The sequence below is a fragment of the Solea senegalensis genome, linkage group LG8, assembly GCF_019176455.1.
Source record: "Solea senegalensis isolate Sse05_10M linkage group LG8, IFAPA_SoseM_1, whole genome shotgun sequence".
NCBI lineage: Eukaryota > Metazoa > Chordata > Actinopteri > Pleuronectiformes > Soleidae > Solea > Solea senegalensis.
The window spans coordinates 7415701-7559879 of NC_058028.1; the positions used below are offsets into that span (position 1 = coordinate 7415701).

The 144179-nt window shown below is 40.7% G+C and overlaps 1 protein-coding gene across 3 annotated transcripts; it reads right to left on the minus strand.

The window, feature by feature from the left end:
- Nucleotides 1–3560: 3560 nt before the first annotated feature.
- On the minus strand, nt 3561–104626 carry cntn5 (contactin 5). Of its 3 annotated transcripts, none has more exons than XM_044032862.1 (24): nt 104228–104626; nt 76499–76617; nt 63528–63737; nt 57700–57823; nt 57431–57606; nt 47860–47955; nt 42878–43081; nt 37337–37439; nt 31043–31224; nt 28050–28186; nt 27786–27915; nt 24957–25101; nt 20316–20443; nt 19323–19498; nt 18533–18653; nt 16112–16270; nt 13062–13211; nt 11921–11991; nt 6564–6798; nt 6358–6467; nt 6018–6204; nt 5754–5866; nt 4354–4522; nt 3561–3839 (listed from the first exon to the last, which is right to left on the minus strand). In XM_044032862.1, the coding sequence occupies exons 2-24, from the start codon at nt 76578–76580 to the stop codon at nt 3736–3738; spliced, it is 3312 nt and encodes a 1103-aa protein (XP_043888797.1). In that variant the 5' UTR covers nt 76581–76617; nt 104228–104626; the 3' UTR covers nt 3561–3735. The 3 variants fall into 3 exon arrangements, with proteins under 3 accessions (XP_043888797.1, XP_043888796.1, XP_043888799.1); XM_044032861.1 differs by having other exon boundaries at nt 19311–19498; XM_044032864.1 differs by lacking the exon at nt 63528–63737 and having other exon boundaries at nt 19311–19498.
- Between the last annotated feature and the right edge of the window lie 39553 nt (nt 104627–144179).

The following is a 144179-nucleotide window of genomic DNA, read 5'->3' on the forward strand; positions in this document are numbered from 1 at the left end:
TCAGCTCTTGGAACACGGTGACTCACCCTCGCCGGCTGCCAGTCGGGACATGAGGAGAAAAGTTTTCAATCTTAAAGGCGACATAGACCGGAAGCTCCAATTAACGCTGCGTTTGTGTGTGTATCTGCGTCATTACCTCGTTTATGAAACCCTAAAGTCATCAGAAATCCTCACCACTCCTCTCACCACCGTAGCGCCTCCTGGTGCGGGCACTAGTCCGGGCACATCCGGTTGCGTACATTCAACCGCAGAAGAAGAAGAACTACTCTCGTTGTAGCTGCTGAGATGCAGAGCATCCACCGTGCCAGAGGGGGAGCTGTGTATCTGAGAGCTGGCCTATCTATTACGTCACTTCCAGGTACCTGGCCAATCACAGGACAGTAGGAAACACAACACAGTCCACGTTCTGGGGGTGTGGTTTTGGTCTGAAACAGTGCGGCTGACGAGAGCGTCAGTGAGGAGATATTTTGATCGGCTCGTTTGCAGCGATTAGGAGGTTTTTAACCATGAAAACAAGTTAATATATGTAAGTAGACCTCCATAACTAACATATATGTGTGATACAAGCATTCTATGTCGCCTTTAAGTATGACAGTATATTCAGAAGATAAAGGTTGCCTTGTCACATCATTGGTCTTTTTCTGTGAGTCACTTCCTGTTGGCCACTGACTCCACACAGCAAAGTTCATTGAGAAAATCTGCATTTGTAACAGCTGCTGGTCTGCTGTGCCTGTTACTCAAAGGAATAGTTCACCGGTTTGAGAATGTAAACAGTGTCCGCCATCTTTGCTAACAGTTAAGCTAACAGGACCAAGTGTCACTGGTGAGCACGTAACAAAGAAAAAAATGAAGATATTTCTCAACTCAGGGGAAACTGAGGTTTAGAAGCACAATTTTTCAAAAATACTAGCCCTATTCTAGTAATACAAAGCTAAATGCTAATTGGTGAAGTATTCCTTTAACATCAAAATCTCAAAATGACACACTTCACAATTCCTGTGTTACATAATGTAAAAAAATCGCTGGTTTTCTCTGTGGACTTTTGTTTGCGAGTGAGTGGTTTACAAAACGACACAAACTCCACTGTCCATTTAGTCCGTGCCTCATACATCTACACTGTAAAAATATTCCTGAACTATTCCTTTTACATAAATTGACACAAGTAAAAACTTTTCATCCAAAATATCACCAGTGCTCATTACAGCATTAAGCTAAATCTCAACCGTCTAACACCGAGCGTATCGCAGACAATGCGTTTGTGCCAATCAGCGTCTTTGACACCAGAGAGGACAGAGTTGGAAAAAAACCTTCATAGTTTTCACTTTTTGGACATTGAGACAAAAAACAAACAAACAAACAAACAAATGTTACACACTGTTCAAATTCAAAAGTTAACCCACAATATTTGGTTTTCCTCTATTTAAATTGTTAATACACTATTTTAACAAGCAGTAAGTTGTAAATAACTGCCAGATATTGAAAGTTATTCTGGAAAAAAACGGCGAAAGCACTTATGGTTAAAAGGAAGAATTAGCTTAGCTAATGGGAATCAAATAAATACAAACATTGAAAAACAAACAAATAAATACTCTTAAACTTAAGGTGTGATTATTTGTGGTATACATTAGCCCTAAAATAATATACAGCAGATAAATAACTAGTGCAGTGTACCCCAGCAAACACTCTCTCACACACACACACTCTGACATTAACCTGGGGGAGTCTGTGTTTTAACTGCTGACACTATAGCTTCTGGCTCTCTGAACCAAATGGGTCCCTTTGCAGTATACATAATCCATTATCATAAATCAGATGCACCAACACAGACAGGTGCTGCATGAATAATTAAAGGTCGGTGCATTAGCACTTGCGTGGAGGCATGTGTTTTCGAGGTCGGCATCAGCGAATGGGTCTAAAAGCACCACTAACGCCCCTCCATCCACATTAAACAGCCTAATGCTTCCTACCACCGAGCGAAATGACGCACAAGAAAGAGCGACTGCAGCACACGGCGAGAAAACGTGAAGGTCGGAATCCATGAGAGAGAGACGTCGCTCGGAGCCGCGTTCGTCCTCAGCTCTCCGGTACGGTCCCGTCTGAGGTGGTTGAGCTGCGATAGCCCCGTCTGAAGCGGAGCAGGTGTAATGGAGAGGCCAGGCAGCTGGAGGCAAAGCAAGCGAAAGGTCTGCACAAGCAAGAAGGCTTTAGGACTACAGATCTCTATTCTAACATTAATTACACTTGAGGCCAATTCATTTGGACTTCTGCCCGGCGAGAGATAAGCTTTCACCACAGACGATACTCTTGATGCAGCTTTATTCTGCCCCTGCTCAGGGTTCTTTTATCAAAAGACATTTGTGTGATCTGTAACACAGCGTGTGCGGAATTCAATCAAACCCCGAACTTAAGGAAGCTGAACGGTCTGATGGAGCAGATATGTAGAAAAACAGTGTTGAGATAAATCTGTTAAAAAAAACACCCAAAACAAGACTATTTTTTACTTTGTTTTCTGTCCATTAATCGTTTGATATTTATTAGCAATCACACACTTTCTGTCCAACGTGGGAAGTGTTGAAGATTTGAGGTGTTATGTATCAGCTTTGGGTATTTTTTGGACATAGTAACGAGAAAACTTAAATATTCCCAGTTATTTGTTCCTGAAACACTTTTTTTATCTTATACTTTTGTCTTATTTTTGTGTCACAAAGGTCACCGAAATGTCTGAAAAAGCACAAATCCACGGAAGCAGAAGAGAGAAGTGCTGCCAGGATTCATCGCTTTTACTTGCTTTTCAACACTCGCAGACCCCGACTTTTAAAAAGAACACTTTTTTCCTGTAGCCCTTATGCTTCGTCACGAATGCTCATTTCTAGAAAACCACAAAACAACAAGCATTTAAAAAATATACATCACATTTATTTGTACTGACACCAAGAGTCCGTATAGCATTATCTTTGTCGTGTCGATGTGTTTCCGGTCCCAGGCAAACATACCCGGTCACCTACTTCCACACATCCAGTCAACAAACTGTACCACCAAGCGTTGCTTAATCGCTACCAAAAACAGAGTATGACAGAGCGGACACACACCACTGTTTTTCTTTTTTTTTTTGTTGTTTCTCTCTAAAGGTAACACAATGTACAAAAAGCAAGTCTGGAAATAGTAAGATTCTTGTTTCCATAAAAAACTTTTTTCCCCCCCCACCACCTCAATGTGTGAATAAGAAAACAATGCACTTATCTCTACTGAGCGTCTGCTTCATTGCTTGTTAGGCAGCCAAGGGGTAAATTGATGCAGATAAGTAATGAGAAGAAACAGGCCGGCTGATCCCTGTATTACTGCCACAGCAGCTCTCAAGGAAATGTTCACGCTCTGCAGAGCCCCCGGAGCTGTGGGGGCCGTCTGGACGCGGTGCGATGCCAGTCAGTGCAGCGGAACACATGATGTTAAAGTAAATAGTTAGACAAATGTTTCCACACAATGTATACTACAGTACGACACCACCGAGGTGTTGGAAATACAGCAAATCAAACGTCCGGGGACGTCAAAAAGGAAGTAGAACTCGAAAAAAGGATGAAGTGAGAGGAGCTGTATGGTTGACTGGCAGACTCGACCCCCTTCGGCAGTCCTTGGGCCCTTTGGGACGGGTAAGGCCAAAGCAAGCAGGCAGTCAGAGGGAGTGAGGGAGCAAAGACTGGTGGCTCCCTCTGTGGACATGAGGACGGCACAGTGGCCTCACCAGGAAGCTGAAGGCACCAGAAGAACCAGCAACAGTGCTGCCCATGTTAGGCTCTGCGGCGGCGAGTGCACCGAGCACTGGTTGCTTTTTGCACGAACACCTAAGAGCAGAGGAGGAAGAGTAGGAAGGGAAGAGTGGAGTCAATACTGATGAGAACAAAGAGGCTAAATAGAAAACGCCGGAACCACATCCATTTTTAATGCCTAATAACGCCACTGATATTTCTGAATGAATTGCTCTCAGAGAGTCTGGAGCTATAAATAATCTTTATTTGTGAAAAAGGGAAGAACGGAAGGACGGCGAAGGACAATGGAGGAGAGAAGAGCAACAATCCGACGCCCTGAGAAAAGCTGGCAGGTCACGTTGCGCGGAGAAAGGCAAACTTTCCGCGCGTCCTGTTGCTTAGAAGTTAATTGGCTGTGCAGGAGAAGGAGCGTTTTGTGTGGGCGAAGTAATTAAAACAGTATTAGCCAAGAAAAACTTGGCTCAGACAGCAGCTGTAGCGACTCAATTAAGGGCAGAGCACAGGATATCTAGAAAGAGAAAACAGCCTGTCGGTGGAGATTGGATTTCATTGGTCACATCACGGGGAAGAAAACTAGCATGGAGCTTACCGGAGGAGGTGACGACTCGAACCTGGGAGCTGACGGCTCCTTCTCCTCCTTCACTGAGAGCGCGCACCTCAATGATATAGGTGCCCCCCTCCGGCAGTGAGAGCATGGTGGACGGGTTTATGGTTCTTGTCACCTGGCTGTAGCCTCTGCCCTCCTGTTTGATTAACACCTGCAGGACATGTACACATAGCCATTCTAAGTCCAGACTACAGTTCATATAAGACACACATGAACATATTCTAACTTGACTACAGTTGCTGTCAGACAGACTGTTTGCTGTTTCCAGTTGCATTCCCTTTACCTGAGGAACACATTTTAGCCTAACCTCTTCAGCAGACTGGAGGATCACCTCTTTGTGGAGTTCTGGCTCCAATTGGACGAATGGTTGGGGGATATAAAAGTTTCTCCTGAGCTGTTTCAGAGTCAGACATGCACCAAAGTTCCAACACGTTCCTTTAATCGTCCACGGGGGATGGACAGTGTGTGTGTGTGAGAACACAAATGTTTCGCAGAAGTTGCTCCTCACATTTTCCCCTGCCAGCGGATTTTGTGAGAGCTCATCGGGAAAAGCTCACACTCACATGATGATGACAGGTGCCACCCCTCGAAACCCCTGGACTGTGAGAGGAAGCCGGAGAACCCGGAGAAAACCAAAAAACAAGCTTTCATCAACAACAAAGGCTTCCTGTTCCTTACTTGGCATCTGCTGAAACAGGAAGTAAACAAACGCAGCTGGGTTAAATATCTGAAATCAAAAGTAAATCACGTACTAGCCCATACGTTTTTTGGCGACAGCGGCTCTACAAACCAGAATATATCACAGAAGTGGACAGGCTTAATATATCTGTAATGTATTATAATGACCTCGGGTGTTTTTCCGCCAGTATGGAAACGGCCGAAGTGAACCTGATATCTTCAACTTACTGATAAACTTTCCATCATCCGACTCCAGGGAACGCTTCAACAGTTCAATAAAAGCATGTAAAATAAACAAGATACTGATACGGTAGCTTTCTACTCTGTCGCTCCCACTTATCTCACAGTGTGTTTTGGTATAGATTCTTCTGCGCATGCAGCTCAAAGGCTAACTATAGCTAATCATTTCCCTCTGTATTTACGCTATTATATCATTCGTCCATTTATAATGATTCAATTTTTCAATTCTGGACGACTGCTACTTTGGTTCGCATCTCTCGCAGCCGTCCTCATTATACCAAAGTGACAGGAAAACAACAACAAATTGACTTTAAAGAAAAGAAAGAGAAAGAAAGAAAGAAAGAAAGAAAGAGAGACTCCTGGGACTTTGTTTCTCTAACAGGGACAATTACGACCACCGTTGCATTAATGTTTTCCTCTTTTATGAGACCGAACAGACGCTGCTTAAAACAAGAGCTCATTACCATGTACCCGATGACATCAGATTCATTGTCTTTTGCTTTCACCGGATCCCAGCTTAATGACACGTTGTTGCCCTCTTGAATCCACATGAGGCTGGCTGGAGGTTGAGCCGGCGCTAAGGGGAGAATACGAAACTGTGTTTTAACAGACGTCTACACCAACTGGGTCAATCTCTACCCTTTTTACAAGAAGATCTAAAGCAACCTTTACAGGTACCCATATACTGTATACAGTATATAGATGATTAGTGTCAGTGCTAGACTCACGGGCTTTCCTGGTCCTGGCTGTGACAGCAGCACTTGCAGGACCTTGGCCAATGCTGTTGAAGCCTTTCACCGTGATGAGATACAGACTGTTCCCTTCCAGTTGAGTCAGGACTGTGGATGTTTCGTTTTTCACCGTTCTTTGTTTTTTGCTCGACTCTTCCTGCTCCATGTCTTTCCAGTAGCTGACCTTTAAACAGATATCAATTACTTTAGAAAAAAAAAGAACAAAACAAAAAAAAAAGAAGAAATGCTGACACAAAATGTCACACGCGCTGTATGTTAATGCGTCACCTGCGTCCACACAAACATACAGAACCACAACAAAGCCATTCATAGAAACCTCATATCCTCTGGGTCGCCCGGGACCGGGGTTGGGAGGTTTCCATGTGATCCTGATCTCTGATGCGGAGATGCTGTGAGCTTTCACGTCTGTCGGCGCTTCCCTCGGTTCTGTGAAACACGTCAAAACGGTGACGATCAACAAAAGGGAAAATAGAAAAAAAAGAACTGTTCTCTGTTTCACTGCAACCACAAATATGAGCTCACCCCCCTCTGCAGAGTGGATGATAACCACTTTGCTGAATGGTCCGTCTCCCTTATTGTTGTACACTCCCACTTTGACTTCGAACGGAGTGAGGGGAGGGAAGGTCTCGTCTCGGTATTTGTACGTCGTGGAATCCGCCGAAGTCACCATCTTCTCCTTCCAGCCTCGGGTTCCGTTGGCCCGGAATGCGACGATGTACCCGAAGCCCTCGCCATTTTGGAACTCCTCAGACACCGGCTGAAAGAATCGGCGGGAGAGAGGACAGTCACCGGCGTTTAGTGCAAATCGGACTTAGCAGCACAGTGTTTTTCTCATTCCAACAGCTTATTTCACAGCAAACAAGGCATTCACTGGGGGGAAAAATAAACATTTTCCTCTGTTTTCTAATTTCCTACTCTATTTGTTACAGAAGATGCAGCAACTCCTGAGTAATGGAACTCATATGAGGCTCTTTGTTAGCAATTATGTTGTGATTTTTCTCTCTCCATGTCTCATCCTTTGTTGGGACACACTTCCTGTGTATAACTAGGCCTCAGTGCTCATCTCTTGTTGTCCTGTATTGGCGGAACTGGAAACTGTCCTCCGCAGCAGCAGTTTCTTGCTTAATCAAATCAAACGGCAATTTATTATGCGTGCTAGGGCTTAATTAAAATATGAGCAGCAGGGATTGAATCTTTTGGCTAGACTTAATAAATGACAAAACACCTGTACACCCGATTTTCTTTGGCAACGCGTCAGCTGCTCACACTGTAATTTACTTATTTGCATGTGCTTGGAAGGAGTATTGTTCCCCGAAGGCATCACCCAAATTAGCTACGCAGTCAACAGAGGGAGTGGAAGAGGTGCAGTTCACATTTCATTTGACAACGACCAATCAGCGTGACTGCCTAATTACAGAGATGATTAGTGAAAATGAATTAGCTTCCATCAACGTTATCATCAAAGGAGGAAACGCGTTAAAGACATGCCGAGGAGTCGAAGTATTTTAAAAACAGCAAGAACAAATTAGCCCGCGCGGTCTAAAAACACTCGCAGGTCTGGGAATAGTGATCGTGAGGGGGCTGATCGAACCGAATCTCAGGGAGGAAAACTGCGGCGCCTGCTGAGCTCAGTGACGGTGACTGTGAGGGCATCACTAATGGTCCTTCCAATGGCTCCTGAAGAAAAAGCAGTCTCTGACAGTCTACTCTAATGAGACGACTGAATGAAGCTCCAGAGACTGCTGAGCCATTCATCCTGCTTAATAACCCTGCCCACCATGGCCGTCCAAGCGCTGGCAACTCTCCACAGATGATTGGAGAGGTGGATCTGCCGTGTGCTCACATGACTCGGCTGCCAAAACGAGGGCTAACATTCCGACTCCATCTCCTTTAATATCCATCTGCATTGATCACCGACAAACTCCCGATTTATTTCCGAAAGCATTTAGCAGAGAGGGGGGAAGAAGAAAAAGGGCAGAACTCAAAGTGCCATGCACAAAAAGGAGGACACTGCATCCAAGTAGAACATCATAGCACTGGCTGGTGATTCTGACAGGCTTATCGAGGTGTGACTACGTCTCGTTCCATACTATGGGCAGGGAGGAAGCATTAAGGAGCACTTTAATTTTTCAGGAACACTCTCCGCTTCAGTGAGCCGAACTGATGGAAAATAAATGTGTGAATAAAAAACAACTCGGCAATGTTCGCGCCGAGGCTTCTTCTCGTCGAGCAGATTGAATCATCACGGTTCATAAAGATAAAGTTTTTTAATTTCGTCAAGAGAGCCTTTTTATATTGTGCTTGAAAGAATTCACTGAAAGTCCCTTATTGGAATGAATGACACATTTTATACGTAGCCTTGCACCAATCATTGTTTTGTGCCACTTGAATAAAGGGATACCCCTTATTGTATTGCAACACGGGCCCTTGTATTTATTCATAAGGACGCCGTCATTGTTTTAAACTAGCCAGGCTAATGACACTCTTGAGTTATAAATAGGAAATGGTCCACCACCAAACACCATCCCATCTGGAATGGACATTATTCTCCATAATGTGCCGCCGAGGTGCACTTCTCCTCATGTGAAGGTTATCTTCCCAGTGGCAGTTTGGCTCCCATACTTAATAACTACAAGAATAACTATCAGTTGCCTCCACATCTGTTCACTGTTCCCCTGTTAATATACCCTTCGACTGATCTCACTTGCAAATTCTCAGCTTTGCTCATGGTAATTCTGTACATGAGGTGCCCGGGACCTGGCTGCGAGCCTAGCTGTCCTCTTGTAAAACGTTTTGCGCTAATATCCTCTTTACTTAATGTGAGATTTATTACATTTTTGTCCGACCGCTGTCAAGATCGAGAGTGCAAACAGATATCCATAAACATTGCCAGCGTTATTAGAGATGACGCTGGAAAATCTCAGTTAATAATCATTGTGCCTCTCTTGAGGGACCGCATTTTGATTTCACTACATCTTTGTCATTCGCCGCGGCTGATGCAGCACGGAGTAATATGCAGTTTGGCCGACACTCTCTGAGCTTCGTCAGCATATTTTTGGAACTGTGACCAATTTGTGTCCTCAGACACTCAGGGTTTTCTTAAATCTAAAATACGAGGAGTTATGATGTTGAAGCTTTGAAAAAAACAACAACGTATACAGTGCCCTTATTGTTAAAGATTGCCGATGATCAAGCAGCAGTCTGCAGCCAACAATACTTGCACAATCTGAAAATGTGGAGTGCTCACATTAACCTTTACACCAGCAGGTGTGAAACATGGCCGGAAAAAATTCTTCCAAGGGTAACTTGTGAAACTGTCAAAACTCAAAGTCACTTTTAGTTTAGTCGTCACAAAATAATCTGAATAAATATGTTATTCTTTATTTTCAAACACAAGAATCTCTGCCGCTGCCGCCGCTGCTGTACAGCGATATTGTTCAATTTTCTTATCTTGTACCCGAGCCTCCTTTTTACATTAACCACTTCAACCTCTGGTCTGGTGGAAAACCATTCTGCCCCAGTGAACTGAAGCTCTTTCTCATCTATCAGTGGAGATTCACAGTCATCCAGGTCACAGTTAACCGAGTAGGGCAAATCGATTCAACCCTTCTTGGGTCTTTCTCATTTAGGTCTGCTCCTTCTCCAACAGCTGAAGCTAGCTGAGCCTGATCAAATCCTCCAATGAGGAGTCAGAAAATTCAGCGAAACCAAAGTATGAGAAAATCATGTTGCATACTGCAGCAGATGGGACTCCCCTCTCGACTGTAAGGAATGGAAAAAGGTCACTTTGGCTTAATGATTGGAGCTCACCTGAGCTCCCTCACAACTGCACAAACCCACTCTCCTCCACTTCCACTGGATATAAATCTGCATCATACTCGACTTTTTCCCATCACAAGGGTCACGATTTCCTGGGAGTTGAGTACATCTGCACCTGAGTTATTTTCCTTTTGTCTGTACAGCTGTGAGGCTGATGGGTTTGTCTGCTGGAAAGGAGACCGCTGCGAATTTAGAATATTTCAGCTGCACATGAACTGCACAGATAAGGTTTTCACACATTGAATCAAAGGTATCTGCAACTAAGAGGTTCTGTCATTTGCTTGTGTTTCCATGTTCTTTTTATTCATAATAAAGCTGTATATATAATATAATGGAATATAATGATACATCATATTATCTAAAGAGGTACAGCGTAGGACTTTGACAGGTAACATTCTTTTTCCACTGTCCGCCATAAGTGCTACCATGAGGAGTCATTAAGTAGAGATGCTTGTGAGTCACACTGGTGGGAACATCTGTTCAGAGCGCCATCCCCTTTTAATCAAACCAGAAATAGTTTGTGTATTCGTGATCATATCTTGAATGATTATACATTCGCATATCCCGTATAAAAGTCTTACAAAATAAGCCGTTGATGAGATTAAAGCTTTGATTTTTTTTCCCTGCCTAATTAAAATACAACCTCCATTCTTACCAAAAATGAATCACCTCTTGTGCACCATAGAAATTCCTATATCACACATTTTATGAGGGGGTAGAGTTTTTATGACATCAGATGGTGTCCACCTCCTGTGCTCAGCTCGTTCTTTTTTTTTTTTTAATACTGCAGCAAATCCCAGAATGCATTTTTTCCCTTCCCTATTTTAAGAACATCTCCTGACTCTCCTCATTTTCTCACTTCATCTGCAGACGGTCCTCTATGTTTTAATTAGATCCCGCTTTGACGGTTTAGGGGGAATAGGGAGGAAAGAAAAAAAAAAAAAAGCACGTCCCCTGCACACATTCAGTGAAACTACAGGCACTCAAGTGAATGCCACTGACTGTAAACTAATGCAATCAATCACCTGTATATCTTAAAATCATCAGACCATTTTCTTTCTCGAGCGTAGGGAAGGACAAGTGCCGTCCATCAACTCGGCTTTATCCCCGGTAATAATGTCTGACAAGTATTCCCATGCAGGTGACAAAAAGTGAAGTTTATTTTAACCAATGCCACACGCAACAGCAACCGCTACATAATTATTAAGTCGCTTTCCCGTTCAGGATTTTTCTTTTTTTATACAGTGACAGGTAAAATCCTAAAGGAGCGTACAAAGCTGCAGTTTCAGTACAGCTGTTAGAGATGGAATATGATAAGCTCTTCAATAATAATAAAATTCTGATGAGGAAAAACTTTTTCAAGTCAAACCATAAACATTTAAACCCTATGGGATTCTTCACACATAATAATCATGTGAAATAACAATCATTCTTTGCCATAATCCCTGGTGTTTGCTGTTCTCCAGGCTTGGAGAAACGCTGGCTTACAGTGATATCATTATTATGTCGTATTTATCACCACCAAAACAATGTTTTGTCTTAAGTAAAAAAGAAAACATAGCAGTCACTAAAACTGATACATTATTTAAATCATAAAGCTTATGGAGTAGCTTTCGTGGTGACATTTAGGTTGCAGTCCTAAATAAAAACCCCACCGACTGAAATGGCTTTTAATTTATTCAAGTTTAAAAATGATACCACAGTTTGTGAACAATAATTATGATTGGATTTTTGTATGGCAGTATCGCAGTAAGTAATGCGTGACCTTTGTTGTTTTTCTGACTCTTTCTGACTCTTTTTTTTCCGAGAAGCAGTAGAATGTTGTTTAAGCATCTTGAATATAAAAGGTCTCTCTTGTACAGCATGCCATAATGATATGCTTTTGGAAATACACTCCTCAGTTTGAATGTCATGTCATTGACACTAGAGATGCAAAGATAATCTTTAAGTGGGTGCCAACTAAATAAAAGCTTCCACACACACAAAAAGAAAAGAAAGAGTGAGCGCGACAGCTGTGTTTTTGTGCGGTCACACATGACAGAGATAAGAAGTGGACCTACCTCCCATGAGATGACCAGTTCATGCCTGCGACCATTCCCTCCACTCACGTTGGCTGGCGCCACTGCCGGAACTGAGGGAGTGAAAGAGCCAAAAGGTGTCACTCATCCAACACTTCAATATCTTTTCAAAATGTCTGCGTCCTTTTAAGCCCAAAACTCAATTTCTGTCCAGATAAATCGCAGCTAAATGTCATGGATGCTTGAAACGTTTATCAAATAATCACAGCAGAGAGGTTTTAAAGCTGCGGTTTACTGTTCCTGAAAAGAAAGTTGTTCTTGAAAAGTAAAGAATCGTTGCCCTTCTAATATTAGCGAGTGTAGCATGTGATTGCTAGCTTTTCCCAGTTACAAACCTTTGCTTAAATGTGTTCAAAAAAAAAACAAGTTAAAGAAACATTTAACATAATTGTATAGTGTTTGTGCATGAATAAAAATACCTGTCAATCAGACTGAAAGAGAAGGTATGTTTAATGCGGTGTTATGAGTTCTAGATGGATTAGCCACTGACCTTTGTCATACAGGTGAGGACACCAGATGTTTGTGGAACAGGGCACCAGATCCAGACTGTCTCAGTAAATCTCTGCTCAACAAAAATAGTCTATTCTGCTATGTCTTTGCCCTCAGGCTGGTAAAGGAGAGGCCACATTAGCAGAAACGCTAAACTTCTTGACATTCATGTCAGCAGCTTATTTTCAACTTCGGGTCCAGTTATAATTGAGAATATTAAAGGAATAGTTCACTGATTTGCATTAAGCTTTTTATTACTAGAATAGGGGTAGTATATTTGAAAAATTGTGCTTCCCAACTTCAGTTTCGCCTGAGTCGAGAAATATCGATATGATATAATTCCACACTTTTTAGACGGGACCTCATTCCCAGAATGTAAACAGCGTCCGCCATCTTTGCTAACAGTTAAGCTAACAGGACCAAGTGTCACTGGTGGGCACGTAACAAAGACAAGAATGAAGATATTTCTCAACTCAGGGGAAACTGAGGTTGGGAAGCACAATTTTCCAAAAATACTAGCCCTATTCTAGTAATACATGGTCGTAAAGCAGTGTGTGTATGTGTGTGTGGTCAGGCCGCTATATTTTTCCATTTTTGGTATTAGGGATGCCTGTCAAAATGATGACGGATTCACCTGCTTCTTTAGTCCGTACTGCTCTCGAAGGTGCACTGGGATCTCCAGTCCCGATGGCGTTGCTGGCCACCACCCTAAACTCATACTCCACCCAGGGGTTGAGCTCCACAGCGATAGCCGACTCCATGTCCCCAGTCACTGGGTCTGGATCTGCACACAAGAGTGTTGTTACAACTACTGCCTTTTTCTGTCTACTTTAGAGTTGAACAAGCAACAATCACAGAAGTTCTCCAAAGAACAAAGCAGAGGGAAAGTGGTGCTGAACAAGCAGGAAAAAAAGAAGCAAAGAGGGAGTTTATTTTTAATGGCTGTACATTCAAAAGTTCTTTTCTGGCCAAAGCAGTCACTTCAATCAAGCAACTAAGCAGGTGTTACACAGAACATAAAAAAATCAGTGGCCATAACTGCAGCTATAGTGTTTGCTGATGACTGTGAGTCATACAGTTGCTAACCTCTCTAGACAGATTCTACACGTGGATGTGCAGAATCTGTAGGGTGAATGATATTTTTTTGGCAACAAAGAATTTTAGTTTCGGAAGACAATGACTTCAATGTGTTAGCTATCTGCTTTTTCAACCAAAACGTGCTATGGTCTCTTAAGACCAACTCCATAATCACATCTGACAATACTTGCTAGAAAGTAACTGGCAAGTGTGCAAGTGTTGGCCTCCAGAGGCTAATTCATCATCAGATGATGACCGGTGGGCTCTGAGACTACTGGGAGCCATTAACTACAGAGTATATGATTAAATATGATGATTTTACATGACAAATTCAAAGCGATTAAAATCACAGAGCCAAAACAAAAAGTATCACTCCTCTTACTCTCAGATTAATTCTCACGTGACATGTAGGGATGGGAATCGAGAACCGGTTCTTCTTCAGAACCGGTGCGCAGTCAATCAATTCCTGAATCAGAACCGTTAGTATGCCTGCTTAATGATTCAGCTAATCGGTTCTGCTCGTTGCAAATGCGTCACGACGTCAGCAGCAGTGGTTACTAATGCTAAAGGTAACTTTCAACTCTCCAGGCAGGACAGGCCCTGTCTACTTGGTTAACGTGAGCGCCATTTCATTGTGTAAACTTTTACTATACGAATAATCTCCATTGTCATTGTCCATTAAATGATGATAATGATGACGGCCAGAGTCTGGCTGGCTCAGAGGCTTTAGAAAGTTGCTCTCGTGCACCTCTAGCTACTCCCTTCACAGAGGCAGGAAAGAACAAAATGGCCGAGGATAAACGAATGTCACAGAGAAGTCTGTGTTTTTATTTATTTATGGCACATAATGGCAGTTGGGCTTCAAAAGCCAAACATTTCTTTTTTTGTCTGGACCAATTAATTGAAAATCATATAGTAAAGAGAGTTAATACAAACAAAGAAATGTGTACTTATTCCCTCACCCAATGAGAATCGATAAGGAATCGGATTGATAATGGAATCGGAATCGTTAAATTCTTATCAATTCCCATCCCTAGTGGCATGTTTTAAATGCAGGTGGCGTTGAGAAAGTTTTCCTGAAATCATTCCTGAACAGTGACTCACGACAGCAGCTCTAGTTGCTGTTGTAACTCATTACACGGAGGGAAACAGATTTCAATTTGTTTTCACACTATCTACGCAAGACTCTGCAAGCTCTGTAACTATAAATGACAAAATGTATTTCCAACATTACAAGCAGGTAACACAGGTAATCTAATTTCCTCAGGGACGCCTTCATCACGCTTTGTCAATATTGTCACTGGGATGACAAACAAACATTGACTGAAAGCACATATCCATGTCGTAAATGAACCGCAGGTCTCTCCACTCCAACTCGAGCGACTTTCGGCGAAGCAGCGGGGCTCGAGCTCTTATCGTCCAAAGCAGCTCACAATGAGACCACTCAGTCAAGCGAGCTGCTATTCAAACACACGCTGATAACTCTGTTTGTGAGGAGTGGGAGCTAAAAGCCCTATCTCGCGTATGCTAATCTTAACAAGCTCAACACTGACAATACATCACTGAGGCCTAATTGTGCTTTATCGAATTAAAATGTGGTTGAACAGACATGATGTGAGAGGAATGTACACAAAGTGATTTATACATCAGCGGGGATGAATCATTATCACACCTCCAACTCTGCTTTTATTACCAAATGGCATATTAAGATGGATTACACACAATGCTTAGCAAGCCTTCATCTGTTTAATGCAAAGGGGTAGTAACTAATGGTTTTTCTGTAAAGGTACAGAGGAAAAAAAAAAAAGAAGAGGCAAATTCCTTTTTTAAGCAGTCAGAGTGCATGTCAACCAAATGAAATGTGCTTTATAATTATCATGCAAAAGGTTAATTTCCACACCACCTGCTAATATGTCACAGAATTAATTTAAAACCAATGACATTTGATAAAAAGCTCTTAATACTTTCTGCTAAGACCTTCTGAACAATGGACACATTTAAAATGAAAGGCGCGACAAAAGAGAGAGAGAGGGAGAGAGAGAGGAAACTGCTTTAAAGCTGAAATAGACAACTTTTTTTTGGCTAAACCTGAATAAACAATATAATGACAACAGGAAAACAACACTGCATTTATATTGATCCCCTATAAGCTTGTTTTAATTATCATTCTCTTTGCCCCCCGGGGATGGGGTTGTTTGTGGAAAAAGGATGACACAAAAGGAACTACATTATTTCATCTGGGAAAACAACGGTGAGAATAGCATTTACAGTACCTGGTATTTATGAAAATGTTGTTACACAACACTTTGCTCTGAGGAAAAGTACTTGCCTCCATGGTAGGGTAGGGACACTTTAAAACCTGAGTTTCTCTTTTCCACAGCAAGAGGAACACACTTGATCTCTTACTAACGGTATTTAAAAGGCCGACTGCAATAATACATACAATTACATTCCCATTAGAATTTTTAATTATGTTTCCTTGGAACCGTGCTCTATTTGGGCTGGTTCACAATCTTTGTACATGACTTTGGGAAAGAATTAAGGCCTTTAAATGGCCCCATATTAACCTCCTTGACGGAGGGACTGCAATTTGTTCTTATTGATTACCTGTTTTGACAGTTTGCCAGCCGAGAGAAAATGGGCTGCGGGCCTGTAAATTATAGGTGGTGATAGGGCTGTGGTTGTCTAGGCCACGGGTCCATGACAGGGTGGCTGTGGTATCTGTGATCTCCTCCACTATCACCACGCCAGGAGGTCCAGGAGGACCTGAGGAAATAAGTTAGGAGACGCAGATTAAAATACAATTTTCATTTCGGAGGGATCAGAAATGTCAAGACAGCAGAGACGGAACAGTTGCAGTCAGCTGTCGTCTGAATCTAAACTGGTCCACACTGTCGCCTCTTCATTATGAGGGGATTTTATTAGAGCCAGTGATGGATGCAAGCACACAAGCGATAAGGACGTGCAGTTGTGTGTGCGTGAGGTGACAACATCAATTCCCTGTTGTAATCCTCACACAAACAAACAACAGACAAGAACAAGACATATTAAACTGAAACAGGATTTGGGCTGACACAGATCTACTGCCAGGAATTTCATGCTGATTAAGGAACACTGGCGCCACCTTTTTTTCGGGTAAGGTGGGGGGGAGGGGGCTTTGGAGACAGTTTGCCTGTTTTGTTGAGCATGACTGCGCGTTAGACCTTCCCGTGTTGCAGTACAGTTGAACATATGTTTAACTCGGGCTTTGGAAATAAATGTAATCTGCAAGTACAGCAATCGTATAAGGACTCGAGAGGGAACAGCTGTAAATGAAAAGCGGGCAGCTGGTGCGCTCCATGAAAACCAATCGACTGTGTCCCCAAAAAGTGCCTATTAGAAGGTTACAGTGAATGGTGCATTTGTATGTTGGCACATCAAAATGCCAGGGAACGGCACCCTCCTTTACTGCTAATGTTGAATGAGATTCATTAAAAAACACTTAAAATATTATAGTGTAATTGGACGACACAGCTATTTTTTTCTTACACATATTAGAGTGAAGCTCAGGCCACCTTTTTTTGTCTTAGCTATTCCCAAAGAGTGCTAACTGAGCCTGAACTGAAACAAATGGGCATGCTATTATTTTGTGTTTGATGCTGCACTGACTTTTTTGTCGCTCCTTTAACTGACATGGAATTATTAACACTGATTATAGTCATGTGTTGTGTTAATGAGCATCAATAGAGATTATAACCCAGGGAAACTTGCGATACAATATTCATGATGATAATACAAAGAGAATTTCAAAATAAAAGCATTTGTTTTGATATGGATATTATGATGTACACTTTACAAAATGGAAAATAAATAATAGATAAATGAATTTACAGTGAAGCACAATCATATTCAGGTAAGACGACTGCTCTTGACCCTTTACACAGAGAGTATCACAGACTCTTTGCATCACCATAGTTACGCAACGGTTTGTGCTATTAGATTGTTATTGCGGTCATTTCACTCTTGCTCTTGCAGGAAGTCACCAGAGCTGAGAGAGTTGGAAAAAAGCCTTTACATATTTTCCTTTTTTGGGCCTGTTTTTGGACATTGAGACAAAAACTCAAACAAATATTACTTTAAATATGTTTTATAGTGTATTTATGTTTTTCTCAATTTGTTTAAACTGTTAATACACTATTTTAACATGCAGTAAGTTGCAAATATCTTCTGAAAAAATAGGCAAAAGCTCTTATTCACAGGATCATTTTGTGGTTTAAGTTTTCTGGTTCTGGTTAAAATAAGCAAAAAAGTCCACATGAAAAAGATTATTTTGTAAATGAAGCCTCAAAGATATCACAAGACAAAATACTCTTTGGCTTTGAGTCCTGGCGTATTAAAGCTCACACACTAACCATCTCAAAAACAGGTATCGCTGTGTCACGATAAGACAGTCAACAGGCCGCGAGCAGCTTGGGGGTAACGTTTGCTGCTTTACATTACCACCAACATTCATAAAACTGCCACAGAATTTGATCACTAGACATTTCCTCCAAGCTGTTCAGCGGCTCACATTAAACGTGCTCATGCAGGCAAACCGTCTGTCCGGCCATATTCACAGTGACCATAAAAATTAGTCAAGATGATCAAAGAGGGGCAATAACGTGGAAACACTGGCTGTGTGATTGTATCCACCAGGAGTGAATTTCTACTGACTAATTGGCCGACTCCTGAAAAAAAATGAAGGGCAATTTCCTAGATTTACAGAAAATTCGAACATTGTTCTGCAGAATTGCGAAAAACATTAAGCACCCATTATGTAAATCAAAACAGTTTTTGTTTTTCAAATGCAATCATTCCTCCCTTTCAGCCCCAAAACTGTTTTTCTCGCAGTGTCCTGGAATTAACTTATAAACTCCAATAAAACATGTGGCTTATGTTATAGAGCAGTGATTTAATTTGAGGGGGACAGTGAGTCACTTTCTCTGTCACATTGCACTAGCGTACCAACAACAACAACAACAACAACAACAACAACAACAACAAGCTTACCCCGCACAAGAAGTTCAGCCTCTGCAAACACAGTGTCGGCAATGGTCTGCGCCCGACACCCATACTTCCCAGCATGCTTCAGTAATATGCTCCTGATCATCAGATCCACTGTTGCAGACTGCTGCAATTTGTACAGCAAAACATAAAAAAAAAAGATAGGTATTAAGAAGAGCAAAGGGGGGAATGTGCTTAGCAGGAAAAAAGTGTGATTCCTTTACATCGTGTAGAGTCGCATGTGGCTTGAGAGATCGCTGTTTAATGCAGGTGCTTGCTTGCAGCTACAATCTTCAGCTGCCCACATTTTCACTGTTGAAATGAGAAATGCCTCAGGCCAAACTGGGAATAATTCAAGGTGTATGGGCAGCTGTTTAGTATGAAACCTGATTAAAATTACAAACCATACATCAGCCAGGAATCTGTTCCGCCTGTAAAGGATTGTCACTGCAAATACCTGCTCTCCAGAGAGTGAGAGAGAGAGAGAGAGAGTGTGTAGTGGTAAAGGACACATCAGACAGATGTGAGTTTAACATCCACTGCAAATGGAAGAGTGACCTAAAAAAGCCTAAAAAATAAGATTTATTTTCATAGTACGGGGAGGAGAAATGTGAGATGTTAAAACTAAACTAAAAGAGCGGGGAAGAAAGTGTGATCTCATCTTTAATTATCGTGTTCAGACTAGAGAACACTATTTCACCTTTTTGTGATAGACAGGCAGAGAGACAGAGACAGATAGATAGATAGATAGATAGATAGGTTTTTATCTTACTATTGCTCTTACTCTCACTCTTACTGTTTGGATGTATTCAAAATGGCTGCCATCCTGCTGGAAGTTGATGGGCCTCTGATTGAAGAACCACTGGAAGGCCACGTCCAGCGATGTGTCATGTGTCGCTCTGCAGCTCAGCACCACGCTCTCCCCCACAGTGACTTCCACCCGGATCGGGCTAAGCTCCACACGCATGGCCTCTGGAAGCACAAAACTGCTGCACTGTCACCTCAGGCTAGACCTGAAGCAGCTGCAATCAACTATGACACGACTGCCAGAGCAATCATGAGAGCCCGACCCAGACATGAGGCTGGCTTCTTATGACAATCACCTTTGCCAGCTCGAAAGTCAGACGGACTGTGTGCAGTGCAGCTCAAACGCAGCGTTTTAAACGTGTGCATCATTTTGGTTTGCAAAGTGGAAATGATTAAGATTTGTTCCAACGGTGTGAATATGTGATGGACAGGGCCATTGTTGATGTGAAATGTGTAAAGAGAGAGTAAGTGAGGAGGAAAGCAGAGCAGAATCAATGTCATGTAAGCAGCTCGACACTGAAATAATAATTTACTCATGTGACATATAGAGTAAGGGGCGTGAAATACAACAAAGTAAAATGTGGCAAAGGGCACAAATAAATCTGCTGTAAAATGGAAACAATTGGTTCAGTTCCTCAAGAAAATACAGCAGTCGAGTAAAGAATCCTTCAAATGTTTCTGCAGTGAGTCTCGTGTTGCGTTTACACCTGTATTAGCGCTTTCCACTTGTGACTGTATCATCTGAGACAAGTGTTAATACCAGGTTTGAACATGGCAATGACACAGAAGCCTTCTCGCTGCTAAACTGTGCCCTTGTTTTATGATTCCTGAATGTGAGAGCCCTTGGTTCACGGTTGAGCAAGTGCAATAAATTTCCTGGCACCGGAGCAAAGGGGGCTGTAAAATGACATTGGGGACTGTTTACTCGTGGCCGACTTGTACTAATTTGGCAGAAAATAAAGGCCCCCAGGGCATCACTTACCTTTTACCCACAGTATGGCAGTCATCTCTGCCGAGCCAAACTGATTCTCCGCCCGGCACACATAGTTCCCCTCATCCGCTCGGCTGGAGTTAACAATCCTTAAAGTGTTGTTCCGTAACAACATAATCCTGCGACAAAGGACACGAGAATCAATACCGAGTATGAGAGAAAAATTCACATATGAACAGATGTGCGACAAGTTCAGGCAGGGGGTATTACTGTACGATACTTTATGATACTGAGGTTGTGACGGGTTACAAGGACAGCAATATGCCCGAGGGATGACACTAAAAAAGCTAGAATAACTGTTCAGAATATGACACAATGTGGCTTTTGTTGTGATAATGCTTAATTGCGTAACCTTGAACAAGGAAATGGCAATAAGGATTTTTCAGTAAAAACTAATCAACAACTGACAAACGCGATAATGAATCTGATTAGGAGATACCCTTAAGTAGTTTTATCTCCATCAGGATTAAAACACAAGCTATTAAAGACTCCGATTAAGGTATTTAGGACACATTTTCAGTAAGAGGACCCCAAAGTGTTTCACTGTGGCTACAATGACGCTATATCTTATTTTGTGTCTTGCAATTTGTGTCATCGCTGTAGAATATAAAAAGGTACAGTTCACAAGGTTTGAAACGAATGCTACGCAACATGAAAAAAGAAAAAAAACAACAGCAGCACACACACACATCATGATTGTTTGTTTCCATGAATCTGAATAAAGTATTGGTGCATTAATGAATCAAAACCAAGATGTGCACATCACAGAGGTGTCCCCCAGGGAAAAGCAAGTGCGACAAAGAGAGAACAGCAGCACCGCGCCGCTATCCATAAGTAGTTCCTTCTCCTGCTGAAGGACACTAGCAATGTGGTTTTAACATCTCTGACTGGTATAACAGCTGGACAATCAAGCTGCTTCATTTAACTGCAGCCGACGACAAGCAGACGCGTGAGCGAGCGGCTACAGAACAAGAACCAAGATGCTCCCCTGAAGGTTCGCTGCAAAAATAACCGAATTTCAAAGATATACAATATTTATGTCACAATTAGCCTTGTTTCCTGAAGGAAAGTTGCCATTTTACTTCTCTTAAAAGCAAGGGCAAATGACAGATGTGTGAAGTGTAGAAATAGAATATTGCACCACTGTGAGGAAAATCTTTATCCAACATAACCAGGTGCTTTTTTTCCACTTAACCTAATCACAGGTTAATCACTGTGCTGAAAACTAATCAGGAAATGGTTTCCATCACCCACATTTCAACCCAAAGCTCCACAGGCTCTGGTATGCACGTCCATAGACATGTAAATAAGTAATGCCCTTGTGGCCTGCGGACAGGGTTGGTCACAGGATGACTTGAGCATGGCTTACACAGAGGCACATTGACACAGTCTACTCATTTAATAGAAAATCTATCCCATCTCAAATCAGACAATCAGACGACAGATGACAGGCGACGGCGGCGTGGCATTATTCATATGGTTTGATATTTTTATTTATTCATATGTACAATAAGCTCCTTCATCACGGGCAGGGCGATTGAAATTGGCAGAGGGAAATTCGCGAAGGTGTGACAAAATCTCGCCACACATTCAGAAGCAATCTGCAGCCAGGAGACATTTTTCAAATTAGGGAGGAAACTCGCATCCGACAAGGACACTGAGGCAGAAAGGACAAGATAGGGACTGTTGGGAATACAAAATATGCAAATCAATTCAACCTAAGGAAATTTAAAGGAAACATTAAACGATTACAGCAAACCCAGCATATTTGACTATACATAACATACTATATATTTTTGGATTTGAAGCAATTTTCCTGGGGCAGAATAAGGAGAGGTGCTCAATTATATAAAACTACTAATTTCACAATTTGGATGTATAAAAATGATCACATGTGTGCAAGATTTGTCTGAAACTAAAAAAAAACAAATTTCTGTGGGTGTCAATTGTGCTGTTGAGGGCCATGCACTTTAAAACTCGTGGGATTAATACTTTCCATTTAAGAGACAAAAGCCCCAAACATAGTGGAAATCCATGTTAATTACAAACCTTCATTAAGTCAGCACAGCTGTCAATGCCAGATAAACGTGGAGCCGTTTCGATTATGACCCTGTTCTTCCCAGAACAGAACGCCTCACCATCCATAAACTCTTTACTTTGCAAATACTGTGAGGTCACAGCAGGGAGACCTTTTGCAGGAGTCACCCCGGTCGTCGTGAAAATACACAACCTCATTTGGTTGTTTTGAAGACACAAACATCCAGATGCGACACCTCTCAAAACACACACTGTTATCCAGTAAATCAGTGCACTACAGTTAATTTGGAAGAAACCTGCAATCGACTGTCAAATTGATTGAAGCTCAAAGAGAGAGAGAGTCGGTAATTTGACAGTTTAACCCATCACGACAACAAATACCGCAATGAACAAGACCAATCATTTTCTTTAGAGGACATGGAATGATTGTCTGGTATCTTTTTCCTGTTCATTTAAGACAACACATTATCTTTAATCAGATACAAGCAAAACGAGGGTGTCGGACCAGGTATGATTGTCACCGACAATAGTGAAATAGAGATTTGCGACGGTTTTAAAAAGGGGCTTTATCAGATCCAGACGAGCCAAAACGTCATTAATGACCATTTTTAGGGCAAAGGAAGCCACCGCTCACCACTCATCCCCATCCACCCTGAACCAGATCTTAACATGAAACACACACATCCAAAATGACTTCTGAGGATTTACTTTCCTTTTGAAGGAAAATGCAATCATTTGCAGATACACATCAACCTCTGAACCTTACATATTAAACTTAAGTCTGAAAACTGTGTCTTTCATCCAGCTTTTCGGAGGCGTGGAAATGTTGCCACTGCCTGTTTGAAGAAATATCAGATTAAGGATCTGATTATCAACCGGCTGCCGTTGCTGCGAGGCTGTAGAACAGCCCGCTGAATCTTGGCTGGGAAAAAGGGTCCACTTCTCTTCTCCGACTCAAAACGCAGGATGCTAAGCAGTGAGCGATAATTTTAGTAGCATCGCTCCGTTTGATTGATGGACCCTCGCCCCGCTCAGCCCCCTCTTGGTGCAACTGAGAGATGTTTCTCGTGAAAAATGATGCATCGAACTGCATGCGAATTTCCAAATGTAATTGTGCGCTGGAAATTGTCAGCCTCTGTGAGAAGGAGGTGGAGAAGAGGACGCGTCTCCAGAGCTTTGCCAGTACCTAAGGTGTTTCACTTTAGCAGTGACACTTAATTTCAGTTACAGTAATGAAACTGTGATGTGTCACAACAAGACATATGTACATTTCCTCAAAAGCCCTGGACCACAACCATAATGCTTGGATTTATGTCATGAAATATGTATGTAGGAGAAGAAATTACCATCGTCTCAACTTGACTTGTCACTGACTTATAATATGGAGCGCGGTGCCTCCTTGATTCACTCTGCACCTGAACCTCTGTCCTTGGACTATAAAAGTCCGGTGCAACACAATATTGCTGCAACACAGACCACATCAGCTGTCACTGTTCCAATTGGTGGCATATTACTTCCTCCTGTGCTCATCCCATTGTCTCCTTTTCATTTTAACTGTGATAACTCTACCTTTGGCATTTAATAGCCTTTACTATTATTATACTGCACAGGGTTAGAGCTAGTAACAATGAGTAAAAAACAAATGTCATTGGAGAGCTTCTTTGACTAGGGAAAAAGGACCAAGGAGGAGACTTCCAAGAAAAAGAAAGCTGCATTTAATAGACAATATCAGGATTCCTACTTAAAAAAACATGCTTATAGCTACAGATGATTCTCACGCACCAAGCCCGCTCTACATGAGCCTCATGAAAGGCTATGGAGCCTCATGAAACAAGCTCAAGCTCCCACTAATTCAGCGGGATGGTGAGTTGTAATTTTACGCATTTTGTTTTTAGTTTTTTCTGTACCATTGGTGAAAATTAACATGAAACTGGTTTGTGGTGCAAATAATGGTTGGGGACCGCTGTTTTATACATAGAGAGGCAATCCTTCAGTGTCACACTCACTGTTCAATTTCGAGTGTCCAGTTAATCTAATCTGCATGCTTTTTTCCAACTGTGGGAGGAAGCCAGCTTATTAGTAGTATGGAAACCCCCCTCTCAGAAAGGCCTTCGATCGAGCCATGATCCAAACCGGTGACCTTTTAGCTGTGAGGCAACAATGCCAACCAATGAACTACCTCGAGGCCCCTACGATATATGAGTACGAACAAATCAGGCTTTAGAAGTCATTAAAAAATCTGCCACGCGCAGTAAAAATGACAGCTTTAGAATATGCAGAATGTTTGTTGTTATAAACAAGCTGTGCTGAACAGAAGACTCCACTTCACATCAGGTTCTGTTTTCAAAAAAGCTGTGCTGCTGAACAGTCCTTGAGAAGAACACTGGATCCCACAATAGCTCCCACTATCACATTATGAACTGACAATGTTCCTCACAGTGATCAGAAACTCTGCGTACTTCACTTATTATAGTCCAATATGCAGGTTTATTGTGAATATTCAAACACAATCAAAATCAGATATCCAGTTTGTAAAAAAGCTTACTTGTAGTGGAGAGTGAAACAGGACGTTTCCAAAGAGCTGCTGTAGCCTACCTTTTATTCGGCTGTATCCTCCTGTCTCCTCTCTTCCATGTGATCCGTGGTTTCGGTGATGCTCTGGGTTTGCATTCGAGCGACACGTCTTTTCCAAGCGTGGCAATGACCCGTATGGGATTGGGAACAAAAACGGGTGCTGATGCTGTGTGAGACAAAAACGGAGCATTTTATTTAAAAAAGAAAAAAAGAAAAGAAAATCAATTGAAATCAATGGAAAATAATGTCGACATCAAGGTTAAAGTTTATTTACAAAACACATTGAAAAACAACTCCTGTTGTTCAGCGCTGTACAGGCTTAAAAATACCAAAAATCAAATCAAACTCAGTAAACTAAAAACAAATAGATAAAAAAAAAGCACAAATAAAAACAGTACTGAATAAAAGGACCATAATTAATATAAATAAATGTCAAACTCAACTGGGATTAAATGGGTGTTAAGCAAAAGCTCTACCTGTACTACTATGTACTATTCTACAACTCAATATGTAAGTACTTATTTTCAGAATTTGGCACTTTAAACAATTACAATATAGGTCTATATGACGTTCAATTCAAGATATTTTGTCACACCAGTAAAGAAAAACAAATTACTAATCACAGATGCCAGTAATACCCTATGTTTGCTAATACTCGCCTCGCTCCTTTGAGTTTACACTGGAATTTTTCAATTCCCTACTGGTAAAAAAAAAGAAAAATTAAAAAATAACTTAATGCAGCTATACTCACTGTGATGCTGCTAAACATAATACTCATTCCACCTCTTCAACTGTGGCATTTCAAAAAAATAATTACTATAAAATTGCTGGAGGGCTCATTGGGACACTTTGTGACGAAAAACACCACTCGATCAACATATTAATTAATACTGATTCCCCACGAGGCATTACAACGCACTGGCTTAAATGTACAATTATATACTGTTTTATGTCACATAATATTTGATCTTAATCCTCAGCCACATCAGTGTCCACTAAAACTGCATAAATATGCATTGTGCCTTTTGAGTCAAATCACTAAATAAATGTCATCATGTTAATGACGACATGGTTGGGTGATTTACGCTGCTCCGAGGAAAAAAAACCCATATTTAAACAGGCAGCCTGAGCAAATAATAAATACATAAACACAAACATTTTATAATAATAATTACAGCTTGCTTATGAAAACAAATGAAGTAGTTATGGTCTAAACAATGCTTCGGGCCTTTGGTGTGGCTCTGGTTTGGAGTTGTGTTACACATCAAGGCCATCCACTGGCTGCGAGGCTTTGTCAGCCGAGATGATTCAAATCCTGAATGATGCTTTATACGTGACATCATACACAATGACAATTCAATCCCGTATGTGGCTACAGGCCGACCCCTCTCCCTGTAACACTCGTGTCTTTGAGCCCGAGTGGCTGCCTGAGTGGCGGAGGTCCCTCTAGACAGGAAAAGCAGCAAAACACAGGGCAGTTGCTGTGAGTATTTGTTTTAATCAAAATAAGAACAGGCCTGCAGCTGGTTGCAGCAGTGCCCCTTATTGCTTCACCTGCTACCCTCCCAGAAGAGCCGGATCTGGGACAAGATCACAGTCATGAGAGCAGCCACTGCCCCCCATGTTGCCTCTAGTGATCGCTCATCTTCAGGCTGTTATTAGCCATGTAATCTGTATGGATAGTGTTTGCTTGTGGACATCTCCACAGAGCACAGGTCACTGGGAAGAGATATCTGGGGGGTATAGTTATGAAAACATTCATCACAAGCGTCCAAACAGCATCGTTGTGACTGTGACTTATAGAGAGGCAAAAAACGCACCTCCTAGTCAACTTGGATAAAGCTAAACGCAATCAGCAAATGGACAATAAAAGTAAAAGAAACTTTTCCCACAACATGCCACGGATTCCTCTCAAAAAAAACAGCGCGCCACGCAAGACAGTAAATCAAAGTGTCCCCAGCGGAAACACAGAAGTGGACTGGGTGTCGCCAGATGTGTCCTAGTACAGGGGATGACAAGGAGAAATTGGTGCATCAACACAGAGCCACCAACAGCCATTCTGTATGATTGTTGTGCCTTAAAAACTGAAGAACACAGTCAGTCTGGCTTCCACTGTCTCTACACGTCAAAGCAAAAGTGGGGAATCTTTTGATGTGTGCGAAGAAAAAGAGGAGGGACATACTTGTTTGAAAATAAAAGGTAAAATGGTACATTTTCTTGTTGGAAATGAATGATTATTATCACCGATTGTTAAATGATACACACCAATGAATAGCTGATGAAAGTCAAGTGCAGAGTGAAGGTTTGTTGAGATTCTGATGTGGTCTGTGCTTTGATGATAAACAATAGAGAGGAGATAAGACCCTAATGGAGTCATTAAACTCTATCAAAGAAACCATTGATGTCTCTCCTCTAGTGTTGGCTCCCATTAGTATAAATCTATACCTACAAGTCATTGTCTTCTCATTCTCACCCAGAATAATGTAGAACTATTCCCGACTCTCCTCCACTTGATACGTGCAGACACCTCATTGAATAAGACCATAAAAATCCTTCTTTTATTCATGCCGTCACAATCAGAGACCATTGATTTGCAATCAGCACATCTCGCCGCTCAGCGTTCCCCACTTGCATTTCAATCACCCTTACTTATCATCGGGCACCTTATTCAGACGCAAATACTTGATCTGTGTGTGTCCACAAATGTGCAATGTATAGGCATTTATAGGGAATGTATAGGCTGTTTTTCTTCTAACACTCTGTTTAGTCTTTCTAAATCAAATAAAACGTGTTCTCATAATGTCAATTTCAAGCAATGTGGCATAAATGGTACGTAATGTATATAATTACCTAAAATCTTTAGTTCAGCACTGGAGTAGATGGCCCCGTATTTATTTTCTGCAACACACTGGTACATCCCCGAGTCTGTCTGCTGCACTTTGTAAATGGTCAGATCTCCGTTCACGATTTCAACGCGACCCTGTAAACACAAAAAAACAGTTTAAAATGAATAAACTGTCTGAATATTATGTGAATATAGATGCACAGGACAAATACAGACATGTCACGGTGTATTCAACAAGAGGACAACGCGCCGTGCTGTGAATTGGTTACCTGGGATGTCAAGGGCAAGCCGTCACGAAGCCAGCGATAGGTGGGCCGGGGCCTCCCTGTGGCCTTGCACTCCCATTGGAGCTTCTCGCCGCTATCCATCTGAGTATCATTAATCATTCTCACCCACAGAGGGAAGGCTTGGACATAGAAAAAAGAAGAAAGAAAAGAAATTCATAATAAAACATCCCTGAAACACACAAGGCACAAAAAAAAAAAAATACTACCCTTTACTAACACAAGAAAGAAGATATATGCGTAATATACTGGCGACGACACACAATGCTGACAACACGTGATTTTACCATGACTTTTGTGCCGTGCATTTTATGCAAAACTATTTTTTTTGTGTGTGGTTTGATGTCATTTCACACAGAATCCTTGAACACATCACTGTGTCCCATGTTTTTTTTATAGCTGAAAAAAGCCTCTACCTATTCTAATGAAGTGCTGGCTCAGTCGTACTGTACATTAGACATCGATGATGTATTAAATGCCCAGGACTAGTTGCTAAGACAGGATTTAACCTTGTTTTGAGAACAAAGTGGTGCTTTTAATCATTCATTAACGTTTTGTGCATCAGTTTATCGCTTTACAACAACTGTGGCCAAAGAAACCACCGTTTTACGCGCACACTGGTAGCACACAAAAGATACTCCGTGTGTAATTTTGATGAATTCAGTTTGTCTGTACTCTTTTATTATTGGGGCCAAGAGTTCCACTCTAATATCTTTCCTTTCCTCTGCTTTCCACTCTCTAAGAATAAATCTTGTTCATTGTATTTTTTAATTCTTGCCATGTTGTATCGGGCCCTTGACGTCAAGCTTCTTTTCTTTTCTTTTCTTTTCTTTTCTTTTCCAAGGTTCTGGTCAAATTCCACACGCTCCACAGCGTATCCATCACAAGTCAAGATCAACACAAGGTATAGGCAACATAATACTTACTACTTTGTTTATTTCTGTGTTGGTGCACCTTTCTGTTTACGTACATTTACATGATGAACGGTTTGCGACGCGCCGCGCATTTAAAAGCTCACAAAGAAACGTGTCCTTGGCATCTCCGGCGATGTGATAACTGTTTGCGTAGAAGAAGCTTCCACACGTGGGGACTGACATTGATCTCATTTTATTGAGAAAATAAAAAAAAGAGAGAGATCATTTAATCTAGATTAGTGTATAGTGAGGCACACCTTTGCCAGGCGCAGACACAATTCCTTTTGTGTGTGGATTAATTGAATGGTCACAGGCAGGAAAGGCTTCCTCACAATTAAAGTTCAAGCTGGCAGGTGACCTGTGTGAATTGCATTTAGTGTGAGGCTGCTGCTTGTCAAACAGAATGGAGGTTGCCACAAAGTGCGGGGGCCTTAGAAATGTATCCTGCCAAGGATGAGGGAGTCCATTATCTTGGGACTGTGCACACAACAGAGACAGAGAAGAATGGGGGAACCGCAGCCTCCTAGATAAGTTTACAATCACAGGGAAAAGGCAGTGATTCAAAAAGCTCACGGCTACTTGATGTTACACCACTCTTAACCAAGGTATGTTAGGCATTGATAATTAAGTTAAAGTTAAATTAGCAAATCAGCGAGGCTATTAGGTTATATAGGAAGCATAGAGTGGTTAATATTTTTGTGGCACATATTTAATGTTTTGCACAGTGAATACTAAGCTCGACTTATAAATATATCAATCAACATTTATTTTCCCGACGTCGTTCAGCCCTACAGCGCGTACACGATGGAAATGCACCCTATATGAAAACATAAAGTAAATGGAGTACTGTTTTTCATAAAGACGGAACAGTTTTTTATTTGAGATTTAATCTAAAAATAATGAGGTGTGTAATTTAAAAAGGCATTTTCCAATCATTCTTAACTGATATTTATGTTTTTGTTGCTATAGCATTAATTAGAAACAGGTGTTCCGGAATAATGTACAAAAAGCAATTATTTGTCTGAAGCGTTGGATTCAGAAAAAAAACAAACAAAAAAAAAACAAAGGGGAAGAGAAAACACAAGTCTTATAAATAATAACTGAACAATGAAGCACACGGCGAAAACAATGTTGTTTGAAAGAGCCACAAATATCTCATCTCACAGAAACAGCTCGTACACTGCGTATGCTCAGGTGGTGTTTTTGGGATTATTAGTTGGATAATTTGTTTTTTTGACTGGTCAGCAAATTCACAAGCACCAGTGCCGGTCCCCTGCCTTGAATTTGACAATACTGCATCGAGCAAAGCTTTACACCAAGTACAGTAACACCATGGCCGTAGTAGTATGGTAATCATTTTGTAAAAGGAAGGATGCCGTCTTATCATTTACAAAGTTTTATCCAGGTAATAGCTTGGCAATGATAATTAACATATGCTACCATCAATGTGATATCTTCACATGAAATAGTTTGTGCACAAAACCAAATAATTACTGTATAATAAAGTTGAAATGCATCCAACCTTATAGCGCACATATGTTTATTACCAAGTAATTACTACACCGGCTTGCCTCGACTCGCATCGCCACGGTTATTTTGCATTTCCACTAGCGATGGTACCTGGTACTTTTTTAGTACCTGCTCTGGCGTGTGCCAGACGGCGAGCGGCGTGAGGCATCACAAACCCTGCTGCTGCATCTCAGTCCAGTGACTGTGTCGGATGGAGTCTGTGCGCCGGTCATGGAGGAAGTAGTGAACAAATATTTTAATGAACTGATTCTAATGATTCACTGAAAACAACTGCTTTACAAGTCACTAGTCACTCGTTTGTGTGTGACGCGTCACGGCAGCTTCATGCAGCTGTGCGGTGATGACTCCACCCACGCTGAGTAGGTACTATTTTGTAGTGGAAAACCAACCTAAACCGTGCGGTGATGAAGGTGAGGCGAGCTGGGACCATAGGTGGAAAAGGGCTTTGGTGACTATTATAGAAATGAGTTGGTATTATCACCATACTATTACCATATTGTTGAGGTATGCATAATTAAAATGACTCCGACTCACTGTAGACCTGTAGATGTCCTTTGAAAGCAGTCCCTCCTCTCGGATTCTCAGCCTTACACTCGTAAGTTCCTGAGTCGTCCAGTTGGATGTTGGGGATTTCGAGCACAGCCTGCGACTTCCGGAGCCGTGCCTTCTTGGGGATGTTGCCATTTATCTTCCTCCAGGTGATTGTTGGCACTGGACTATGAATAGAAAGAAAATGAAAACTCAGTAACGCAGTCTGGGGAGATAGACAGTAGCTGCAGCACAGGGTGTGAGCTGCAATAATGAGATTCTCACGTTGCATTATGAGGATGGACTGAAGATTTGACGCCGGCTATGTCTCCATAGTAATCTGTCAACAATTTCTTATGAACTAAATAAACTCTGAATAAGCCATAATCAGATTGTGTACTTCAATTTCCGTCAGATTATTTCAACATGTGCACGTCTCAATCACATTATATTGTCCTATTGATGAAACAATACTTATTATAATAACTAGATAATTGCTCTTATTCTAAATATGACATTCAGATTAAGGCCTATACATGCCTACACAATCTTGATAAAATCAGAATACTCTATGTCTTAATGTGATTATTGCTTACTCAGATTATGTCAGAATATATTCAAATTGGAGGAATCATAAAATGACAGTGGTCTGAAAAAGACTGATTAATCTAGTTAATATCAGAATATAGCTGTCGGTGTAAACCTTAATATGAATTCATTTAAGAACTACAAATTCTACATCTACTTTTATTCTATTACTATTTACTATTTTTCATGAAATATAAGAATTTCCACTTATTTTTCACAACCCTTTCTAACTTTTAACAACGCTTTCTGAAGCGTTACACTCCACCTTACTGCTCCACTGAGTTTTGGAAAGTTAGCGATACAAAGCGCAGGAAGTGAGTTTCTATAACCGTCAGCCCATCAATAGTTTGAAATTGAAAATGTAGATGACCTACAGACGCCAAAAATCCCCCCAACTTCAAATGATGTTCTGACGCACCATCATGCCTAAATAATGCTGGTTCTGCTCTACATGCAAATCATTAACCTTTTGATCACTCATGATATATTTACTGTACTTAATGACGCTTTTATTAGAGTGCAGGTTGCAGGACAGGGACAATATTCTACAGAGTGTTTTTATGATTAGAGTGCGAGCACTGTCATCCATCCTTGTTTATTCATGGGTTGCCCTATAGGGCCTCGTGATGGATGATTTGCATGCGCAGTGAGAGAGTGTCTTTCCATGAGCTCAGTATTAGTCACTCTCTCTTGTATGACAACTGGAATAGACGTTTCTCGGAGAGATGGAAAATCTGACACCGTGCAAACCTCCAGTGAACCCATCAATCATTTAGGCAAGATGGAAATGTTACATCCCTGAGCTTTTTATCTGCTCTAAATGCACAAGGACAGGGAAGTGCTCCTGGCAGCAATGAGCTCAAATTAAGATTCAGAGCATGTGGAATATTTTAACAAAGTGTTTTTTTTTTTTTTTCTTCATTTCAACAAGATGTTTTAAGTCACGTCGAGTGAGTATTTATTTTTTTTGTTGTTGTCAAAGAACACTTTAGATATTTCCTTTTCCTTTTATTTTTTGAGCAGCTCGCTCCTCACCCCTCACATCAGCGAGCGAGTAAAGCAACACAACGAATGACAGTCAGCAGCTTCACACTAATGTCAGATATTGGAGGCTCACATTTCTGCACATGGAGTTTGAGTCAGAGTTGTAATTATAATGCACACCAGTGTAGCCAGGCAAGCAGGGTCCTGTTTTCACCCCTTTGTGTGTGTGTGTGTGTGTGTGTGTGTACACATATTAACTCAACGATGCTTGCACGTGGTGGGAATATTACTTGGAGAATGTGCATGCCAATGACCGGCTTTTGGAGCTGATCTAGCGAAAAGGTCATGGTCAAAATAAATCACATTTTACTATACATGCAGGCTTTTTTTCTTAAAGGACAAATTTATCCAAAAATAATTCCTGCCAGTCAGTCCCTAGAAGACATTAGGTCGCGTATCTTTCTGGGTGGCAACATTTTGGTCATCGTGTTTATCTCCTCCGGCCAACAGAAGCAACGGCTGGCAGGACAATCAGGTTAGAGCTGGGCAGGTAGATAAGCTCCTGCACTGCCAGACACGGCACCTACAGTAAGAAGCTTGGATGATGTGTGCGTGCGGCTCAAGTCATAAAATTATATAGCGTTGTAATGTCGCAATTCATTCAGTTACACAGTCAATAAAATGATCAGGCTGACCAAGCAAATGCACAATTTGCTCCATTGTCCCCAATTTGCATTTTCCTTCGCAGTGATATACTGTACATGCCCGCTCATAACGCAGCCAAGAAAGAGCCCCGTGTGTCCTAGGCCTCGTTCGGAGGACGGCTCAGGGACTCTGCACTCAGGGACATAAACTGCATCACCAAAGGACAGTGTTTTGACATCAGTAGCACATCCAGACTCAATCAGCTCAAGACGACAAGGACAGGAATCCAAAAGAATTGCAGCGTTATGGATGCCAAAGGACAGAAAGATGCACCACCACCAACCAATCAATACAATTAGCGTCAGTCAGTGTAAAGTAATTATAAAATATTATTATTACAATATAAAAAGCTTGATTGGGGTGCATGTTTTTTTTCCTTTATGATGATTTTCATTGACAGTTGATTTGTTTATTTGACGTCCATATAAAATGTGAGATGTAATAGTGGATTCTTAATGTACAACTAAACGACTAACTCACAAGCGTCACTCACGCCACAGCATCTGCAGAGACAGCTTCATATTGTAATAGTGTGATAACTCAACAGCGATAACAATAATAATAAAAAAATAAATGTGGTTGTCTCATACAGTGCTGTGGTTGCCAAGGGCAAAATCTGGAGCCTGAAGTGAAAGCAAATATCTGGTGGACAAGAGTGGGACCGTTTGTTAGTACTTGGCATTTTCATTTGACTGCTGTGTGTGTGTGTGGTGGAAGAAACATAAACAAACGCTAATGAAACACAGAGATTGAGTCACTACTCATGAATATGACATGCAGTTGTTATGAAGCACTTTCTTACAAGTTAATAATGAATTTTTCTCCTTTTTCTGATGACCTTTGGTCCAACATAACACCAGAGAGTGAATCTATAGAGACCTCGAGGGGCTGGAACATTGGGGTGAACCGGGGTTTGAGACTATGGCAGAATTCCTCTTTGGAGGCTGAATAATGAGCATGTTCACAGCGCTGGGGGTGTGCAGGAGGGAATAAGCTTCTGCCTGTTAGTGCCCTTTTTTTATAAAACAGCTGTCAAACATTGAAGATGTGGTCATTTATGTCGATTGAAGTTACTTTATTTATAGTATTAGTATATTGTGTGCTCGCATTATGGATGTGTTGCACATTTGGAGGTTTTTGGGACATGATACAGTTTTTAATTGAGGATGTACCCAGGCGAGCTCAGTAGATAACATCTTAATTAGCATTCCACACAATTGCCATATCCTTATCTGGACTAGTTCAAAATTTAATAACAGAATATCAAAATACGCTGAAAAATGTGTTTGCTAAAGATCTATAAATTATCGCATTTTCGCAGTCTGTGCTTTTAATTTATTGCTCGTTTTAGGGAAATTATACACAATTTTTATGGGAGAATGAACACAAACACACAGGTTCATCCACTTTGTACGGCGTAAGCATAAGAGTGTCTCTCATTAACCACGTTGATATAAAAATGTGAGGCACTCTCTTTCGCCGCCGGTGTTGCTTAATAAGGAAACTACAAGGGTTTGAAGGGTTTGATTCCCTCTGGGGTCACTGGAAGTAAAAGTATATTCACTACTCCGAGGCAATTTGGATGAAAGCCTGCACAGGAAGCCATATTTTACAATTTAAGTGGAAATGAGTGGGAGTGTAACCAATCAGACATACAAGGCTTTTGAACCTCAGTGAACTTCATTCTCCCGTATCCTTTTGCACACCGCTTCAGCGCCAGAATTTCCACAGCTTGTTATAAACCAGACCGGGGCTTCAATTTAATTTGTGTTGTTTGAAAATACCATAATTAATTCATTCAGGTTAATTATCCTGATAATCCTCCTTTAAGAAAAACACAGGGTGAATAATAACTGTTTTGCTTCGACTGGCAATAAAGGAGAACCATTGTTAACGTGCTCAGTGTCCAAAGCAAAGCAAAGCTATTGTTTAGTGCAATGTGATTCTGTATTTTTCTCCTTTCGCTCAACGTTTGAGTAAGAGAACGGCCGAATATTAGCTTTTAGGATGTGTGCTTTTTACATTTGACTGTTTTGTGTGCTATATTGGTGAAACACTCTCTTTTTTATCTGCACCACTGACGTGTGTACAGCAGAACGACAATAAATATATTAAATCTGATTTAATTTAGATTTGGCGACTGATCAGAAAAAACATTAAACTAAACAGTAAGCAGTGACACGTTTGGTGTACAATGTTAAATTAGGTGCATTTAGGACCGTTGCAGAAGACACTCAACATTACGTGTGACACTACAACGTTTGTACAATCGCTGTGTGCTATTTTCTTTCTCCCTGTGGACCGAGACATTTGATTTGCATTAACTCCACAGGTCATTGGGCAAGAATTACACGGTGGGGGGGCTTGGACCTGAGAAGATTAAAAGTGTCCTTTGTTCTTACAGACAGCTCTGATATAGTGTAGGGAAAATGTCAGATTAACCTTGTTGGGCCCAGACAATAATTTGTTTGAAGATGAGGCTTGTTCACATAAAAGATATGAAAGGCCCTTTAGGAAAGTGCTAATGATGTCGTCCTTTTCCAGCCCATGTTGTGTTTGCACTTGTAAAAATGTGTTTTATAAACATGAAGAAACTTGAAATATTAATTGACAGCCGCGTCGGTAAACAGCGTTTGTCATTCTACAGAGAATTTATTTTTCAGAAAATCGTAATTAATAATAATTCTCACAGGGCATTACTAAAAATATCATTACAGCCAGAAAGCAAAACTCATTAAAGCTCGGGAAGACTGTGCTCTTTTATGGGTCTCCCATCCATTTTCAAAGTGTCATTGTTCTCTTTGCCCTTGACTGTGGCCTACAAAGTAAAAAAAATCACGAAAGAGAAAAATCACATCAAGGATCTGTGGCACTCGCGAACAAAGAGCTCCCCTGCCCACATCGTAGCTGGTGGTGCCATCATACAGAGCGATCAACAGGAGAGCAAAACCGATTTTAACTTCATTTTCAGGGCTATATAAAGACTGGCGTTTCTTAATAAGGTGCGATGATAAATCATTCATCTCTGTGTACAAGGGTAAGTCACCGCCTGACTGAAAGCCATCATCAGGCGCAGATGACTTCATGGAGGGGATTATGCGGGTAAGAACCAAACTGCTGCTGAACTTCATACGAAAACTGAAGGCCATGATATTAGAATGCAGTGTCTATATATTTAGGAAATGACTAGCCATAATGTGCATAATTAATTGAAATGAAAGCAAACAATTATGAGGTCCTTAGTCATCTGTAGATTAGAGAGTGTTTGCACTTAAGATAGGCATCAGCAATGAATAATTCATGCTGAATTATTATAAACAAAAATGGAGTAGTGATGATAAAATACTATGTGTGCAGTATTAATAAATTATGAATTGTATTTTTTGTTGTATCATAGAACAGATTGAAAATGATTTGTTTGGGAATTTAAGGTCGGTGTCTTTATTTTTAGGCTGTTCTACTCTAACGTGCATCCAAAACCATGAACCCAGCAATGCTAACATTAGTAACCGGGGTAAGTGCTTTGGATTTCAGTCTCTGTGGAGAAACATGTTTTCCCTCCTGGCAGACAACTATTAGCAAACTCCTTTTTTTTTTTTTTTTTCTTCATAGCCATAACCTTGGCTTTCTACATTCATAACCGACTCAGAAGGCACCCAGGAAACACAGTTACATTAAGGGCTCTCAATTATGAGCACACACCAGCCCCCCCGGGATGAATTCCCCATTCAGCCCCCCGTTCCCCACGCTCTAACATGTCATCTAACAGCCGAGCTATGCTGCTGCACTCCTCGACACTCACTTAACATCCTGCCTGAAGACAAGATATGTCTGGTTCCCACTCAGGTAATGGGATAATCTAATTTAAACATGAGACAAAAACACAAAGGGGTATTATCCAAAGGATCTCACAGTGACAGTGCAGTGATACGCTTTTATTGTTTATTGTTCCTGGCGATTAATACTACACTGCTGTACTAAGACGTCTACCTATATTTGTGCAGCATGACATAGTTTACTTACTTCCCCAGAGCGAAGCACTCCAGCCTGACAGTGACTCCTTTGGCAGCCAGAACAGATGTAGGGAAATGCACTTCAATTTTGGGCTCATATTCACCCATGACACCTGGGAAAGGTTGAGAGAGAGGAATTGCAGACATTAGAACCAGGCAGATTGAAAACAGCCACTTACTCTCCCATTTCCCATTATCCACATTTTTTCTCTCTGCCACACAGAGACAGGGTAGGGTGGTTTAAAAATAGCAAGGGTGTCCACGTTCTACTGCCTTGTATTTTGTTTTTGTAGTAACACAGATACAGTTTTGTAGTAGCAGCGCATGAGGCAGCAAATGTAGATTTCAGGAGGTTTCGCGGTGCTGCGACAATAGTCTTCGATACGCACGAGAACAGATCAACTAGGTAGGGTTCAAAATAACTTAATGTATGGATGAACAAATGAAACGCACAATTTTTTAAAGATCTCTGGATTTAATTGGGCAATGGAAACAACTTGTAGCTGTTATTGATCACAAATGAAATCCGATGGTAAGAAAGTCAATAGTAGAGAAAATAACATCAGGCATAGTTTCCCAGCAATAGCATATATGACTGTAGACGTGTAGGTACAGTGCACAGAAAATGCATTATCCCTCCAATGCTTGTGATTTCTTATGTAGTCAAAGGCAGGCTGGAAATGCACATGGACGAGGTATATTGATATTTCTGCATCAGTTTATTGCATTATTGTCAACTGTGTAACTAAGAAATGTTAGAAAAGGTCAAAAGCCAAGTCATCACGCAGATAATACGACATACTAACGGAAAACTGTTAATTGTCCTCAAGAATCAGTCGTCCGCTCTACATTTCACAAACACATCAAGGCGATTACAAGCACGTTATCCATCTGTGCCGCAGACACCTCCACTCTCATAGCCAGAGGATGCGTTTTCTTTGTTTAGTCATCTGTGCGTTTAGGCGGCCATTTATATCCATTTGCTCCAACAATATGTCAGATGACATTGAGCAAATTCGAAGTAACAAAGGAAAGCACCTTCACCTGGGATCTCATTACGATTATCTGTCTTATTAAACGAGAGCTTGTGATATGAATATTGCATGAGCCCTTGTTCTCTTTACCATATAATGTTAAACGCGCACAGACACTCGAGCGCTGACGGACACACTACTAACCCCAGCACCTGCTTCAGTTCACAGGGAAAAAAAAAACATCTGACACCATGTGGCGCACTCCTCCAGGTGCACTGTAATGTACATAATCAGCGAGACAAATGACTGGCATGACTTTTGAGAAACCATAATTATACCTCCCACATGGGCCTGACACTTTTTGTGTCATAAAGAAACAGGAGTTTGATATTTTTGTTCCAAAGAACTTTTCAATTCCAGTCTCATTCACAACATTTATGGCTTCAGAGCAGCCCCGTCGCATGTAAAGAATTTTCAATATTTCATATTCTCATGCAAGATCACAGTCAACACTCTATTCAGTCTGAGTGGCTGGACTTGACAGAACTGAAATACATAATGCACAGGCTTGGTGTACTGAAAACATTCATTTATAATGTCGCATATTATAGCAGTTTAAGATAATAATAGCATAGAAAAATGTATTTTCAGATCTATATCTACCTTGTTTTGTTTCCTTTCATGTTGTATAGTGTTTATGCTAATGTCACTGTGATGGGCAGGAGCAATTTCCATGTATTGTGTAAGTAAGTGTAAGTGTTACAGCCAATCCACTAATAGGTTATCTGATGATGGAGAACCTTGGAACGTCGGAAACTAGATTTACTGATATATGACGCAAAAGGAATTTAATGTTTGTGGCAGCAAAACCCATGTTTTGCTTGACCTTTGTGACCCTCGCTCTTTGACCACCAAAATCGAAACATTTGATGAAGTGAGTGAAAATGTGTGCCATATTCGTAGGATTCTCTCGAGGCATAAACAGTTTGCAAGGTCACAGTGACCTTGTTCTTTACCACCAAAATCTACAAAATTCAACCCTAATCCCATATCTCCTCATGCTAACCAACATGAGCTATTTGACGATAACATTAGTGTAGGAAATATTTCATAGCTCTCCTCCATTTGAAGTGTGCTCTGGGAACAACAACAAAAAAAATCTCTGTTTGAAGGGCAAGTTAGCCCTCAACACTTCACTCTACCCTTCTGCCTCAACAAGTATCACGCCACCCTACGCCACATTTGACCTGCAAACCAAAGCCCTAAAGCTAAGTGGTCGGGGGAAAGGGGGTGCAATGGGAATGAGCCCAAGAGAGTGTTTGTGCCTTTTCTGACAGGACTCCTGCACCAGGTTCTTGCGATATCGCACTCACAAGAATGGAATGAACAAACAAAAAACACTATGCCTCCAGCTAAGGCTGTTTCTGGCGCAGAGACATTTAACTACAGACAAACGATGTATACAGTATATATATATATATATATAGCTTGGTGTAAGCTATAACAAATTTATAAAAATAAACTATAAAAATATTGACAGGATTCACTTTGTAAACATTTCAATTTAAAATTTGACTTTGCCTTTCCAAAAGGGAAATAACCAAATCAAATGTCCCCATACACCGTCTCCATCTAGGGCAAATTCCTGGACAGCTGGACGTGTCTCGGCTGGCTAATGGTAATTGGATTGTCACACCCTCGTGGAGCACTCAGTGACAAAGCTGCCCTAAAGGCACCGATCCTCCGTCTATTCCGTATCAGCAGTGCAGCCCTTGTTTTATATAGAGAACATGATTAACAGTCCAAAACATGTTGTAATATACCAGACAATCTTTGGTACTGGTTAATTATTCATTTCTCGTGATTTATGTTTTTAAGACAAAAAATCTTCCTGGGGATAAGGCAGCCGATTTAATAAGCAGGCAGGGGAAACAGCTCATTTATAGTTTCTGCATGTTCTCAATTAAAATAATAGAGTAAAAAAAAAAAGTATTAATCTGAAAGCACTGAAACCAACAATGCTACGGTGTAATAACTCTATTCCGGTATGTTTTTTGATTGCAGAATGTGTCTATTCATGGTGTCCGACGATAAGATGTTTTGAATACATGACAAAAAATTTTGCGAGTTGGTAGAAAATCATCCCGACATCCAATATGGCTGGGGGCCTAAGGTCGTCAATAATAATTTACCATGTAGCATGGAAAACATGCCCATGTGGAGACGGCGTGTCTGCCGACATTATCTTTCACTGTTATTGCTGTCATTGTTGAGAGAGTGAAAATGTCTTATGGCCACAATAGGACCACAGCTGCTGCAGGCCAACTGCAACCACTGGCACCTGCCTGTATATGTAAGTGAACACAAAGACAAAACTAGCTATTCATGTCACATCCATGACAATATATGCATCTGTGCATGTTTTACAACATTCATCAATATCACTCATTTGTTTACTGTGTGTTGAAATAACCCGTCAATTAGCTTATCTCGTGAAGGTTCATTATCACTGAGATGCTTCGATTCATGCATATTTTATAATAACATAAACAGTAGAAGTATAAATACATGTACAGAAATAGTGATAACATGTCCATGACGTTGATATTATAGCGCAAATATTTGCAATAACTATATTCCATTTCTTTTAAAACACACATGAGCTGATTACTACACAATTAGTGGTGCCAGTAATAGCAGCAGCAGCAAGCTTTTAAGTTGGTGGAGTTTTTGTGGTTCCCTGAATGCATTTCATACATTTTCCTCTCGGCTCTGTTCCTGTAAAGCTAACTCACCCCATTTGTGTAATGTTTGTTACCCTGCAAATTCAAATCCTTTTCTTTAGTCAGTTGTGTAGCAGTGTTACAACATGTCTGCCACTTCATTTTCACTGATAGACAGCTCTCTCCTTTTTTTGTCAACCACTCACCCTTTATACCAGAGGTCAAATTGTGACACATGATGCTTTGATCCTCTGCTGATTTGTCACTGACGTTGGAAATCCTTTGTTTGGAAAAATTTACCAAACGGGGCTTCGATAAACCACCAACTCCCATGTTCTGCAGTATACTTCCTGAACTGGCATTATCTTGTAAAAATGTGTTTATGTTGGGCAACACCTGCATTGTAAACTGGCGTGTATGATGTGAACCTTCTCTTAAGCCAGCACTTGTTTCAACTATGTTAAAATTCTAAGTGAAAGAAAAGGCACTTCTGAGATGAACTGTATGTGTGCTTAATAACAGTGCATTAGCCTAGAGGTTAGTGTTTAGCCCCCTTCAGCTCAAGGTAGATTGTGAAGAGACGATCGATGGCTTCCAGCGAGGTATAATGGAGACCAGGTGCTTGTTTTGATTAAGAGACTCAGGGTTGGAGCTGACAGTGGTAACGTACACACAAATCCAGCTTGAACTATCTGCTGTGTAATAATCACCCACTTTTACAGAGGGACAGATTGCGGCGTCTGATTGGTCAGACTCCAATGACTGAGGGGCTCGCACTGCACCGGAACATTTGGGTATCTGCTTGTGAGGGTTGCCAATGTAATTTTGGGCATTTTTCGACCCAACAACAATACAGACGGCTGCTGAACATTGTGCGAGAGATGCCAAGACATTCTTTGGCATAATGAGCTTACAGCTGTAGAGATTTGATTGGGCCCGGTTGTGCTGCAGGTTAGAGTGTTGTCCTTCAGCCTGTGCACCAAAGCCACATATCATCAATATGGATGCTCCTAAATTGATTTCTCTTCCATCAATCAATAAACAACAATGATGTTTGTTTCTTTAGCCAGCAGTAAAATATTTCTGACCACAAGTCCTGTTGCATTCATATCCATAACAGTATTCAGAGACAAATTAAACACAGCTATGTGCTAAGTATTACATAAATCTCTGAGGACTGTTTCACACAATGTTATGCAAATACAGAATAAGAGCCTTGCTGGAAGGAATGTAATCCTTAAGTGGAAAATTCATGTTGCAACATTGGAGCAAACATAGTTCCAATTCGCAATGGCCTTTTCATAGCTTCACTAATCTCAGTGGCTGTGTGAAATGTCTACAACGACAGGCAAGTGATGGGCATTGCTCTGTCTAGTCAGAAGTAAAAAAGCCTGTAGCTGAAATCCACACCTGAATCCAGCAAACTGCTCCAGTGCATGGCTCCTGAGAGGCTAGTATAAAAAGTGAATTCCCATCCACAGCATGGGCCATTGATTCAGTTAATTTTATGCCGGAAAATGATTTCCCTGATGGGCAGTTTCACTGGAGCCAATTGTGAGTGAAGAAGACTCCCCACACTGATGTTAAAGCATTGCTAGCTATCTATTTACAGAGTGTATGGAATTCATAACGCCCTCTGCTAATGTGAGGAGAAGAGGAGGACCTCCACACATTGTTTGACCTGTTATTTTTCATTCAAATGCATTATGAGACAATAAAAGGTCACTGTAGATTACAAAATATACTAAAGAAGTTCAGTGCAATCGATCAAAAAACAACATTCTCTCATACATTCTGTGTGGTTTTTATTAGGCCTATGATTTGTTCGAGGTTCTATAAATGGGAGAGCCTCACCGTCAGTTTTCAGTGTCAGAGGCGTTGGAGGGCTCAGAACCCTGGCATTTGTCACCGTGTTCTTCACCAGACAGATGTAACTCCCCACGTCAGATGGTTGCACCTTTGAGATGTACAGGTTGCCTGTGTTCTGGGAGATGAAGCGCCGGCTGTCCTCGGCAACAAAGGAGGGGAACACATTGAACACCCAGCTGTAGATAATCTCTGTAAAAGCAGGGGGAGACCACAGAGATAAGTGCCTACTTTGACTTGCTCTTTGTGTTTGTAATTGTCTCAGTTTAGATTTTGGTGCAGTACAAAGTTACATCTGCATTTCTTTGGCGATGTCTTTTTAGACTATTAATGATCGCCCCTTCCTTGTAAAGCACTGTAGAATATCAATAGGTGGCTGTTGACTAGGTCTGTGGCAAAGAATGTCAAACAATGGCTTTTATATTCTCGATGCATGAGAGAGCAAGACTTCACGACAAATCAGGAGAAACTCATCTGATTCAAAGTTGATTATGCCAGAAGTTTGCATCAGCACTGACTGCCTGTCAAACAGCTGACGGCACATTTGAGTCCAGCCAGCTGCGTTATCGTATTAGCTTTGGATTCTAATCAAATAGTTTTTGATTAACAAGTTGTGATTTGCCTCACATGCACATTCTGCAACTTTTATCGTGAATGTTAAATGTGCTTGTCTGTATCAGTCACCCCGCCCCCCCACCCCCATCCCCCTGCATTGATTGCTCAAACAGGAGACATCCTCATTAGTTGATGTCATTTCAGACGTTCTGACATCAACTTGATGAGAAAAGCATTAAAAAAAAAACTGAATTTACCACAAACACCACACAGATGTTCATGGACCTAATGGATAAATGAGTAATGAATAATCGTTTTATTAAATTAGTGTGGGGGGGTTTAAGACACACAGAAAACAAACACAAGTGAAGTCAGAAAATATGCAAGTTTCAGTATAAAGGCGTTCCTTAGAGTCATAGAATTGTAATTTTCCCACAAAAAAACACTGGTAGTGGTGCGCAGGTCGACCCACAACCCGAGGAGCGGGTTCAGGTGGATTTAAAAGAAAGGACCCCTACTCCCTCCCTCGTTCCCTCCCTCCCTCCCTCACACATTCACTCACACATATCATAATCTATTTAATGAAGCCTTTGTTTAGATAGACTACCAGTGCCAAAAACCTTTCTGGAGAGATCACCGCTCTGTAGGGCTGTGAGATCTCCACGCTGGCCAAAGTGGTGTTGTTTATTCCAGCAACTAGCGCCTCAAGCAGGTGCACACTCAGCTCAGCTGCTCATGTGCTGGAATAGCATAAAAAGCAGGCTGAATCTTGGAAATGTAAACTCCATTCTTTTTCCTCCTTTCTTTCTTTCTTTTTTTGCGCAGTGCTGCCAAACATGAGGTGCAGACACAAATGCAGTTTTTTTGTTGTTGAAGGTTTAGACCTTTTAGAAGTTTTGTTTGTGATGAATTCTTTTGTGAGAGTTGTATTTCTTGCACAATTAAAAAAGAAAAAAAAATTTCCAGCTTATTTTATCTGATTTATCTGTATTTTGTTTATTTTACACACTACAACCCATTAATGAGCGGAACCCATTAATTGTTTTCGGTATATTTTCATATTTATCATTTGACAATTGCTACTGTGTGTAATGCAGTGTAGCTTGTAGTTGTGTGTTTTAGTGTAGTTTTAACATGTATATGTTATACTGCTGATATAAAACTAGGGACAAGATTTACAAATTAGCAATAGCTATAAACCATATACACAGCACATCAGTTGCAATATTTGCATTGGAACTATGTTAACTGTATTGTCCATATTTAAATAAAATTCTATTCTATTCTTCTTACACCTGTGACTGGGATGAGGACAGAGCAATTTCAGCACCCTGGACAGTGCTCAGACTGAGACATCCTGATAATTGTAGTAAAAAGATAAATAAAGGCTGAATAGATATATTAAGGATTGTAGAGCGAGCGTGGGTCATAAAATTGTCCATCCCGTGGCTGAGGGAATAACAGTGAAAGCAAGGCTTACAGGGGATCAACATTAGTGGATTGTGTAGTTGTTTTTTTCTATCACCATTGTACTGTGCAATCAGTCTTGACATCACAAAGACAGTTCAGTTTAAAAATTGAATCTGCATCTCTGTGTAATCTGCATGCAATGAGTCTGTTATTTGCAGCAATGTAAAAGTAAAAACATAGCCAGTGATTGTTAATTAATTCAAGGTGAAATGATTCCATTCAGCTCGGTTATGTAGGTTTGATACTGTATACTGTATGTATAATTTGCATATAACCATAGCAAGAAAGACAGGGCACAGGTCACCGTTCCTTTGACTCTTTACATCTTTGTGAATACTGCGAGTTATCAAAGCAATTTTGCATCCATGTTCAGGCTTAAATATTTTATTCATGAATGGAAATGTGTGATGTGTAGGTGGGCAGACTCCCATATAGTAAATTCATATGGATTGACTACTATTTACAATGCAGATTACATCGTTGAATAGAAGAAGAAAATACAATGGGGAAAAAAAATTGCACAGATTCCCCAGAATAAGTTGTCAAAATGACCTTGATGATGAATAAGTGGGTAATAAAATGAATGGGCAGATAAATGGATGATTTGGTGGAATGTGACTATGATGAACATAGAGCAGGATGCTGACGTTGACAGCATGCTGTTTGCTTTGTCTATTGTGCACACTTGTACGCGGCCGCATCCATCATTATATTAGAAGAAAAAAAAAAGGACTGTCAAACTCGGGGACAAATTAATCTATTCAACATTGTCAAGCAATATTTCACAACTATTTGATTCTGCCTAATCTATCTGTTCTGCAGGGGGGAAATGACATCATTGCACTCCTCGCGCTAAATGATGAGTAACTGCTGATCCTAAGATGTTCATATCTGTATGACTTAACACAACACGGTGAAGAAAGGAAGCATGGCTCCAACAGGTTTAATTCAAAGGACATTAAAAGTATAGATTCTGTAAAACACTGTTTACCAAACACATAAAAAAAAGTGTTTGCTCAAAGCCATGTAATAGAAAATAATAAACTTTTCACATCTCAGTGGTTTCAAATTATCTCCACTCAAGGGACCTATTTACTTTAAGTGCTACTTTAATGGCTTTAAATTCTCCCACAACCAATTGAACCCAAATATTGTTTAACAGCATATCTATGGCATTGGCGTAGCCACACGTGTATGGTTCTGTCTTGAGTGTGAAAGGTAAGTTTCCAAGTAAGAAAGCAAGCCAACTATTGTATGCTACATTCACAGCTGCAGCTAAAACTATAAGTTCTGGCTGTCTGAACAAACTTGAGATGAGTCAGCACGAGGCTACGGTGACGCATCAGAGCAAAAATGCAAAGAGGAGTGCAAAACTGTTTTAGTTTATTTTAGTATTATCAAACAGCAGCAGGCACAAACACAAGAGGATTTTCAAATCTAACTTTGGGATCTCACAGAAACTCGCGCTATTTAACGTGACTTCAGAATGTCAACAGACACTGAGGTGCACTGTCTCCGTCGGTTTCGATACGTCATGCGGGAGACATTGAATCATACTGTTGCTATAGTGCACAAGTTTGTCCTGTTTCTCTTCACACTCATCCTCGTTGCACGTCGGTTCATAATTATTACAGGGTTCGCTGTTCAGTTGTAAATATCAAACATGTATTATACTTATGATTGGAAACCGGGAAGATTGTGATGCGTCAGATGACGCAAATTGTGTTTGTTAACCCCTCACATTACAGAATAATAATCAGTTCAAATCGAACTATAATTGGAAGGCACCCACGATTGTCGGAAGAGCCAGAACGGGACCAAAATCAGGCCAATTAACCTGCAGTGTGGAGCTGGCATTATCTTACAAATCCTGGATCTGTACCATCACCAAAATCTAATCATTTCTTCCTTGAAGCATTACCTACATGCACAGACATTTTCATCCAAATTCTTCCTTTCTTTTTTGACATAAACATCCTTCTTCCTTGTCACAGGTAATTCAACTATGATGGGTCTTTGAAAGATTGTTTGTGGCCGTGGAGTTTTTCTTTGATTGTTTTTTGCTGTTGCAATATTTTGTTTTTAATTTAATGTTAGCACTGCTTGCAAAACAATTTTTATGTAAAAAAAAAAAAAAATTCACTTTTAAAATAAATTTGCATTCTGAAATGGCCATTTTGACCATTTTGTGACAGGAAATGATTGGTTCAATTAAGCTGATCTCACTCCATGACATCACCTCACGTTTTAGATTCTAACTTGATGTCAATCACACATTTTATTGTATTACACGTTTCATTATTCACCAGAGTCTTGTAAGTCTTTGTAATGTAAGTGCAACGGTGTGAAAACAACAACACCTGATGTGATTGATAGCAAAATGTACGACAAAGGCTGGACGACAACGTCAGTCACCAAGCATTATTAAATCCTTCTGGTTTGTTTCCGTGCAAACTAACAGGCATGGGTGCAAAAGAGCACTTAGCAAACATCACCAGGGGTGCAGTGTTGTAGTACAACAGAGCTGATGCAAACAGAAAAGCCTGGATGAGTCACATCACATCTCACATTAGCGGACAGCGGCAGAGAGGGACGCTCAAGTACACGCTATTAAAGAGTGGTGTCCACACTCTGCCTGTACAAAAAGAATTGGGGATGTAACATTTCTTTCCATTTCTAATGAGCCGGGAAATTTGATTTGTACGAATCTGTGTTTGTTGTTGCTTAAACCCTTTTAGAATAATCACTTCAAAAAAAAAAGAAGAAGAATGGAATAAAATATTTCACCTTGGGACAACAACAACAACAACGCAGCTGTCGCAGTTATCAAAATGAGTAGTGATGATTTTATTGATCAGCGCCATAGCAGTGGGGGAAAAAATAAAACTCTTTCTCATTATTCTTCTTCTCTTTGCAGTGATTTAAGGTCATGCATAATTTCTCACCTGGTGAATGATTAGGAGGGGTACACATGAGAACCACACCTTGGCCTTCACGCACCGAGACCCCGCCTCGGGTCTTCCCACTGAAAGCACCAAGATCTGAAACGGCACACAATGAAACACAATACCTCTCAGCAACACAGTCAATATCACAGTTATGCAGAATCGTTCAGTCTCCCCTGCAGCCTTCAACTTTTTCACAGGATTCAGGGATGTGAGCATAAATCACTAATGCATCAACACACAGGAATTTTGAAGTTGTGTCACGCACAATTGGCGATGTTAACATTCTCTCATCCTTGTAGTTCAGCTTATCTTTGTTTCCCCCTCCCTTCGCCTTATTATTCATATACAGTATATTCTGTATGTACAAATCGTATACATTGAGTGCATAATATATAAACAGGGACTAAGTATACGTAAAAAAAAAAGAACAGAAAAAAAACACATCAGCAGATAAAAAAAAAAAGAAAAGAAAGGAAGTGGAAACAAAACAGCAACAGCGTAACATCCAGAGTTCAACAAGCAATTCTTGAGATGGAAAAAAAAAACAATGGCTGCCATAACTCGGAAAGCTAGTGAACTGGCAACGTCTGCTGCATATCTGATCCACCGAACATTTGCCCAACAACAGGACAGAAATGAATATTAAGACTTTACAACACTCCAAACCTTAAAAACAACAATTTTACTGTCATAAATTGCAGAGAAAAATATTAAATACCCACATTTAAGAATCAATAAAGATGTTTTAGAGTTGTTTACCTCATTTTTCCACACATGATGATTCATCTACATTCATTCTTGATGCTCGACAGTTACTGCAGTTACACGAAACAATCAATTTTCTAGCCACGGGACTGAAATCGAGTCACTTGGAATTAAATGGTCTCCTATACGAAACCGCCGTATTATCGGTATTAATGTAAGGTTGGGTTCACACCTTATAGTCAGCTGTGTTGGTCCACAAAAGTCATGTGATCAGAAATACTGCTTAGCTATTGGTGGGCTACGTAGGCTGGTATAATCCCATCCCTTGCAATTTCCACACCATGGTTCATCAGCAGGTTAACGTTCATCTGCCCTGCTGCACTGGTGATGAGTTGTGCCCCAAAGGCCGGCACATGGCTGGTGGGTGGGCGTGGTGGAGCGGCTACAGCCTCTCACCATTCCCCAGTGAGGAGCTTAGAGAACCACTGATGACTGATGAACAGACCCAGAAGACTTACGGCTCTTCCTCTTCCACAGACCAGCTAGGCTGGTGTGAACGCACCCTAAACGTCCCTGTTTATACCTGGTTGTTTGTCAGTGGAAGTAGAACAAAGCAGGCTTCATCTAAAGTCCCAGAGCTGCCGCCGCCCGGTTACTTTCTGTTCGAAACAATGCCAAAATGTAAATCAAGCGACGTGCTGCTGACCCGGAGCGAGTCTCCGTGTCTCCACCACTTTCATTCAAACACGATGAAAGACGGCGTTCACTGTTAACTTGGAAGTGCTGGATAATTATGCCTCTGAGTGAATCCGGAAACCTGAATGTCTTTCAATATTCTTGCATGGAGAATAATGAGCATGGGTCACAACCTTCATCTTATCATGTAGCACGCTCAATTTCCCTTCAATTTTCAGGTCACAGTGCTGTTGCATGTCTTCTTTTTTTTTTTTCTGATTCACGTAATGAATTAAAAGACGAAAAGAAAAAAAAGTTTTCTAAAAGCCAAAATAAAAATAGCCCCCCAAATCAATTATACTGCAATTCAGGGAAGACTAACTCATCTGAGTGAGTTGTTATGCAGCCTGGATTTGCAAGAATTCAATCCACAGTATATACCACGGGTCAAATTGCAATGCCCACCCAAAAACTGTATATAAAGTGTAGTCAAAACATGGTGGCTGGTCACAGAATAGGTCATAAACCCCATCTTACAGTGTATGTGACATGGGCTGAAGGAAAACAGGAAATACTTTCTTTTTTTTTTATCATCGACGCATGTTGCAATGTTGCCATTTCTGATAAGATACGACTTAATGTCTTATTTGATGCAAGAAAAATGAAGCAGAAAGCCAGCGAGTGATTGACAGCCGAGACGGACTTATGATGGCTGCAGCGGGAGAATCTGCAGGACCTTGATACGTAATCTTGAGGGTGCAGACTCTGGATCTGAATCTTGTCACCAGTGCTGATGGCAGATGGCAGCACCAGTAAGTGCAAGATGTTGGCTTCATTTTGGTGCAGTGGGAGGACGCGTGGACACATTGTCCGACTTTTTTTTCTGCTTTTTTTTACCTCGACTGTGCAGTATGCGCTGACCACTTCACATTCAATAGTTAAGCTAAAGGCAGGATTCATTTCTGGAAAAAAGAAACTATGCAGATGAGCATAAATACCCTCTTTTTGGTGTCTGCTATCCCGCAGCGACTTGATGCCATTATCGTGGTCCATTAAGTATGTATGACTAGCTCTCAGAGAGTCACAATATTGATTCGCCGGCAGCTGTCACCACCTTGTCTCTTTTTGTCGATGTAGCTTCCTTCTACCTATTTTTTTTTTTTACCCCATCCAACGCAGATCTTGACTTATTGCTGATCAATGTCATATATTGTAGCTTTAACAAGCACACAGACGGCCCATAAACAGCCTAGAAGCAGAATCAGACCGTCTGAAGCAAATACAATGTGGTCCAGCAGGGACCTTACATGTATTTTGAATGCCCCTCTTGGCCCATCAGCAAAAAAATGATGTTATTATGTTGTTTTGCTGTGAGAATGAAAGACAATCACAGTGCAAAAAGCATCTGAGAAGCAAAGATGGCAAAGTAATGAACAAATGTGGGCACATAGGAGGTGTCACAGGTGGGCAACGCAACAAATTTATGTGAATCATCATCATCATCATTTCATCATTTTATAATATTTTGAATTTGATTTTTGGAAAAAGTGACAGACAGTGTTAAAGATTAAGGCAAAAAAGACCTTTTTCACTGTATGTAATTGGCATCTTTAAGGTTTCTATTTGCCTATTCCAGATACTTAACTGCTATAGTGTGGCAATTATTCACCGTGCAGTGCAGTACATATAGTTTAAGAGACCCACTATGGTAAACTTGCTTATTTTCATGCTTTGGGCAGAAGCAACACTGGTTGTTTGGAATAAATAAACAGGGCCGTAAAAAAAGACACCATAACTGAAAAAATAAAAATCAGAGCACCAAATATATATATATCCATAGCACTGTCAGGTTGTAAAGTGAAAAGAGCAATGTAGAAGCACCACAGCCATGATCCCATAAACTAAGGCCAAGTGTTTCAGTCACTCAAATACAAGACATAAATGTTAGAGGCATTCAAGTGTTATGAAACCGGGAGATGAGTCTCAAACGACGGACTCTTACCGATGGATCATTTCACTTTTCAACCACAGTTACGTAATTTATTCCATGCCGATGACTTTTTCACAACGTAAACTGCGTGATCATTAAAGCATCCTGAAAAAAATTACAAGTCAGCATACGGCATGTCTGTACAAATGTTTTTTTTTCGACCAACAAAAAAAAAAAAAAATGCGGTGATGAAATTTGCAGCAAGCCTCAGAAGCTGGTTTATCAATGCAAAGGGAGTCGTTTCGAGATCAGTGCGATTCAATCGATGCGTATGCTGATCATTTCAGATTTGCGCAACAGTTCAAGGTGTGCACAAGTCAGAGCATCTGACTAATTTCATTACTCGGGTACAAACTCACAGTGGCTCGATACCTGAGCCTCAGCCAGACTCTCGCCTGCACAGTGAGAAGAAATCTTTAGGGAGAAAGATCAGAGGCCTCCTTTCTGCCTGCTGCCTTCAAAGTCACGCCTGAAAAACAACGCAAGTGTGAGTTCAGCTGCTTAGAATTTCAAAACAAAGAGAGAAAGCGAGAAAGAGAGGGAGAGAGAGAAAGAGAGGGAGAGAGAGAGAGAGAGACATACGTACTGAAACATCTTTGGAGCAGAGTACACGACCAGTGGAGAGAATATAGACAGCCTCGACTGAACCTTTCCTTATGCACTCTGGCTGGTCCACTCAGCATCTCCCCTGACTCCCTGCTTAAAACAGAGCTGTGTTCAATACACCAGCTTGACATAACAACCCTATATGGAGCAGAGGGTATACGTTGAAGTGCTGCACCGACATGTAATTTCAGCATTCCGCCTGACCCAGCAAAAGTCATCCGGGTCAGATAGGCCCATGTTAATTTAGCGCAGCCTGGTGTAAACAAAATGAAAATGAGCTCCTCTCTACTTATCTTTGTCCGTAAGCTAAAGCTAAGGACCCAAACAGAAACAAACAAGTTTTTGTCAGAGGAAATATTATGCATCAACAAAATGTAAAAACCTCTCCACAAATAAATCAATTGAGAATGTATGAAAATATTCAGGATGATGCGATTTTAAAAAAGCCAAAATAGAGAGCTCTTTGGATTTAACTTATCATTATGATATTAAAACTGATTGCACAATGTACTCGCGATAAAAAAACAAACATCCATTATAATCCCGTGTAAGACATATTTTTACTGTGTTATTCTCGGATTGGGGATTTCCCAGAAAAGTGACGACATGCTGTGTGACACAAAGGAACGGTGTTAACATGGTTATTATGACGCAGGGCGTTCATTATGACACCCGCACAACATCTGTTGTGAGGAAAAGTACCTGTGTCCTCACCAGCATTTTACTACCGTTGCAAACTTACAATGACAGTGACAAAACAGGACCTAAAAGTGGACACAAAAGTTCTCTGTTGTGTCTTTGGCATCAATGCACTTATTCTTCCTTCCAACCTTACTTTAGGAAAAAAATAATTCCCCATGTGCGTCAGTGAACTAGTTGAAGCGGTGGATGGATGTGCTGCGCGGCACGTTTTCGCGCATATCGATGACACGCGCACTGCCGATACAGCTGTATGTGCCAACGCGAAGAGACAAGAAAAAGTGGAGCTCCATGCTGAGTGATGAATAACCACCATTTGTTAGGCTGAAAGTGAAAGAGGGAGAGGGTTCTGCATCCAAATGTGTGCTGCAGGGCACCGCTCTTTGTTTCTGTGGAAAAACCCTGCGAAGGGTCACATTTCATGAGAACTGCAGACCGAGTATGAAACTGTCACGAGTGTGCGCATAGGCACCAAGAAACAAGTCACACAGAGGTGTCACTTCATATTCCAAATGGCCATGGATCACATTTAAGAGAGAAGAAGTGCGGTCATTAGCGGAAATGATTTTCTGATGAAGGTTGTTTTTTTTTTGGGTTTTTTTGATGCAGCGCGGTAAAGTGCAGGAGGCAGCAGCATCTGTCAACTTAAGGATATTTAGGAAACAACCTGGAAAAGGCACCTTGCTTATTATCGCCGTTGACCATTCCGATCCTTCGCATCGTATATCATCCCTCCACGCTGCACGGCGCCAATAAATATCACCACATTTAAAATGACAATAATGCGGGAAATGATTATGACTGCATCTTGTCTGTAGTGTGTGATCCACAACTGTTTGCTCCCACGAACACTACTGGTGTTTTGTTTAAAGCAGTGCGAGTCCTCTGAAGAATATGCAAAAACATCAAAAGAGAACAAAGAAAAACTAAAACTAAACAAAAAACACAACATGTTAATGAATGCATAGAAAAAAAAGAGGCAATTTTTCAGGGACTGGGGAGTTGGTTGTATTTCAGCTTCCATAGAGCAGTGGTATTAAAGTAAGTCATTAAAGTTAATGAGAACAACTCCTACAGGTGCACTCCACCATACCCTCAGTACTGGATTATACTGGATTGCAGTGACTAACACTGTAATGTTGCAAAGGGAATGATGACAAACAGGCAATGAAAGACTAGACCGAGATGACCAGACGTTCATCTGTCCGCAAGATAACAACCCACAAACTTTCACAGAGAGGAACTACAGTGTAGAATGATGAAAGAGCAGCACGGAGATGGTTCTGGATGAACTGGACAGAAGATAAAAGCAAACTGCAAAAGTGCTTCAAATAATATGTGGGAACTTCTGCAAAAGTGCCGGGGAAGAACTTTCCGAATATTTTATTCCATATAACTCTGAATATGTGATTACCACTGTAGGAAAAAAAAAGAAGAAGAAGAGTGTTTCTTTTCGGCTGTGGACGAGACAAAAAATTCAGATCGCGTTAAGTTAAAAAGAAAACTTTCATGATCTCCTTCTATTTAAACTCCAGTTTGATTTTATTAGGCCTATGTTTTAAAGATGGAAAACAATGAATTATTTATCTTTAAAAAAAACACACCATAATTTCATAAAATGGAAGCATTTATGGAAGTTCTTCATTTTTTTTGTAGGATTTTGTTAAAACACAGTGAATTTTATTGTGTCTCTATATTTTAATTTCTATTAATAGTATCTGAAATGCATCCATAAGTACACATTTGCGCCGTGATGTGACTGCGGTTACTAACATCCATTCATTCCTCCCACTTGGATTTCTCTGACGAGTACATTTAAATCTTGCCACGGCAACAGTTGGTGAGATGTAGGATTTGCCGCTGACTCAGCGGTACGACGGAAACGCTCACGCATGTTTAATTAGACGGTGACATTTTAGGGCGGTGGATGCGAGCCAAGCTCAGGTTAAATGGCTGTGTACCACACCGCGCGGCAATAATGCAAAACAAAAGAATAATGTAATTTCGTAAATGAGCATATAGGCTATTTTATGAGACACAATACCTTGAGCTGAACACAGGCTGCCTGTGCTGCTACAAGCACCGCACTTTCATGTTGGCAGAGGGTTTAAAATGGAAGAAAACACTCTGTGTGTGAGATAATTCATTGTGTTGCTGTACCGGTTTAAATAATTTAAATGTAGTAAGCATTCAACAGCAGTACATGTCACACATGTGGTTTACTTTAGCTTTGTTTTAAGACGGAAACAGAACAGCAAAAGGAACTAAAATAGCCACAGAAATAAAAAGCACAACGAGACGACTTTCCTCGCATACACAATAAATAATGATAATAATAATACTGTTATGGCACTGAGCGAATTGAGGAGGAGGAGGATTCTATGCAAATGACCGGGACAGTTAAGAGGACAGACGACGACGATGTTGTCTGTCACTCAAAGTTGTGTCCGTGCTCGACCATCTGTGCTTTTCAGCCTGCTTTGAATGTAAATTTAAAGTGTCTCCTTCACCTTTTTGGTCACACAAATGCTTATGAACCTTAGTCAAGAAAAAAAAAAAAGAAAAATAGTGACGGTAGTGCTGCAGCTGTGCGAAAACCTGCATAAACCGCATGTTTTGCACTTCTGGCTCGCAGAGGCGCCTGAAATAAGGCCTGTGAATAACACAGTCCAAGACTTGTCCATGTTTTATTCTGTGATTTAAAATACATTACTGCAGAACCCACTCCTGCTTTTAAAGCTTTTATGTGTCTCACAAAGAGACCGTTTCTGCAAATAGCTAAATGAGATTACAGAGGGTTTTCAGGGACAATAAATGCCGTAATCCCAAACTCAAAAACCAATTTGCTAATTAGTTCCCCTTTACAGCTTCGCCTGAACACTTGGCATTCGTTTTTATGCTTAAATAAATCATAAAACACGACTTGTGACGAATAACTTGCTGAACAAAACACCAAAGTATTGTCACAGAGCTCATTTCCAGCAATACCTTAAAAGACAAAGGGAAGAAAAACCCAACCTATTTCTTTTCAACCAGAGTGATGATCACATTTGAGGACAAAACCTTGCAGCACTCTACTCCTGTAACAAGTCCTTAAATCATAACAACACACGAGGACACACATTATAGCAAGCAGCTCAGCAACTGAGAGGAGTGGGCTCCATGTAGATATGTCAATAAGGTTAAAGCCGTCACTGGAAAACACAAAGTGTGATTCACCATCTGTGCTGTCTTAGCCTCTGATGAGGTTTTCATGGTCGGGCCAAGGGAGCATTCTGGGAAAAATAATGTCCGCTCACATTAATTTACCATTAACATGTAGTATTTGAGGACACAAACCAAGTTGACCCAAGGGTATCAGAAAGATCCAGTTAGAACTAAGCTCAGCAACAAAAACCTAAAGTAGACAAACCAAACAGGTTGATTTTGGACAAACATTTGGAGAAAAAAAACATACTAAAGTTGATCTCAACCTGACACCAATTCTGGTTTTTGTGTTTATTTTTAAATTAATAGATTCATTTTGCATCATAAATGTGTTTTTTTTAATTGTTGCATATTAAAACAACCACTTATATTTTGAAATGATCCAATCCAGCTTTATTTGTAAAGCACTGTAAAACAAACACAGTGGACCAAAGTGCTGTGCAGCATAATGGATAAAAGACAGAGGAAGTAAAAGATGGAAAGGCTCACACGAGGCAACATATAAAAAAAGGAATTAATATGGCATATTGATATGTAATTTTGAGCTTATAACGTCCATCGCAACTGTTGCTTTTCCCAAAAAAGTTGTGTTTTTTTTTTACTTGACTTGCCCCCAAAAGAATTTACAATTAAACGGCTTTGTACAAAAAAAAGTTTGGGATAGTAGATAAACCCGAGTGAGCATCAATGATGATTTTCAGTGTTGTTTTTCCTGCAAATATATAGCATAAATATTAAGTTATGTAGTATTCAGCATGTCACAGAGCCATCTTTGCAGTTTGTCACCTCGCTTGGAGCTGTGGAGTCAGATTGTGGGGGTGTGGCTTGGACCAGATGGCTGATATTAGGGGGCAGAATGTGATGGTTGTACCTTTTTTTCCAAAATGAAGCCTACTCTTGATAGCTTTTCCTGAATCACTGATGGCACAAGTGTTGCATTCAAGTGTAGTCATGTAAACGACATGAATACGGTGTAGCTAGATAAAAGCCATTGTGACTGAAAAAGACCCAAACATGAATATATCTTCCAAAATTGTGTCCAAATCTTTTGGTGTTGTCCAGTCTTGATGGGCTTGGGTCAGATTCCCACAGTCTATGAGGTTTTAATCTTAGAACATAGAGTAGTTTGGCTGCTTTTTGTGCTTTTGTGCAATATAGAGTTTCTTACATCCTTTTTTTTTCAGCACAACCTTGGCAATCTGATGCAAAATACTTTCTCATTTTCACCAACTATACGAACCCACCTGAACAAAAACTACTCAAAATGATTAAAATCGGATTTAATTTGTGAAATTTGGTAATGTGTAACAGTTCAAAGTTCACTTGGCTCCTTTTATGAACAAAAAGAAAAGAAAGGCGGTCTCATTGTGTGACTTCTGCAGAATTATTGCTGCTTTACATCACTACTAAAAATGCGATATAAAATGTATCATAACTTTGACTCAGCAACACATAAGACGAAAAAAAAACTGCATTTTTTTTAAAGCCTGAATATGTGACCTATAAACACAAATCCCCAGGATGTCCATATTAGGAGTTGTGTATTATTCCCACAGCAAATTACCATGGGTGCTCCAGCGGTACAGATTTGGTAAATCTTACCAAAACAGACACATGTAGCTAAAATGCTAAATTTACTGTCAGACCTTCAAAAAGAGGGTGGAATCAAGTGAAAGCGTTACTCACATGCAAACTGTACGTGAGCATCTCGACTCAAGATGGTCCCGACGCTGTTCTCTGCTTTACACTGGTACTTGCCGTAGTCCGTGGTCTCACTCGCATTGCTGATAATCAAGTTTCCATCAATTAAAGTGTAGCGGTAATCCGCCTCCGAGTCCACTTCTGTCCCATTGATGTACCAACTGAAAAAGGAAACATTCAGAGATGTTTACATTTTGGTGAGATGAGCCGCGGACGTAAGAACAAACGTAGGAGAAAGAAAATGTGTCACACACCTGTACTTAGGTGTTGGATTTCCCCGCGCTTCACAGTGCATCATCACTTTCTTGTCGTTAGAATCCAGTGGAAAAATAGCATCGTCCGGCTCTTGAACAAATAGGGGCCCGAACTCTTCGCTTTCTATAAGAGAAAAAGAGACAGTGACAAGGACAGTTTAGTTTTTCTATTACACCTCAGTTTGGTTAGTATCAGCACATCATTCATACTTTTTGAAGTCCTTAAGGTATGGACATTTCTGAAGTTATGCAATTTCCAATGATCAAATAAACCTGCGTGGACAGGATTCATATTCTAAAACAAATGGAAACTAAATGGATAAATGATGGTCTGTATGATTGTGGTTATATGTTGTACCCAATTCAATTTTTACCTGGTTAGCTGGTGACTCTCTCTCTGTGATATATTTAACTTAAACAGTTGATCTGCTGCTGCTGCACTGTTATTGCGGTCATGAGTGAAAGATATTTCAAAGAAATGTTGAGAAATATAATGCCAAAGAAAAGGACTAACAGTTTTGTAAATTACCTTTTTGATTCCTTATTATTTATTGTCAGAACTACGGATTAAGCCACTATTACTGATAATAAACTGGGCACTGACTTTGCTCATTTCTTCTGTTTGTTTAAGAGAGTTTACACATATTATGCCATCTCTTTTCACACTAACCCTTTAACACCTCAAAATGTCTTAATGTTTTAATAAAAGGGCCAGCAAATTAACCTGTGAGTAAGAGCTTTTGTCCATTTTTCCAGAATAATTCAAATATACACAAACAATACACGTGTTAAATTTGAAATTTGAACAGTACATTTAAACACATTTAAAATAAAAACTATTTAAGTCTTTGTGTGGATCTCCAAAAACAGGCCAAAAAAGGACAAAAACGCTAATTTGCTGGCTTCCTGCAACAGTGCGAGTGGAATTACCGTAATGACCGCATATTGGCTTTGACTTGCAACTTCTCCGCTTTCAGACATCGCTGGAATTTTTCCAATTGCACAAACTGGCGCGTAATTGCGGTCATGCAAAGTGTAAAAGGGTTAAAGCATGTCAATGTCCAGTTAGTACTAATCAGATATTTTTCCTTTTACAAATTGTTCGGCAAATCTGTAAATGCTCTGGAGGCAAAATTATAAGAAATAAAATATGGAAAGGGTACGTGACACTGGAATTACAGGAAAATACCCTGTGGCGATGTTTTAAAGAGGCTTAATAAGGCAAATACTGAGACGAACCAAGGAAGTCATCAATATTATTCATCAATTTTTCCTTTCAATATTAAGGCGCCATTAAAAACACATAATACAAGACTGAACAAAAATGTTAGAATAAGAAAACTTAAATGGGGCATAATGAAGCATCTTTAAATTTTATATAAACTGCCTAACAACAAATTCTTTAATAAATATGAAATGCATTTAACATTGTGATGTCATTCATATATATTTGCATTAAAAAGGTCGATTTAAACTTGAATTAAAAACACTGGGTTGTGGTTAATGCAAGACATTCTTGATCAAAGCTGCTCCTCTCGGCGATTTCAAATTGGCTCTTGAAAATTTGAACTCCCCCGGCACACGGTATCGATGTGCTTTCAGGCCTAATGTTGTCTGCCTGACAGTCTCTGCTGCGAGTCTCTTGTGTTTCTTCAGAGTGTACTCTTTGATCCAGGCCTTTTGTTAACACAGAAGTGGATGCACTTATTGCAGAAGGTTTGCATCTCAGAATTCAAGGCTTTGCGAGAGAAATCTGAATGCACTGTGCTTCAGAGCGACTGCCTTTTTCTGCGAGATGATGAATTTGTGGCGGAAGCCTATTGTAAACATGTGCTCCCTTTCGGTTACACACAAGACCACAGCGCAGACGCTAAAAATTACTTATAGTATATCTTCACACAGACGTAGTATAGAACTCGAGGAGTGAAAGCAACAATCCCTTTCATTTTATGAATAAGAGATTTTTATTATCAGCCATAACACTCTAAGCGTAAAACAATGTTATGTGCTCCTACAAGTGCGTACGATTTCAATTATTTTCTTCAGGAAAAACTACTTTTATTAGCAGCAACAAGCAGAGACACTGTACTGTCCATGAATCTAAGGCAGCAGTCGTGAGTTCTCTCGCCATTACCTAGAGAATTACATACCATAACCGTGGACATTTCTGTAAGCTATAATCAAATCACGCAGCATTACTTTATGTTCGCGGCAGAGCAGCAGCAGCAGCAGCAGCGGATTTTCTTCCTAACGTGCTGTGAACACTAATAAACATACAATCAAGCCACAAACTACGATGGTTCAAATCAAGAAGGAGTGCTGGAAGTTTTACGGAAAGTAATAATTTGCTTAGTTCCTTCCCTGTTAATAATTGGGTGCACCATTTCTGCACTCAATCTATGTTTTATGGTTACGATTCATCTCATATTATGTGGTTGTTCCTGGTTCTAGGGCTCAAAGCCCTTTTATACGGATTTTCTCAACTCAGAAATTTTACTCTGAAAGTGGGCAGTCCCTGACACAATCTATTTCAAAGCATTCGGGCTTCACTAGCAACACCTTTTCTTGTACATAAATAATAAAACAATGCAAGTCGCTAACCTTGAATACTTCTCACTTCTATATAAAGACCTAATGATAGAGAAGAATCATGGTTTTCTTCCTCGCGGTGGGTGTTATCACCCTTTGTCAGCCACTGACTGCTCCACGGGGAAATAAAAAGCTTTTGGAATAATACTTTAATCAGCGGAAGAAAATGAATCAATATTAAGGTTGCAAACCTATAAAGCAAAAGCAATTCGGCACTTGTTGTGTCCTTGTGTTCAAACACGGAGAGAGGGGGGAAAGACATGTCCATTCATGCATCTCAGACAGTTATTCAGAGATACCAGTGCCCTGCACCTGCCACCATTTGGCTTGTGGACTATAGGCCGTGATGTATGATGAAATGATTTCTATTTCAATTGAAACCGGAACATTCTATGGTGCTGGGTGTTCAGCCGAAAACAAGCAGAAGTAGTGAAATTGGATAACATCAGTGCATTCCCCAGGGAAGACGCCAAGTGTCTGCTGGTGTCTGCTCGTCACAGACGAGAGGCAGTCATTAAGCGGAAAAAAAGAAAGAGAAAAGATATATCATTACATCTGATGACTTTACACAAATATCCCCAGTGTAGTGTGTGTGTTAATTCGCCAGATTTATTCTTGTCTCCTAAAATTGAGGGATGATCGCTAAAGAGGGCTGGAATTCCCATCACGTCCATCTGATACGGACAAACACACCCTCACTTCGTCGATATTCTGTTATTTCAAATCCAGTGAGCTTTAGCGAGGAGCCAAAAAAACAGTCGTTGTTTTTTTGACTGTCCTTCCTGACTGCACTGTAATTACAGTTAATATCGGAGACTGATATGAATCAGAACATCCAGCGTATTATCCAGCGGAGAACCCGTAAAAAGGCGGCGCGCTCCGCTTGAGCTCACGTGTGAAACTGTGAGACATGACTTTGAGTGACTTTAGAGTATTTAATAAACAGACAAATGAGGTCAAAAGAAACTTTCGTCGGGCTGTGTACTGACATGGGGGAGAAGAAACCTTTTTGCGGTTTTTATTTCAATTATTTCCAGCCGATTCATGTTTGTGATCATATGATCACAAACATGGACCAAGAAAAAAGCAGGTTGAAGTGCTTTGGGACATATGGTCCACGTCAGTGTGTGCAGAATACACACACACACACACACAGAAGCTTGGAAGTTGTCTAAATCACTCAATGTCAAGTAGCGTGGCCATCCGTCACTCACAGAGCCAAAAACCAATATCCCCTTTACGCCACTGAAGGTACATTACTTTTTGGCAACCATTTCATTCACTGAACATCAATCCAGCGCAGTGGGATAATGCTCTTGTCATCGGTGACAATGGGAGAGGCCTCTTGGTTGTAGAGATGTACAGTTAGTCATTGTATGAGTTACACACAGTGATAACGTCTGCAATAATACCGAAAGTTAAGAGAAGACAGAGTGACAGACAGGGAGGCACTGAGAAAGAAATGGATTCAAAAAAAAAAAATCCAAACAAGCTGCATGTAATGTCACTATGAATTATTTCCTACAGTACAGTAGGCCACGCCAACACTCTCAGCCAATTCAGCGGCGATACTTCACATCTCCATTAATTAAGTGCTCCAGACGCAATGAACATTAATCTTATAAGAAGGAATCAATTTGCCGTTATATCCACGAGAATTATTCACACTGTACGTCAGGACAGCGAGTGACCCATGCAGATTTATAACGCCGTGTTTGCTGCGTTTGAGGTATTAAATCTTGCCTTTTGACAAAGATATCCGTCATATCTATAGCGCCTGCACTGACAGGAACACAGAGAGAGTGGGATATTGCCATGATCCCACTTCAATTTCACAAAGGGCACGACCCCGGTCACAGTAGACCATGCACAGTGATGATGGATAGGTGAGACTAATTTCGGGTCCAAAATTTCAGCCGGCAGCAGGCGGACAGGTATAAAGTGAGACCAGCGATGGCAGACAGCAGGGTGCGTTCACACCAATGATGTTCGGAGGGGTTTATTCAAACTCTGGAGTGTCCACCCTCTTACTTTGGTCCATTTCATCAGGTGACAATAATGTCACCTGAACTCATGAGGCACATTCTCTTGGCGACCTGACCAATCGAGTCTCAGCCACTCACAATGCCATGACAAAGAAGAAGGAACCAGATGGTGACAGGAGAAAGTACACTGAAGACAAACCATTACTTGCAGATTATTTATTCAGCTTCCATAGTCCTGTTCTCACTGCTAATGAACAGCGGAGTGTGTAAATACGCCAAAGTGTACACAAGCCTTCATTATCCTTTGGCTAAAGTTGTGGGCGAAATCTATGCAAGGGGAAAACTACACAGTGAATGTGGCGACTTGACGTTTAAGTGCAGTCAATGATATTCTCCACAGAGAATTGAGGGTTTTATTGGCAGAAATTGAATGTACTGCTACAGGTGGGCGATATGTATCATTTGCGGTAGAATCGTCATTTTGACATTATGGAGTGTGTGAATGACTTTGCAAAAGCTGACGAAACTCGACTCTCTCTCTCTCCGGTAACCTACACGGTTCATCTTCATCAGTTTGATAGTCAGACGTGTTTGTTTTTTTCATTTCCTGCACTCTCTCTGACTGAAAAAGCTGAAACACCGGGACTAACATACTGTTGGGCAGAGGTTTTTTTATTGTTCAAACGTGATGACGTAACAAATGCATGCATGTTCGTGGTTTAAAACCCGTTAGTTATGTGTCCTAAACTCTCTCCCAGAACTACCTTTCTCAGCTCCCAACCCGGGGCGAGATCTCCGAAACGGAGCCTCGTTAAATTATTTACCGGCGTTGCATCCACTCTACTCCTGGGGGTCTGTGTCATACAACCAAATGTTCAAAAGTCAAAACTATCCCTTTAAACTATCCCACCACAATGTTCCCCGACACGCTAAGGAACGGAGGAGCCGAGTTGTTGCAATTTGCCCCCGAGACGTCACCAGATCTTACACACAAGACCTTTAATGTGACAAGACCAAAGGTGAAGGTCAATGAACATTCGAAACTTGATTCCCTGAAAATACTGCACCCACAAGAATGAGACAGTGAGCGACAACCTGAATACGTGACAAATCCAACCACAGCTGTCGCCAGAACAGACGCATAAAAGAACAGGTCGTACCACCTTGGCCTGATTTCCACTCATGAAAAACCCTGCTGTGTAAATTATAATAGAGCAAAAGCACACATTGTTCATACAGGAGCAACCAATTTACCTTCGCTACGATAGTCCTCCTGAGAGCTGAGCAGACTCAGGGCTGACAGTGGGTGACTGGAGAAAACAGGCCAGTCAGTCGTCACCAGCCCACCACTGTGGGGTTGTCTGGATCTGCTGCGCGTGTTGAGCACGGATGAAGAGCTGTCCGGCCTCAGTCGTAACACTGCGGCGTACGATATAGGCCGTGCTGCGACAGCTCTTGCGAAATCTGGGGGGGGGGGGAAGAAAAGGTGAAGAGTTGCATCATATGTAGTCGTGGGTTTGAGTGAAATTGAGCCTAACTACCAGAAAATGACAAAGAATCATGATTTAGATAAATATTTGATAGCACGTCTTCAGTCTGTGTCTAAATTGAGAGAAAGCGCTATGCAATGATGTGATTACTTAAGAAAATCAAAAAAGCTTCTCGTTTGATGAACACTATGATCTATTGTAGACGAGCACACATTTCTGTGTTATTCTCCCACCCCCATAAAAACTGATGACAAGTCAGGTTCTCATGTTATAGCATGAGGAATAATTTGCAACAAATTGGTGTCCCACAAGGTAGACTTCTTGCTGAACAGCTAAAAAAAGAGTAGAAAGAGCAGGATATGGAGGTGTCATCAGTAAGAGGCAGCTTTGGGTGAAAAAGGTGGAAAAAGTAGCATGTACTTGCTGCACTGTGCAGGAAATACACAAAATGACAAAATGTGACCATGACATCTGTGATGCAATAGATGTCGAAACATTTTGGCAACAGGGTATGAATGTGGAGGTCTGTAAGTCCAAAAAAATGTGAATATTTCATATTTCCAGAACTTTGCACTCAGTCTTTCTCCTTGTACCCCTCTGCCATTAGAGGCACTTAATGATGGCTTAAGTGAAAACCTATACTTACAATGCACCGCAGACACACCGCACACAATCACTATTCAAATCTCCAATTTCAATAAAACAGTCAGTGTGACAGGAGCAGAGAGAAATGGCTTCCTTTAAAGTAAAAAGAGCCCATGGGGGGTTCACAATAATATCCTTTCTAAAAAAGAAACACACAATCTGCACTTGAGGCTGTCACTAGTTATTGCCGTCACCTTTGGGGCCGATCACGCAGAGAGTCTTCACGAGCGGTGTGTCAGCGGCGAAACTATCGTTTGTCTGACGTGCACTAATTTTGTACACCTCCATGATCCATGACAATTAAAATACTGTCAACTTTTCAGTGCATGTGCCACTTGGCCAAGACAGCCAATCAAAAAAAATATATAGCAAAGACAAAACACATGAGGGTCACGGGGGGTGCTGTGCCAATCTCAGCTGACATAGGGCGAGAGGCGGGGGTATACCCTGGACCAGGGCCACACATAGAGACAAAAAACCTTTCACTCTTCCAAATACGGTCAATTTAGAGTCGCCAGTTTACCTATTGCATGTTTTTTGGACTGTGGAAGGAAGCCGGAGAACCCGGAGAAAACCCACGCACACACTGGGAGAACATGCAAACTCCATGCAGAAAGGCCCTTGGCCCAATCGTCAACATATAGAGCATGAAAACAATTTGGTATTAGTCTGATACTGGCCAAAGTACAGGCCAAAACTGCAATCAGCTATGATCCATGAACCTTAAATATGTGACAAAATGCTTCCCTAAATTCAGGCAACATGCTTTAAAGAATGTGGGCTGCAAATATAGGCCATACACTCACAAATGCATCAGCTCAGCTGCCTTATTAATGTGTCAGGTTTAAAAGAGGTGAAGAACATATCAGAGCGATACTGGTATCAGTATGAATTCAACGCTGTGATCACCTCGAACCATCCCCGAACAACTGTACAGAACGGAGCTAAAACAAACAGCTGGGATTACTGATAATATGGAACCTTTACTGTCTGGGTACAATGTTTAAAACTACAGTTTTAAACAACAGAAGCTCAGCAAGGGGCTAATCAGAATTCTTAAATGGGGAAAGGGAGTGTTTTGCACTACACGATAAAGTACTATGAAAGAACAGAACAAAACTGGGGAATAATTATGTGCCTTTGGGGATTTGTCAGCTGCAAAAACACTGCTATCTACAAATGAAAAGTGGGCAATTACTGTGTCACATATTCTTGGGCGGGGGAAAAAGTGCAATGCGGAATTCCATTTAAAATCTAAGGTATTGTGAGTCTATAAATTGATAAGCAAAGCAATTAGTATGTGGTTGTTAGTCAGTTAAATCATTTATCTCACTAAAAATTAGCTCAATTGAGATATCAACCACATTCACACTCCTGATATACCCACAGTTGGCTGAGCGAGGCTCAAGCTGCAGCAATAGCAATGCAATAGTTTAGTTTAGTGATTTGTTTTCTAACTCACACACACAGTGATTTTGAGTAAAATACTTAGAATACTTTATTTCCCAGCACTGACTGCTATAATGCGTCTTGTGCTTGTTTAGTAATGTTTTATTGATTTGTCAGCACTTTTTTTTTTAACTTTGTCAATGTTGCCATCACATTTTTGTGCGATGGCATTACATCGATTACCGTCTAGACTTTCATCAACGGGAAAGTATGAAAGGATTGTTTCTTTCTCTCTTGAACACGTGCAGAGTGGTGACCAGGCAGCACGAGGACGCAGTGGAACGCACAGTGCAGAGATTCGACACATTTTGTGGGGCTGCTGACCGACCGTGTGAAGCTGTGCTCAATAATGTTAGCACACGTCTTTGGTGACTCTTGGTGTGAGACTCACATTCGTGCACCATCGCCCACATGACAAAACGCGGTCACAGGTCCGTGTTCTGCAATCACGGACTTTAAACTATCCGTTTTATCGTTTAAAACAAACCTTTATAAGTCTGCCATGTACACCTGAATCACGAGATTCAGATGATGCTAATTGGAATACACTGTCCTGACATACACCAGCCAGCTGTTTCTCACACCTAAGTGTTAGGAACAGTCTCTATCTGCTTTTCATCCGACTGGAAGCCAGTTGTCACCACCAGAATCTGTCTGACTGACAACTGTGCTGTCCAATTTTCAGTGTGGCAGAGAAAACCAGTGTGATGACAAGGAAACAGCTTGTTATATATTTATTTATCATCATTTAAAAAAGATGATCATGTTTAAACCTGACACCTGCGCAGACTTTAACTAAATACATATACAAAATACTGTGATGACAAAAGCACAATTTCTCGGAAGTAGACATGTGGCACTTTTCTATTCTGGTTCAATTAATTATTATTATTTGTTATATTATTACACATGTAGGGCTGAAGCAATGAAGTCCTCTGCCAATTATGAATCAATGACAAAATGATGAGTTTTCAGCTTCTTACATGTGAATATTTCCTGGTTTCTTCGGTCGGTATGACAAAGAAATCAGATCAACTGATTCATTTTGGTGTGTGGACAAAACAAAACATTCAAAAACTGTGGAAGCTGGACTGTGGAAGCCGGAGAACCCTGACAAAAACCACGCAAACTCCATGCAGAAAGGCCCTTGTTCCAACCAGGGCTCAAACGCGGGTCAAGAGTGCTACCACTACCACTAAACTAAATACCTGTAAATTCCCAGGCTTGGGGTAGGCAACATAGTTTTGGTCTTTTCAATCAATAAATTCCATAATAACCTTTCATTACAAAGTAAAATGATTTAGGAGTATGGCTGGGTATCAAACTTCAATACTTTTGTAGTATCGTAGGAATTTGCTTTGCATCAAATTCCCGTACCTAAGGAGTTAATCTCATCAGTGTGAGCGGGCGATTATGACAGAGATGAAACAGAGCCTGTGAGTGGCTGTCTCGAGGTGTGATATAAATATCAGATGAAGCTCAGTCCCCCCAAAGGTGAAGAGAAGACAAGACGGGGCTTGACACATGATCGTGTTTCTGTGTTGTGTTTGGAGAGGCTTGTTGAATTAATGAGGGTGTGTGACACAACAAATGTAATGAAACACTTGATAGTTGAAAGTTGCTCCGTGTCAGACTGCAAGACGGCGGATTTTTAATCAATACCCAGACCTATCGGAGAGAGACAACAAAAATTTACGAGACATTGTTTCCACCCTTGAGGAAAAAATGTGGCACATGGTGGGAGACGTTGACCAATCATAGGGTAGTTCAGTGAGAGATGTTCTTTTGATGAAAAGGTTGCTATTCAAGCATTTCACTCAGTGAACAGAACCAAAAAAAGACTTAAAAATATGCACAACACAATACCATCTTCTTATAGTGACACTGCAAAGTCTCAAAACCACCACAGAGACATCAACTGGGGTGCTGATATTCACATATTCAAAGTTCTTGAGTTATGCTACAATGCTTCTTAATACAAACATGGACATCCGAGTCACAGAGGTAGTGATTTCACTCAACGATCAGTCTGAAGTGTAATATGTTCGCAGTGCACTTGATTGTACCTCATAATATTGGAAAATTCTTCATACTGCTTTTCATCCCACACCACTGCCAGTGGCTGTGGAGCGTGTTATACTGAATTGTACTTAATGTACTGTAGCCAGATGTCCCTACAGTAATAAACTGGTGAGCCAGTAACAAATCTTGACTGTGAGCTCGACTCCCTTAAAGGGAGTGGTGACGAGGGAATATTTAAATATATTTTCTGGCATATTTATTCATAAATTACACTCCACATTTCACATGTGTAAGGATTTGTCAGTGATGTCGGTAGAAACACACAGATTACATAATTTAAATTCACGGACGAAAGTTTGAATAAGCCCAGAGGACTCGGCCTACTAATTCCCCTTTTTGTGGCATTAGATTTAGCAATACAACCGTGCCCTGATAGGATTATTAACAGATTACAGGGATTAATTGGACTGTTTTGTAAAGAAAAAAAAAAAAAACAATGTTTCAATCCTGACAAATACAGCAAAAAAGTCCCTTTGCTTTGTTTGACTGGTGAAGCTGACGGGCACTTGCTCTTGCTCAGCTGTCACCTTCATCTGATAAATGCAATGACCCTTACAGATCCATCTGATCTCTATCTTTCAGAGGGGCGGAAAATCACAAGCACTCATTGTTGTGGAAAAAGGGCTGCACCTGCAGCATTTTACAGATCTTTAGAGTCCGTGATCCTTTCAGGTCCTCAAGCCCCCCAATCGCGATAACGTCAACAAAGGAGACAGCGGCCATTTTATACTTGAACAAAGAACAAAAAAAAAGCCAAACGATACTGTTATCTTGTCCTTATCCTGGTATGTATGTTAGACTGTGTGTTTATATTAAAGGAAGTCACCTTATGGTATACTTAAAAAAAGGATTCAGGGAATGGTATTAAGCATCTTTAATATAATAACCACATGAATTCTTGAGTTACGGCCAAAATCTTTCCTTAACTCCCTTGACCTTTGAACCATGTCCACTCAACCCCAGTCCGTTCACCCTTGAGGTGTCCAAGTGGACATGCGTGTCAGCTTGAATGAAATTACCTGCAGGTGTTCCTGATATATCGTGTTTACGGGAACGGGATGGATGTGTGGACATAGTACCCTTGACGTTTGACCACCAAAATCTAATCAGTTCATCATTGACTGAACGTTTGTGCCAAATCTGAATAAATTCCCTGAGGGCGTTGCTGAGATATCACCTTCAGGAGAACGAGGACGACAGACGGACAACCTGAAAAAACATTAGGCCTCCAGCCACAGCTGAGGTATAACACAGTTTAAGTTGTCCAACTGAGAAACTAACCAACATCTGAGGTAAAGGTGAGGCTAAAGGAGGAAGACAAGCTTTAAATGAACAATGGGGAGAAAGTCTCCTACTTATTAGATTTACATCTATGTAGTCACCGGTTTGGTACTGCACAGGTGGCAAATTGTGACTCCTGGGCTTTTCTAAAGCCCCTAGACTGTGGTGTGAAATAATTAATTAAAATACCATACAGTAAGTAGGTGAGACGCTCGTGAGGGCTCAAGTAGATGGACATGATTAGCTGTAGTCGGCAAGATTAATGAAGACCTTCACAGGGAGATCATATTGACTGAAGCTGATTAGGCTTGAGACCATTTATTCAGCGGAATATCATTACAGATAGAACAATCCATACATCATATGCAGCCTCACCTCACCTCCTATCACGGCGGACTACTTACTAAAACCAAGCCTTATTTTCATGATCCCCGCCGTATTATGAGGATTGAACGAGTTGCTTCAACCTTGCCAGAGCAACGATACAAATTATTGTCGAGCAGTGAGACGCATGGCGTTAACGCAATCCCGCCTTTTGGTGGGAGGTGAGGACAACTCTCTCCAGCGCGCTCTGTTGTTAGTCGTGTATATTTATAGTTCTATTTTCACATCCATTAAGGAGTTTAAGTTTGCAACCATATCCATCTGTTGGATCGTTTGATTAGCAGGATAAGAGAAAAACTACTTTCACACAGCTTTGTCTTTTGCCAACTTTGTGGAGGGATGGGGGTGTGAGCCAAGTTAGGGGCCGTTAAAGTTTGGTGTAGAACAGAATTGAGAAAGACAGTATGGGTGTTTATTGATCAAACTATAATTTTTCCATGAATGTATGATACATTTGCAATTTGGGCCCTGGGTGACGCATCTCATAGGTATTCTATTTAGAAATGTAATCCTCCAGTAAAATCACAACATTGTCTAATTGGCTCGAGGCAAAGAGACACAAAGGCAAAGCTTCATTTCACAAACTTCACAGCACAGGCTCATTGTATGTGCTCGTGTACTCCGAATTGCCAAATTCAAGATCCCCAGGTACTGATCATTGTGTTGATCACTGTAGCCACTAAATGAGCTTCACTGCCAAGACTTGGATGCCGTGTCCAACTTTTCACGCAATCACTTTTTTTTTCAGTGTTACTTACTGGCTTAATTTGTGAGTATAAAAAAGGCTGTCACAACGCAGGTTTCCCTGCCAGCTGGAACAAGTCCAGCTCTCCCCGTTGGGTGGGCACATATATAGATTCTAAAGTTCTCGATTTAAGCACAGTGGAGCTACAGAGAAGTAATAACCGGCAGGACTGTGACTGGAGATGATTGCTTTATGCTGGTGGTGGCAAGTTTCCTTGGTTAGTGCAGATACTGGAGCATTGGGAAATGCAGTTGACCTTTGCAGCTTGGAGATGACTTTTCAAAAGCTCCATATTTTTAATAAGAGGTCGTCAATGTAGGTCATGTGACCGGTGTCGATCTTTGGCAGCTGGGAGAACAACCGTTTAATATAAATTCAATTAATTTAATGTATAAACGAAATGTGAAATACAGTGTATGAAAATATGAAATACCAGTGCCTCCCTTTTATTTATTTATTTATTTTGAAGATATCACATATCACAGATATACAGTCACTGCATGGTCCAGGCCTATGTGATGCATGATGCAAATTCTCAATTTCTCCATACGCCATAATATTTCTCATGCATGACTCTTTTGCCCTTGGCGGAAATGACTTATTGCGTCACTTATACGGCATCTATATTCCCTGCAACCACTTTTAATATTGAGACACCTTAGACTGAGCTGAGGCACAGCTGCATTACTATTCCACACTTAACACTCCAAGCAACATTATATTTCAATCAGCGGCACACTGGAGGGAGGCAAAGAAAGAGAGAAAAAAAATGGCCCCAGTCATCATGCCTGTCCAGCCCACTAACATGAGAGAAATCTAATTGTCCTGCTCTCTCTCTCTCTCTCTGCTTCTGCGTGATTTAAATATCTATGGAGTGAAAACGGAGTGGACAGGTGCGGAGAAAAATAAAACAGAACGGAAGATCTGTTGTTTTCAGAATATTCAGCATTAACAGAAGGTCAATAATCCACTACACACATGCCATCATACCAAAAATATCATAAGAGACAAACCCTGCCTTTTACCCCCACTGGGAATAGTAGCTCATGGCTCCAACTGCTGATAAAATATACATATATATATATATATATATATATATACATATATATATATATATATATACAAAACAGTTTGAAGTGTGGCACTCACTAAAAATGTGACATGTTTCTGATAGCTGTAAGTGCTAAAAGCATGCTCAGCTCAGCTTATATATAGTACTCTTTTAACTTAAGTGGACAGCCACTACTTTTGATAGATTTTCATTGCGGCCCAGCATTAGTCGAATCATTTTTGTGCAAGCTGAACAACTCCTCCTCGAAAAAAAAAAAAAAAACACAATCCACTGACTTCACAACCTCGATGGGGGCGCTTTTAATACATCAACACTTTTTTTTTGGATCACAATGTTGGAAAGTGATCCGACGGGGCATATTTTTTGCCAACAATAACATTTGAAATCATTATCGACATTAAGTTTTAGCAGTTTGTAGATATGAACACATTGCCAGATTGTTTTTCTCATGACTATTATCTCACAAGATCTGGACAAATTAAAGATTCAGGGTAGACTGACTCCAGATTTTTCCATATTCTTCTATGAGCCATTACCAACCCTTCCACCAGGAAAATTGGTTTGGCAGCGTTTTGTTTTTGTGCTATCCTGCTAAAAAAAACGAAACACACCGACACCCAAACAAACCGCGTCCAAAACAGAACCTCTTTGGCGGAAGCAATCAACACCGGGTGATTTCAGAACTACAGACAAATCGCGTAACAGTAATCTGACTAATTTGATTCCACTTATCGATAAGGCAGCGCTCTGCTGTTAATGTGTGGATGGATGATGGCAGGAAATACAAGTTCCTTCTGGAGATCTGATAAAAGTCCACAGAGAGTCATCTCTCTGCGATTGCCAAGCAGGAATGAGCTCACAAATTTCTCCCAAGGCTAAAGAACAAAGCAAGCAAACAAAAAGGAAAGACCTGTCATTGCTTGTTATAAGAAAACAACATGCCTGAGGACAATACTGATATATAGTGTGTATCTTCTTCTCAAGGTTTTTATGTGATGCCCTTAAAATTTCATTTGTCTACACTGTCTTTTATCTCCTTGCACTCATTCAACAAACTATAGAGGACTTTAAAGATAAGGAAATACAGGTCAGAACTGTATAAATGGACAAACTAAATGTATACAGGACATAATACATGTCCTGTGTTTATTGTGTTGATATCTGATATCTCACACATAACGATAAAGATAGGAGGTTAATAAGAGTGTTTGGTGCTTTCTTTGCAACGAGGGCGTCATGTCATCTTTTCAGAAGTAACAGCCGTATGTCTGTTCGCCTCAAGGTGTCCAATTATTCTCATGTCCTGTCACTCTCTTTTCGGCTTGTTGTGCATGAGCTCTGGAGAACGTTTGCGGCGACACGTTGCGGCTTCTTCTTCCGTAGCATTTCCGTAGCATAGAAGAAGCGAGATCGGCGGTTAAAAAAATCAGTGTTTTTTTTTGTTTGCGGATGGGCCTTAGGAAGCTGCCTGCTGATTGGCTGGAGTTTTGGAGTGACAGCTCAATGGACCGAAAGTCGCCGCGGGCTTGGAGTCGCTGTCCAGCCAATCAGCAGGCAACAAACCAGGGAGAACAAATAACAAAGAACAAATGTATTTTCAAACAATATAATACAATATTGTTGAATGATTAAATCGATGTTTTGTTTTGCTTCTTAATTAAAAAGAGTTGTTTGATTCGTGAAAAGTGTTGTTTGGAAATATTGATAAAAATCGAATTCTGTAGACTTGTTGCTGGTTTTCTCGTGGCTGGTCATCAAGGGCGATGACAGGAGAACGCTTTTCTCAATCTATATATCTGGAGATCCTTTGTTTTACATGAAATAACTTCAAGTTTCAAATGTTCAGGAATACAAACTGATCAAACTATTTCCAAACAGCAATTTGCCAGTTTGAACTGCAAATAAGCACATGGATGTATTCAGAGAAAACAGTTACACTAACCACGTGTTACCATTCTATATTCTAGACATGTACTTATAGCGTATGCATCTACTGTATCAAGCCACAATCCAACAAACTGGGCCACCGTATAAAACTCATGGCCATGCATATATAGTATGTAAATGTGAAAACCGTGAGACTATAATTTAATGTTCATCTATTGGAAATTGTTCCATGACACCCTCATTGCTGAAAGGTTAACGACTTGCAGTGTCACATTTGCATATTATTATATCTGACTGAATGTACTGTAACATACAGTGCATCCAAAAGAGACTCTTCTTTACTGTAATGGCATTCAGATAAAAAAAGCGAAACTTTTTTAGCTGATTTCACAAACCTCTCCTTTAGAAACTTGGGAACATTTTAATTGGATGTGTCCCTGGAAGTCTACATGTTGTTAACCTTTGATGGCTGAAATGGTAATTTTAGTGGGGACTGAAGTAAATATGGTCACATGTTTCCTCTCCAAATGAGTGTGCAACGTAAAAGGTAGAAAAATCTATTTTGCAGTAAAGCCTCACAAAGCCTGTGAGGAACAGCCTCCATATTTTTGAGAGAGGCAATTATTCGCCAAGTACAAAGACAACAGGAGTCTGTTGCTCTGCGATACATATAATGGCCGCGTAGAGTAAATTCTGCCAACTATATGCGCCCCAAAGTACCAAAGAACCAAATCCTGAGATCAAAAATCAATAGATGGAATGGACTGAAACAAATTAACTGCTCAAGCCGGTAAGCCCCTTAAAAACTTGATAAACTGGTTGAAGTCTTACTAAACAGAGAACCTCCAGCTCAGCCTAAGTGTTCTTTCAGTCTGTTTGTCAGGATTGAAGATTTACTAATCTTTACTAATTATATTTAGTCTGTGAGGATAGAATACAATTAATAACAGATGATTTTTTTTTTTTTAATAATTCGTAAAGTTAAAGTTTCCAGTGCTTATAAATTCCAATGAACTGTGTAACATCATGTTCCCATTTGTATACAATAATATATATATGGTTGTGAACATTAAAACTTTGCAATAATTTTGGTAAACCATATTCAATTTATTCTCCATCCACTTTTCCTCTTTCTTTGTCCGATGTTAGCACCGACCACAGCAGCCATGGATTGTGCTGCTAACAGAAACAGATAGACATAAAAGACGAGATATTTTCATTGAGATTTTGAAGGCTATTTTATGCCCAATGTTGGCCATGTATATAGAAACAGATGGCACCCTCTTATTCTGCATTCATGTGTTGGTCTGAAATTTGTTCAGTGATTTTTTTTCTCTTTTTATGTTTACTGCAGTGGCCAGGTTTGTTTTTTATTGTTTTTTACTGTACTACATGGCGACAGAATTAAACTGTATTTGGACTGACCAAATCATATCGTCATAATTGAACAGTTTCAGCCCTATTTTATCTCTTTTAAGGTCTTTAAAGGCTGAGTCTCTCATTGTTTTATCCTACAGAACCCTGAAAGGGGAAGTAATACCATAAATGACAACCAGATAATGAAGGTGTCTTTAGTCTTTTCTTGAGTAATTTAATTTTACTCCGTCACCGCGCCTTCGTCTGCCTGACAAACTCCGAAAGCCCCCCGAATTGGAATTGGCACGAGTGCAGTTTGCTGGAGTGTACCAACATCCAGCACGCTGTCTTTTCCCTCTGCTGAATCCAGGGATTAAAGCACAGGGAAAAAAAAGCTTCTGACAGAAAGGTAGCGTTGGGGGGGGGGCGGAGTTAATTACACCAACTCACTGCTGCATGCTACTTTTACATTACTCTGTTGATGTTGATGAATGTGCACTAACTGAGTCCAGTGCCTGAAAAACGGGTTCTCTCAATGGAGAAATCCCAGTTGGCTTACACTGAAACACCGTATATCTACGTCAAGTGTACACTTTGCAGCGTTGCGTTGTTTACCTCTTATTACGAGTTCACTCATTATGACCCATCCTCGGTCTAGATAGCTCATTCTCATTATACAAATATAAATCAGTGTAAGCACACACCAGGGTGAAAGACGGAGGGCATGAGCGCAGTAATTTGTTGTGAACCTTTTACGGTCGTCGTATCTAACTATTTTGATAATCGAGCTTTTTTCATTATTTAAACAAGATTTCTGATTGTTTTAGCTTGTTAAATGTGAATATTTTCTAGGTTATGTGCTCCATACAACAAAGACATCATTTAAACAGAATCATTTTTGGTATGTGGACAAAACAAGACATTCGAAAACATCGTCATTTTGCAGGTTTGACAGGTTTGATTTGCTTTTGTGTGTCAGGAACTCAACACAACAGTTCGTGGGGATGAGAATGAAAGCATAAGAAACAGTTGTATCCATGTCATGGCCTCTGTTCGCACGCAGACAGGTGAGTGCTGTGTGTGTGTGTGTGTGTGTGTTTGACAATGAGAAGCTTAAGTAAGTGAACCCTCCTCCGGTGGGTTTAACAAACCATTAAAGGGCAGAATCCAATAGACTGACAAACACATGCTGTGGCATCACCAAGGGAGACACTTGATCTGGAACTTAAATTTGTGCACTCATCGCTAATCGGACTAGTAAAGATGTGCTGCCAGGAAAGCCCCGACATGTTGAGGTTTTGATTCCTACTGGGGCCACTAAAGCTACAAAGATACTTAAAAGGCACTTTGGATAAGCATTTCCACCGAGTGAAGCTTTTGTTTTTCTTTGTTTAATTAAGTTGGAACGCGGGTAATGTTTGACGAGCCAGTGAACCCTGCAATTCAACTAATGTCATTCAAATAAGACTCTCAGACTGGAGCAGAAATGTGGCATGATCAGCAAACCCTCCCCTCAATGTCCTTGCAGACCTTTTCTGAAAAAGGTGCAGAGAAACAGTTTCAAATCTCACAAGGAAATTCGACACCAGAACAGGAATGCTCGATGAGCCACGACAATTCAATTTTTTTTCCCCTCAAATATAAAAGACAAAAATGCACCGCCTCAACAATATGGATTCCTTCCACGCGAGCGTGAAGAGACGCGAGCAACCCGTTTTAACGTCCGCAAACAACAATCCTCCGAGCTGTGTCGCAATTACAACTGCCGTGTCGATGCAGTGTGCGCGACTATTCCTTACCAATATCCCCGAACAACACCTTTAGAATGTCTCACCTGAAAGGCCACTGATGACAGACAGAAGGAGAAATGGTTTCCATGGTGACCCCATACTTGTTGAAGAGGGTCCCTTCTGCATGAATGTTAGCAGGTTTGCCTCTTCATTAAAGCTGTGTCTAGAAAAACAGAAAGAGAGAGCAGGGAGTGTTACTGGGGGGATGCACGGCAGCTCATGGTTATCACATGCACTCGTGTGCACACTGTAAAACTAAATAGCTCTTCTTGAATCCCACACGCACTCTAATTACAGTCCAACACAGCTCTTAGATCCCACTTAAACAAGAAAACCACTAAAGGTCTTGTGCTGAGATAAAATATAGGCTTCAAAATGGGTCGACAATCATCATCAACCATCATCTAAAGTATATAGATACTTTACGCACGAAAAAAAAAACTAGAGCATGTATTTGCTTTCCTTGTCTTTATTTTTTTTTGCACTTTCCAGACACACACACACACACACACACACACACACCTATATAACACAAGCATGCTCCGAAAACAGTGCGGCGCAGGTTCTGAATAGGGCCACGTCTTTGTTGCCATTTCTCCAGTGAATCACTTACTTTCCAAGCAAAAATATCATGCAGCTTTTGTTTAATCCTTGATATTCCCCAAACAAACACAGACATCTATATGAAGTTTTAAGCACATCAAGGTGACCCAAAAAACAACGACAAAATGCGTGAGGCGTGATGCAAAGTAGAGCCGCTTCACGTCACTGAGTTTATTATTTGTTATTAGGACAACTATGAGCACACTCCCGTTCTCTTACCACACAGATAGGCTGTCATTAGGCCATCCTCCATTTTTTATTTGTACTTTTATTAATCTCCTAAGGGAAATTCCTTCTCTGCATTAAACCCATCCTCTACTAGAAACCTTCTAAGAAATAAGGAGCAGTGGGCAGCCACTGAGCAGCGCCCGGGGAGCAATGGGGGTTGGGTATCTTGCTCAGGGTGGGTTGGACCTGGTGGGGACTTGTGCGTGGTTTATTCCATCATCTGTCATCAATGTTAAAACCTTGTTATCGTTCGATTCACTGTATGTTTGCCTGGGTTGTAATAAATCTGACTGACTGACACAGTGTTTTCCTACCTAATAGCATTTTTTTTTGTGTCTCGTTAAATAACTGGCAAATGTTTGCCTGGGGAAACTCTGATTACCAAAATTATTGCTCGTCCATTTGGAACCGTACCTGGTACTTTTTTAGTACCTGCTCTCAAGGTTCAAAGCGAGCTGAGACGGTACTTCTGTTTGGTCAGAGAGTGTCGTCACTGCTGGAGTTATAAGTATGACGTCCGACACGTGAATCAAACCAAATAATGCCCAACTCTAGATCTGTTAAAAAAAAAAAAGACTTAAAAATCCCAATTTGAAATTTGAAAAATCTGGTGTATTTAGCGACAGCACTGTCGAAAGCCGGCGACCATGAGCAAAATCACAACCCGCTCAGCCGTGTTCTGTGCTCCGGTCAGAGCCACTCACACTTCTCCAGGTCTGACATGTGCATGTACAGCAACTATTTCATTTGGAAACAACAGGATTTTTTGGCTGAAATTCAACGATTTCAACTCGATGGACTGAAGAGGCGGACACAAATCCCATGTCTATGTTTGTGGAAGCTGCATCTTTTCGTGAGTAACCCAATCACTATTAACCTCCCATTAGAATTCAGGTCACATTCTCCAAAAATATAAAATGTCCAAAAAAGGAAGACAAATAAAGCAGTGTCCATGAGAGGACCATCACTGAGAGGGAAGAACACACCAAATCCTGCCTGCTTCAATGCACACACTGGGACACGTGTAGAAAGAGTGTGATGGGCAACACTGTCTGATGTGCTGACTTACTGAGTCACACGGTACGTTCCTGATCACTTTACCACACCTGTTAACTGACCCCTACCACGTGTAGCATGAAGTCCCGCCCCCCCACCCACCCACACACACACACACACAGCATTCGTTCTATTGCAGAAGCAGTGGTGAGCACAGTTTGCTCTTAGGTGCCAGCGAGTTGGAGTGACAGGTAGACTAAAAAAAAAAGAAAAATGAAAGATGACTTCTTCTGTGAGAGAGACAGAACTGTATTAGGTGCCACTCACATGTGTAAGCGTACAGCCGCAGCAGCTAAAACTATATGAAGTCTGTCTGTCTGCACGGAGAGTACAAGTAGCACACAGATCTGTGATGTAGCAACCAAGCAAAACACAGAAAGTTTAGAGTTCTCTTGTGTTGTTATAAGAAGTCCAAAAGTCCATTTGCAAACAATGATAATAGGCTACGTTGTTGATGGCGTGTGTTCTTGCCGCAAGGAAGATTAAGGCGTGCTGACCTTAGTGGTTTTTTTCCTCCAATGCCATGCATTTCGTCTTTATTTGATCATTTCAGTCTCCCTCCCTCTCTCCCTCTCTCCCCGCCTCCCTTATCTCAATATCAGTCTCTCTCTCATGTTCATTTAAGTTGTCTGTGTCATTCAGATCATTAATGCAGCAGCACAGACAGCTCGGAGGGTTGAGGGAAGCATGTCCAGATCTAACTGGGATCATCTTCCATTAATTATGTATGGCTCCTTGTCTGCGCCTCAACTCATTTGCTCCCCATTCTCCCAGAATGTAAAAGCCGTACTACTGGTGGGTTTAACAATTAGTGGCTAAGCAATTAGGCTATCCGTTATATAGACAAAGAAGAAAAAAAAAAAAGCAATAATGGGGAAGACACTGAGGTAAACACAATAATCTATTTCCTTCCTTGTAATCTGAGCTGTTACTGCAACTCGGCTGGAGTTGAACGAAGCGCCTCTTGGAGTTGGAAATAAAAAATTACATAAAAATAAAATTGTGACAGACACTTAATATTAGTATTTCATGGTTGTCAATCTTTCTTTTTTTTTTTAATAAAAAAAATAGCTAAAGGCGTTTTTTGTCTGGAAAGGTCACCTCACCCTGACCTTTCCTGCAGTTTGGTAGAACAAAAGCACAAATCACCTCAGGAAAGGAACCCGTTGCTGTGCCTCCTTTCAGCGTCTCCCTTTATTAATTTGGCTTTAATATTAAGACGACGCTCATACCAAGTACACACAATGTAAATATTCAACTTTGACGATTTCAGTTGAAAAATAAAAACAACGCGGGGGATATTTCCACGAGGCAAACTGTTACAAAATAAGCACAGTACACAGAACATTTCCATACACAACATTCCTCACTTCCAGTAGACTGTTGTTTTCCAGCTAGAGCCAAATATATCCTTGCACACCTCATTAACAGTTCAATCAGTTACACCGCTTTGCCGTCAGTGTTACGGCACGCTGAGTAGTTTGATGTTTTGTCCTACAGAGAGCGGCACGCCGAGTTCAAATGTTTACATGGTGCAACGTGAAAATGGAACGACTCACTAGGAGTTCAGGAAGCAGGGGAACTGGAACAATATTAGTGTGAATATTACAGTATACCTGTTGTTTAAACTCACAAAAAATGAGTTAACAATAACCAAAAAAAAGTATCCGGAAACACAAATGATCATATGCAGTGTATTATTCAGTGTGCACTACACGGACTCGGTTTGTGGATATGAATATTTCTCGTCTACTGTCAGACCGAGAGAACGTGGCTCCCTCGCGTGTAGCAAATAAAAGCGAGTCTGTACTCCGACAGCCTAAAGTTCACACCACTCGGCTGCTCCGTGTCTCACAGAACTCAGCCAGACATGTCATTTGTGGACAAGCTCTCACTTCTCAGTCAACTGAACACTGTGTGGCAGAGGAAATTGGTAGAAAAAAAAAAAAAACCTCACACACATAAAGCACTTACAGTGCAGTGGGTTAGAAAGTCTACGGGGGCAAGAAACAATGGGCTCAATTAGGCAAGAATATGAACTAGTTCAGTCCAGTCCTTGTCAACAACACATGAAATTCAGAACATTTGTCAAAATGAAATAGAAATATGAACTTAAAACTATTTTAACTCATGCTCAGACTTTTTATGCAGGCTTTAATTACAGGAACACGTCCTGTCAGGGCATCAGACACCCATGAGATTCTTACTTTGATGCCTGCGTTTCAGTGAAAGAGGGATTCTCCTCTGGGGCTTGTCCCTGTAACTTTTCCAGCTGTGAGCTATATACTGGCAGAACGGTGGACCTAGATTCTGCCACATTTCTGTCCAAGTGATCACAGCTCAGCCGAATGATTATAAATGAGGTAATGTGCAGGGTGCGCCGACTGTAATGAGCGTGATCCTTCTACTCGGGGCCTCGCTGTTTGTCATGTCGCGGAGACGTGGGATCCCAAGCTGAGGCTTTGACACGATCACCGCCTCACTACCTCCCCACACTTGCAGCAGGAGATTGTATCATGTGAAGAGAAAAAAAAAAAGAAAAATGGGACAGGAAAGGGTTTTTGAAAAATTAAGAGATACGGGCACATTTTGAGCTCTAACCCACTATATTTAAAAAAAATCACCACAGGTAGTGTACAAACGTCGACCCACTGTCCTCGACCTTCTAACAGGTAACTATCTAGCACTCTTATCATACAAGTTTTCAACATACACCCACTCAACAACATTAAACTTTAAAAAGGGGGTCACAATATCCTCGTATACAAAAAAGGTCATGTGCCTCATAAAATTCCCATGTGGTCTAGACTTTGTACAAAGGAAACCATCAATCAGAAGAAAGAAAAGCAGAACATAAAGGCAATATTCGGACCGACGTAACCTGGTGGCAGCGCCTTTTAGAAAAGCCTCTCTGAGATACACTGGCATCAAACAAGTAAAAACATCAAGAAAAGGAGGTGATGTAAATATAGTGTCATTTAAAAAAAGAGAAAAAGAGACATTTTTATACTTCACAATGTGGCGCCAAAAGGTCTGGATGAATATATCGTTTGACAAACACATTTTTCTCTCTGTGTTGTAGCTGGGGTCACGCTAAGCGAGAATTCTCCATCACTGAAGGATTTTCTTTTTTTTCTACCATGACAGAAAAATGTGAAGGCTGTCCGTCATTTTGACAGATTGAACACGGACGGCGATCTATTCACATGACACCGTCAAACACCACTTGTAGGCCACCTGTAACAGTGGCGCCGGCTGCAATTGAGTTCATCCAAGACGGGCGACAGGAGGTCAAACCAGGTTCACTTTAATGTAAATAGTTTGGTCACATTTTAATTGAATTTGTCCAATTGTGTATTTGCCGAGAGCGGCGACCCATCTGTTGCTTTTGAAAATGAAATACAAGGACATAGACTATGTGTCATCATCTTTGAAAAAAATAGGGTAAAATAGCGTTTGACAGAATTTAGTCAGTTTAACGGCTTCTTTGGGGCTGTTTTGATTTGGTTTCGGAGCGAGAGTCCACATTCTTGCCCAGCTTCACCCAGTCAGAGTAGATTTCCAAACTCCTTATGACTCAACGAGTCCGAGCTACGAATTCAGCGGTCTACGTATGACGACACGGAAAACACTTGACAAGACAAAATAAAAAATGTCAGGATATGTCAGGAATCCATGCTGGATGAAAAAAAAGTTGTGTCCTCAAATAAAGGTGGAGTCAGTGGCAGTGGAGTAAGTGAGCGGGGTTCTGTGGGACAGGGACATGATAATATGCAGTCTTACACTGCAGCGTGAGGCTTAACATTGTGTCCTTTCACAGGCACCGCTGTCGTACGTGTATCCCATTTGTCAGCTCCAACATTGCGTGCATTATTAAGGAAATGTGCCAGATGCTGTTCCTCTGTTCATGCATAAACATCCCACCCTTAATACATCCCTTTCTTTTCTTTTTTTTTTTTTAAACACAGATCTGAGTCCCGAGTCATTAAAGTAATTTGGTATATAAAGATTTAACCACAACACAAAGTATTTCACACAAACACACTGCGTGACAGATGTAATGATTACTATATACAGAGCAGGGCACGGTGAGAAATAAATCAAATTCAAATCAACTAATAAGACAAGGATAAAAGGCTAAAGGGCTACCTGACGGATTTTGACGAGAATATTAAACAAAAAAACAAAAATAAATTAAATCACAACAATTATAGTCACATTATATCTCACTCCGTCTTAATCTAATTTTGCGATACCAGTGTCTGTGAGGAAGAGGAGGATGATGAGAGAGCAAACGATCTTGTTGGGATTAAATCCGCCTCCTGTGAAAAGTCCGTCGCCGACTTTTCTCGGCCCATTTACGACACTGTATTCTAATGCTTGCCGGTAATGGTGTTGCTTTGAGAGCTCAATATTTTCTCAGGTGGTGTTCGGTATAAAAAGTTTTAGAAGCACTGATGCAGAGAGTTGAGATGCAAAGACAACACAACTCATTTTCAAGGCTGGATTTTCACTTTATAGGCCATTAAATATCTTTAGTGTGAAGAGAAGCAAGAGCACTTCTAAGATTTTGGTAGTTTTAAAATGTTTTCCAACAGGAGGCTTGACATGCTGTATACGGTTTGTTGAGTTGAATTAATACACCGTTCTATTTATGTCCTATATTTTGTATAAAACTGAGGGTGTGAGAAGAATAAAGAAATGCAATTAAGAAAACTTTTATTTTGAAAGAGCAGATAGGACACATCACTTATGTATTTTTTTTTTTTTATGCCCGAGCCGTACAAGCAGCTAAGCTCTTCAGTGTCATTACACACATGGCAGGTTTTAAGCCAAGTGTAAGGGGATGAAGTAAAAAACGTAATAATGCAGGGATTACTCTCCCCAGTTTCTCTCCTTTGACCAAAACAAGCCCTTTGTTAATAGGACGTCTTTTTTCAGATTAGCCCTTTACCAAATCATGTTAAAGCCATGGAGGAAAAAACAAACACTCGAAACACAAAACTAAGACGGGCCAGGTGCAGGAGGGGATAAAAATGCTTTAGAGGGGAGCTTTTGACTGACTTTCATTACTTTCACTTTCTGGGCTTGCAGGGAAGATATGGGTGAACAATGTAGATAGGCAACGGCAGGTTATGGTTAGGGTTAGTACTACTATGCCTCGGCAAACACTGATAAGCTTATCCTGAGGCGATGCTTTTTCCACAGTTTGTGCCAATGGACCTAAACAGTGGCTAAAAGTAAAACCTGTGCCAGGAATCTACAAGTAAAAGGCTAAAAAAAGACATTTGAGGCTCAGCATCGGTAAAGCTCTCAGTCCTTCACTTGCCACTCATCTTGATGAGCTGTCTGCTTAGAAATGGCATGTAGCCTGAGGGTGAGGTATACAACATCTATGAAGATATTAAAAGGTGTTAAAAGACAAAGGCGGCACGTGCACCTCTCTGCATTCAGTGTCAGTGTTCATCCTATGGCCCACACTAGGGCATTAATGACTTCTCATTTTTTCAGATCAAGTTATCTGTCAATAAAGTCGAAGTTTTATTAAAGTTAATAAAGTAATATGTCAAAGACATTTAAACAAAACAAAACATAGGCCAATACCTTGAATTTTCAGGTCATTTTAACACAAAGTGTGGCTCTAGTGTGGGCTACATCCACATCCAGAGGTGTGGTTTTCCCCCGATCCACACAGTGTCCCCGTCATACTCACTCCCAGGGCCGATGGAATCGACGGCACCGCTTCCAGCCCCGGGTACCGGACTTGCCTGCTCTCACACTCGGAAACTCTAACCCCAACTGTACGACGGTACCCTACTCTCAAATAAATCAGAGCAATTGTATTGTGTACACAAGCGAGTTGTCAACTTGTGCCAGCAAATGTGTCCACGTGTTAAAAGATACAAATTAAATGCAATGAAAAACCAAAATTATTTTTGGAAAACATGATGATTTTATTTCCTGATAAAGTTTTTCTTGAGGGGCTACATTCATTATTGCCCCCCCTCAGAGGTCAGGACGTTTAGGCTTGGTGATGATGACCTCTGCTATTATTAAGGGCATTTTCACCGACTCAGTATTCTGACTATGGTCCAGCTCATCCGTTTAATATTCCACGATCTCTCCCATCAACTTCTTTTTTTTTCAGCCTCCAAGTGTCACCGGCGGCAACTGCGATTAAAACACACCCACATGTTCTGAGAGAGCGCTGGAATCATAAAGACTCGTGGGAGTCCTTCTTCAACCTAAGCATCGTCGGCAGCTCGCACACAAACTCCCTGCAACTGCATCGTACAGTGAACCAGAGTGGCGGAAAAATCCCATTTACATGTTGCTGTTTTTTTTATTAAACAGTTCACATGTATATTATTTTATAGTTGTGTACGCCAGTGTGTAGTTACTTTAGATTCATAGTGATGCATGTGTTCTCAGCCGGACGTGCTTTTTATTTCCAATATTTCACTCCTGTCTTCAACGCGTGTGGATAAATAACAATAAAATATGTATGAGGAAGTATTTAGCTCTGAAGTGATTTTCGTAGTGTCATGTAAAATACATCGTTTTTGGGCAAAACAGGAAAGCATGATACATTCATCAGAATGGTAAGAGGTCCATTTTTTTAATCAGGATATTTAGAGAACTCTCTCTGGCAAAGTGAAAATGTCAAAGCAAGCTGTCAGTGAGTGTAATTTGAACACTTCTGTTTATCTCCAACACGGCCCCTTATTTGCATGTAATACACAACAAAAAGATCGATAGCTTGTCTCGAGAAAATAAACCAGAGGATGAGACTAATATTAGCTAAAAGATACTTTCATCAATCATCAACCATCAACCGGGACGGACGATCAATAAAAAACAGATGAGTAAAGATGTTCTTTTTTTTCATTCATTTCATGTTTTTTTTAGTTTATAAAGTAGCAATCACTTCGATTTTCCTTCATAGATCATCGTTTGGGGCACACGCCAAAATGTAAAGGTGTTCATTTTGCTGCTAAATGGATGGCGTCTATTTAACTGAAAAGCAAAGTCAGAGTGTAGTCATGATGTCATGTACAGACAAATCCTGGCGCTGCTCCATAGACACTTATTAACGACACAGCTCCTGGGACGCAGTCACAGCACCCATGGCGACTTTTATAGGACAATTTCGGCGTCACCTACATTTGAAAACAAATAAATAAGTCAGCTAATTTGGATGTAATATTCAAAAATAAAAATCTCCAAGCCCCACTCTGCCATTCATTAATTCACTCTCACTGGATCGGCTCGAAAAAGGTCAACTGATTACGTCACAATTCAAGTCTCAAAAAAAGGTCTGAATGCCATAATCGATGGGTTTTCAATTGACTTCTTTACACTTTTACGAGAGACTTTCATGTGAGCAATGAAATGCTTTTCGACCTTCACTTGCAGCCGATTGAGTTTTAATCACTTTAATCCCAACGCTGACGGAGAGAGATACAGTGCGGCGGGATTCTTCCAAGTTGAACAAGAGCGACATGAATGATCCTGATTAGCATGTCATTGTATCTGATGACAGTTGCCAGGATACAAGCGACGTATGGAACAACAAGGATCCGCTTTCACAGCCAAGAGAGTGGAGGGATCTGCGCCTCTGAAGGCCTTTTTAGTGATTCATAACGATTCACAACAATTTCCCTCTGAATGTGAAAACAGATTGTAACCCCTGCTAATATTCAATCCAACTCCGGGGATTGTGTCTATTAAAATAGGGTCAGTGACGGTCGTCCAAATGGGTAATGACAATCTAATTGGAGTAAACCCTTTGTTAAGTGTTTTTGTCTAGGAATTATGAAGTGCCTCATGCCTCAGTGAGCTGCTATCAATTGGCGCGCTCATGTACAGCATCTGCTCACTGTGACTTTTGATGCTTAGCCTTTTCTTCAGCTGAAAAGGATGTCGGTTTCTTTTTTTTTCCTTTATGTTGTCAAATCATGTCCCATAACCTCTGAAGCTTTCAGATGGAGTGGAAATTGAAAGTTATTGCTGTATACGCCCAAGGTGTTATGGACGTTAACCTTGCAATACAACCCTCTCAAATGGAGCTGCATTCTTAGTGAAGTTTTTAATAGTTATTTGAAAGAGAAGAAGTAGACGGTGTTGTTTTGAGATGAAGAGGGACATCCGAAACTCTACAAAACTCTAACACAGTGACGGGAAAGACAACTTTGTACTGCTCACACACTTCACACAGGTACACACAGAATGGCTTGTGTAGACAGAAAAAAACAAAACAAAAAAAACCCCCTCTGTCAGTCAGTCAAACGCTACTGTTGAGGCCAGTTATGTGGGAATGCTCAGAAACAGTTTCCTCTTCATTATGCATCCATATCTATTGGAACCACTGACCCAATTTGACAGAAATTGGCTGAATGATGTGTCCTTTTCTCAAGAAGCAGCACTTGACAAAATTACACAGACTTATCCAAGAGGCTCCACGGCGAAAAAAGATAAATCATATCCAGTTTTTCACAAGCAACTGCATGTGTATTTTACTGTACATGGAGATTAGGGGCGCACATTAACTGATTATTAGAGATTATAAGCGTCTGCCTCGACTGGTTGGGGTAGGAGAGAGGAGAGAAAGGAGGGGGAAAGGAATTAGTGAAGGATAGTGAAGGAACACGTGCAAACAAGAACATAAATAATACGAATTTTATCATCTGTATGAGACACTAGTATCACTGCTCGGTCTCACACACACACACCCGTCTGTCACAGTCAGGAGAACTCCAGCTGCTTCCATCCCCAGTGGACCGTTAAAACATCCATAAGATTTTTAGCATCTTGTAGCAGGAAGACGTCAACACAACTTTCCGCTTTAGCCGTGTGTGTGGAGGACTGTGAACATGTTCCGAAATTAGTCTCAATGACCGACCATCATTACCTGGCCAAAACCTGCTGAGATGTTACCGCTGTCCTAGCTACTTCAGAAATAAATGTTGAAACACTAGTTCAACTATAGCGCTGGCCGGTATTTTCATTTCAATGGTTTCACAGTATACAACAGTATTTGGTTTTTATGCATGAGCACGAGCACGAGCGCTGCAGCGAGAGAGAGAGAGAGAGAGAGAGAGGCACAGTTGTTAACGTAACTAACTCTATACATTCTTGGTTCTCTCAGATGTGTTTTGTGCCAAGGTGAAGGAGTAAATTGATCGTTCCTGCAATCACTACCACATTCCGAAAATGTGGTATACGAAACAGTCATAATAAAAAATAAATAAATGATGCTGTCAATAGATTTAAAAAAAACACAACCACATTAACCTAAACACAACGGCATTAACTGCAATGGTAAGTAAGTAAAGTGTCCAACCGCTCAACAATCCCTCACCTCTCTCCACCGTCAGCTGCTCTCTCTATAGATACTGTCTCTCCTACCTGACTGACTGCAGGCAAGTGACTGTTTCGCGCCGATAGTTTTTGGCTGTATTAAACGCAACGATTAGCGCGTCAACTCTGACAGCCCTACTATGTACATAGCTACCTCAAAATGATTAATGGTTAATTATTGGAGATCACAAATGTTAGATTTACTTCCTGCCTTTGGCACATGCTTACATAATTATACTCTCACTGTGCCATTCCACCTGAGGTTCAAGTTAAATAATGCTGCAACGCTCATTTTACTCGGAAACAAGCTGCTAAGATCGCCGGTGACAACCGCCGGTGACTGTTAAAAGAAAATGGGAATAAAAATAGACACATTTAATTAATACACTGCGTCCTGACTGTCGTCAGTGGGACTCTCTGCTCATAATCATCCCTTTCGATTTGTTCATCCCAAGTCTCTTTTTTTTTTTTTCACCCCTCAATGGTTTTAATTGTCCTGATGACCTCAATCAAAAGACAATTACCGATGGGAAGACTAGCACAGGCAATTATGGTCCTCACAACGAGACAGAGCACACCTGAATGGAGTTATATCGCCTTCCACAGTGGTAAATTTACACGTACAGCCCGATGCCTGTCAAGATGACACGAGCATGAGCCTGAAATGGTGACACTTCAAAGCCTAGTAAGCAAGGTGCCACGGCTTAAGTGACACAGATACATCAAGTTGGGGGGTGAGAAGAGTTGGAATAATAGATTGAGATGGATTTGTTGAGAAGGTAAAAGAGATTTCTAAGAATTTGGAAATTCTCTAAATCTTGACGATGACGGCCACTGTGAAAGCGGTAAAATAAAATCGGCATAACCCACGAACCTACACCATAGTGACAATCCATCATTGTGTTTGGACTCAATGCACAGATTTACATAAAGGCCGATGAAATGTTGGGGAAAATGGGGGGGAGTAAAATGGCACATCGTATATTTATGAACACGAACACATCTGTGCCTAAAAGAAAAATGATTCACAGTCTATTTGTGTTAGGTTAATGACATAAGGAGCATCAGAAGAGGAAAAAAAAAAGGATTTTTTGCAAAACTTTTTGCAAAGATCTTGCAGGTCTTTGTACTTTCAGGCAGGTTTTGCATCTGCAAACCAAAAATACATTGTGTTATAAATGTGTTGCGTATTCATATGCACCTTGAAATCTTGATATTTGTAACAAGCTGCGTGTTGTCTTGTTTCATCTTCTTTTATCTTCTTCACTACAAGGAGTGGCACTTGTTCGGCAGTGCAATGTCGATAGAGGCATTAAGCTTTGATTTGAACAACCTGAACAACCAAGGAGGTTGCTAAAAATGTGGGGTTTTTTAAGCTTACTTTCCTTTGCTGAAATACAAAGCCTATATCTGCATGTCGTGACACACAGCATGTGCAGCATTTTATACAGAACAGCACGCTGAAGTCCTTCACCTGGACTGAAACCTTTGATGTTCCCCCAAGAGACACACCTAGCTCATAATTCTTCATCCTACATAATCACAATACAACAAAAAGTCAAGATTTACAAACACAAGCTGCCTGTCCTTTTTTTTTTGCACCACAAATGAATTCATTAATGAATCACAATCCACTCCAGCGGAGGTAACAGGTAAACTAACAGCTGACTCCAGAGAATTGTTTGTTACTTTGCCATCCACCGTGTACAATCAGGGATTTTTCCACACGCTGCACACGAGTGAGTTAATTAATTTGTGTCTTTCTTCTTCTTTATTTCTTCTGCATGCTCCTCTTTTTGAATCAAGCGTCCGCAACTTTCAAGTGACCCACCGATATTGTAAGATATGCCAGAGTCACAGCTGAGGTAGAGAATACTGCTCCCGTATGTGGTGTCGAGTAATTATCCTTCTCCGCCTGTATGTAAGAACATCATCATCGCTGCATGATAATTAACCCATCAACCGTTCCTCTTAAAGAATGGTGCTCTTATTTTAGCTCCAAGTGAAAGGGTGTCACAAAAATTCACACCACTCCTCAGTATGAGTTTCAATTAAAAATGTTCACAGGAGAGGAGCAATGAGCTGCTATTCGGTGAGTTCTATCAATATTCAAACCACAGCAAGAAGGTCAAGCCCAGCTTTGCCCGTGGCCTTACTGTATGGAGTTTGCATAATGGAGGGTTCTCCGGTTTCCTCCCACAGGTCAGATTGAATAGTAATTCTGAACTGAAGAGACGTGAGTGAATGTGAATTGTGAGTTTGTCTCTATATGTAGAGAAGCAAGTTATTCGGGGCGGTCCCCACCGCTGGCCTCATGGCAGCTACTGGTTAGAAAAATAACACATAGCTGTAGTGCGTTACCATGGGTCGTGACACCAAATGCAGTTTTCAAAAATTCATACGAAAGGGAAAATCATTTTTTTGCACAAATGTTAGACATATATGTATGAAGCAAATTCGCTGAAAAAGATTAATTAAAAAATGACTCGCAAATGCATAATGACTACGCTTCTCACGCCTAAATTCCACATGTCAACAAGTAAGCATGAATTGTACATAGCGTGTACTCACAGTGTATGTGAGGTCAAGACCACAGCCGTACTGAGATTACCACTACATCATGTCACGCCGCTGTAACAGCAATGAGGCTCATTAAAAAAAGTTTTGAATTTCAAAACACTCATTTTAACCATAACTTGTATTTTCTAAGCAAATAAAAATACGAATATTAGCTTGATAGAGATGATTAAATGATGGAAAGAAAAAAAGTTGTAATTAAATAAACATCGATTTCTTACCGATAAGTAACTCTTTGGAACAGAGTCATGCTGGTCAACCCAGCCCAATCAATTCTGTTGTGGCTCGGCAATATTATGCATTTTACTTTAATCTCTTCTTTCAAGGCATGTTTATATGTTATTGAAGAGATGTATTACTGTAAGACGTTGTGGGTGATACTCACAAAAGACAAACACCTGATGAGAAAAACACTTATTTTGTGAATATTGAATCACAGACGGTTAAGAAAAACAGCCAAACAAACATTGTCACAGCCTGGCTACAAAACTGCCAGTATACAGCAGCTTTCAGAGAGCACACCACACATCAGCCATCATTTTCATGCTGTCCCCTGGCCAGCATTCACAATTAAAATCCATTTGCTTGACTTGATAAGCAGAATTACCACCACCATGGTTGGAAACCACCCAGTCCAGTTCCATTTACATCAATGTCTCTGTATGTTGTGAAGCCTGTGAAGGAGTTTTAATAACGTTAATGAAATTTATATTTCCATATCTTGATGTTTGATCAGTCCAAGTGAGGTATAATTATAAGGTATTTATATATATATATATATACATATATATATATATATATATATATATATATAAAACTGATCTAAACGAATGTTCATTTAACTCAGCAAGTGATAAGTATCTGAACTGGGATATTATTAACCCAACATTTGTTAGTTCGCTTAATATTTTCCTCAAATAAAACAAGTTTGTACACACGGAATGACAAGCTAACTTGAACGGCTCAAGTGCCGAGAATGACACACATAATTGCAGAGGGTCAAATGAGCAGCTGTTGATTTATTGGAATATGTTTTCCTTTTAAACTTCACAAATTAAGAGTTATGGTGGCAAGTTTCGCTCATTTCAGTTCACTATTTGCATATTAATCGTATTACTTTTTGATTTTCTTCCCTTTCAAAGAAGAATCAATCCCATTATCATGTCGTCTTATGACTTTTCATCAATCAAAATGTTCACAAGCAGCTTTGCAGTCTCGCAGTAAGATGCGTGTTGTCAGTGCTTTCCATTTGAGTTCTATTTCCCAGAAAATCTATACTCACTAATATGTGCATGGTCACACACTCGAGTTAAGTCAAAGATGTTCTCCAGTAGAGGATGCACCACTGCACTCCTCTACTGTTTATGAGTGGGGGATATTTCTCAGGGGATCTTTACACACGTGACACTTGCCAGTTTTCAGGAGGATAAACAGTGGATTTGTTTCCCCGATTATCCTTGTGTTTTAACTCCAGTTGTGGCAGATTCGGATGAAGCACTGCTGTGAGCCGAAAATGTTTTTTTAACGGATTCAATTTCGCTTGTTAGACAAAGTGATGAGAAATTCTGTGCCTTTGCCTTATAATCAAGCGTGTAAACAGAAACGCGTAAACTGTGTTTTGATTGACTACATTCAGTACAAATAAATATAACTATAAAAGCCAAATATCCACAGTGGTGGATGCAAGTGATGTGTAACTAAAGTGATGGAATAAATATGAGCAAAGGCTCGGGAGATCGCATTCCCCAGTGTTTTTAAACAGAATCCCCACAAGGACGCTGGCATCCAAATAACATCACAAATTCATCACATGCAGCAAAATAAACAATTCAGAGGCCCTCAACTTAAAATCAAGGTTTTAAACCTCTGGAGAAAATAGCCCCACATACAACACAATATAAGGGCCAAGCGACACACAGACACGAGCTGATAAGAGCACTTGCCAGAAATCCAATGTGTGCAGAAACTAGTGGGAGAAGGCTGCTGGAAATGAATGGCTGACCCACTGTGACTATGTTACAATGCCGTTAACACAAAGCACAAGTACAACACTGCCTGCACCTGCTTTGCACAAAAAGCCAGACTCCTTCCAGACTGAACACAGGCTGACACTACAGTATGTGTTGACCTCAGTGGTAGGGTGCTTCATCTAATTTTCATTTGGAGAGGATGTGCTGTGAAACAAATGATACACGGGCCGAAACTCTTGTTAATGTCGCGTATAAACCAAAGAATCTTTTACCCACACCATCCATTTAGTTGAGAATAAGTTAATGAGACAGCTGCTCCTTCTTATAAAAGGAGCTTAAAAGGAAGAACCTGAATTTTAAAGTGGCCAGCTCAGCTGTTTTGGGCAGCTGTGTTAAAAGGGCAGCGCACTTGTCTGGAGTGAAACAGCTTACACAGCAGAAGGCTCAAAAAGAATAAACCTTCTTTGGACCAAATAATGTCATACTATGTTTCAAGTTCAGTTGTTGGTGTATGTTTTAAGTTAATGCACGTCTGTTGTGCGGCGAGTCCCAGTCGCCGGCCGGAGATAATGAAAGATGGCTGAGGGAAACCTGATGGCCCAATAATGACTGACTCAACTATGGTGTAGTGGACTGGGACACTCATCTTTCACAAAGCTGACTGAAGCTCCTATAAAGCACTTTTTTTTCCCTCGTCAAACTATCAGAGGAGGAGCAGACAGGGTCACACAATGACTTCAATTCACTGTCAGTCTTCTGGTTTTATCCGTTCATAACATTTTAAGCCAGTTTGAACGTGTACGTTGATGGCATTGGTGTTTAATTGGATCTGTAACGTTGCATTACTGCCTTCTTCTCCTTCTGCAGATGCTCAATACTCCCTTAAAGAGGTTACATTTTTCTTTCTGTATTCTGTCAGATCGCAGGATTATGCTGAAAATATTGTTCCGACGTGTTGATACTTGGGGAATATGGGCCAAAAAAAGAACCCAGTCATTTTTGGACACGCATTTATTTTTCACTTCCTTTAACATTGCAAGACATTTAAAATTTTAATTAATTTCTGAGGGGGAAAAAAAAATCTATAAATCTATGTTTACTGCAAGTTGGTGCAGATCTTGAGAATGATCCAGATTTTAGGGCTCTTGGGCACTCGGAGGACATTCTAGTTGTCAACAAAACTCTTTTGCCAAAGGACAAAATCCCTGAAAAACAACTTATGTTAAGGTTTTAAAACATTTTTTTTTCATTACAGGATAGATAAAATGTATAAATTAGCCAGTGCATTCTGACCTTAAAACAAAGACAGAACATTGCTTTGCTTCTGGCAGCGGCCGGCAATAAACCACCAACCTTGAAATATATGCATCTGTGTTTACCAAACCGATGACACCTTCTTTTCACAGTGACACGTTTGAATCTCCACAAACAGAATTAATATGCGACACATAATATGTGGGGCCACACGGTGGTGTAGTGGTTAGCACTCTCGCCTTGCAGCGAGAAGACCCGGATTCGAGCCCCGGGTTGGAACAAGGGCCTTTCTGCATGGAGTTTGCATGTTCTCCCCGTATGTGCGTGGGTTCTCTCCGGGTTCTCCGGCTTCCTCCCACAGTCCAAAAACATGCAATGTGGGGAATAGGTAAATTGGACACGCTAAATTGACCATAGGAGTGAGTGTGAGAGTTAATGGTTGTTTGTCTCTAGTTGTGTGTGGCCCTGTGATGGACTGGCGAACTGTCCAGGGTGTACCCCGCCTATCGCCCGATGTAGCTGAGATTGGCACAGCACCCCCCGCGACCCTCTGGTGGAGGATAAAGCGGTTAGATGATGACTGACTGACTGACATAATATGTGATCATCATATTTGCAGAGGGAACTTTTCGAATGCCCACATTACATCCGTGCCTGGAAACGCGCATGCGCACACACACACACACACACACACACACACACTTCAAGCACCTGAAGCTTCAATTTGTCCATGTTCATAGAAGTCAGCAGAACAAGGATTCTGTGAGTCCCTCAATTATGCTTTAAATGAGTTCCGCTGAAAACTGAGATTTAATGAGTATGTGATCTGGCACACAAGCGGACTGTCTCAAGGCTCATTGTTGGATCTCTACAGCTCTCAGGGTCAGCACATTTAACACACCCACTTATGCCCCAACGTAACACAGTTAACAACACTTACGGAAAATGAATCAAACTGAATCCAGGCGACTGTACAATGCCAAGAGCGCAGCTCTCAATGGACACATCAGGGTGAACATACAAATCGAAGAAAACAGCAAAGTATAATGTCACAGGAAATTGGTATTTTGGGACGCAAACTGCAACCATATTACCATACTACCAATAATAACAACGTGTTTAAATCACACTAATCAGTGTCCTTGTACCCGAGGTGGTTTGCAACAGTAAACAGATGAAATTAAAACATATGAAGCCACTTTTTCAAACTCCATCTGCTGCAAATCACAGGTCGTTCATAACTTAGCGGAACAGTGCGACCTGTTGTTATGCACTCCCACTTATTTCTCCACTGAACAATGAAACAGCAACGACACAAAGTGAGGCGCCAGCTGATGACAAATTGAAGGCAGAGTGCAGAGGGAAAAGCACGGACGTAATTGCACATAAAGTCACGCTTTGATCGCACAATACCCGTGAATGAACAGATACACTTATAATCCTGATTAAAATTCATGTTTTGGATTACGTTGATAACTGAATGCAGACAATTCTCGTAAGACGCCGACAGACACTCTCAGAGTACTGTGAAGAGGAAAACAACAACACATTGGAAGTGTGGTGAAGTAAAGGTCGCAATAGATACACTGTAACGCAACAGCAATAAGGTCCCCAGCTCAAATCAAGGTGAACAAGTTACTATGGTAACAACAGCGTTGCCCATTGGATTAAAGCTGGCACTAAAGCAGAGTACGGCTAATTTTTCTTAATTGTAATTCTTTTTTTTTACCTTAATACATGAAATTAATTGCGATTTAATTTCATGAATGTGATGCCAGAATAAAAATGGGGCATTTTAATTCTGAACTCTAAGATTTCAAAGCATGTTTTCCCTTAACATGCCACAGCATTATAAATTACAACAAAGAATTTGAGAACTATTTAATGGTGGGTAGCACAGCAACTAATGAGGATTTGGCTTTGTATAACAGTTTGTAATTTTTACAAAATTAATTTAATATTGAAAGGTATAAACAATACTGTTGTTCAGTGACTTAAAAAATAATGAGCATAAAGAAAAGTCTGACTTTTCAAACTCCTGGTCCTGTGTCATAAACAGGAACTTTAAAACCATTCCTGAGCCTGTTTGGACCCGTTAGGTATCAGGACCTGTTTTGGAAGCTATTTGTCTGTGGAGGTTGCCGGTTCCCATGGTCAGTGTACCTTCAAGAGAGGAGCAATAGATACACAGAAGTCATTGGAAATGTTAGAACTCAGGTAACGTTATGTGGTAAGCCAAATAAGGATGAAGAATGTGACTGGGTCCAGTTCAAATCCGGTTAAACTATTTCCCTTTCAGGCTTGTTTGGGTCTGGATCTGGCTGGTCTGGCTTGTTTAGGTCTTTTATTTTTCAAACAAATAGTCTGACACATAGATATATGCAGCAATAACCAGCTTTTGATTGCTCCCTCTGTTCAACTTAGATTTGAAGTGATTAAAAACAAAGTCCATTGTTTGAAGTCCATATATAATGTTTTCAATCACTTACTCTCACACGTTACAGCAGTGCCACGAGCAAAAAGCTTGCAATCCAGAGGTTTGATTAAGGCCATCTGATAAGCCTGGAGACGTCATGAGGGGTTAATGCATTTACATCTTCACCCACGTGATAACAGCTCTCAGACCCACTCAGCCATGTGAACGCAGAAGATTACATTATTTCCTGCGGTACTTCTATCGTCTTATCATGAACTCTTGTCATCATCACTATTATGAAGATAAGGCTAATCTCTGTATACAGATTCTGCATATGAATACACTGTGCAGGTGGTCTCAGATCCTGGTTTGGTCAATTACATTTGAGGGTCTGTCTGCGGGTGAACAGTCCATGTCCGTAAAAAAGTCAGTTGATGTTTCCGCTTCATTCTTGCCTCTCATGTTTCTCATTTGCGAACATTTTTCCTATTATTCAGTTCATTTTGTCCAGAAAAAGTCTGTCTTGCAACTTCAGCGCAAAGGAACCGCTTGCTATTTACATTCGGGACGCTGGAAAATCAGACAACTTGTTTTTATTTAAACACACAATCGTCAATGAATTGATTCACTGTTCATTTCAAATAAAATCTGCTAAGTAAATCACGTTTAAGTGAAACTGCTCATCATCAACGGCACAGAAAACTGGGGCACAATGGGAACGGTTTTCACACAAATCTAATAAATAGAACACGGCTCACAAAAAGAGAATAAACTCCATGTTTTCCATTTGAAAGACAACTAATTAACCAACTAGCAGGATTCCTGCTTCTGCTCCACGCTACCATACTCTTTGTGCAGCAGATGTTAGAAAAGCTGATTAATTACAAGTCTCCAGTTGCTGACCAATAGGAAGCTGGTTGTCAAAGGCTTGAAGGAGAATTGTGCATAATCAGAAGAACACAGACGAACACCAACCGACACGGCACCTCCCAATGTCTTTATCTAATTTGTAATATTAGAATATTATTCTTGTTTTTAAGGACTACTTGTTCAATCACCACATCTATAATGCCACCCACAGCAAGCTGTCAGATGCAAGTATGTAAAACACGACATCAGCATTCACTGCACAATAGTGGCTTTGAATAATAACTTCATAGAGCAAATTTCTCTCCTTTATTTCCTTAAAAATGCAATGGTGCTTTGGTCTTCCGCCAAATCCTAATGTAGCTTCATATCGTCTCAGTATCTGGAGGAATAGCTCCCCATTTTGTTAACGCATACGTTGTGCATTCTGGCACAGCTCTCTGCTCAATATTACCAGTTTACATTAAAGTTGGTCATTCACTTTGTGTTGCTTTATCAAGATTAAGATTTGTATCGGGAAGCCGGCGGCAGGCGGCACCACATTGTCAAACACCGAGCGTTATCTATCCACATGAGAACCGCTGCACGGCAACACTACAACACAGAGGCAACGGCATTACATCTAATAAATTCGGTGTTTGTCACATGAGAATGAACAGCGAGGTAAGGCGTGAGCACAGCTCTGCACAGCAGCCCTGTTAGTTGTATTTTGACAGTTACCTCCACACACACTTCATCTCTCGGGAGAAAAGAGGCATGAGAGTGGAACGCGGCAAGTCATCATGAGCCTGCAGGATGCATGACTTAGTACTGTAAGAAAGGTGACCCTAAAACACTCCTCCGCCTCCTTCTCATTTTATGTACAACATTGCTGCCTTCTTCTCAAATGTGTCCACTGGGCTGGAAGCCACATGCTGTGTGACTTCAACATGACTTAGTGGACACTAAAAAAGTCCCCCAAAAAAAAAACCCATCTGAGAGATGCTAAACATTACTTTGACTTTGCTGTAAAGAGATTCCCTTGCCAGTTTGACCCAGAGTTGTTCCCACTTCACAACTTCTCACTTAAAGCGGCGCTTAAACAGAGTATTCTTCAAAGATATTGTAGTGTATTGTCATGTGATTATATTGATTATTAGGGCTGAACAATCAATGACTTTCAAATCAATACAAGGTAAAAGCTGCAATTTACACAATTGTATTGTTTATTGTTTCATCTTCTATGCAAATTTTGTCAATGAAAATCTAAACTCATACGTGTTGGAAACGGTCTTTCTTGCCATCCATCCATCTTCTACCACTTTATCCTCCACATGAGGGTCCCAGGGGGGAGCTGTGCCAAACTCAGCTGACATAAGGCAATAGGCAGGTACACCCTAGACAGTTTGCCAGTCCATTACAGGGCCACATAGAGACAAACAACCACCCACTGTCACAATTTGCCTAATCCTCATATTGGATGCTTTTGAACTGTGGGGGAAAGTCGGAGAACCCAGAAAAAACCCATGCATACACGGGGAGAATATGCAATCTCCTTTGAGAAAGGCCCTGGTTCCAACTGAAGACCGGGAACCCGGGTCTTCTTGCTATAAAGGCAAGAGTGCTAACTTCTACACCATCCGTGTGGCCCCTTTCTTGACATCCATGCAATACAAAGTTTACATGTCAATGTCCGGTAATGCTCCATCAAAGCTGAAATAAATTTATTACACAGTGGATATCAAACTGACCCTAGACTCAAACGCCGTTTGGAATGGTTCAGTTCGGTACGGCGATACTATTTTGCGTTTCCATTAGGAATAGAACCAAAATAACTGGACCCAACCGTTACCATTTTTCGTGAACATTTACTTGGGGTACCAGAGTAATGGTACGATACTTATGATAGTCGCACCAAAAGCGTCCCTCCCTTGCGAACAGTGTTTTCTTCAACAACCGCAGTCTACAGTGACAAACAGCCGCAAACCGAGCTGCTCAATGTCCTCCACTGTTGTCCGTTGTGTTGTGGTCTGTTGTGTCGCGTTCAGTGTCGCTGTCCGTTGTCAGCGCTCTGGTACAAAGTCACGCTGCGTATCTCACTGACACGGCCTTTGGAAGCACACCCTGCCTACCAAGTAAAGGTCATGTTCTCAGCGGAAAAGCAAGCCTGACCCAGGGCTTTACCATTCCAAACCGTACCGTACTGTACCAAACCGAACTGTAGCCTACCACGATGAGAACACGGCAATACGGTGAATTTACGTGACTGAATTTGTGATTGTTTTGAGATTGTGTAATTGGCAAGAAGGGCTTATTTGACAGACTTTTACCCAGGGTGTTCCCACACTATCTAGTGTGTATTACTTTCTCATAAAATGTAATGTACTGTGAGAAAGAAAAAAAAAAAACAAGGTTCACAGTTATGAAGGGTGAAAATGATGATTGCACTGAAAAAAAAAAAAAGATAAATGAATGAATTATTTGAAGACTTATGTGCAACGATGCTGCATGTATTTGGATACAGGACATTTATAAGAAGCTGAGAAGTCATTTCAAATTTATGAGCGAGCAAAGAAGATTGTGACCTAACAGGGCCTGAAGACATTTTCATTAGTTTTAAGATCCAAAAATGAAAAGGTAGCTTTACATAATTATTAGGTATAAAAGACGCAACATGAAATTTCCGTGATCTCCAGAGGTGGATTTAATTTCACTCAACGCTGATGATGTTTGCCCAGAGTTAGTATCTTCATGTCTTAGGAGGTTTGCTTTGTTTATTATAATAATAGTAATAATAATAATGCATTTTACTAATAAGCACCTCTTGATCACTCAAGGACAATCACTTTACAGAGACAAAACAATAAAACAACAAACAACAGGACGACACATTAAACAGAAAATGGAATAGTGAAATTACAGAGAGTAAGCCAGATTGAACAGGTGACTTTTGTCTTGTGACTTTTATCATGTCATTTTTGGTTTACATGCTTGAACCCGAAGGTCAAAAGTACATTAATAGATTTAGAAATGCATTAATTTTATGCTATCAGCATGTTACAGATGCAGCCCAAGACCCTGTTTTCACCTCCCCTTATATCGCACGGCACGGTTTCAACACCTTCATCTCACTAATCTGTCTGAAGCATGAGACTGTTAGACGCAGGGAAGATAAAAAATCAAAGAGTGTTGTGCCTCATCATGGCCCTGGTAGATAAGGCCCTATCCTGTCACATAAAATCACTGGCTGCTACCTACTGAAAAGCACTCCAACCGCAGGCTATATTTCCCACCATCACTGCTTCTTTCTCTGTACCAAATTTAAAAAGCATTTCTAGAGAACACATCAGTAATGTCACCAAAGTGGATTTTTTTTGTGTGTGTGTGTGTCAAGTGTGCTGTGCTTTAATTCTGAATATTACATGGTGGCGCTTTTTTGTTGCAGCTACAAGAGTCAAAATTTTAAAAGACTTTTAAAACACGATTTTGATGATGTTTGTCATGTTAAATGTCTGTAGGCAATGAGGAATTTCATTGAGATGGAATTGCCAGATTAAGTGTGTACACTCTGGCTTTTTAAATTCAACTTCCTCATTTCCAGCTATACTGTTAAAATGCACGCTGCCTTGGTCCATACATACGATGAATAACCTTTAACATTTTCACAGCCTTCCATTTAAGCGGTGGCACAGAGGAAGCCTGCAGGTATCTGCAGATGACTTGCTCAAAGTTAACACAATGAGGACAGCACAAAGACAAACAGGGAGCGGGGCTGCATAATTAACCAACCTGGGGCTGTGGGATTGCATTAGCTAACCAAAACAAGTTATTTCAGTCTTTTGCTGCAAACCACCGATGGAAATGAAGATTCCAAAAAAGTCAAAAGAGAGAAAGCCCATTTACTCATGTTACACGCTTGACTGGTTGCCATTATGCCTGTGCACGGTTTCCATGATACGCGGATGTACTCTTTCGTAACAGGGACGTAATTAATGGAGCTTTTTTGTGGCACACGATGTGACTTGCGGTCTGTCTGACTCAGTGGACATCAAATCGGAATCATTCATGACCCTGACAAGAGGAGGAGGGTGCTGGAAGTCACTCTTTCTTACACAGATGCTTCCGAGCAATTATATAAATTATGTTGTCAGATGGGTCCTGGGGGACGAACGTCTTCCAGGCGCTGCAGAGACCAGTGGGTCTCCCTTACAAACAAAGTGCTGGGGCATGAGTGCAGCCAAGACGAAAACTGTTGCCACTGTGTCAAGATCGCCACTGAATTACTTTAATCTAACAAATGCATGTCATCTCAAATCTTCAGGCAAAGCCCTATACAAAGACCTATACTTTCAGACGTTGCTGTGCTTTGTGAACAAAATGACACCCTTGCGTGATCTGGACATTGTTTAAAGATTTCACGCTGTTTCCAACCCGTCCTGCTTCATTTTGAGACTCCATAGTGTTCAGGGACACACATTTGTGCTTTATTAGTCCCAGATTTGTCAGTGAAAATAGGACTCCCTTGGGTACCACTGTCTAGGTTAGACAGTTTCTATCCCTAGTCTCCCTCTTGTCTCTGCTGTTATTCATCCCTCCCCCCTTAAAAGAAACAAAAAGTGTCCCGAAGGGCCAGCCTTCACCAGAGTTGTCTTTTTCAATTAGCTATACCCTGAAAGCATATCTCTTAGCTCATGTCAATAATCACTTAATTTAAGAGGATGGGACAGCTGTAACTTCAAGACATATTCCATCGACTCATTTGCATTTCATCTCATACCTGTCCCCAAGTGGATTTATATATATGAAATGCATGTATTGCCTGCAAATAATTGATTTACATGTGATAAGGATATGGGTAACCAGTAAAAGAGGCACAGCTGTTCGTTCCCTCCATCTATTCCCCTGATATGCAAGTGAGGCTCCTTTTGATTAGGACTGTGTCTGACTCCCCGACTATAGATTCCACGTCGAGATGAACCACTCCGACGTGATCACAGGAAATTAAACTGTACGCGGTGGAGTGGTCTGATACAATTGTTTAAGCACCTTAAATCTCATTAAATATAAATCTGCATTTACATTATGTCAAATTATAGCCCTGTCTGAAATCACGAGCACGCTCTTAAGTTTGGCTTCCGTCATTCATTTAGTCTTAATGGATGCTGCTTAACACAAACAGGAAACCTTGGCAGCGTCATGCGGTGATGTGGGTTTCATGATTTTGACGCCGATTTGCAGTAGAAGTGGGAGTGATTTTTGGAACATGTGGAATAGAATAGAATGCGATTAGAAAAGTGGGAAAAGTTACTGTGGCTTTGATGTTAAAATATACTAAATAGAACGCACACTACACTCGACAGCTCAGCCAGGCTTTCAACACTGGAGTAGTGTAGAAATTGCTGCTGCACTGTCAGATTGGTTTCGATGCTGCTCTACACCCTTTTAGGAGGAAAAGGCAGGGAATACAACAGTTGTCAAAAACGTGTGCGCAACACTTTCATCAAAAGTTCACAAAGAACACGCACAGCCAGTCACAGATCACCTAACAACACACCAACCAAACCAAACTCTATTCAGTTTCTTGTGTCCGTGACACACGGTCCCTCACCTAATTATTAGTTTGACTTGAAATGCCCTTCTGCTGATACAGTCACTGTAAATTTAAACCTATTAGTATTTTTAAAAGCAACATATGGAAAGCACCCATGGCCAGGCCCGAAGGCATGAATTGAAAGTGAACACTGTGAAAGCCTTTACTTTGAAAGTACTTACCGATTGAAAAGTATATCAAGGGAGGAGTTTGTGTAAGAAAAGAAAAAAGCTAAATGTCTTTGCTGATTCAGCTCTAAGTTCTTTCCATCACGGCAGAATTGAATATTGATTGTGGCCATCTTACAAACAATATAGTACAAGTGGACCACAGGATATATGTGACATAGCAGCCGGAGAGCTAGATGTGCTCAGAAGTCTTTAGAGAAAGATGAAGGAAATTGTGCTTGGAGAAAAAAAGAAATATACTGAGTGGACAGTTTTGCTGGAAGTCATCCGTGACTTGCTGCATGCGACAACAAAAAAAAAAGATTTTCCAACCTCAAGACAGGTACGATCTGAACATCATGAAATCAGAAAATGGTCCAAAGGTTTTTGGCTTAACAACACACTTAACAACTTTAAATTAGAAGCCTGCCTTAAAATAGTATGATGCTGTTGCCTGAATAGACATTAAAAAGTGAAAAGTTGCAGAGGGATTTACTGTCAGCAGCCAAGCATTTGAAGGTGGCTTTTTCTTCCCCTCCTTGACTTCATTCTGTCTGCCACCAAGTCTCTAATTGCCGTCAGTGGATAGGAACTTAAAAAAAATATATATATATATATATGAATAAGCAATGGCTTAATGACACCCTGTGCTGTGAGTGCTGCCTCTCTGAATAAGCCAGATCAATAAGATCAAACAAGAGAGGGCATGTGTGCCTCAACGGTGACCAGCATGATCAGATCCTAAAAAATGCGACCGCAGCCAAAGCCACAGAATTAGAGTGTGGAAATGTTGCATTCATCTCAGATTAAATGATTCCTGTGGGTCCACCTGTGCAGATTGTGTTAGAAGCCTCATGCTCTGCTGACCTAAAAGATACTATCCCTCACACAAAAAAAGAAATAAAATAAAACATGGAAAAACAGACCTGACTCTGCCCTTGCACAGAGAGAGTGTTTTTTTTTTTATCTATCCCAAAATATTCTCATGGATCCCACTAAGCTCCTATCAAAGGCAGCCAGACATCAAACCCTCTTCAGTGTATAAACATTGTTAAGTGCCTCTCCATTCTCTGGGCTGTTGAAGTAGAGGGTGAAGGTTCCTTGTAGGACACCTCCAATTTGTGCAGAAAAGTATAAATATTATTACGATCAACAAGACTTTGGAGTAGGTTCTGCAGCTTCTTGACACACTCGACATCTCCATCACCCACAAGTTTATTTCTGTCACCAAAAGTACACAGCATCCATTTATTGATAATAGTGTGCAGCCTTGAACCTGTATCTTCTCTCTTTGGACACTCCTGGATGAAGTGACTGAACTGAAAGGGTGCAACTTTCTTTATGAAATAAAATAAAATATTGATTTCAGAATAGAGTAGCTTCTGAATAACATTAGACGACCGTTTTTAAATGAAACACACAGTAAATGCAGTATGGACAACCCACAAAAGAACATAAACATGGCAGAGCAATTCACATTGTTTTATATGTTGAGTTGATGAATGAATTTCAATGAAAATCAACACAAACTGACACCAACGTCTCCCATCTCCTCTGCTCCGTTTCATATACACCAGAACTATCTTTACTATGTAGACGCGTGTAGCTTAAGCAGACATGCCCACTCAAAACAGCTGCAGCTAAATACATTTAAAAAAAACACAACAATATCAAAGACTAATAAAGAAGTGGAAGAGTTTACTCACGGGAATACGAAAAGAAAGTGGCTCCTCGTGTCACTGGCTCTCCTCCTCCTCACTGTCGGGGCTGAGTGGCTGAGTGGCCGCCGCCGTACGTGGCTCCGTTTCTGCCTGCCGAAGCAAACGACTGGGCGGCAGCGGCGGTGTGATGAAAATCCAGTCAAGTCTCTGCCGCTCTACCTGGTTAGCCAGCGGACACAGTACATCCTCAAGTAGAGAAGAAAAACAAAACATAAATAAAAATGAACGGAATTCTCTCCGGGGTCCAGCTCTTTCACCGCCCTTTTCCTTCCACTTTCGGGTGTTTTAAGTGTCGCGAAGGACGGAGGTTTGCCTCTGTCTCCTCTCTGTCAGTTAGTGAGCCTCCCTCCACCGCTGCTGCAGCCGGCTGAGGCTCTGTCTGCTGTGGAGCATTCTCTCTCTCTGCTGCTGCTGGTGGTGGTGGTGGTGGTGGTGAGGGGAGAGACAGAAAGAAGGTGGCCCTCGGTTAGTCACGAGGAATGGCATCACATTACTGTTTTTGACACCATGTTTGTTCTTCTTCTCCTGGTCAGAATCGGCCTGGTAATTATGGAAGAGTATTAGAGCCACATGTAAAATGAATAAATAAATAAATACAGCATGAATTCTGAGCTTAAGTTACATTTTGAGGGGAAAAAAGTCACACTTCTGAGATAATAAAAAAAAGTCAAATCTGATCATTTTGACTTTAATCCCAGTATTCTGACCTTTTTTTTCTCAGAATTCTCATTTCATTTTTTTTTTTACATGTGGCCCTAATTCTCACTTCTTAGATTAAAGTCAGAGTTCTGACGAAAAAAAAGTCAGAATTCTGGCTCTGAGCTCAGATACTCTCAGAATTCATGCTGTTTTATTATTTACCTTTCAATTCATTGTGGCACTAATACCCTTCGTCAATTTATCCATTCTGAAAGTGGAAAAGAAATACAGTTACAGCTAAAGATATGGTAGTTTTAATGAAAATGACTATACACTTGATCTGCCTCTATTGCTTCATAAAATGTTTAATTACCGTGTTTAACCCATTGCCAATGAAAAACACAGACATTAATGGCCAGTTTAGCTCTAATGTACGTGAAACAATAAGCAGGGGATAGCTTTGGCTAAAATTGCTTGAATTGTAGAACGTTCTGGCCTCTATTGTAGATTTGGACTGACCCTTTGCACAGCAGCCATTTTGACATAAGGCAGTAAAAGCACAGGTGTTGCTGAGCACATTAACGATGGCTCTGTTCAGTTCATGTAGGTTAGTGTGAAACTGAAACAGCATGTACCCTGCGACTAAGTGGAACGCTGCCATCACTGATTTCAGTACTTAGACCTGTAAGTTTTCTACGTAGACTTGTAGTCAAAATGGCTACAGTGCAAAGGGCCTTAGGAACATTTAAAAGTAATTTAGTGAGCCGAATTTAAGCTAATTAGCTGGTTGCTAGCAACTAAGCTAACAATAATTTACACCATTGAGTTGGTTGAAGAGATTTCAATTTTAGTTGCTGTTTTAAGCCATATTCGGATGGGATTCATTTTACATGAGGAGGTGGGGTTAAGTAATTATTACCAGAGCTTCTCAGTGATTTTAGTCCCTTCCGAATGTGCCATGTCAGTACTCATTACCAGATGATGTCAGTAAAGATTATGGTGGCTTTTACTTGGGGTAAAAAGGTCAGGAAAAATGACCCCAGGTAATACTAGTCTCGTGCAAATAAACCAGCAGTAAATATTCCATCATCTCATGTTTACAAGTAGTTTTCTTCAAACATGGATCGAGGCGCTATGTTGATGTGTGTCTACATTTGTTATATCAAGAAGCAGCGCAGTACGCACATGACGACAGGGGGTGACGACGGTGCATAAATCGAGCACCACTCGGTGTCCTGGAAGTCGGGGTGTGGGTCAGGGAACACTGGGTTTGTTACCCCCTTGCCCCCCCCGCATCAGGGCCCTTGGTGTGGTTACTGGGTAGGGTGACAGAACATGTGCCTTGTCTGCGGGGGATCACCTGCCTCAGGAGAGCACAGAACTAATCATAGCAGCTGCTCGTTGGCTGGGCCTAGTAAAGAGCTCAAGGGACAGGCGCACGATTTACCCCAATTTACCCCTCCCAATAGTAGTTTTACTGAGATTTCTTATCCCAATGCGAAATTGTCCATTAATATTACAGATGTCCTGTGGTAAAATTACATTACTCCACCTCCCCATGTAAAATTAATCCCAAATTGGGCTTTAGAGTGGTTGTTGACACATTTTCAACACTATCAACATCAAGTGTACTGCTGTAACCCTCTGCTTTTTTGTGGACCCACATTGAAAAACAGGGGCAGAAGGATAAACATGTTTATGTACTTATTGTAGCCAAATATTGAAATGGTGACCAGCAAAAATAAAAATATAACATTAGTTATGCTTTGTGACCACTGGAGGATCCTTTTTTTTTCATCATCCTTTGTTTGTTTACAGCGCCTGCTAAACTGTCATACACTGACTGTAAAGAGTTGGACAGTTTAGGAGGATAATAGCAGTAACTGAGATGATCTTTATGAAAGATTTACATTGCAGAAACATTTATTGAACTTTTGGTGACAGTGTGACATTTGTTCATACATCACGTCGTAGTTTTCCTTTGCCCAGGGAGGATTTGGCAGGATAGATGTCTGCATAGTTACAACTTGCTGTAGATCTGCACTGCCAACACTAATCAATAGATCTCTATGCTACCTCTCTGAACTTCAAAATATGACTGGTCCTTTGATGGGAAAGCTTTTGTTCGGTGCTCGAGGAAATACATTTTTCTTCTCCTAGGTTTTTCATTTCTAGCCGACATACATTTTGAATTACAGTATATGATTTTTATGTATTATTACATGACCAGGAATTAAAAAGGAGAAGATTAAGACGAAGCACAGATTATGTATTATATTGTACATAGATACCTTGTACCTTGATACACCTTGTATATATTCAGCAGTACCACTGTCCTCCTAACAGACCACTAATGGTACTAGACTTGAGAGTATAGATTAGTTCCTTGTGTTTCACATATCGGTTGCATAGCTCATATTGCCACCCTCTGCTGTGAGTGTTTGACTGACAATATGGAGCTAACAGCCTATCTCTATCCCCATCATTAATTAAACAGTAGCCACGCCTGAGTGCTCTTCCTATTGCACAATTGATCCATTGCCATGCCTGTAGCTCTTATCAGCTCTTAGATGGCATCTTTTGAAAAGCTGTATTTTAAAGATCCTTTTTACAACTTTGCTTCTTGGCACTGATATTGTCTGGAGGGCTTTATTAGAGTATACACTGTAAAATGGGCTTCAGAGGATATTAATATTTCTCATGGTCTGTTACCTTAAGCTTAGGCTTTACTTCCCTGCAGTAAATGATGGTTCGGATCTGAAGGATATGGAGATTTTGTCTACTGTAAAACGTACTGGACAGTCAACAGGGAATATACTGTTAACTCTAATACCGTTCTGCATGCAGCAAGCATCACACGCAGTCAAAATATTTTTTGCATTTTTTAAGCATTTGTTGGTGTTTCTTTTCAAGTTTTCTGCAGCTGATGTATTGTGGTCCAACAGCCTGAAATGCAAATAAAATAAGGAACGTGTAGATAAAGCGAAGACACTCATATCTATGCACAGCTAATTGTATCAATGTAACAGTAACAAGTATTTAAACCCAACTAACTGCAGTGTCTTTCTCTATGATGCAAAACTGCCACGATACCTGTGAAAACACGCTGACTTTGGGTCTTCTATTTAAAGCTGCGGTAGGCAACATTTTTTCTGAGTCTTTGGCAATAAAGGCAATAAAAATGTCAGTGTGTATTACAGAGATTGAGATATCGCCGCAAGTCATCTCTCCAGGTGGAGCACATTTGTCTGTCCATGCTTATTTGGAGCGAGGGGCTCAGAACCATAGACCGTATATTTAAAATGGATGTAGACCTCCAGGTTCTTCCTGCAAATAGCAAGTGACAATACATTGAACAGTCACCAGGGTGTGACTTCTACTTCCCACGCTGTAATGTCTGTAAACATGTTCCTGGGGAGTTACTGGTCTGAACCGCTAGTTACGGGTATGAGTCAATAGAAGATGACGTCAATACTGCAAATTATGTTCCTGTATAGAGGACAACAGACAATAAAGAAAGGTGCATGAGTGGACACAGTGTGGTTGACTGTTGACACAGTGTCCAATAGGAGCCTGAACTTCAGGTTGCAAAACGTCAACGTGGCTTCAAACAAAAGAACAAAAGAACAGATTTAAATCTTCCATTCGCGCGGACTGCATCTTTAAGTATAAAGACACTAAGGGTGCTTTCACACCAGCCCTTAGTTTGTTTGCTCACAAAGTCCGGTTCGTTTGGGTAGGTGTGAATGCACAACCGAAACTCTGAAGCGCACTAAAGAAGCAGACACGGTCTTGGTTAGCTTCAAGGGAACCAAATTCAGGAAGCGGATTACATTGCAGGGCATTGTGGGTAAACACAACCAAAACATATGCACATGTAGAACAAACAAAATAAAAAAAAAAAAAACAGAGGATTTGATGCAGCTCCATGTTTTGCTCTTATGTGGCAGAAACAGAAGTTGCCCTGCATTAACCAATAGAGTCTTCTCCTTCAGTCATTTTTGATGCAGCGCCACCTCAGGCGAGGAGAGGAATATGTTATTCAAAAGGTTTGGTTCCTTTCACTAGGGACTGGCTGAATGTTGCAACCCTCAATTGAACCGAGTCCCCAAAAGTATGAAATGATAACAACACTAAAGTTTTGCATTTATTACAGTAAACTAAATCTGACTGAGCTCATTTGCAGATGGGTGAACCATTTAATCCAAACATTTTGTGTCACAGTTATTGCAGGCGTACACTGGTTGTACAAATTGGAGACCAGGGCATATTAGGCCAAACTTTAGAAGCTGCCAAGCTGATATGACACGTTCTGCTACCATGACATGGCTGAAAAATTACAGACACTTGCACTTGGAACCAACTGCGAACACATCATTTTCATCCTAAACATAATTACAGCCGGGAAGATGGAGACATTCAGTGTCATTAGTATACCGCTGATGCTGAATAAAGCTGTCACATCCGACACTGAAATAGACAACACGTTGTTGGAGGTAAGAAGACAGCAGTCACATGTAATTAGAGAGGTGGTGCTTTGTGGCAAGGATTAAAAATTAGGGCCTGACAACAAATGGCAAGAGGGTGACATGAGTTGTGTGACAGGCTGCAGGGCTCAGAACTTTCAAACCAAACTTTGTATGCTGCAAAAAATAAAAGATTAAAAAAAATTATCCAAAATAATCTATTATGCAGAGTCAGGATAACAAAAATGTGTAGCCACTATAACCATTAGCTAGAGTACACAACATGTTCAAGACAGGAAATTTAAATGTATGTTGCTTTGTAAATCACTCACATCCCTGCCCCCAGTTGACTAAACAGACATTTTTGCTCCCACGACATGGAACGTGTCCGCCTGCTGTTGCCTCCGTCAGTGAGTTTGCGTAGAACAAAGAATTTCAAATGCCAAATTCACAAAACTTGAATTCACCGATGGGAGGCAGCAGTGGATTAACAACTAAATGGTTTACTAAGTGACACAACTTCACTTTGCTGTCAAAAAAGGCTATCTAACTGCAATATAAAATAGCAGATGTCTTCTTAAGTGAGAGTGCATTTAAGTTAAAGCTTTAAAATGTTCTCCCTTACAATTAAGATGTAAGTATATCCAAACTAAAAGTGATGGCAGGAGCCATATGCCCGGGTTTTGTGTAGCAATCAGCCCAGTCGCCTAGCGACTTGTTCCTCACGTAATCTTTTAGTCTGTCTCTCTCTGTCAGTGTGGGAATGAGAATTTTCACACTTTAACAACACAAGTGTCTGACATCTGCAGTTTGCAAGGTGCTGTGTGATGTTGCAGCTGACTGAATCCTAATTTTCCAAGGAACGGCTAAGGAGAAGGCAATCCTCAGCTTTTGAGCGAACACAGCACTATCCCTGAACAAACGTCTTAATTTATCTTCATTACACACTGTGTTGTGCTGTGCTGCTTTTCCACTTGACTATTTCTCAGACTGCTGAACCAACTTCTGATTCAAACAGGACAGTCCTGTATATTTGGTACAATCTAATAAAATCTATGGTTAAATGTGTTATTATTTCTGTAGCATACATATTGAGGTAATACTATTTTTAAGTTTAAAACCAAGCGTGTGACGTTCTTGCTTGCACCTGACTGTTTACACTCCACGCCACTACACTACTGCAGATGGTGACTTACATTAACATGCTTAGCAAATTTATGCAATTTATATTCACTGCTCAGCAGATGCTGACTAGATAGAGGTGGTAAATTTTAATTTAGTTGGTAGACTGATTCTTTTCATTATTGGTTGCACCAACAGCTGCTGGGCGGAGTGCTTATGCATGCAAGTGGCTGCATAAAGTAACACTGGGGGGGTTAAAAACTGAAAGTTGAAAGAGGGGAAAAGGAAAAAGCACACCAGAAATTTCAATGGACCGCTCAGCATCTAAATCTCATAAAAAGCTAGTTTTGTACCAATCGTGTATAAATCAAATAATTTAAAGTGTTAGCTCAGGTTATTTTGAAATGAGTCAGTGAGACATGTCTCTCAGACAAAGCTGCCAGGGACACAAGGACAAACAGTTCTCATAAAACATTCACCTATTAACATCCGTCTAGTCTACGATATTTGAAGACTATGAAGACTATGTGTGTGCATGGATCTCCGGTTTCACCCCACAGTCCAAAAACATTTGGGTATTTGGGTATTAGGCTCTCTAAATTGACTGTGAGTGTGTGAGTGTGAATGGTTGTTTGTCTCTATATGGCCCTGTGATGGGCTGGCGACCTGTCCAGGGTGTACTCAGCCTTTAAGAAAAAAAAAAAAAAAAGTCACCCACATTTGCTTGTAATAGTTGAAAATAAGGTCACGCTCCAGTCTTCGTGCTTTAGCCTCTCCATCGTCGGTGAAGTGTTGTCTTAGTCATCGAGCAGCCTCTGCGACCAGCTGATCCACCTGCAGAGAAAGTGAGATTGTTTGCTGTCTCCCTGCAGGACCACAGAATGCATTTGTCAGTGCTTGTGCCAGCAGAATGTTTGTATCTCAAATCGCCCCCATCAGAATCATCTAGCGCATAGATAGTCACTCTGGTGCTGTCTGGGCTTCTGAAAAAACACACTCCTGACTCCAATCGGCCGTGATTGGAAATAGCAGTCATAATTACCACAGTGTAATCATATCCCTCAACAATGACTGTCACCAGAGAAACACCATTACTCTAATGTCATCACAAATCAGCCGGATTTCAAGAACTGGAAGGAAGATGAGCAAGGCACAATTTGGACGGAGAGAATTGGAAAGATTCACTACCACATATCAGGTCATTTGAGGCAATTCATAAAAAGCAGCGTCACAAACCCTTTGTGTCTTTGACTCATCTCCGAGGCTTCTTACCTCAGTCCCTTCACACCTCCTGCCATGTTTGGATTTTTTGCCAATTTTGAAAAGGAATATAGACTGTACAAATAGGGATTAGACTGAGAGAAAGGAGTGTTGATGGGGATGCTACCATCCACCCTCTGTCTCGACTCTTTACAGAAGGATTCCTCATCTCCCATGAGGCAGCCCATTTGTCCTAGAGTAATTCATTACCTGTTCACTCAGTAGTGACAACACCTCAATTCCATCTGGCTCTGCTGTCTCCTGGGGGGGGGAGGGGGGGGCGTCCTGATAGCCCCAGAATAATAAGGACGGCCACCAGGAAACATATTTGCTCACCTATTACCTCAATAACTACTTAATGATTGATTCCTGGCTGGATTATCCAGGTGTCACAGCACAGCTGAGCGCCGCTTTAATGAGTGAATGTCGCACCGCTCACCCCACCTGTGACTCCATACCGAACCTCGGGTGATAAGCCAAGCGCACAGCAAAGAATATGTGTTACAGCCTTTGTGGAAGTCACAGGATAGTTTCAGAGGTGAGTATAACATTCAAGTATTTGAGCGCTGAGGGCGATACAGTACAAAAAAGTACTACTTCGAAATTACTTCTTGGTGTCCAAAAAGAGGTTCCTTTCTTTCTTCTGCCAAATGTATTCCCTCTCTTTTACACCAAATAGCATATCTGCAGTGTGTATATTATGTTCAATCACTAAGCCACGGCACAAACACAAAGACACACTGGTACTTAAAGGGTTGCAGCCCAGTCATACAGTAGCTGTACTGATGGGGGCCTGCCACCTCAGGAATTGTGTTCCATCTTCCCACTGCAGGTTGCACCCATCCAAGGTATCACTTCAGAGCCCGGCAGCTGTGCCTGACAGCTGGACACATGTAGTCCTCCTCTCCCCGCAGGAAGCCTTGGTTCCCCGTGTCCTGCAGCTACACTCTGAATTCATCCTTGATCACAGTAATACCTTTGGAAAAAACATAAACTGTGAGGCACGACACTTCCTGCAGTGCCAGTCACTTCATATTTTAGCTAAACAGTTTCTAGCAACTTCCCGTGGATGGATCACACTTTTGTTATGATCTGTACGAGGATCTATAGAATGTGAAGGAGTGTGACCGTCAGGGAATAATTCAAGAAAAACCTAAGGCCAATTTTCTATCTGTGATAGATCCACGGTGTGTATCGACCCATCCGCTGTTATCATGGTTTTGTTCCTGGTCCACAAGACATCATTAGTAATTTGAATTTGCCTTCTCTCCACCTCCTCCTTTTCACACACTGACACCACGCCGATACACACATAATCGCACACACCCACACACACCCAGAGCACATTTGTCAGTCTTTTGCTCCAGAATCATGTGTCTGGGATCGGTTCCAGCTAGGCTAAAATTGATTAATGGTGGCTTTAATTCCGCAGAATGCTGACTGCAGACTCTGCAAATGTGTGTCTTGAAACGCGCTCCTTCCAGTCTCATCATCAAGATGTGTGTTTTGGAGGAGTAAATGAATAAGTCATTAGGAGGTCACCGTGATTGATGCTTGAGAAACAAACAAGCTACCATCGACCGATGCCAGGATCACTGTGGAGGCCAGACAAACTGCAGGTGATCTAACAGCAGAATCAGGCAGACGGCACATTCATTCATTCATTCATTCATTCATTACCCCATATCTGCATTGTCTCCTCGATAGCAGGCTACTCATATGTGGTTTGCTCTTTAAAACTGCTTATATGCAAATCTTCCAAAGTTGATATATTCTCAAAGACTTTCCAAAGACATTTAGACTGGAGCAGATTTTATAATTAGCTCAGATTATTTACAGGAGTCCACAGAGTCAATATTTTTCAAATCTTTCAATTCCTTTTTGTTCAGCATAATTGTCCCGCTGGTTCAGTTGTCCAAAGAGTTTCTTGGAAAGGGTTTCCCTTAGCGTTTCTTTATTTTTGGTAACATCAGACATCCTTCAAGTTATCAGATTTTCCCCAAAACTTGTACTAATGAAAGAATCTGGCTGTGGTTTGCAGCTCTGCAGGTCAGGGTGGTAGAGGAATATGCATACTTTATCGCCAACCTTGTTAAGTTTAGATTTGAATCCAGATCAAATCACAATTTGCCTGAACTAGCAATCAAAGTCACATCAGAGCCTCACGTTTTGCAGTTTGGCTAGCACCACCTGGACCTCGGACGGATTATCTACAAGCACACCAGCCACACCCTGCTTTTTCTTTACTTTTCACAAACGTATAAAATTAGCATAATGCAACAGTTCAACAACACCGCAAACTAGTGGTTGATATTGTGTCCAGCAAAATGTTTACTGGCATAAAAGTAAAATCATTTTCATGGACTTACATAGAAACTGCTTCTTTTTTGCAACCAGCGGAACTGCCCCCTGTTGGCCATTGAAGACATTGCATGTTTCAGTTGCTTCAGCATTGGCTTCCCTCTATGAATCCATAGATTGTGTACATTTCTCTGCACATATATACAGTACAAATACACAATCTATGGGACAAAAGATTTATTTTGAGTATTGTGGTACATGATTTGCTATTGTGCTTATCTATTCAAAAGAGACTCTGGTTTAAATTGATTTAAATTAGAAAAACTAGACTCTTCCAAAACCTTCCAGAAATGTGTGTTAGAGGAAAGCAAACTCACCATTGTGATCTCCGCGAGCTACAGTACCACAGCGAAAGGTAATAAGGTGCTCTGAACATGACAGAAGTCATGCAGAGACAAGCTGTTGAAATAGCTCAAAGTTGCATTACCACCCAACCTTTTGGCAAAACAATTTCAGATGAATAACAGCAGTGTAAAACCTAAACTCATATCATTCCAAAGTGCTATATGAGGTGAATGCAGAATACTTGTACCACCGCTTGTTACAGATTATTATGTTAAACCTTGGTGATGAAGGCTAAAGAGAAGGACTTCAAAAGGTTGCTGCTTGATAATACCGCACAAAATAAAGTACTTTAACACAAAACACCCGATGTGTCCTATAGAAATGGCGTCTTTGTGCCCTGAATGCAAAATCTCAAATATGTGGTTGTAACCATGTGTGGAGGTGGTTGAGTGTGAAATGGGTATCGTAGAAGTCATTGAGAAAACACTTTCACCGAGTAAAGGTTTACTTACACCTTTGTAAAGGCGGAAGAGTAGAAATTAGGGACACGGCGTAATGGTGAGCCTGCAACAAACAAACGACAAAAGACTCCAAGCAAGTCAGGGAACTACAGTTGCCTTCACATAATTAGAAACCATGTACACTCTCTTCCACAACTCCCTCCGCCCTCTTTGCCATGTTTTTCTTTGTTGTGTCCATGCATCAGCTTTCTGCGAGTGAAGCCGTTGCTTGCATAGTAAGCTGCCACTTCAAATTAAGAATCATAAGTCCTTTCTGGCTGCTTCATCTCTGACTGACTGACTTGACAGGAAACCAGCATACAGACGCTAAATACCAGTCAGTCAGAAGTGAAGGAGCCTCTTCAATGAGGGGTGAAACATCTTCAGCTAAACTCGAGCATTTCCAGCTGCTGATTTCCAGCCTCTTGAAAATACAGAGCATAAGGTGACATCATTGACAGTGGCTTTAAAGATAGTTCAAGGTGTTTGAAAAGATGTTTTTTTTTTTTAAAGTGTATATACCTGTGATGTGGGGTTTTTTCACACAGTGCACACAAGTGCACCCTGGCTGTTTGTATTCACTTTAACCAAAAAAGGAAATACTAAAAGGGAGGTCAGAAATCAAAAGAGCTCTGAATTTTAAATGTATATATATTTTGAAGTGGCAGCTTACTATGCATATAAAAACAATATAAAGAGTCATGTCAACTCAAAAATGCGGCCAAATTGGATGATTTGCAAGGGCAAATGGTCTTGGATACAACAGGCGCTCTTATGTGCTTGTCCAGCGAGCGTCACTCACTAAAGCACATTTTGGCGGCGTTAAGGACAGCAACGGCTGAATTAAAAAAACAAAACACAATGGTCCTGTTTATCTAGTAGTACAATATGTTGTGTATTTGTGGAACACCTGTGGCTGACCCCTGATGAAAACTACACCTCCTTTTTGTGTCGTGTCATATGTACAGTAGTAGAAATCGCTGAACGTACTTGCTTTGAATGTTGCTCTGACAAAAACTAGCAGTATCATCATCATCATCATCACCACCTGACATCAGACACCCTGATTAGGCGTCTTATGATCAGACATTACATAGGGTTTTGCTATTATTTAGTGCGTGCAATGACTTTATCCCTGAAAGAATGACAAATAAATGTAATGGCACTTTAAGTCTAGTGCGCATACGGTATATTTAGTAAATTAAATCAGGTTTCATGGTCATTGCCCATGTCAGATGTGTTTTAATGTACAACGTAGTTTGAAAACAAGACAGACGACAGACTAGAGTAGAGTTCCTGTTATATATTATGTATGTTCCACAGAGTTCTGAGATGCTCCTGGTTCAGGATCAACTTGGGTTAGTGTGAACATGGCTTTATAGATAAAAAGGGTTCACTATCACTGGATTAGAGGTTTCTGTTTCTACATCATACTGGACCATCACTTGCATATTGCTGCTGATACGCATGTCTTAAAGCGACTTGTATAACTACTCTGTGTGTGTGTTCTTTCTACGTATGTGGTGTTTTCAAATAGAAACATGATTTTCTTTTGCCTTGCCTTGAGTTTGACTCAACTCACCGTGCATGGTTTAATTACCGATCTTGGCCAAAGTCATGTCTCTGCAGCGCAGCAGACGTCCAGGGTGACTTTAGGCCTCTGTGGCGAGACAGTAGACTTAAGAGCAGCAGGTGCTGAGCTTTAAGCTGCATCCCCATCAACACTTCACTGTATTAATGCATCAAAAAACACTTTACTGCAGGAGATTCTGTCATTACTTGAGGGAGATTCTCTCTCTCTCTCTAAATAGGTGTTTATCATTTCACTAATTATTTTACACATGCATTACACATGGAGCCAGGCAGTTTCCCCAGTGCAGATCTCAGGGACATTCAAATCCTCTAATTGCTACAAGTAAGACAGTAAGGGTTTCTGAATAAATGGGAGTAATGGGGCATGGAGGTGACCACCCGCTCTGGTGAGAAAGTACTTTTTCTCAGAGTTTTAAGACAGGAAATGGGCTGACCAGCTATGGGATGAGACAGTCAGACTGTAAGAGCTACACATACCATACCTCAAATGATCGCTTTGCGATGATTTCTACTGTCCTTTTTATCCTGTGTTAAAAGTGTGACATAAAGGGAAAAAGTGATTTGTGGTAAAGGTAATGTAAGGTTATAGAGATAAGACAAACCCACCAATTCACACAATGAGCAAACACTAGGCATGTGCAGCCATCTGCCTCGACAGGTTGGGGTGAAAGGGGGAAAAATGGGGAACACCGGAGAGGTGGGGGAGGGAAAGGGAAAGATTGAGGTGACGTAGAGACAACAGAGAGAGAATTAGTTTTAGAATTAGTTATAGTATTACGATGTCATTATACACACACAGTAGCAGAGATTGTTAAGATAAAAATATCAGTTTTAATCATAGCTTAATACTGCTACTGCTAATAAAACGGCGAGGAACCCCGACGCTGCCCTGTGTGAATGATATGTGATGGAAAAGGCACCGTATACGCAGCAGATGCGTTGACTGAATTTGTGTGTTAAAGTGGTCGTCGAGAGTAAAGATAAGTGCAATAAAAATGCAAATGTATCAGTTTAATTTACAGCGATTTCTGGTGGTTGTGGTTAACCTTAGCGTGAGCTAGAGGTGATGCTATTACACTTGAGGACTGCGGTTACACATTTTTCCTCGACATGACCATTAACAAACACGTTTTTTCCCTTAAAATGCAGTTGATATCATTGAGGCTTGTACATTTCTCAGGGAGCATATCAGCATATTACATTATTTCACGATCTCCCTACACTATTATTATTATTATTATTACCATTAATATTATTATACACTCCCTATTCCAAAAAAATTGGAGTTTTACTCCTTTACTAGAATTACACGAGGGAGAGGAGATAGCGGTCAGATTCAGGCAGATTTACACTTGCTTTGCTAAATCCCATTAACAGTACATCACGAGTCATGTAATGCAACATAATGTAAAGTAATATAATGCCATGTGTGAAGATTATTTATTATAAAATGATCAGAATTATGCCGACTATTCCCCCATGTTTTCCTTCTCTCTTTGTTCCCCTCTTTCCTCCTTTTGACCTTCTTGATGCAGGTTGATGACGACTTTAGAGAAAGCCTTCAGGTAATTGACATACAGTGGGCGACTGGATTAAGATTTGTGCTCCTACCCCATTACCTTAGCACCTCACATGCTATTGTGGATGATTCTTTCTCCTCTCCTCAACAAGACACCTTTACTCTTCTCCTGCCATGGAAACCTTCTTTATGGGGCTCAAAGGGAATTATTCACAGTCTCCTCAGGGCTCTGACAAGGTCATGGGCTTTCTCTCTTCCCTCTCTCTTGGCTTCTGTTCTGAACCGTAATTGATTAGGTTAAGCAGCGAGAGAGGGAAGGTCGCGCCTGCAGCTGGTGATCTGGAGGGTTGTACGGCACGCGTGGCCAGAGACACATGCTCTCCATCACCCGGAGACAAGTGCAGCGAGGACAGGATGAACCGCACCCCTGAAATGGGTCTAGTCACAACAAGGTCCACTTCGCTCCACGGTGCCGCTCAGATTCAAAAACCACGAATGGGGCGATGTAATTTATCCTTCTGAAATCAGGACTTTCCGTTGTGTTTTTTTAATAAATGCAAACATATTCACTTGGGTTTTTGGAGCCTGTCAAAGCACAGGATCTATTCAAGGATTAGTGAACAAAGGAAAATCTGACACGAACATTCTTCCTGGAAGAAGACAGAATAAAAAAGAAGAATACTGTGCTCAATTTGCTCAGAATCTGCTTAAATTCACTAGTCTGACTACGATTATTCTTGACGGATATGAATGAAATGGGAGGATTTGAATACAGTCAACCTCCTTCTTAAGTCTTTACGGTAGTCTAGAGCAATACTAGTAGGAAGTTACTAGCCCAGACTCCTATAGGAGTAATAACTAATACTAATAATTTTATTTTTATCTCTTCTGTCTCTACCTCATCTCCCTCTTGTCCTTTCTCTCCCCCCATTTTCTGTCCCCCACCTCTCCGCTGTCCCCCATTTTTCCTTTCACCCCAACCGGTCGAGGCAGATGACTGCAAATCTCTGAGCCTGGTTCTGCTCATTGTGTGAACTGTTGGGGTTCTCTGCTCTCTTTGATGTTGTCAATGTACAGTGCCTTGAGATAATGTATGTTATGATTTGGCGCTATACAAATAAAATTGAATTGAATTGAATTGAATTATCACAACAGCATAAAAACTACTGATATGGAGTCAAATATGATTAAACACACACTCACACACACACACAAAACCTGTTTCGTCTTCCCCAACAGACGGTTTCCAGACACTAATCTCTTTCATGGCTCAATCCAGACACAACTACTTCAACTCTGGCCTCTCCTCTGCTTTGGCTGGCACGCAAGTTAAGTCAAGTGCTTCGGTTGCCGTGTGCTTGTCCTTCACCGTATCTTTCACCTCAATTTTAAAATAGAATGGAATAGATGAGGGCCTTTCTGCATGGACTTTGCATGTTCTCCCCATGTGTGCATGGGTTTTCTCCCACAGTCCACAAACATGCAATATGGAGATTAGGTAAATTGGACACTCTAATCTCGACATTAAATTGACCATGAGTGTGAAAGTGAATGTTAGTCTCTATATGTAGCCCCTATATGACACTCTAAGTTGACAGTAGGGTGTGAGTGTGAGATTGGACGGTTGTTCGTCTTTATGCGGCCCTGTGATGGACTGGTGACAACCCCCTCAGCAACCATCATGTGGAGGATAAAGTGGTAGAAGATGAGTGAGTGGAATATTGTAAAGCACCTACCAAGGACACTGCTACATGATGAAATAAGTAGTGAATATATAGATATATCAATAAAAAAAATATAACAGGGTTGCACATTTCTCAGATTGACATGTTTTTCCGAGCCGTCGACTGAGAGGCAACAGGTAAACCGACAGACCGTTCACCATCTCCACTCTTAACCTATATCCTCTTGCTGCTGTCTCTTTAAATGTCATTCACGCTGCCGCTACATGCACCCTTCACCTCCACGTCATGTCAGTCTTTGCCGTTTCAGAAGAACCATCATTTTGTTCTTCCTCCAAAAATGAACCACCATCACCAGTGTGTCGACTCCTTTCTGATTCCTTCAATCCCGCTGTGTCCAAGCCCTATCGACACTATAATGACTTAATCATCACATGTCTTTGTAATTTCCGTAATAAATAATTCTCTTAATTCACGTCTCTCTCCCGATTTAAATGGATTTATGTAATTCTGTCTTAACTTCCTCGTCTTCCATGCTTTTTCAAAGTCTGTCCACTGGTCACGTCAAACTGCTGTGAACCTGAATTGCACGCTGGTGTTATGGATCTTGTTTTATTCAAGATAATAGGCTGTCTCTATAGCGTGTGGATGTTTCTTCTTTCCTATACTGGATTCAGATATAAGCTGTTGGCCCTGGTTGATACCATTCAGAGAGTAATATCAAGAACTGACACTGTGAAGGTATCAAATAGGAGATTTCAAAATACAAAGTCAATTCCCCCACTTTGAAACGACTCCTTTGACATGTTGATTTCCCGTCCTCTGATTATGTTTGGGCAGAGATTGGCCGGGGAATCATGTGGTGATTTGGTTCAACGAGAGGAAAGAACAAAATAACATTTCTTATGCCAACCGTGGGGGTTGATCCTTGGGAGAAATTGGAAACCCTCCCTTTCCATTTGCCGCGTCTCCCCGCAAAGCAGGTAAAGACAACTCCATGTCGTCGTCGGCAGTAAATAAGGATGATGGGGTCTCAGTTTGGCGGTTGTTTGACATTCATTTGTCATCGCTCCGAATAGTCAAGTGGAATAAAGTCGGGCTATTTTCTGTGCTACTACTACTGCTGTTGTTGTTGTTGGACGCACAGTGTTTGACTTTATTCACGGCCAATTTTGTGTCAAACATGGTGGTGGAGGGTTGAGTCTCCTGCAGCTGCAGACAGAAAATCACTTTACAAAGTATATCTTTAGGTATGCTATGCTAATTAATGAATAGCAACAGTTCATTAATCCACTACTATATAGGTCATTGTTTCCCAGATGTTCTGTTGATGTTCTAACACAGGGGTGTCAAACGTAGGGCCCGCGGGCCAGAACCGGCCCACCAGATGGTATAATCCGGCCCACGCAATGAATTTGTGAAAAACATACTATATTTCTCAGTTCCAGATACCTGTGTGATAAATGTTTTGTGTCTTTCTAGATCCACTGTGGTCTGTAATAGAGCTGCAACTAACGATTATTTTCATAATCGATTAATCTGTCCATTATTTAATGGAATAATCGTTTCGTCGATAAAATGTCCACAAACCAAAGAAATTAAGAAAATGTGCACATTTAACACGATTAATTTAGTAATCGATGAATCGAGTAATTGTTTCAGCTCTTTTCATAAGTTGTAATGCACATGTGTAAATGGTAAATTTAGGCAAAATATTGTTGAAATTGCACTTGTTTTTCCTCAAGAAATTTCACGTTGTTCATAATGTGATTTGTAAAAAGATACTTCATTGAATTAGGAGTTCTTGTTTGTAGAACTAAAATGAGTTTGAAATCTTTTAGGGAAACGTGAATGCAAAAAGAACACACGCTGCATCCATTAAACGAGTACAGTTAATCATCTAAATCTATAACTTTTGACAATCATTTTATCTAAATAAAAAAAGTTAAATATGAATGGCTGGCTGAGTCCCTCCCCCGCCCCCATAATTTTCTCACCGTTCACAGACAAAACACTTAAATAAATGTACTTTAACTAGAAAAAAACAAACTAGTGACAGAATATTCAGTAATGAACATAATCATTAGTCGCGGCCGTAACTGCAAAAATATAATTCACGTATAGAATAAAACAACGAGATGAAACACTTCCCCGAATCAGTGGCATTTAATATTTCGGTACCTTTTAAATTATTAATTGCCGGCTCATCTGAATGCAGTTGCTGTTTTTAATTTACTCTGAATGACCAGAGATCCATGGGACTCAGAGTCGAGATGAAATACATTATGAACCGCGGCGTGTGAATGAGCAGCGGCGGCAGCTCTGTTATCCCTGTGCACACTCGGGCTTAGAGAGAGGCCGGCCAGAGCGATGATGAGTCTGTCCCTCGCGAATAAATTGGGGTTGACTTTGCGAGGGCCTTGAAGGAAGGGAGAGGGAATGGAATGAGAATGTGCTGTTGCTATGCTGCAGTCTCATATTCATAGCGGGGATGAGAGGGCGATGGTAATGTTAGGTGAGAGAGAGGCGGCGGAGCTTCACGAGGAAAACCTTTGTGGGGGTGAAGGGCGGCTGACCCTTGCCACTGGCGTCAGCCGAGAACGGAGAGGAGGATCTTATTCACACGGCAAAGTCAAACTGTAGGTGACACATGAGAGAGAGAGGGAGAGAGAGAGAGAGAGGGAGAGGGAGCACACGTAACAATGTGAGACCTTGCTTTATGTCCTCATGTTGTTTTTTCAGGGTGCAGAAAAAGAAGCTTGACAATGGAGGGAAGTCAAAAATAGCATGTACCCTCGTGTTACCGCGTTCCTGGAGAAATCTCCCGGCTTTTCCCTCGACTATATATCACTAAAGGTTGTTTTTTTTAAGGGCAAAGCTTGATTTGAATATTCATCAACAACTCTTTATGTGCACCTTTGAAACAGTTGAACTGCACTAAAAGAGTGTGTGATGTTTTTTTTTTTTTTCCAGGTAATTAAACCTTTTTATAGAAATTGCATTTCGAACGTTGGCGTTATGGTTTGCAAATTAAACAGTTCAGACAAGCTCAGCGCGACGAGACGGGCCAGTATCACACATGGTGCAAGTGTCACTTTCTTGTGTTAAATAATAACGCTCATCGAGGGCTTTCTACGGAGAGATCCGCGCGCGGGGAAAACTCGGAAACGCTCTCTGAAGTTGCGCGCGCGCGGGAAAAAAAACCCACAACCCTTTAAAAGTGTAATCTTTCCAGACCTGCACAAAAACAATAATTGCATTACTCCTTTCAAGGATAGACATTAAGTAAAACTAATTAGCTGACAAACGGAGAATTACGTTCACGAATTGGTGAACGGAAAAGCCGCTGACGTGCTGTGACAGGACGTATTTGTCTGCACGTATCTGGTGCTGCCATATTTCCGGGGTGTTGTGTTGTGAGCGATTCTGTCACGGCGCATCCCCGTGTGCAGCAGTGTGACAGTATAGCAGAGGAGTAAGTGTGTGTGTGTGTGTGTGTGTGTGTGTGTGTGTGTGTGTGTTCAAGTGGGGAGCAGCTTGTTACTCAGACATGAGGAAGAGCGGCTGGCTGCACTGAGAAGAAGAGAGGCTCCCTACTGGGGAGTGACGGCAGTGTGCACAGGGGCAGCATGATAAATGAGGGAGGAGAGCTGCAGGAGGCCATAAATCAATATCTCCCCTTACCTCCTCTCTTTTAAGGTGGATACTCCCATACACATCTTCTTGTCTTGTCTTATTTTAAGATGATGGAGGAACACCCTGAACTAACACAGCGATATCCCTGAACCTAACCTCTGGGCAGCTGTTAGCCACTCAGCGTCGCAAACAGCCCCCTTTGTGTCGAATATCATCACTTTTCTAAACAAATGAAGTCACCCTCGCAGGGGGGGGTTTATAGGACCGAGTGCTCTGCCGCTAAATGCATTGGTCGGACTCCATGAATGATTTATCAAATGGTTTTGTAGCTCATTTTCAAGCAGGGGCTCCTGAGCCAACACTTCAGAGCATTAATCCCATCTCACTCAGTGTTCCTGAATAAATACGCTGTAGGACACACCTTTCCTGGCTGCCATTATTCTTACAACATAATGGACTAACTTAAGTAAATCTTTATTATACTGGCTGGGTATTGTAAAGATTTAATGGTATAATAAAAGCATTTTAATATATTGATTCAGGCAAATGACCTTAAAATAACTTCTCCTTCACATCGGCTTATATTTTACTATGATGTATGTTATGCTCCGCCCCAAAATGCAGCACAGGTGAACGTAATGTCATTCCTTTTCGTTCAAATGCTGCACATAAATGTACAATGCAACCATTTAAAGTGAGACAAATGTGCGCCCGCCAAGACGTGAGCGATCAAAACGTGACCTTCTTCTTTGTCTCGCATGAGTTGAGGACACTCTTATGCTGTTTTTTTCAAGAAAAAAGAAAACTCTGAGGGTTAGACTACTAAACATATGGCGAAGGTCATGGGGTGATTACATTTTGTAATGAAAAGGTTTATTAGGTTCAAAATAGGTGCGTGGTTATGGTTATAGTCGGTCCTTTGTCGTCATGGTTACGATAATAAACTTGAGGTCAAGGATGTGGGGCATTTATGAAGAGACGTAGCAGTTTTCCTTCCCGTGTGCAGCGGGTGTTGTCCGTGTGTTGTCCACCCATTCACAGCGACCTCCTCCATCTCTGTGCTACTGTACGTCAGCCGAGTTCCTCTATTTGTCCCGTTTATTGGCAATCACCTGACAGTAAAACTTGATTGTGGATTGTAACAAATGACTTTCACATGTGACCCACTGGGGTCGGCTTTTAAAGAGGGATAGCCTTCGGCGATTCATTCCCATCTTTTCCGCTGGCGACCTGACAAAAAAATAACAGAGCGAGTGGGAAGATCATAAAGGAAGGACATGTCTTGTTTTTTTTTATGTCATACCTCCTCATGGATGAAAACTGTATTTTTTTTCTTGAAAGGTAGAAAACAGAAAGTGGGATGATGTCAAAACGTGATGTTTTTGTGTGTAATGTACGGTGAAGTAAATTTGCAGACATCCTGTGACTGTGTATCACCAGCAGGACATGTCACACCCGTGTATCTACTTAGATTAAGTACATTACAGAGCACCAGACATGACATGGGGGGGGAGAAACTCTAATTTGTGGCCACGAAACAAGTATAAGGTGCGAATGAAATATTACTTTATGTAATAAGTCGGGAATAGCGATTCCCCGCAATTCCAGAATATCTTTGTAACTCACTCCCAACCTAAAATAAAAGCCTTTTACTTATGCAGCTCTCAAGGTAATTCAGGGGAATGATATTAATATTATTAATTACTTGACTTTTTTTCCGTAAAATTAGGTGAAAGGTACCCATGAAATAAAATGCATTATCATTATTATCATTATTATCATTATTATTATTAGTGTTATTACTTGTCAAACCATCAGCCCAAATCCTATACAAACTCAAAAGATTTGTGTAAAATACATTTTCGGACAGTTACAGAAATGTTATTATAACACCTGTCATCTGCAGTTATTTGGAATATTATTTTGAATAGGTAAACCAGACTTATTCAGGAGATTTGATGAATTAATCAAACTATCACATAAGCGTGACTGATAAACAAAGCACTGAGCTTCTCTGGGTGACCTTGTTGAAACAGAAAATAAGTGTCTTGTATTATGAAGGCATGTTTCCACTGAGCGGAACAGTTTGGTACGTATGTATTTTTTGCGTTTCCATGGTACGATATGGGTGGAGCTAGACCCAGGGCAGTCAGTTGATTGGGGCGACAGAAAAGCGCCACTCCCTTGCGACTGGTGTTTCTTCCACGCCCGCAGTCTATTCTCATACAAAACCAGTTACCGTTAAAACATCACGCTACTTAAGCTGCTGCTGACTTATTCGTTGCCATCCCCTTCGTCCTCATTACAAACCAGAAGACCTCAATACGTACTCAATACGTATCTCCACTGTCTAATACCAGGCTCCTGAGACTGACAGACCAAACACTCAAGATCAGTGGTATCCGTGACAATTTATTTAACACCTAACGAATTTCAGTGAGTGCAGTTTTCGCTCATTACGACAACATTTTTCTCCATAAATGTCACAGCTGGACTCAAGGAAACAGCGATCCCCACATATGATCCCCACACACTCGAGACATACGCCGCCGCCGCACTGCCTCGGAGAAGAGCCACAGAGCAGACATCTGCCTCGGCGCTTCCTCCATTATTGACTTTCGTGTATCAAGACTTCCCACGAGTATCGACAAACAGAGTGACCTGCAGAGAGCCGTCTCTCATCATTCCCTGGCGCTGTACTCTCCTTGACAGCATCTGTGAGCAAATGTTTGACTTGAGATAAGTTTCACATTACCAGCGGGTCGAGGCGGTCGGCAAATATGGCACGGCCAGCGTCTCGATTTGGGAGCTGAAATTGAGCTGTGACATCTGCAGCGTCACTGGCCGAGTGATTACAACAAGCTGGTGTGCGACTTTACTGATGACATTTGTGAAGTGTTTTGATCCACGATTCTGAGCTGAAGGAATAGGACCAAAATTGGGTACACCCCCCCCCCCAACCCACACACACACACGAGTGACTGTAAGTGTCTTTCATTTCACGTAGAATTATTTACATGAGCTTGTTTGGTGTTTTACTTACAGTTGTCCATATATTATTCAGTTAATTTATGAATCCATTTAATTTTTCATCCTAATTTCTTTTTATTTATTTATGTGAACTACGTGTCATTCCATTTCATAACCAACATTTTTACTTTGACGTTCTGTGAACGTCATCATGAGTATTGCGAGGAGCTTCCACAGCTCCCACCTGAACAGCGAACAGTCACTATTTAATGATCAAAATAGTCTGCAATTATTAGTCCATTCATTGTTGCAACCCATGTCAAAGGGGAATGTGCTGCAGCAGGAGAACACCGTGTCGGGTTCACTCCTGTCAGGCACTGGACGCCACGCAAGGAACAGACTCACCAACCTTTAACTGCTGAAGATTGGAAGAAAAAAAACAACAAAAAAAAAACATGCTTGCTTGTCAGATGGATCTGGATTTCTCTGGAGACACTGCAGAGATCACAAGGTCAATCTTTGAATTCCAAAGCATGAATGAATGAACACAATCTACCTCGTGTCAACAGTGTGAGAAGCTGCTGCTGCTGCTGCTGCTGCTGCTGGAGGCAGCGGTGGTGGTTTCCTTCGTCCCTTGAGTCCCTTAATTCCAATCAATCCTGGTTAGTGTGCCACAGCTCTTCTTTGCATTGCTGCTGACCATGAACAATGCTTTTGACCATCTTGAAATGGCTCCAAGTCCACCGTGGTCATGCAGCATTGCATCTCAGAACGTCAAGCAGGAAATCTTCTGAAACTCAATATTGCCATCATCCAGAATCTCAAAAAAAAACTTACGGTGGAATCACCTTCATATATATATATATATATATATATATATATATATATATATATATATATAAACAACCTTAATTGATCCATGAGTGTCTTATTTTATGATGTAAAGAAATTACAACAAATGACATACAGTGCAACATAAAGAATGCTGCGCTATGTTTGTTGCCAGACCTCAACGGTCTTCCTCGTCTTCATGACTCAAGGCACTTTACACTCCACGATGTAAAGCTGCCATGAGCCGTGATATGGGGTTGAATGTCTCACCCAAGGGCACTTCAGCACACAGACTAGAGGAGCTGGAGATTGAACCCCTGGCCTTCTGGTTAGCAGACAACCTGCTCTACTACCTGCTGTGGTCCTGTGTCTGTATGAATGATCTGTATCGCTGGCCTGAGGGTAACTATACAGTATGTACTGTGTACTGTGCGTGTGTGTGTGTGGCGTCAAGCACACACGCCAACATTTTCAACTCACACTGACCAATATTATACCACATGTAGTTTCCTCAAGCTTTCCGGGTTTCATTTCTATTTGTTCTGCGCGCCTTCCACGACACTTGCAGCCCAGAATCCATGGTCTTGTCAAAGCAAACGTAACCCCAATCACAGTCCCTCAAGGAAAGTCTTGCCACATGGCAGCCATTGTGGTAATGACATACAGCAGCTCTTTCACACCAACAAGAGCAGTCTAGCATCTCCGGAAAGAGCCACGACTTTGCTTTTAACGGTGGCTGCGGCATAAAAGCTTAACGAATGGAATCACAAGTCAAATCTTGATTAAAAAAAAATGCACACAATGAGGTTTTAAAATGTTTTACAACTTAATTTCTGTTGATTGTCTCCACTTGGACTAACCCAATCGTGGCGTTTACCTTGATATTGTACCGTTTCACGCCTAGTCACACGCCATTGTTTGCAAATCAAACATCAAGAAGTTTGCTAGATGTATTTTAAAGGTTCAGCTGTTAAGAGTATTACCCAGTATTACTCTGGTGTTCCTTTTATATCGCAGTGTATAACACCGCGTGGCATGATGTGTAACTGATATGTTAATAACCCGCGATTCTCTAATTGTTCCACCGAATTCCGCTTGATGCGTCAATAATCCAATCAGATCATCCAAGCAGGACTTTTTGGTTGTTTTTTTATCACTATGTGAAATGCCACATTCTCAACTTCGGTTCAAATCTCAGTGGATGGTTTTCTTGCTGAAGCTAAACAGGGACAAAAATAAAAGTTTGACATGGCACCGGAGGAGAGAATCGATGAAGCGGGAAGCAAACATATCCAAGGTAGAAAATGTTAATGAAGCCCAAGGTGGTTCAGGGATGAAAAGTTCCCTTTCTAATGAGGTTTAATAACGGATTCATTTGGATTTGACATGAATAATAACTCCCAAAACCCTCTCCCCCGTCACATTTAATATACTGTCCATTTGTAAGGGAAGGGAGCTCCATGAAAAACCTGTAAGGAAACAAAATTCCCTCTCAGAAATGGATTTTCATTCGACTGCTAAAGACATGTCAGTGCTATTTGTAGCGTGTGCTGCTTTATCTGAGATATCAATACTGAGATTAGGTTTGGAAGAGAGACGCGGAACAGTAGGAGGTATACTCGTGGTTCACAGCGATCAATAGACTTTATCAGTGGGCTACTTCGAACTGCTGACCGACATCAAAGAGACCGGCTGCATGGGGATTCTCAGCTCACGCAATGCAGATTACGCAGCGAGGAGTGCTGGCGATGAAGCGAGGCGTGTGAGAAACAGAGAGCATTGTTCTAAAGAAAGCTGCTGAATGTCAGGTCCACATGAATCTATGTGTCTCCGTGAAAGTGAATTTACCGTTACCTCATTTTTGGTGCTGTATATTTCCAGTACGAAGGTTGAATTTCTTCGTTTGTCCCCATTGTTTGTGTAAATCTGTAAATCTGTAAAATAGCCTCTGGTGATGACAGATTATTTCCTGAATAAAACGCACTGCAGCCCTATCTCACCCGCAGATGTCTACAGTCCACGGATCACAGTTTACTATCAGTCCCTCAATCTCGGCTTAGCACTAAAAGTTTGTGGGAAGTGTGCGTTTGCGGTCAAAGCTCCACGACTTTGGAACAGTCCTTCTTTTGACCTCAGATCTGTGGACACTGTGGAATTTTTTTAAGTGCAGCTCAAGACGCTTTTGTGCAGACATGGCCATTGATTAATGTCATTTTAAAGACTTTTATTCTGTGATTTTCTCTTTGTATTGCTTTGCCTTTGTGAAGCACTAGAGTTGCCGTGTGTATGAATAGCGCTACACAAATAAACGTGCCTTGCCTTTGTGTGGTTCCTTTATGTTCTATTAATTTAGCTGCTTTGCTGTTTGAGATGTACGTTTTGTTTCCTGAGCTCTGAACCCTTGTTGGCCATGTTGACTGACTGTTTCAGCAACAATTTTTTGCACGTGGAAATTGTCATCATTTATTTCTGCAATGACGTAACGTGGTTGTCGAATTGCGCGTATATATATCGCCTTAAGCCGCGTGACGACTTGGGGGTTTGACCTGGATTCATCTTCATCAACTCTGGACTGGGTTTTGCTTGCCTGCACAAAATCGCCTGACTCAAATCCATCGTGAGGTCTTTGAGTTTCGGCTCTGCGATGGACTGTTTCGCTGCTCTACCATTTATTGCAAGCTGAAAAACATTTAGTTTCAAAGGATGTCAGCAGGCTCAGAATGATCATGCTGAGGGCAAGACTACTATGGCCTGTGATAAATGCAACATGGCCAAATTTAATGGTATATTAATAGTCACTAATACATGTATACATTAGTATAAAATAAGACTTTACTTTAGAAGTACAGAATTAATTGTTTCAATTAAAAACATGTGAACCTTTCAAACTAAGGTACTATTTAAAATTGCCGTGAAAAAAATACATGTTAGTATGGAGAAATATATAAAATTACATGTACCTTTCAAATGAATGAGATTTCTCTTAAAAAAAAAAGAAACTCCTTTACATAATGAGATGCAGTTTTTATTATGGATAATAATTGTAGAGCAATTTTACACACATTTGTATGCATATTAAGAAAATGTAATGTATAATTGACCTGCCGTTTTTTTGTCATTATTGGCATACGCCTTAAAATAACATGCTGTTGATTAATAGATAATGTTTGTCATTTTTTAAAGCGTTCTGTTTTAAAACAATTACACGGATTTACTGTAAAATTAGGATTTAGTTGTTGTTTTTTTCACAGTTTGCTCTCCGGTAACCCCACGGCTCTGAGAATAGAGTCGTCACTTTTGCTGTGGGACTGAATGATTACTAATTTTCCCAAATCAAAATGTCAATTTAAAACAACACAGATTAGAAAAAAGAAAAGAAAAAGGACACGTGTGACCCCCAGGGCTGTAAGTGGTTTTACAAATTCATGGCACCCTCCTTGTATGCCACTCAAATTATATACGTGAGTGACCTTATGTCTTATGATTCTCTTGCTGGAATGATTACTAATTATTACTTTATTTCATACCAATCACAGCCTGTGGTTAATTGTTCGTTTTTTGTCCTGTGCCAATTTGAAAAAAAAAAGTTGGAATCAACTCATATGATAAATATATCACCCAGTCAATAATAAAGTGAAGCTTGACTTAAAATTACACCCCAAATCACTCCTCTCAGACGTAGTTCACAGGAGACTTTGCTCGTCTTTCTCGCTGGAGTAAAGCCATAACTCAGAGTACAATGCGTCACACTAATGCTGCTCCCCAATTTTCAATCAGTTTTTATGCACAATAGAGCCAAGCACTGTTCTAATTGTGTTTGTATAAGATCTGTTTGGTATTACATTGGCAAACAGGGCTGTGAACCACCCACTTCCACTTCAGTGAACGAGAAAATGGGGCCTCAGCTATGTTGGCAGCGGAGGATAAATCTGCCATGCCTTGGAAACCATCACACCTAAACTGGACTGCAAATGATACCACTTACCCAAGGAGCATTTTATGATTAAGAAGTACTTGGAAAGAGCTGTTTGCTGCGAGAACAACTGTCATAAAAATCTGCCTTATGCTCACGGACACACATGCCACAGTGGAGCAAAGAGAAGCTCTGTTCTACTGACGGTCGGCCAAAATTGAGTTGTCAAAACAAGAGTAATACGTCACTACGGCCCTATCCAAAGCATCCATGTTATATGGCATATGTTAAGTCGTCTATAAAGCATTGCTCAAACAGGAGGTCATATAGATAAAATCCCAGTCCCAGCTAAAAGTAATCATTTATTTTAGAGTAAAATCATAAACTATCATGGAGGCAGAGGAAGAGGTATAAAGAAGAGAGTGAGAAGGAGCCTCAGAGAGCCGCACTGTTTGACTGAGAGCGTATAACACTGTGTGCCTACAACAATTGGACAATAGAAAACATAAAGTAGGATCTCCTAAACAAGTGTGGTAACTGGAATTAACAGTCAATGAGTTTTTTTTTCTTTTTCATTTCCATTGCTTAGTGTCGGCGAGAAAAGACAAACTAGATACTGTATTTGTCCTTAACAATGAGAGTATTTGATGTTTTGGTATGGGTTTTATGCTTACAGCATTACATAGTTTCATAGCTCAGATTTCTGGCCAAAAATTTGACATGAATTAAAGCTGCAAGCAGCATTGTGCGAGCCCTCACAGCCGCCGCCCCGCCATCAGGTGGCACTCTGCCCTTGACTCTGTTTTTATGTGCTGATGCTTTCTAGCTGCTGGTCTCACATTACAGGCCACTTCCTGTTTGGTAGCAAAATAGCGGCAAAATTCTGTCGAGTCAAGTTTATTTTTCGTACACATGTTCAGGTACGATCTCTTGTGTCAAAAATGAAGTTGCGAGCAGATCGTGCCAAAATTCCAATGGTTACTATGGCCACACCCTTTTGAAACTGCAAGCAAACTTTTCATATTTGATGTGTCTGGTACAATTGATGCGGTTTTTATGTTGGTATGATTGACGTGCTATGACGACTTCATTCATTTACGAAATTCGCAAATCGCCAAAAAGGATGCCATATTCAAAATGGCTGACTTCCTGTTGAATTGAGGCCATGGTCTCAATAGATTTTTTGGTTCGTTTTAGGCTGTTACATGATTTCACCAAGTTTCGTGAAGTTTGGTACAACTTAGTTTCGGCTTTGTCCAACTGGGTTTCACCTTTGGGGAGTGCTACTGAGCCATTTTTGCACCACTTTTACATATTTACCTTATGTTATAACTTTTTTGTCCGTTCTGATTTGTGTGCCAACTTCCCTCCGTTTTCAACAACGGTAATTACCTCAAATATTGCTATCCCTTGGAGATCCTAAAGAGTATAACCCTAAACATTAGCAGCTGTGGTGACCATTATTAACTACACTGTCACTCAAGGGTGTTTTTTTAAATAATAACTTCCTCAGAAAACCTTAAACTTACACGTACACTACTTAATCTGGTGTATTTGACCCTTTTTCAGTACTGTTGCTAATTACTGTTATTAAAAAGAGATGTTGTTAGCGCCTATATTGGTGGGAAAAGAGAGACTAAAGGAAATAAAAGTGTAAAAAGCTTCTACAGCAAACAAAGCATTAAAAGCTTGTTGTAAAATACTACTTTGCCAGCAGTACAGAGAAGGCTGCTATTAACAGCTGCAGTGACCCGAATTAAGTGGAATGTCTTTTTTTGATGAATCGCAAGTAAACTTTGAACTTGGACCTCTTCATTCATGTCTCTCTGTCATGTGTCACATGTTTTTTTTTTGTTTTCCTACTGTCGTTAATGTCACTGACACATTAATTATTACCGACAGGAAAGTTTGGGTTTAGATTTCATCAAATAGAATATACCTCAAACATTAGCACATCGGTGGTGACCTTAATTAACCATGATGTCACTAATAACCTTCTCAGAAACAAACTTCTACCCTTTTATTTCTTATCTTTATCTTTCACGTCCTACGCTCACTTTTTTTTTTTTCTCATTGCTAAGCACCGTCAGTGAAAACATAATTAACTACCATAAGGGGAACAAGTGTAAGAAGGCTACAGTTAAATATAACTAAATGTGTCTTTTTTTTGCTGCTTTGTTCATTCTTTGCATTATTATAATATAATATAATATAATATAATATAATATAATATTAAATAATATAATATAATATAATCAGAGAGCCATAACAAATAAAGTTTTAATCAATGATATGATACATTCATTAGTAAAATTACACTATCACAGGCTTTAAATGTATTTAGATACAGTTTCTTATTTCCATGACATTTTTAGGGTCATAATTAAGCTGATTGATATGATATTTATGATTTGAATGAACTTAGGCCAGAGAAAGAAGAAGCTTTTTTTTTTGGAACAAATTGGATGAAAAGAAACAGATAAAAACTCAAATATGAAACACCTTGAAGAATTTGTCAAGTATTCAGTGTTATTGGGTGAAGGCTGATAAACAGCTCTGAAATGAAAAAAAATTCCTTTAACTAACAGTTTTCACCGATGTGTTGACAAATTATGCAGACTGCGAACACATGCCATTATGATTACTTATATTTATACTTTTTTATGCATATTTTGGCAACTCAAAGCTTTAATTAAAGTGTAAACTATGCACAATCCTCGATGTTGAAGGTCCTTTTTTCCCCAGGAAAATACTGAATATTTCTGATATCTCAATATTGCATCAAAGTCAATAAGAAATCGAGGTATCGATGCCATTTTTCTCTTAGTTTGCTTAGTTTAATTGACAATAGCTGCTGACAAACTACTTCTAGAAGATTCTTTCTTTTCACTGTAGACTGTGCCACACAAAACAAATAATGTTAGGTCATCATGCTAAAATGATACAACGTATAACAATAACAATGGTTTTATAATAAATGTTGCTGACTAAGTTAGAAAATACTAAATAGAAAGAAATAAAGCAAAGGCTGTAAAACTGAGATGAGGCGAATAAAAGGAAATTACAGGGAAAGAATAAAACACATGTCATTCATTCATAAAAGCGAAATGCAGATAGGAATGTAATTATTTCGCAGGCGTTTATTAATAAACCAAACAATTTCACAGATTAAAGTATATTTAAATGTTTAAAATGATCCTGAGGGGAACGGAATAAAAAAGTAGAATAGTTTCTATAGTGTAGACATTGAGCCACTCTGCTATTACTGAGAACATAATTTTTCCACACAATATTTATACTCTATTTTGTGAATCAGTCTTATTCTAGCATTCAGGACGGCCTGTCCTAAGCATGCTGTGTCAACCTCAAGGCTCTCACACCTTTACATGTCACCAGCCGTAGCCGGATGCTGCAGATGCAGCTGTGGTGTTGATTGACCGGTGCAGCAGCAAAGTGGGAAGCCAGTGTGGGTGTTAGTTTTGACACCTTGGCACTGCGTGTCTCCTGTTCTCCTGGATACTAAGGCCCAGTTCAGACGGAAACGGCATGGAGTTTTTTTATTTGCCGTTTTCAAAAAGTTCCCCCGTGAACGCGGCATCGTTCTGGGAAAATCTCTCCACACGGAACCCCCTGAAACGACTCCAAACACACAGTCCAGTGGTAAAGGACTGTAAGTTGCACTTTAACATTACACCAAAAACAAAGAGGATGTACACGTTATTGATATAATATCAAGACGCAGAGACAGAATGAACCGAGTCGGAGGAAAGAAAGTAGTGTATTCGCTATATACTCGGAGACGCAAGGCTGGCGTTTTGGGATTTTCCCTCTCTGGGAGGTGTTTTTAAAAAATAGGTGTGGACAAAACGCCTGTCTGACGAACAAAGTATGCATATTAGAACTAGTAGTACAACTTTCCCTATACAATTTTTTTGTTCATGACATTAAGGTTTCAGAAGTGGGGCTGTGACATCATTGTTTTCCCAAGGTTGTGTAGCATTTTGAGACTCGATTTATCATACACAGGACCACGGGGCAGCACTTCTCTGCACCTGAGGAATTGGGTGACTTGCCCACAGGTACCCCAGCCTCTGGCTTGCCCTGAGATTGAATCAACCACCTTCTAGTTACGAGCGATTAATGCATGTTCGGCATTGTGCGGTTTGATTCCAGTGTCGGACGTCGCACTCATGAATCTTCCAGTGACGACACCCTCTCTGGCCAATCAGTGCAATCAGCAGTCTGTTGTTGTCACGTATATTAACAGCTCTGCTCGCTTGGAATCTCTCTAGAGCAGGTACAAAACAAAGTACCAGGTACCAGGAACTATCGCAAATGGAAATGCAAAAAGGAAACTTGCAGAGTCGCGGCGTGCCAGATCTGTGTCGTGAAAACGTCCCATCGTTGTCAGCCTTTACAACCCCAAAGACACTTCCGTCACCTCATCATAGACCCACATTTTAAATAGCACCACATTCAGTCTCTGTTCTTTTGATATAAAATCATGTTCTGACAGATTTTATGTTGCAAAAAAAAACTGCTGGACTTAAATTTAAGAGAAAGGAGAACTAAATCCCTTTCAAATGTTTTTTTCATGAAGCCTATGCCACTGCAAGAGGCCTATGAATAAATGTATACTCAAACAAGAGCTGCCGGCAGTTTGTACGGCAGTGGAAAAGTATATTATCCCAAAGCCTTTGGACCACTTTTGCATTTTCCTCTTTCCTATTGGACTTCCGAACGCAGTACCTATTTGAATCCTCAGTCTAGCACTCTCCATTAGGCTGCAGTGCATTGCTCCCCTCTGACGACTGAGTCACAAGGGCAGCAGGCATTGCTCCGAACGATGAGTCAACATATGCTCGGGGCACGTCAGCGGATCCCTGCTTAAAACTGTGATCACTTCTAACAACCTTACAGCTTCTTTTTTTTTCATGCTTTTTCTTTTTTCTAAAGTTGGTGATAAATGTAGCCTGAAATTGCCGTGTCTCTCTCCTTGCTCAGTATAACAAGTGTTTGGAAAGCAACAACTGTGAAAGTAGACAAATTATCTCTGTGACTGACAGCCTTCATGACTTCTTGTGGTATATTCTTCAATTCTCTTTCTCCATGAAATACTCTGCGTGTGCATAATGACACATTTTTAAATGTAATGTTATTTAAAAATGGTCAGTGGGGTCAATACGTATTCTGACAGTTTCTAGTTTCTCACTTTGCTAATTTACTATACTGCAAACCATATAAAAACTGCATTTGGGGAAAATAAACTTTGAATGTGACACTTTGCCAAATAGTTTCAAACATGCAATGGCAACATTTATAAAGAGACTTATTTCTTAGTCTTAACTTTCACCTGTAGTTTCAGCATATTAGAATAGCCATCCAAAACCTATCCATGTTTACACACCAGTAGTGAACACACACAAGCCAGGGAGCAATGGGAATGTGTGCCTTGCTCAGAGGCGATCCCAGCCCTTGACTTTAAAATGGATTTAAAATGGCGATCCCCTTTTTACAAGCTGAATTCATTTCATTGTTTTCATTTCTGGCATTTTTAAAGCCCTCATGACATGACTCGCAAAAACACAAGTCACTTTACTTATTTCCATTTAAAAGGAGCTGTGAGGGAGGGTCTTAGCACTGTAGCACTGCAGCTACATGACAACATCGCTAAACATTGGGCTAAATGCTAAAAAAACAGCCCAATGTTGTGGAGGACTTCTCACCACCACTGGCTCCTACAGTACAGCTGCCTTGTTAAAAGGAAACTGAGGCTAATGTTCCTGAGGTCACGTATGTTTGAACCAATACATGACGCCGAGGAGCTGCAGATGAGGGCGAGACCCCGGAAACACAGACTCGATGCAGTGCTTGATTAGACGGAAATTCGTATACTCGCATCACAATTCTCAAAGCAGATTCAAGGGCACTAAAAAACAATTGATATATTGGGAAAAACATCTCTGTCAATATTATCAGGTTGTATATGAGCATGTAGGCGACTTTTCAACCAACATACATGCAAGTCCGACTACGTCCGGACGACTTGCCGGGTCAGAGTATACATGCGGAGGAGAAAAACTATTTATTGGCCGTGTAAGTCTGACTCCGCCTCCAGTCCGACTAAGTGTATACATACAGGAGTAGTCAGACTATGAATCGCATTATCCATAGGTATGTTAATCCAATTAGGACTAGCTTCAGTTGGAATAACTTGTTTACATGACATTAAGAAAACCAAATTATTCTCTTAGTCTGACTAAAATCGGACTTTTAACATGCATGTACTGTACACGCACTGACTGTTATTGGGCTACCACGGGGACATGCTGTCTTTTCAGAGTAATCACATTATTTGCCAGAAAATGGTTATCATCAACCTTACTTTCCAATTTCTGCCAAAATCACAAGCAGCAGTCAAACATGATCCCAATGATTTGTTAGTCTGTAGAATTTGTGAATACTTCGGTTCAGTTCAGTGTGAGGTCAAGTGTACAGTATGTGTGATTTGCAGAAATGTTTATGTGCGACAAATGATTCTGGAGAGTGGCTTGTTCCTTCTTAAAATCTGTAATCGAGCTAAGAAAATCACATCAAATTGAATTTGGAATAGATCAGTCGGTCCAATTAATAGTCTAGTGGCACTATCTCTGAAATGGAATCAATAATCAATTACTTTTAAGAGCCATTTGATGCTCACAGTCGTGTTAGAATGGAAGCACACAACACTGGATTGCTTCGTTCAAATGTAAAGAACTCACACAAGATACAATATAGCTGCGTCTCTGTTCGATCCATATCCATTCTGCTGTTCTTCCACTTTGCAAAACACATGATTTGATTCAATTTAACTTAACCCCAGTAATTATACAGGCGATTTATAGCCCCAACATGGCTACTGCAGCTGAATGATTTTAACACCAATGTAAGGTCCTAAGCAGCATTCAGATTTATTGACCGAGTTTGCACACGCTTGCAATTGCTGTGAAAACGGGGGCATGTAATTGGTTCGGTCTGAGCGCGGAGGGGGTCCACACGTGTCCTTCCAAGAGTTCTTCAAACCCCGCAGGACTTTTCTGCAGCGCGGAAAGAGCATATGCTGCCCACAGCATGTATAATGACCCTCATCAAGGCCATCAATAACCATAATGGTTACCCAGACATTTATGTTACAGTTACGGAGATGAGGAATGAAGCCTTTAAGTCAGAGGGCAACCTTTGCACACACTGATTAAAAAAGAGAGAAAGAAAAGAACTCGTCCCATGCAATTTAAATGTTTTTTGACAAATAACAAAGGACAACAGCTTATTTAAGGCAATCCAGAGAGAAAAACTATAAATAAATATTGCACCCTGATATTATCGTTTGCTGCACTTCCTCTGATCTGCGACCAAGTGGCATCCAACCAACATCATTCATTTAATTATGGTTCATTGTGGTGTCTGTTGTGTCTCTGGTGTTTTGTGTCACAAATGAATGCAGTGAATACATAAAAAAGGAAAAATGATGAATTGATTTCATGTAAAAAAGAAACTACTTAAATTTAACCCTTTAACACCTACTGTAAGCCTTCTGATTATGTTTCAGACTTTGCCAATAAGGGTTATATTCGAACATGGATCCCAAGTGGGTTTGTCCATGGTTTCCATGGTGGCTCCACTCATGTTTGCACACATGGGCCCACGGCCATGCCCACTTAGTACCCAGGTAGCCTGGAAAGCATGCTAAGTGGGCATGGCCTTGAAGTGGGCAAACCCGGGTGCAAACACAGACAAACCCACTTAGGACTCACATGGACATGCAAACCTGACCTGATTCAAAATATTTCAGTCAATGAAAACACCAGGATCATCATTCTCACACTAAAACAGTCTTAACAGTGTGTGTGTGTGTGTGTGTGTGTGTGTGTGTCGGCTTGACTTTCAGCTCCTCACTCCCTTTCAGAAGAATACATCAAATTTTAATCCCTATATCACACTCACCATCTTTGATCATGCGAGTAGAATTTTTGAATCTTATACATTCTCATTTTTTAAGACACGGATGTCTAAAAGCTATAACCCCAGCCCAATATCATTTCCATGCAATATTCATGCGAGCCTTAAATGTTGCATTACTTGTCACATATTTCACATTCATCACCGTCATTTGAAAATCTGTTTGTAATTTTCTTTTTTTTAAATTAATGTGAAGCACAGAGGAAGAAGTGGTACATAAAGAGCGATTAAAAAGGTTTGCGTATGCGCGTCGTTCACTGCCGCTGTGTTACATTAACACTGACTTGATGAATGAATGAAGTCAGCGGTCTGTGCAGAAAACTGTGTAGTTTAACTACAGTCTGGTACTTTTCAGCTTTATAGCATTTGTTTGTGTGTTAGCACCAGAAAATAAGCGGCTGGTGATATTTTTGGTTAATTAACAGCACTTGTATGCAGGATTTTACAAAACATAATACATCATGATGGCAGACAATTCAAATACTGTATTTATTTATGTGGGCTTCACATGGCTGCGCTGTACTGGACTTGTTTGAGTTGAGTTGAGCTTAGGTTTCATTCATAAGTTCATAGTTTTCAATTACCTTGGCATGCTTTCGACCACTTCCTGTGGTCTTCTCCAGAAGAGTCATGTGATGTTACATGTGACGTGTCTTGCTTCCTGTTTTATACAGATTTGTCAGACAGCAGGAGATCACAGCGCCCCCTGCTGTCCTGTGGATAGCAAATATATTACAAAGCAGACAGAATGAACCTCTTTAGATTGCTTGAGTTAAGATAGAAAACATTTCACCTCTCATCCAAGATGGGGCTTCTTCAGTTCTACTCACCGGTGAGAAAAAAACAAACAAAAACATTTCATCAAAAACACTTTTCCACCACTTAGTCATGAGAGGAGAAACATCTTCAAACTTAATTCAAGTCAAAGTCCAGCACAGCAGTGGCGTGCACAGACATTTGAAATTGCAGGGGCGAAAAATGACATGACCTGGGGCCAAAGGCAGCCCGACCCTGGAGAATGAAGGGCGTCATTTTATTGTCGTTTTTTAAAGTTCTGAATGGTTTGGCACCATCTTACCTCTCAGGAACTTCTTAGTCTTCAAGCTCCATCCCGAGCTCTGAGGTCTAACAACAGGCTGCTTTTAGATGTGCCAAAATCTGCCCTCACCACTGAACATTATAAAATCGCTTTTTAAAGACCCACCTGTTCTCCTTGGCCTTCACCTCAGGATAAAAACAGTGAACCTGGACACTTCAACCATTTCACTCTTCTATTGTGAATCTCACTATTTTACTTCTATTTTTATTGATTTTATGTTTTATACCTTTTGTGTTGCTGTGCCTTGAAATCTGTAAAGCGAACTCACAATGGCATCTTAAAATTGTAAAATTCTGCATTAATGTCCAGTTGCCAGTTTTTTTAATCACTTTCGACTCGTAATTTACAAAATGGACGGCGTGCTGTGCTGGTGACCTGAACCTGGTGAATGAGACAATTGGTAACAGAACGTCTTCACTTCCCAGACGCAGAGACTTCATCCATTTTAAACACAGTCAGATCAATTAGTGTTAACACATGTTAGGCCTTCGACGGTGACGTGACCTGTAGATCAAGATGTAAATAAAGAAAAGAAAAAATCAAATACTAAAAATGTGACCTGACATTGAATCATACTGAAGAGACAAAAGCAGTGATTTCTATTGAATTTATCACCCGTCCAACAATAGAGCTGCCAACACGTCACAGAGAACCCAGCAAGTACAGTCTGTCAGATTGTGGTGGCTATGGTGTCTCAGTGACACTGAGCCAGAGCTGGCAGTGCATCTACTGCTGTGCCCGCATGCTTTACCCCAACCTCCTTTTCATATGTGTTTTCTCTCCAAGCACGGAGTAAAGCTCATATTTTAGCAGATATTGGCATTTCAGCCATGAGGCTGTCAGTCACGTATGTGCCGCTGCAGTGCATATTGCCATTACTTCTTCCAGATAAGGTGACAACAGCAGCCCTGCCGGAACAGACACGTGCCGCAGAGAATCGCACCCAAACTCACGGCTGCTAGTTGTTGTGGACCTCAACTAAGCCGTTTCCTCACTTTCTGCTGTTTTGTTCAGATGCAGCTCGGGATGTTTTAGGGTGGGAACAATAGTGTAATTGTGAACAACATTAAGCTCCTTAATTGGATGCAATAATAATAGAAAAAAAACTGTTACCGTGTGTTCACACCAAAATGCAAAGCAAATTTTCACAGCTACACACAATGCTCTGCGGTAAAGTGAGAATTGCTTTTAATAGCATTTCGACTCAATCACTTTCTGCTCAGCCTCCTCCTTCTGGCACCTGGTCTTGCCAATTCAGATTTTAATAAGATTGTCTTCATCATTTAAGGAATTATTCATTTATTTTCCCTGTAACTTTGACGCCACACGTGGAAATCAAGACATGCCACAAGCCATGATGTCATTTTTATACATTTCTCACCCAAATGTGTTGTAAAAAAATACACTCTTAATATATGCAATATTTTCTGTTGTTGTTTTTTTAAATAAATAATACATAACTTAAGGTTTTGCTGAATTTGAAATGGGCTACAACATTTCTAAAGTTCTGGAAATACTTACATTTTCCAGATTTTTGAAAAACTAAATCCAATATTGACTCTCTGGTTGTGGCCTTTAGCCAGTGACATTTAAGCTGCATAATAACACATATTTGACAGATGCCTCACTGCCCTCACTGTAACATGCGCAGAGTCCGCTGTGAGGGTGGCTGGTGCAGCTCAGAGTTAAGAGCATGACTTTGCTCCTAACCTCTAACTGGGAGTAAAAAGAGCCTGCTCTGCTGAGTGCACAGAGCTTTGAGCGGAAAGCTATCTTAGTGTTTGGACAAGGAATACTAGCATGGACACACAGGGAGACAGACTGAGAGAGAGAGAGAGAAAGAATGCTCAGAGGACACTAGGGAAAGTGCACTTCCCTTAATTGTGTTTTTATGCCGTAAGCTTCTGTTCCAGTAGGTGTTTGGGGTGTGTGTGTGTGAAGACACCACTGGGTTTTCCTGTCGGCAGCCTTTCCTAAGCAGCGCTGAGAGCCTGTGGCAGAGAACTGACTATAACCTGCAGTGACAGCAGCAGTCCAAGGGTAAATGAGCCTCACCAACATGGGTTTCCATCATCCTTAAGAGGGCTAAGGAGAAAGACTTTCCTTTGTAAGACCTGTTTGCTCCCGTGATGCGACTGTTCCTTCCACTGTGAATAAACTTGACCTTAGAGTGGACTCAACGCGCCTCGATACTCACGGCGACGGGAAAGACGAGGATCCAGAGAAACTTTTGCTCCTCGCGTTTGACATTTGATGCTCGGCGGTTCTTGTGGGCGGCCGCGTGAGCCATTAAGCCGCACTGTAAACACAATAGAGCTGTAGCAGCAGAGCTCGCCGGCCACCTGGCTAGAACAGGAGCAGCAAACACAGCTCAGCTGAAATTAAACTGCTGCCATCAGGGAGATCGGCGATGGTAAACTGAAGGAGATCGTTCATAATGAAAAGTTGCAGATGAGATTAATTGGTCGGGCTTTTGGGATCTCTCGCTTTTAGATAACCTTTTAGAATAAAGTCTATTCAGTGATGTTAGAACAAGAATGACACTTCTGCAACTACTTTAGGTTATTTGACCAATCACAAAGCATCGTGGGGAGAAAGAGGGAGAGGGTGCTCTAACAGTTTTGCATTTAGATTTCGTTGATTTAGGTCAGGGGTGTCAAACTGAAATTACCCGGGGGGCCAATGAGCGTCTATAGTCTGGTCAAGAGGGGGCCGGTCTAGAGAAAAAAAGTGGGAAAAAACAACTGTTCAGCAGCGGGAGAGAAATATGACCTTAAAATGATAACACAATATTCCATCATGATATCGCAAGTAAGATATTCATGAAGATGTCTCAGACGTAAAAAGCAGTGTTTTGCTACGGAACGATGTGTATTGCACAATATAAACAGATTTATGATGCAAAATAAATATTGTAAACAGAGAAATAAATCTTACAGTAAAGTACAGTAAATAATAACATGGACAACTCTAATGAAAATACCATCCAAGCTTTTATATATATATATATATATATATATATATATATATATATATATATATGTATATATATATATATACACTGTATATATGTACATACTGTATATATAATATATAATATAATATATATATATATATATATATATATTAAAGGGAGTCTAACAATAAACCACATGTCGATATTAGCAGTGAGTGTTGGAAACGCATGGCTAATGTACAGTAAGTGCACCACTGAATAATTATGTAACATCAGTTCTTTGTTCTTTTTCAGATATTTAAGTGCAGACATACAGTATTACACATCTTGTTACATAATTTCTTGCATGACACATATATATTAACTTTTTTGAGTGTAATGTAGCTTTATTTTTAAATAAAAGCAACTACTAGTACCGGCCATTTGTGATCTTTTCTTTTTCAACAAAGTCATTTCTCTCAAAATTCACTATTTTAGAAGCATTTTCATCAAAACCACCTCTCCACTTCTTTCACAATGCTGTCTGAGTGGATTATCACACTTTCTGTGACCCTTTAATTGTCTTAAAATCATTTCTTCAAATAATATTGAGGTTGGAAAATTGCTTGGGTGAAATAGTGAGACTCATCTTTGCCGGAATTGAGTGATTTCTTTCATTCTTTCTTATTTTTTTTGTTGCATAACATTAATCTTGTATCAACCTTGGGATTTGATTTGATTTACAACTATGAACCTGCAAGATGTTTCATTTTCAAAAAAGCTAATGAGCCAGAAAACAGCTTTCAGTCGTTCATTCGGTGCATGGAAACAGAGGTTCAGATACAAATGCGTCATTTAATTCTTCAGATGCAGTTTAAAATTACATTTTTTTTAATCCGTATATTACGAGTTGCTGGCAGAACATCCTTTATTTCGACAAATGTGTAGTAAAAATACTTTTCTTATCCGTCACATCACAGCCATAGCAACTGTTTGCTTCTCTGAGTGTTCAAACCCTGTTGGCTTTGTCTGACTATTTTTCTGGTACAATTTTGATGTGACATTTTTTATTTGACCCTCATTATTGCAGAGGTCCAGTGCCTCAGCAGGAGTGTACTCCTGTGTAGG

Excerpts from the sequence above, each read along its gene's own strand:
- cntn5 (XM_044032861.1), bottom strand. The coding sequence starts at position 76,580 with ATGCAGAAGGGACCCTCTTCAACAAGTATGGGGTCACCATGGAAACCA. Across the intron at positions 19,499-20,315 it reads TGCCATACTGTGGGTAAAAG|AGGCCATGCGTGTGGAGCTT; the intron begins GTAAGTGATGCC and ends TTGTGCTTCCAG. Across the intron at positions 4,523-5,753 it reads CTGATGTCATCGGGTACATG|GTGTTAATCAAACAGGAGGG; the intron begins GTAATGAGCTCT and ends CATGTCCTGCAG.